The following is a 143,642-nucleotide window of genomic DNA, read 5'->3' on the forward strand; positions in this document are numbered from 1 at the left end:
CTACTCTTTTAAAAAGAAATCCAGTTCACTATGCTTTGCTCCACTTCAACATATTGCAAGAAACACGGAACTGGAAAAAGCTGGCTTTATATGAAAAGAGAGCATAACAGAGTTTCTTACCAGAAGGCTCCAACATATACCTCTAGACAGGCCTAATGCAGGCTAAGTACTGCCACCTTGTGGATAAATATATACACTCACACTACATTCATTTCTGGGAGGAGACTGAATCTGGTTTGCAGATTTGTAACCCTGTTGTTGCCAGTAAAAAGAACAGGAGTACTTGTGGCACCTTAGAGACTAACAAATTTATTTGAGCATAAGCTTTCATGGGCTACAGCCCACTTCATCGGATGCATAGAATGGAACATATGGTATGGAGATATATATACACATACAGAGAACATGAAAAGGTGGGAGTTGCCCTACCAACTTTAAGAGGCTAACTAATTAAGATGAGCAATGATTCCCAGGTTATTACAGAGACAATGGGGGCGAGGGAGTATCTTTTACTGCCTGGATCAACTTCAACTGGTGAATCGGATGTCTTCCAGAAAAATAAAAAATTAAGTTCTAAGAAGGTGGCAATGACCCCTTTAGCCCCAATCCTGCAATGAGCTTTTGTTTTTTAAAAACATTTTTTTACTCAAATTTAACAGGTTCATTCTCAGCTCAGGAATGAATTGATCATGTATTTAGAAATATTTGTAGGCCAAACGGCTGAGTAGTTTTCAAAAACGAAGAGAGCAAAATAAATTCCTTAAAGTTTGTGAGGCACTTGGCTGCTCTGGCCATGGGGGAACTGGAGACATAATGGGGCAGGGGGAAGTCTATGAATTAAATAATCAAATTCACAGCATTGCACGGCGCAGTTCTGCGCATGGGTCAGGCCAGGGCAAGTAGTTTGCAGGGAAAGGCCCTGACCCGGCAATGGGCTCCACGTGCTTTGGCTCCTCCCTGGGCCTTGGGGACAGTCTGTCTCCCCCGCCACCATCATAAAACCGCTAAGAAAGCGCAGGTTCAAATTCCAGCCTCCACACACACACACAGGATTACGGTACGGAACCAGCTGCTACAGGTCGCCCTAACGCAGGGGACAGGGCGTGGCCTTCGACGCTTCCGTCTCCATGAGAGCCGCGTCATCGCCTCCGGTCCATCCACTCAGCGCCCGGCTTTTCCGTTCGCGCGCTAGCCCCCGTACCCAATGGGACTCAGGCTTTCGTGGGCAGGGAAAAGGCGAAAGGTCAGGGCGCCCTCCCGGAAGTGGAGGCACGGACGTCACTTCCTGCTTTTCTTTTAGACTCCAGCGGGCACACGTGCGGCCCTGCGAGTAATTTTTGGTTTTACCGCTGCCTTGTGCCAGGCCGCGTTACCATGGTGAGGGGGGCGCTGCCGCGAGGGGGAGGGTTGGGGATGTCAACGGGGCCGCCCTGGGGCGGGGGAGGTGAGGGGTGGTAGGTAACGGGGTTGGGGGCTGTTCGGGAGCCGGGCCCCTCGCCCTGACCCCGCTGTTGTGGTGACGTTGCGCCCCGCAGAGCTTGCCCCTGAACCCCAAGCCCTTCCTGAACGGGCTGACGGGGAAGCCGGTGATGGTGAAGCTGAAGTGGGGGATGGAGTACAAGGGCTACCTGGTGTCTGTCGACGGCTACATGAACATGCAGGTCAGTGGGAGCCGGGACGCGGCCGCCCCCGGGAGGCCCCAAGGGCTGCGGGGTGGGGTGGGGGGCAGTTCAGGAGGGACTGGGGGCCCCAGAGCGGGTGGGGGGAGGGTCAAAGCTGGGTGTGTATCAGGGTTCAGAGGGGACCCAGAGGTGAGTGGGGGGTGTCTGTGTGTCATGGTTGTTCAGAGGTGATGGGGATCCCAAAGGTGGTGGGCGGGACAGGGTTATTCAGGGGAGCTCATAACGGGGGAGTGACTTGCCTGGTATCCAATAAGTCATCTGACAGGTAGGCAGGCAGCCCACTGCTCCTGCTCTTGCTTAGCCCTGTGCGGAGCTACCCACTCCTGCAGTGCAACGGAGCAGCAGCCTTGTCCAAGATGAAGGTAAGATTGGATTGAGAACTGATTAAAAAGGCTATACAAGAGCTGATTATTATTAGTAGTAGGAGTAATTACTGCTTTGATGCCTGATGGCAAACATATGTTTGTTTTTAATTTCCTCAAAAGTACACTTACAGGAAGTTTAAAAGCAATAGTTCTAAAGCAATAGACAATACTTGGCTATATATTACACGCTTCTGGTCAAATTCTTAAATGAAAAGTGAAACATAATAAGCTACATGCATAGTAAAATGAAGCACTCTAATGAGGTACAAGTTACTATTGAACAGACCCAGTCTCCAAAAGGGCCCATTAACCCTTGTAGAGTGACTTTAGCCTTACAATAGTTTACTGATTGCTGGCTGAGAATTTTCTTCAAACAGTTGTGCTAATATTTTCTTCCTTTTATAAAAGCTTGCAAACACAGAAGAATACATAGATGGTGCATTGTCAGGACACCTTGGTGAAGTTTTGATAAGGTAATTATCAAATTAGAGTATTTCATAAGCTACAAATGTATTATGTCTGCTATGTAAATGGACATAACTGTTCAACTCCTAATGCTCAGCCTATAACAATCTGAAAACTTGCAATGTTAAAGACATTAATTGTAGTATCCATTTCTATGCTAAACGGTTCCAGACAACACTTTGTTAATATCGTTTTTAGTGTAACCCTTTATTGGGGGAGGAGGAAAGTAACACTAAAATACACAAATGTTTCATAATTTCTACTTTTGTAATGATGTCTTTCATTAGTTTTTCTGGATTCTTACTGGATATGTATATGAATCTCTTGTCAATAGCTGAGGAAAATCTCATGCCTATTCAGGAAGTTAAATAGGCACTGAACAGCTTCACAGAAATGAAGGGTCTCTAAATAGGGAGAGGTATCAGCAGGTGGCAGAGACCTCAATATGTGTGTGTATGAGGGGGAGGAATTTCAACAGAGGACTAATAAACTATTACATATATATTAAGGCCCGGCTCCTGCAAACACTAATGTGCTTGAAGTTAAGCATGGGCATAAGTTTATAGGATATGGGCCTAAAAATAAATTAGTCCAGTGTACAGTGAATGTCATTCTTTTAGTAACTTATTTTCTCTGTCATAATGGACAGCTACAAAATGAACCATCTGAAAAGCCCTTAGACTGTGGGATCATCATCAATATATGTTAATTGGTTGGCCTGATAAACTTGATGTTTGGAGGTTTTTTAAGTAGTTGGTCCAAGTTGTATTTGGAAAACACGTAACTTAGTTAAAAGCTAGTGTTCATCTGGGGAAAATCAACAAAAACGTTTAAAATTAAGAGAACTTCTGGTTTTATTTACAGATGTAACAACGTCCTGTACATCAGAGGAGTAGAAGAAGAAGAAGAAGATGGAGAAATGAGAGAATAAGTTTGTATATTTCTGGAAAATAAAGATCAGTTTTTCACAACTTTTGTTAAGGAGTCAAGTTTTGCTGTACACATTTCTATAAAATTCATAACTATAAACCCATTTAATTTAAAGTCAAACTTTTTAAGGGTTGTTGCAAGATTAATGCTAGAGGAAATCTTTCAGTCTGAAACTGAAATAAGATTACATAGTTGATGGGATGAAATGACATTTAAAATACTAATATGTATTACTATTATTATTTATTCTATTCTTAAAGGTGAACTCTTGCATCTAAGTGGCTTCCCATGGTAAACTTTATCTTTAAAGTTGTGCATATCAACAGGATTGTGGCATATCATTTTATGTAACAAAGGGTGTCCTATCTCTTTCATTGCACTGCAGTCATATTATAGAGCAGCTCAAAAGTCCATGAGGATTTTTTTTACTGTTGCAAACAGTGGTCTTTCTAAGCTGACTACACTGGAGTGTACTGAAGGAATTGTGGGAATGGCATTTTTCTCTGCTGATAAGGGTAATAGGTGTAACAGAATGATTAGTGAAGACATTCTGGGCTTTTTCACATCTGATGTACAAAGTAGGTTTACTACTTACACTAAGGATCCCTGCATGTTAGAGATAACTCCTCTTTGTTTGTAAGTTCTGTTAAACTACAGTACAGAATATTAATCTTTTGCTCTTGATGAACTAAGTAGGAAGATAGACCTACAACACTGTAACACCACCTTTAAGAAGGTACAACTACTTTTAAACTCAAGTGAAAAATAATATGTCGTCTTGCATTTTTGTGTTGATCTCTTTCAGGCACACCTCCTCCCGTCTAATCTCTGGAGGCTGTGAGCGAAATACCAGTTTTCTTCCCATCTGAAATGTTGGAAAAGGAAAATGTTGAACACAAACGTATACATCTATGGAGACTCATATTTTTATCATAAATTCTATTAATAGACTATATAGGGCTGCATTGTGAAATACTTCCACAGCTTCGTGTTGGGTGTGGAGTTGCATTATGCCCCAATGATTCCAAGAATCATTTTGCCCTGAAGTAGTCAAAGCCTCCTGAAGTTTGGCTGCTGTATTACCTATAGAGAAAATATGGCCTCAGTGGCTGGATGGTGACACAATGGAGATAATCCTCAGCTTTTGTACATTTGCATAGTTCCATTGAAGTCAATGGAGCTATGACAATTTACAGCAGGTGAGGTTCTCTCCCTAGGTTTCCTGACTATGCATAGGTCTGGCACAGCATAGCCTTAGTCTGGTTTATAATATGCAGATTCTTGCTTAAGAATATAACTAGACTTAAAAATTTAAAAAGAATAAAACTGTTGATGGTTGGGGTTTCGTTTATTTAAAAAAAAAAAAAAAAAGTCCTCAGCCCAGATGCACATCTGGGCTGAAGTTCACAGCTGCTTTGCTGTTACCACAGCTAAAGACCATAACCCTTCTGAGGCTGTGATGGCACATTACATCTAAGAGTGTAAACCCCTATGGATTTAGTTCAGAATCGCAAAGTACAAACCAGAACTAAACTGCTGGGGGTGTTAGTGGAGTATGAACAAGAATTAGTAGAGGAGAGAAGGGTCTGTGAATGCACAGACTGTCAGAAACTGGAGCACATAACAAGCTATAAGCACCAGCTAGTTGCACGGGAATGAGAATCTTGAGTGGCTTAGTGCTGGGATGGCTCCTTCCCGTGGCACTTACTACCTTATCTTTGATAGGGCAGTATGCTGCCTCTTATTCTACCATTTACATATGCATTAATGATCATTTCCTAGCATGGGTCCCAGCCTGAGGCTATGGAAAGGCTTCCTTTCCCCACTCTGGAAGAATCGCCTCCCAATTCTAGTTTGTTAGCAGGCCTGACAGTACTGCTGTTACCAAGATTAGAGATCGAGAACAGAGAGAAATTGGAAACTACCACCGTCACTTTTCAAAACTTGTATTAATCTACACTCTAAAAGACTAAAAACACCCAGCTTTAACTATCATATGTCTGAAAGTTTTACCTACTTTTATTATATGCCACCTAAAACAACTCACTGAAACATTAGAAATTACCTGTTCTTCAGTTTACTCTAATAACTTGCACTGCTTCTGTCATAATCAATTAAGGCTGGATCTTACCAACACACACATGCATCATTTTACCTGTGGGTGTTACCCATGTACACAAGCATTTGCAGTACCTTAGTTTGCCCGTGAAACTCATTTTTCAAAATAGAAAAACATGCCTGCAATACCCCAGCATAAGTCGAGCACTCACAGCTATTACATCTGCCTAATTTAAAAAACAAGACTATGCTTCAAATTGTGTCCCTCTGAGGTTGAGATAAAATCAGACAATCTGGAAACTGCCCAGGTTTTTACATACTAATAGAGGGTCACATTAAATTCTCACACAACCCTGACAATGGGACACTGTAAAACAAAGTGAAAATTAATTACTTATATAATCTTAGATGTGTAATTAGTGTTACTGCATTTGCTTCATTATATAATTAAGATGTATCTTAATATATACAGTCAGGGAAGAAATAAGGTTGGGGTGATAATGTTCACTCAGTTTTCTGATTTTACACTGTTTTTTGACTGTAAATGACCAGATGCACAACTCATTCTACATTTACAGGCCTACTCAGTTTGAGTAATGATGCTAGCAGAATGCAGAGTAGTACTAGCATCCAGAAACTATTAACAAGATAGTATTGTACATTTTATATATTGCAGTTGAGGCCATGGAAACAGTTCAAGTATCACCCTCTTGAAATGTGAATTCTCTCCTGATTTCTAACTGCTAATGATGTGACCTCTTAATTAAATAAAAGACCTTGAACTGGATTATACCTTAAATTTCCCTCAACCACTTTCAAATACTATTTTACTGAAATATTCAATTAGTTACTATTCAAAATAAGGGCTAGATATTTTCAGTTAATCCACTAATTGGCTGCTTGCATATTTTAGTGCTTTATAATTGAGTTTTCACCAAATACTAGTTAGCGCTTATTCAAAAAGGCCTGTCTGATGTCAAATAAAAAATGACAGTGGATTAACTATTTTTAGTGATCTACTACTACTGCAAATTTTGTAAATTTATTTAAGAATAGGCTAATGATCAGTGGTGTTTTATGTTTTAGTCATAACTACATGCAAATATCTCTCCTGCATAGGAAAAGTAAAGCTAATCCTAATATTTAACTTTAAAAGTGCTATAAAGGGACAGGATTTTTATTAAGAAAAATACACATGGTCTCAGACTTTTCAGAAAAAATAAACTAAATGCAAACCTTCTTCTTTGGTGCTGCAGTTGCTCTTTTCAGAGAACACTGCAGTCGTTCTTCCTGAAGTTTTGTTTCTTGTTTCTTTTTTTCTTCACGTAACCTGCAATGGCGAAAAATGAAATTTGCTAGTGACTCATAAGGTATTAATAGGAACAAAAAGGTCTGAAACTGTAACACAAACTCTTTTTGCTTCTTTAAATTTAATTTTGGAGGCAACAAACAGTAGTTAATTATCTTGGTTCAAGGAAGGTGTTTTCCTGAACTACCAGCAAAATGACTAAGGAGAATGAAGTGGGGCAGGCTTGCAGATTAGAATTTTTTTAAAATAATCTGGGATCCGATATAGCTTCTTGTTTTTTTACTAGAGTAATATTACTGTTTCAGATACCACATGGGATTAGCTGTCCAGGAATTTCATGGAAGCAAAGCTTATTTCTTATAAAAGGGCATCATGTCTAACTTGCAGAGCAGCGGAGAAGCAAAGGGTACCATGATGTTATTTCCACATAAGGCAGTCGTTGCCTTTAAAATTTTTTTTCTCTTTAAGACTTTTTTTTTTTTTTTAAACCATACCCTCTTGTGCTGTGATTACATCATCTCTCACAAGCTATGTGATGTTGGTCCTAATCAGCACTCAGATGGGACACTTCTAAACAACAACTGCATGACATAGAAAGTGTTTTGACAGGATGAGACACTCCTCTCTCTCCATCTAAATTGAACTAATGCCACAGACTGGTGAGAAGGGGTATTGTGCTGCTGGAATTGCTGCTTTTGGAGACATAATGCATGACCACAATCCGTGAGGACCTTAACATTCTCATGGGACTTTTTTGCAAAACAGAAATTAGCCAAACACTGACCTGTCCAAATCCGAGCATGGGTAATCACACTGACATTTCAAAAGGAACTTAAGTATTGCACTGTTCGATAGCTGCCATATTCTACCCCAGAAATGACTATACATGTGTATAACTAATAGGTTCCAAATACTTTAGGAACTATTGCTGAAATCATTTTATCCGCTTCTAGGATGGAACATGGTCACAGTTTCACAGGGCACAGTGACATTATTTAGGTTAGAACAGGAAGCAAATACTAACATATCCTCTTGAAACTGCAAGGTATGTCGGAAGGGGATGGGAAGGCAGGAGGCAGATACAATATAGTTACCCAAATTGGGCTTTGGTCAGAACTAGCTAACTTTCTTTCATCTCTTCAAAAAGGGCTACAAAATCTTAATGCGTGTGCTCAGGTGTGGGGTTTTATGTCTTCTCCGAAAGATGGCACATCCATCCAAAAGTACAATCTGTCCCTTCACATCATGCTGGGGTATTAGTTTAGTAATGACTCAGAATAAAGAATGGCCTTCCAGCTACATTACTCTCCTTTTTTTTCCAGGCATACTCTTTTGATGTTGTGCGCTTTATTTATTCTTTTCTGTGGTGGGTGTACAGTAGACTGCAAACTGTAACTTACCAAATGTACGATATTAGGAGAAAACAGGCTTTACAAAATTCTGGTCACTAATGTAGCTAATGCACAAAAAGTTTTGTATACAGTACTATTTAAGTATCTCATATGCTGATAAATCCCATAAGGGGGCAGTACAGTACAACTATTCACTATATTAGACATCACACCATACTGTTAATGCAAAAGTGTCACTTAAAAACAAAATGGTGACTTTGCAACAATGTAGTGGAATCCTTAATTATTGCTAAAACAAACAAACCCATGAACTCAAGTTTACTCACTTCACAACAGGCTGCCATGTAGAGAATCAAAGCTCTAGCCCCACATTTAAGCTCTGATCCTGCAAACCCCTATGCATGTCCTATGAAGTTCTTAAATTACCAGGAATGATCATGCAACCTCTCTCCTCAAAAGAGCAAAACAACTTTTGAAAGAATTGAAACCACTCGAAAAAATTATCACAGTAAGAAAATGAGCTACTGGAGGTAAACTACCTGCATTATATCAGATACATTTGTTCTGAACTTTCATACAAATCTCCTTAAATTTGTAATAATTTTTTGGTGACCAAACGTGGTTGTCAAGGCAGGAACATAATATGCCTGCCAGGTCTTTTATCTCTGTTTTTGCTGGGTAATTTAACACAAGGACAAAGCTCGCTGTAACTGCCTTGACATTTATTTAACTTTGGAATTCAGCTAAAACAGATGCCAGTTTCTTTTCCCAGATAGCTACTGCCTTATGGCATCTTGTGGTGTCACACAATAGCAGTAGCTTTATTGTCATATTATCTATGCTCCCACACCCCAAGTCAATGCAATTAGCACTGCTGTGATTGCTACACAAACACTATGTCTTGTTCTGGTGTCCACATTTGAAGAAGGATGTTGAAAAATTGGAGAAGGCTCAGAGAAGAGCCCTGAGAATGCTTAAAGGATTAAAAATCATGCCTTACATTACAGAAATAGACTCAAGGAACTCAATCTATTTAGCTTAGAAGGTTAAGGGGTGATTTGATTACAATCTATATGTATCTGAATGGAAAACAAATAGTTAATAATGGGCTCTTCAGTCTAGCAGAGAAAGGTATAACATGATCCAAGGGCTGGAAGTTGAAGCTAGACAAATGCAGACTGGAAATAAGATGTGCATTTTTAACAATGAGATTTACCATTGGAACAACTTACCAAGGGGTCATGGTGGAGTCTCTCACTGATCATTTTAAAATCAAGATTGGATGTTTTTCTAAAAGATCTGCTCTAGGAATTATTTTGGGGAAGATCTATGGCCTGTGTCATAGGAGGTCAGACTAGATTATGACAATGGTCCCTTCCGGGCTTGAAATCTATGTAGCTAGTTTCTCAACAAAATGGGACTACTCGTGTGTGTGTTGGCAGAATCAGCAGGGTCTTAGTCCCTTGCTTCTGTGAAAGTAATACAGCAAAGGTAACATGCTCAGCCCCTCTCATCAGGAAAAGAATCTCTGCCTTTCAAAGTCAGTTCTCCTGCTGATTCATGGCAAGGAGCATATCTCCTCTGAATCCCTTCCTCTTGGGCTGAGAGGTCTGATGCATGCTAAAGGTAGAAATAGCATTTGTCTTCTGCTAGAAGAAAATTTAGTGCACCAGGGACTCTATGGCAGTGTAGAACAAGTGGGAGCGTTGGGACTTGAAGGACACTTCCAGCTGCAAAGAAAAATCTGCTGTTATTTGGAAAAGCCAAACTGTGTTTTGATGTGTGATGTTTTGAACATGGTTGACACTCCCTAATTTTAAATGGGCTGTTGGTGTTCCAGAATAGACATCCGGTGCCAGACAGCTGGGGAGTAGCCGTATCTCCGCTTTGTTGTTTTTGTAATAGATCATCTAAAAGCAACTCATAGTCCTGAAACATTTAAATGTGACCTTGTTTCAACAGATACATCTGGTGTATTGACAGAAAATAAAAACCTTTTAGCTACTTGTATTTTTATTGTAATATTCATACAAAAATGTCAACTATGATATTCCAATATACCACAGTATAAATATTTAACTCATGATTTCACTTCCCTAACATAAAACAAAAGCATTTTTATCATATAACAAAAAAAGTGTAGATCTGTTACTGCACCAAAAGTAGAAAAAATAATTCCAGAAATGCTTAGAACATAAAAATATAATTGGGGCCTTTTATGAGATCAGTGTTGTATTAAAATAAATATTTCTGAGGGGCTTTGTACATTAAACGATTTATTTTATGGTTTTTAAAAAACACACGTGTGATATCACATTAAATGAACTGTTTTTCTGACCTGTGGTAAACTCAGCTTTGAAATATAGAAGGCAGCATTTGGCAAGATGTTTCCTCCCCTGAGAACTCCAACTCGATACTATCTCACTGGCATTATTAGCATATCACACGCTGTCCCCCTAACTCTATTAGTTTAAAAAACAAGTAACAGGAAAAACAGGAAGAAAAAATTGCCCAATCCATTTGTTTCCATTGGCGCATAGCTGTACAAATATAATACCTCCAGATAACTAATAGCAGGCTATTGAGGACCAACCAGGCACTCCCACGTACAATGGGGCAAAAAGTTGAACTATAGTGCATTGTTAACGACTATAACCTGATGGTGTTCCTCTGTTACATGATCACTATAACACATGGGTTAGGGTCTGCTCCCTACTCTGATTGACTTCAATGGAGCAGGATCAAGCCCTTAGTGACTTAGTGACTTCCCTGGTTGTTTCTCTCTATTGTTCTAGAACTAGGTTGCCCATCAAGTCATACATTTTTGTCCATTTAAAAACATCTCAGTTTGCTAAACCCAATAGATTACACATCCACTGGTTGACATTAGACACCATACAAGTCCTTCATATCCCATGATCAGAGGTGGATTAAGGTTTCTGGGGGCCCTGGGCCAGAGCAAGTGTGGGGCCCCTCCCCACCTCTTCTGTCTGTGGTCCTGCCCCTGTTCTGCCCCTTCTGCCTGTGGCCCCACCCACAGCCCCACCCCTTTCTGACTTCTCCCCGGGACCCAGCCCCTGTTTCACCCAGGGCCTCTCTCCCATTCCACCCATCCCACAACCTGTTTGCTCTTTTCTGCCCTCCCACCACTGCACCCCAAGACCGGAGAAACTCTGTCCTCATGCCATGGCCCCAGGGCCATAGCAGGGAGTGAGAGCCCCTCCAGTCCCAGGGCCGCAGCAGGGGTGCAGGTGCTGGGGCGTCCCCTGCCACCCTCCACACTTCTGCAGGGGACCAGGGTTGGGGCACTGGGGCTTCTCCTGCCCCGCCCACCTGGCGCTTTTGCCAGAGAGTGGGTTCGGGCACGGGGGCTTCGCTTGCTACCCTGCGGCTTCTGCCGGGGAGGTCAGGGGGGCTTCCCCTGCCCCATCCACAGGCAGCAGAAGCAGGGAGGGCCCTAGTTGGCTGGGGCCCCTGGGCCCAGGCCCTGTGGCTAATCTGCCACTGCCCATGCTGTGCTTCTCAGAATGTTGGCTTTATTTATGTCTGAAGGTGCTGTCATCTGCCTTGTGCTTAGGGTGGCACTTTCCAAGGGGCAGCACTCCGGCTCCTTTTTTTTTTTTCCCGCTTGGGTGCGGGGAGGGCCGCAGGAAGTAACCCGGGGGGGGGGATAGAGGAACCGCCTCCCCCCCAGCTCACCTCCGCTCCACTGCCGCCTGCTCCCCCGAGCGCGCAGCCACTCCGCTTCTCCCCCCTCCCTCCCAGGCTTACCGCGTGAATCAGCTGTTTTGCAGCAAGCCTGGGAGGGAGGGGTAGGAGGGGAAATGCGGCGTTCCCAGGGGAGGAGGCAGGGCCTGCCATTTGGGGAAGGGGTTGGAATGGGGGGGGGGGGGGGGGCGCACGGGAAATTTTTTTTGCTTGGGGCGGCAAAAAACTTGGAGCCCTGAGCAGGAAGGACTGAAGGGAGCAGCCAGAGAGAGCTGGAGGAGGAAATCGGAACATTTATTCCTATTATGTAAAGGAGAACTAAGGATGAATCAACTGAGAACTTACAATTTGGCATAATATGATGCTCCTAATAGGATGAAGTTCCTATTTAAAAGGGGGGGAGACTGGAAAACAGATTGTGACTCTCAGAATCACAATCTGCTTCCCAGGCTGCTTCATGGGCAGCAAAACAATAACCTTTACCTAGCATCTTTCCTCCAGCATGCCAGTGTAGCTATCCTAGCCAGTGCCTTGAGAGATGACGGGTGGGACTGAGCCCACTCCTCACCCACCTGCATGGGGGTGGGATATAGCAGCTCTGCAGAGACTGTCCTCTTCTCCATGCTGCAATCTGGGAGCAAGCACCAGAGACAGAGGCCTGGTCTATACTAGAAAACTAGTTGGGTTTAACTACATCAGTCAGGGGTGTGAAAATTCCACACCCCCTGAGCGGCGTAGTTAAGCCGACCTAATTCTCCATGTAGACAGCACTAGGTAGACAAAAGAATTCTTCCATCAAGCTAGCTACCCCCTCTCGGGGAGGAGGAATACCTATGCTGACAGAAGGAGCCCTCCTGTCTGTGTAGGTAGTGTCTACACTGAAACGCTACAGTGCCATCTTATGCCCCCTTGCAGCACCAGGCAAGAGAGGCCACGATTTCGAACTACAGAAGCCATAGGCACCGACTACCTGGGTGCGCTGGAGCACCCATGGGGAAAAAAATGGAGGGTGCTAAGCACTCACTGGCAGCCCCCCATCCAGCGCCGTATTATTGCCTAGGCCGACAAGGCCTAGGCCTAGGGCAGCAAATTTTCAGGGGTGGAAGCTCCCTTCCGCGCCTCGCCCCTCTGCTCCAGCTCAACTCCGCCTCCTCTGCAAGTACGCCGCGGTGTCCTGTTTCTCTCCCCTCCCAGTGCCTGCGCCGCGAAACAGCTGTTTCACAGGGCAGGGAGGGAGGGGGTAGGAGGGGGAACGCCACGCGCTGGGGGAAGAGGTGGGGCCAGGGGCGGGGATTTGGGGAAGGGATCCAATAGGGGAAGGGAGGGGACGGAGTTGGGGTGGGGACTTTGGGGAGGGGGTTGGAATGGGGGCGGGAAAAGGGCGGAGTCGGGGCGGGGCCAGGGCGGCAATTATTTCCTGGCCTAGGGGCGGCAAAATTATTAATCCGCCACTGCCCCCATCAGCTCTCCCTCCCCCTAGTGTTTGCCTCCCACCAGCAGGCTCTGCTGATCAGTACCTCCCGCTCCCTCCCTGTGCCTCCCGCGGTCAGCTGTTTTGCAGCGTGCAGGAGGCTTTGGGAGGGAGGGGGAGGAGCAAGGGTACGGCATGCAGGGGGGAGGAAGAGGAAAGAGTTGAGATGGGGGTGGGGCCTTGGAGGAAGGGGTGGAGTGGGGGCAGGGCTTGGGGCAGAGCTGGGGGTGAAGCACCTCCGGACACATTAGAAAGTTGGCACCTATGAGAGAAGCAGATTCATTACCAATTTGGAAATAAAATCATAATATATGGATTAACAACAAAAGAAAGTGTAGTGGTTACCTACAGATAGATCAGCTTTTAAACTTTTCAAAGTTTTGGGGAAGATTTTCAAAATCACTCAGCATTGGCCTAGGGGAAATTTTAGCACTGATTTCTATGGGAGTTAGGGCAACACTGAGTGTTTTTGAAAATCCCATCCCCAGTTATGAATGCCGGTCTTTTTCCTTATAGTAGTTTTTCTGAGTGCAGTGAGAAATCGACCATTGCTAAAATTTATTGATTATAACCAAGCCTGGGGACGATATATTGTATTACTGAGGGAAACACAATTCAGTGCTTGGAAGCATCTCACAGGCCTTGTTTTCACTACAAAATAAATGCATGTTCTTAACTCAAGGTAAAATGCTAGTGAATACAAAACAACTTATAGAATGGGGAGCCTAGTCTTTAAATCAACTTGCTAATGCATGTGAAAACTACCAACTGCCTTGTTTTCACTACAGTTTTACCTCAAGTTAAGAACCTGCCTTTTTGGGTGGGAGTAGTGAAAACTAGGCTCTAGATGTCTGATGCTGAACACACCAAAGGGCACTAGGAAGGCATGTGCAGTTATTTTACTATCTTAAGTACAAAACATTATGCTGCCCCTAATGTGATGCTATGTAGGTAAACATCTAATTTATGCACATCCAAAATATACAGACACATTTGTTGTTAGAACTTCCACATTTTGCAAGATTAAGACCAATATTGTTAGTTAAATGCTCTAAGCCCACAAAGATTGTTCAGAATACAAATCAGGAAAGAGCTTGCTCATTTTATACATATTGAACATTCACTTTACCTTTGTCTTCTTTCTTTCATCTTACTTTTCTCAATTGCTTCAATATTTTCTTTTGGAACTGACTCCAACAATTCACACAGTTCTTCAATTCGATTCTCTATTCTCCTCAACATCTGAATGGAGTTAATGCTTGATGTGTCTACTTCTCCAACACTAACTCTGTACACTTCTGCAACCTTTTTAGTAAGTGAATGTAGCATTTTGTCCTTAGATTAAACACAAACAAATCTGTAAGAGCCTATAATTGATATTTGAATATAATAGCATTTCTGTAAATGCCTTGAAAGCAGCAGACAATATATACGTGTATTTACTATCAATCTGACAGTCACATGTGATCACATCAATAAGAGGACGACTTTTGCGTTATGTGAATGATGAAAAACAGAAGCATTATAACCTTATGAAAAACAACAAATACGCAGACATGGAATTCAAAGAAATTCCACCTTAGCGTTTTGGTGATAAATACCTCACCCTTTCCTGAGCTACGGCCCTAATTCAGCAAAGTACTTATGTACATGCATACGTGTATGTCAATGGGACTTCTCACATGCTTACAGCTGGGCACGTGTTTAAGTCCCTGGCTGAACTGTGGCCCCAAAGGGGCAGCCCAGGGATCACCTGCAGTAGCTATACTGAGGTAAACTACAATTTATCCTATTTACACTAGGATTTTATAACGTGTTATCTATCAGGTGAAATCTACCTCATTACAAACAGTTGTAATTGCACAATTGCATAAAATGTATGTTACATTCATCTATCTTTGTGCTCAAATACTTGAAGTACGTAGTTTAAGGGAAAAAAATATAGTCTCAGATTATCCCTTCCCCCCCACAATGTTACCTAGTCAGATTTACTGTACCATAGCTAGAAAGAAAAAATTGCTGACTTCTACATCAGCAACTTGAATAGCTGCAGATAGTAAATGAAGTAATAATAATAATGAAGTATTAGACACTGCACAACTGATGCTGTTATCTAAACAGGAACAGATTAGGAGAGAGGGGAGGAACCACATGGAATACTTTATGCTACTATTTATTTCAAGGCATAAGAAAATCCTCATTTCAGCACTTCTTCTTTTTCCTCTGTGATAAGAATAAGATTTTTTTAAAGATGTAATTGCAAAATTTGTTCTCTTGATATAAAACGTGTTTTGCAAAAGAATTACCTGGATTTCTGGATTAAACTCTCCAAAAGAAAACATTTTAGCTCTTAGTGCCAAATCTGTGCGTTTTTCCTCTTCACTGATGCAGGCAGCTTTAAGAATTTCTTTATGTCCTACAACAACACTTACTTTTTCATCTCTGTGGGGAAAAAGAGATCTAGATTTTAGTCATATATTCTGTGGATTCATTTTGTTGTGCAGTAACTACCACTCAGCAGTTTAAAATGTTCTTTTTAGATAACTGCTAACATTGCCAGCCCACAACATTTTGGCACCTGAGGCGGGGAGCTCAAATGACACCCCTGTGCCCCCTTGCTTGGGCCAAAACTTTGAAAGGTCTCAATTCTGCCTTCTTCCTGTTCTACTCTTCTCATGGTACTGCTCTGATACCTACCCCAATAAAGGAGAACTAACAATTTAAAATGCCTTGTTCAAAAATAATTATTTTAAGTAACACTTAACTTTCAAACGCCTGAACAGCAAATGTAACTTTTCTTGGCTGCATAGTAAACATTGACATTTTTATCTGTTTGAATAATCAAAGTAGTGCTTTCCCATGCTTTCTTGTTTGCAAAGATTTGAACTGCTTCCTGCTGAAGGTCCACAGTCTGGGCCAGCTCATGGTCTATTGAGATGGTTGCAAGGCTGACCAGCCTCTCCTGTGTCATTGTGGAGCGTAGATGTGTTTTTATTAACTTCAGCTTGGAGAAGCTGCTTTCTCCACTGGCAACTGTTACAGGAAGTGTTAAATGTATGCGCAGAGCAACAAAAGCATTTGGAAAGAGGGTGGTCATCTTATTTGTGCACATATATTCCAGAACAGCCTTTGGAGTTGATCCTGCTGAAATGTATCTTGAAAGGGCTTTCAGTTCATCACCTAAATCACTCACAGCAATATCGCGCATGTCATCATGTGTCAACACTGTCTCAAGTGCCCTGCATTGCTGGTGTAGGTCTTCTTCAGGTAGAATGAGGAGTTTTGGAATATCATACAACATCCCAAATATACTGCTGTGCTCCTTGAGCTGCATGAAACGTTCTTCAACTGACTGTATTGCACAATATAGCACCTGGTTAAAGAATTCAACTTTGAATTGTTGTTTGGGGTCTCTGATGGGATTATCCCGTGCCTCATAATCAATATGTCTTCTTCTTCAGTGACTCTTGTATTCTTGAATGGGTGGGAAAATAGCTTCAGTGTGAAGTTCCTCTGTCAACTTTTGTGCACTCTTCAGAACGTTTTGAAATCCCTCATCTGACCAGTAAGACTGTAGGTATGACTTTGCTTTGTCCGGTTGTTCGATTGCTCTAGATATATCAAGGTCAACAGCTTGGAGTCTCTTGCTTACAACATTTATTTCAAACAGTATGTCATGCCAGAACACTAAGCCACACAGAAATTTGAAATTACGTATTTTTCTGGTGATTCCATTTCCCTCTGCCAATGTTCTCCCATGAACAGTTCCTGTCATAACATTATCCTCCATAATGGCAACTATGCCATCATCTATCTTTCCAATTTGGTGTTTGATAGGCTTTATCGCCTCCACTCGACTTTCCCATCGTGTGGCACTCAGTGGTTTCAGTGTCAGAGAGGATATTCCCAGATGTTGCTTCAAAATTTGCCATTGATGTGTTTATGCAGAGAAAAATACATAGATGCTTCGAATTACATTAAAAAACTCAGCAGCCTCACTAGAAACTGAGGCTGCATCACTGACCACCAAGTTCAATTAATGAGATCTGCACGGGACAAAAAAAGGTTGAGGGTTTAACTCTTGGATCCGTGTCTGCACTCCTCTGTTGTTTCCTCTCATGTTGGCACCATTATCGTAGCCCTGACCTCTCATGTCAGCTATCGCAATTCCCGTATCTTCCAGCTTTTTAAGAAGCACATTTGTCATACCAGCTTCTGTAGTATCATCAATGTCAATAAATTCTAGAAAATGCCCTCTGACAGTTACCATTGCAGGGACATTTTCACTAGGTTCTGTTGTTGTTACAAAACACATCATTAAAGTAATTTGTGCCGTATGGCTGATGTCAGGTGTGCAGTCCAGAATAACAGAGTAATATCTTGCTGACTTCAGATCTGCCACAATCTTCTGTTTTACTTTTGTTGCCAGTAACTGTATGATCTCATTTTGAATTGTTTTTCCAAGGTAGTGGTGTGTGTACATTTCTTGGGTGGTGACTCTTCTTAGATGCTCCTGGAGTACGGCATTAAACTCAGCTATCAGCTCCACAATTTTAAGGAAGTTTCAGAGTAACAGCCGTGTTAGTCTGTATCCGCAAAAAGAAGAACAGGAGTACTTGTGGCACCTTAGAGACTAACAAATTTATTAGAGCATAAGCTTTCGTGGACTACAGCCCACTTCTTCGGATGCATATAGAATGGAACATATAATGAGGAGATATATATACACACATACAGAGAGCATAAACAGGTGGGAGTTGTCTTACCAACTCTGAGAGGCCAATTAATTAAGAGGAAAAAAAAAAAAAAAACTTTTGAAGTGATAATCAAGCTAGCCGAGTACAGACAGTGTGATAAGAAGTGTGAGAGTACTTACAAGGGGAGATAGTCAACGTTTGTAATGGCTCAGCCATTCCCAGTCCTTATTCAAACCGGAGTTGATTGTGTCTAGTTTGCATATCAATTCTAGCTCTGCAGTCTCTCTTTGGAGTCTGTTTTTGAAGTTTTTCTGTTGTAATATAGCCACCCGCAGGTCTGTCACTGAATGACCAGACAGGTTAAAGTGTTCTCCCACTGGTTTTTGAGTATTTTGATTCCTGATGTCAGATTTGTGTCCATTAATTCTTTTGCGTAGAGACTGTCCGGTTTGGCCAATGTACATGGCAGAGGGGCATTGCTGGCACATGATTTTAAGGAAGTTTCCATTGTTTGGCACATACAGCTGATCTGAAGTGCCACACAGTGCCAGGTTTTGGGTAGCAAGCATTCTCACAATGGCAATGAGCCTTTTCAGAACATTTTGCCAGTAAAGAGACTCTGATGCAATCTTCTCTTGATGCTGATCATCTATGGTGGCCTTTAACTATAGTCTCATCTCAAGTTCTTTCCACCTATGGAATGCTCTCTGGTGATTTGCTGCCTTCTCATGGCATGCCAGATTTCTAGCCAGATTTTTCCAGTCCTTTGTTCCTGTAGAACCCAATGTGGCTGGAACATTAGACTGGAAGAGTTTGCAACAAAAACAGTATGCAGCTTTCTGGGTTTTTGAGTACATGTCATGGCCTCTCCACTTTGTCACCATTGGGGATTTCATGCCAGTAATGTGTTGGATGGTAACTTCTATTTTCATTATCTTTGGGGAACATGAAGTTTTTCACTTGCTGTGGCCCATGCAGTACAAGGAAGTCCCTCAGGCTACTGCTCAAGTGGGTCCACAGTCCTGGATCATCTAGATTTAAGGAACTAAACTCAGCAGCAGCCGTTTCTTGTGCCTCCAACACACTCTTCTCTGATCTATACTTTTCTTCAGGAATGTACATGGTTACATCCATTTGAGATGGAGATATGGATGCTGCAGTAGCTGCCAGGTCATCTGCACTCTGACTAACTGGTAGATCAGGCATCTCCTCACCACTCACATCCTCAGTGAGGCCAGAAGGCTCACCGTGAACATTTGTGACTATGTATCTCAGGAGAGCTCCTTCCTGCTTAGATAGAAAAGTGTCCTTTGCTTTCTTTCTGTTTCTGAATGCTGCCCCAAAGGGGCGTTTTCTTCTTTCACTCATGTTCTGTGTCAGCTATAGTGGATCTCAACACTCAATTGAAGGGGACAAATAAGCAGGCTGGTAGCAGGGCCTGAGTGAGGGAAGATATCAGTGTCTTAAGGGCCTAACTGGCTCCTACTGCTTCAGTTAACTGCCTGTTCTCCTCAAGTAGATTCAGGGAAGCAGCAGGAAACAGGAAGCTCCCTGAGAAGCTGGTGTTAATCAGTCCAGGCTCCTGGGGGTGCTAGAGAGGTACATAAGAGGCTCCCCTTCCTCCTCTCTCTCCCTGCAGCTCCTGCTGCTTTCTGTTATTCCCTCTCATCTTTTCTCCTGCCTGCCTGTTATGTCTCTTGTGCCCTTCTTCCTCCAGCACAGCACTCCTCCATTTCTGTGCATCTAGAGCAGAGAGAATACATATGCACCAGCAGCAGACACAATTTTCTACACTCTGGGTCCTAGTAGCGCCCCCCCACAGTCTGGCACCTGAGATGGCTGCCTCAGTTCACCTCATGGTAAGGCCAGCCCTGACTGCTAATATCTTAGAAACTGGCTATTCTAAGAAAAGGAAGACTTCAAAGCTCCAAGTCTAAACAATAAATCAGTTTACCTCTTGTATGGGGAAAGAAAGTGACAGGAATTCTTTTTTCATATAAGTTAACAATTTGAAAGCATTCTAGGCAGCTAGAACAAATCTTGGCATTATTTAAACTTCACTACAGTGACTGTCATCAGTCATTATCAACTGATACTATAACAAATAAGCATTAGGCACTGTAGAAATTAGGCAATTAAATAGAGAAAATGAACAAAAAATGGATTTTAAAAACTTTGACATTAATTAAAAAATAAAACACAAATAAGCTATGCATTTGTGAAAGGATATTAACACAGCTCACGTGCACCATTAGACAGAAGGCCATAAGGCCTCTGTGAAGTAATATCTGCAGCTCACAAAGTAGCTTTCCTCCTAAAGTCCATACAAAATAATGTATAGGGGTCACTTCACCTTGCTATGGGTTGGAACACAAAAGCTATTTAACAGCACTCAGACACATTACACGACTCTGTGGGGCAGGAAGTGAAGAAGAATCTCTTATCCAGCTCAAAATGGGAATGTAAGTAAAGTAATTTTAATTATCCATGTTGAAATTTAGCAAAAGTGCCATAACCACCACACTGTCTAAAGTGGATCCTGATTGCAAAAGGGATGGGGGCATGGCCCTGACTCCTCCTGCTCCCTCTGTAGGTTGAGGTGTATTCCCACAGTCTGTTGAATGGGCCGGGAGGAGGAGGAGGAAAAGAGCCTCCTTGTGCCCTTCTGTAGGAATATAGGCCCTCATTAGATTTGAGTGAATTATGGTTTTAAATTGAGTTGGGATGCACGAAAGGCAGAAAGCCTGTGACCAAAAAGAATGAGATCATGAAAAAAGAAGAGGAGTTGTGTTAAACTTGTAGTGAAACTTCAAAATACCTGTGTTATCTTATATAAGGTTTGGGCTGAAGTAATAGAAATAAAACATGGTTAATTGGGTACCAGGTGCATTACATAATTGGCAACATAAGAAACTGCTTCATCTGGCCTTAGCTAAAGTCTGAGACTTGGCAATGACATCACTTGTTTGTTAAGGGGGGGGTATACAAAAAATAAACTCTGAAAGGGTTCATTGCTAATCCTTGCCTGACCATGTTGGAGCTGACCAATATGTGTCTAAGCACCCCTTGGTTTAGCCCATTTGTAAGTGTTCTGTTAGAGCTTGGATGTAGTAAACTGCTTATTAGTTAGGCTTTTTAGGCATGTTTAGAGCAATTGTATAAATACCATTCAGCCTTTGTATTTCATAATGGCATTTATGGTTAAATGAGTGTCATGGTAATATCCTGCATAAATAATAATCCCAGCACCTTCTCCTCTACTCCGTCATACTAGGCCAGGGATTATATGGCCCTTACTAATTACAAATGGGACATACACAACATGGAGCATATTTGTTTCCCCAGTCTACCTCTTTGCCACCCAAAAATGACAAGCTTGTGTAGTGAAACTGCTATTTTCTGTTATGTATCTACCTTATTCAGAAATTGTGCTCCTTCAAAATACCTTATGAGCCATACTTAAAGCATGACTATGTTGAAAATGTCTCTGCTTTGCTGTTCAGGGAATAGGTCAGTTAATCAAAATATCCAGCGGTGAAGAGGTACCAACTAGCTTCTGAACTACATATTGCTCTCTCTAGTTCAATAACTTACAGTTTTGCCTTTATAATTTTTGCCATCTGCTCAAGTTCATCCATAGTTTCATCTAAGTCTTGGTTATTTTGGATCAGTGCAAGATTTTGTTCCTCTAGCTCTGTGAAGATCTGAAGTAACTGTTTTGGATCTGTGAAATATATTTCGGGCACCTAAGACAGAGGAAAGAAAGATACATAGCATCTACTGGAAGAGGAGCTACACATATGTTAGGTAACTTCAGTTTTGCTGCAAATAATTCTTTCTAAAATTTAAAACAACAGAAAAATGTTAATGACATGTACGGGGGGAATCTTAAGGAGCTGATTAAGAAAGGACTGTGGCTGATTTGAGCTGTTGTAGTGATGCAAAGCTGCTGGAGCAGAGCTGAGAACCTGACCAATGGCTTGAACATGTGCAACCAAGTACACAATCTGGCCCAGAATTTCTGCAGTTTTTGCATAAGAAAAATCAAGTCATTAAAAAATAAATAAATCTCATTTTCCAGAGGACACATGTTCAATCGAGAAGTATAGTTTCATTACCATATCTGTGTCCAAGTCTTTCAAGGAATCTTCATGAATTGCACAATCACTTTCGCTTTCCCACCTGATATAAAAGGAAAGGAGAAAAGGAGTCAGTTCCTGGTTTCTAAGCCTAAAATCCCAATCCTACAAGAGCTTTCTGATTTCAGTGTGTGTGGAAAGGGAACTCCCATCATTGCAAAAGATGTTTTCAACTTTTTGAAGATTTAGGCCTTAGTCGTCTCCACATATGCACAATAGTCTTGTTTTCTCAACAACAAGAAAGCATGCAGTGGAGAGAAGGTAGGAACTGAAGCTTTAACCAACAGGATTAAATTTGATTTTATAAAGCAACTCTCACACCCATTCCTGCAAGGGAACTATTTCAATGCACTGTCCTGTACTTACAGATTCTTCAGGACTCTATTGTACCTAAAAGAATAGTTTCTGCCTTTTTCAGTAATAGCTGCTTTATAAGTGCTTCACAAAGTCGTGTGTTATACACAGGTATTAATGACTGTGTAGGCAAACCGAGCAATCATTGTGAGCTCAATAGCTCACACGCTGCCTTGGATATATCTATTTTTTAAATTGGGATAGCCCTTCAGCAGGTTCCAGCACATAATCAAGGGCAGAAACATGGCAAAATGGATGGGCAAAACAGACGTCTATCTGCAAAGAAAAACAACATTAACTAAAAGAGGATGAAAAGGACAGTTAACTATACGATGCTAAATTACAGTTCTCAATTCCCTCCAACTCTGTTCCCCTTTGTTTCTCCCAGTCCTCTTGTCTTTCTACTCCACTGCTCTGTAACCAGTGCTGCACTTCCTGTGGGAGCCCCTCAGCCAAGCCTAACTGTGAGCTTTCAGCCACAAGACAGTTAGTTTAGCTGTCCCATTACAGGCACCTTCACCCGATACTGGTCTGGCTCCAGATGTTCACTGACAAAATTTTCATTCAGTCATCATACTTCTCCTGGTGTGAATAATCACAACAAATTCTTGGGCCTTCATCCACAAGTCACCTTAATACTAAGCTGTTGATTTAAAGTTTCTAGCATCGATGATTGTTAAATCCTTCTATCTACCAGATGTCAATGCTCAGAACAGAGGCTGACCTGGGGGCAGAGGAACACACAAATGTGGATCCTTCTAGTTGGCTTTGGCCATTGGTACCACTGCCAAATCACTATCACTATGGAGGTGGGAGATTTATTGATAAACTTCCTTACTATGGTATGTAGGTATCTGTTATAATTGCATTTCTTATTTTCATTTGCTCTCTTACTTGATATATTTTCTTCTTATTGTACACAGGAAGATGGAGAAAGCAAACTGAGAATGGAGAAAGCAAATTTTGTCTGATACTATACCTTGATGATGTCTTTTTTTTATCAGTCAAGATGGATTTGCACTCACTTAACATTTTCACTTCTTCACCCAAGTCTGTTTCTGTGAGCTTTCTAGAAGACCTGCGTTCATTTTCTTCAAAATGTGAAGAGATAAAAGGATAAAATTGAAAGTAAATATGTATCCAAATTATAATATTATTCATCTATATGAACATGAACTTACACTCTAAGGGGTATATTCTTATCTTGATCCTTGGAATGTTACCAGCAATGGTCTCCAGATGTTAAGAAGATGTATTTTACCAGTTTGTCTATAACTATCATATAGTTTCTTTCTAAATATATATTAGATAAATACAACGAAATCCTGTTTTCATAACTTGTAAATGAAACCAATGTTATTTTAAGGCTTTTGAATAATAACAACTTCTTACCCACTTTATAAAAGTCATTTGTGATGCGTTTTCCTTGCTTTGGACTTGAGGCACCAAGATATTTTTCCTTTGTGCTGTGATTCAGTTTCTTTTTTCAGTGTCTAGCAGTGAAGCAGCTAAATTTCACTTCCATCTATATGTAGCTCTCTAATCAATACATGTTGATATTCATCTCATTATACTTATTTTACAGATGTCTTCAGTGAGGAACAGAGTATTTAAGTGCCTTGCCTATGGCCACATAGTGAGTCAGTAGCAGAGATATGTAATCTAGCATTCATAGCTTTTGAGGCCAGAAAGGACCATTAGATTATCTAGCCTGACCTCCTATATGTCACAGGCCATTGAATTTCACCCACTTACCCCTGCATTGAGCTCACTAGCTTGTGAGGGACTAAAGCATATCTTACAAAAAGATGATTCTATTCACCAGTGGATTGCTTTAGCCGCTAGAGAACATTATCTAATAACTCTTCAGTTACAATACTTTTAACTAACTATTCAGTCATATTTCAGAGTAGCAGCCGTGTTAGTCTGTATCCGCAAAAAGAACAGGTACTCCTGTTCTTTATTCAGTCACAAGTTTTCTTCATGTTAACTTTCTATTATAATTTTTATAAAATATCAGAACCCTGAAAAATACAGTAGAAAAGATATCTCATCCAAGTTCCATTTCATCATAAAACTTAAGTCTTGTCTGCACTGCATTTGCATAAGCAAATTATTTTGTATTATTATTTTCCATGGTGTTTTACCCTCTCTCGTTTTCCTTCTCTAGATATGGAAAGATGCAAAACTAAGTCCTAAAATGTTCACTTAGGTCTGATCTGGAAAATGGGTATACACATGCTTAATTTACCCAGGAGTAGTCCCATTTACGTCAATGGGACTACCTGCAGGTGTAAAGTTAAGTGCATATTTAAGTCTTTACAGGTTTGGGGCGATAAGCTGCAAAACAAGGAGCAGAGAGCATGGTCCAAAATAGGGATGTAGAGTTTCTAATTTTCCATTGTTTATTTGTATAATCACCATCTCTCATACATATACCATCATGTTTTGTCAATGTAACCTGGCCTATATTTTGTAAAAGTTTGCTCAGAAAGGGAAAATTCCATTGACATCTCATGTAACTCTTTGAAAAACTTTAAAAACTATCCTGGCCACACCTCCTACTTTTTCCTTCCAAGTTTTGGCTAAAGTTTTGAGTAAACATATTTGCATGTATTAGGAGAGGGTTCAGAAAAGAGCCACAAGAATGATTAAAGAATTGGAAAACATGCCTTATAGTGACAAACTCAAGGAGCTCAATCTGTTTAGCGTATCAAAAAGAAGGTTATGTGGTGACTTGATTCCTAAGTGTTATAGATTGACAATATCCTGACCAAACCTTGCAGAATTAAGATAAACTTTACTGAATTAAGTTAAACCTTATTGAATTAGGGTTAACACTTTTGGAGTTCACGGCATAACAAGTGCAAATGTTTATGTACTATTGTGAAATTGTATGGAACTTCTTTAACAGAAAGACAAGATTAATGCAGTCCCTGGAAGGTATGAGGAAGTTCAAAGGTTTTTTTGGAACAATACTTCTGAAGTGGGTTTCCTTAAGAAATATATTGAGGTGAAGGGAATGCAAATTCTCCCCCTACAAAGCCAACCTTTTGAAGATATGCCCTGGGGAGAGATTCTTTGTATACTAACTACCTGGTTCCGGAGACTCCAGTTCAAAGACCCAAACCATATAATAAGGGAACTGAACATGTTACGAGGGTGCTTGTTCTGTATTGAAGCTCTGAACTTATAACCACAAGGATGCCCCTAGGATGGGTATTAAAAGATTGCACTTGTCAGAACCCATGTGAGAGTTGGGACGAACTCTGGTAAGCAGGGCCGGCCTTAGCAAGAGCGGGGCCCGATTCCTGGGGGCGGGGCTTGCCACCGGCAAGCCCCACCCCCAGGAATCGGGCCCTGCTCGGGCTGGGGTCGCGGGGTTTGGGTCCGGGCCGGAGCCACTGGGGCCGGGGCCAGGCCGGAGTTGCTCAGCCCGGGGCCGAGCCGGCGTGCCGGGGTCTGAGCCAGAGCCGCCGGGGCCGCTCGGGGCTTGGGTCAGGGCCACTCGGGCCAGTGCCCCAGGGCCCGAGCCAGGCCGGGGGTGCTTGTCCGGGGCCGGAGCCATGGGGCCGTGCTGGGGGTGCTCGCCCGGAACTGGGGCCGCTGTCCTGGGGTCCGAGCTGGGCCAGAGCCAGAGCCACTTGGCCGGGGCCGGAGCCGCTCGGGCCGGGGCCGGAGCCGTGGGGCCGGGCCGGTGCGCTCGGCCGGGGCCGGTGCCCCGGGACCCGTGCCAGGCTGGAGCCAGAGCCGCCGGGGCCGGGGCCGCTCGGCCAGGGCCGGACTGGGCCGCGCCGCGCCTCCCAGGAGCCCTTCTCGCGCACCCCCCCCTTACCTGTTGCTGCCGCCGCCTGCCCCTTTTCAGACTTCCCGCGAACATCTGATTCGCGGGAAGCAGGGGAGGGGGAGGAACAGGGGGCGGAGCATTCAGGGGAGGGGAGGAGGGGGAAGTGAACTGGGGGCGGAGTGGACAGCTGCGGGGTCCTCTTAGGCGCGGGGCCCAATTCAGCCGAATCGGCTGAATCGGCTTAAAGCCGGCCCTGCTGGTAAGCTTATTACCATGCATGTATGTTCTCTTACTGTTTTAAATGTTTTCTCTGTAAGGTTTCTTACCTTGAGAAAAATGGGTTTGCTTAGAAAATACTATGTGGTAACTTATATGTGTAGCAATTGCACTGTTCTCTGTTTTTGAAGAGAAAGCAAGCAAGCAGTACTTTGCCTCAGTCTTTAATGAGGCTAATGAGGAGCTTACAGATAATGGTAGGATGACAAATGGGAATGAGGATATGGAGGTAGAAGCCAAACTCGAACAGCTTAATGGGACTAAATCAGGGGGGCCAGATAATCTTCATACAAGAATATTAAAGGAACTGGCACATGAAATTGCAAGCCCATTAGCAAGAATTTTTAATGAATCAGGAAACTCAGGGGTTGTACCGTATGACTGGAGAATTGCTAACATAGTTCCTATTTTTAAGAAAGGGGAAAAAAGTGATCCGAGTAACTATAGGCCTGTTAGTTTGACATCTGTAGTATGCAAGGTCTTGGAAAAAATTTTGAAGGAGAAAGTAGTTAAGGACATTGAGGTCAATGGTAATTGGGACAAAATACAACATGGATTTACAAAAGGTAGATCGTGCCAAACCAACCTGATCTCCTTCTTTGAGAAGGTAACAGATTTTTAGACAAAGGAAACGCAGTGGATCTAATTTACCTTGATTTCAGTAAGGCATTTGATACGGTTCCACGTGGGGAATTATTAGCTAAATTGGAAAAGATGGGGATCAATATGAAAATTGAAGGTGGATAAAGAACTGGTTAAAAGGGAGACTACAACGGGTCGTGCTGAAAGGTGAACTGTCAGGCTGGAAGGAGGCTACTAGTGGAGTTCCTCAGGGATTGGTTTTGGGACCAATCTTATTTAATCTTTTTATTACTGACCTTGGCACAAAAAGTGGGAATGTGCTAATAAAGTTTGCAGATGACACAAAGCTGGGAGGTATTGCTAATACAGAGAAGGATCGGGATATCATACAGGAAGATCTGGATGACCTTGTAAACTGGAGTAATAGTATTAGGATGAAATTTAATAGTGAAAAGTGCAAGGTCATGCATTTAGGGATTAATAACAAGAATTTTGGTTATAAATTGGGGACACATCAGTTGGAAGTAACAGAGGAGGAGAAGGATCTCGGAGTATTGGTTGATCACAGGATGATGATGAGCCACCAATGTGATATGGCCGTTAAAAAAGCTAATGTGGTCTTAGGATGCATCAGGCGAGGTATTTCCAGTAGAGATAAGGAGGTGTTAGTACCGTTATACAAGGCACTGGTGAGACCTCATCTGGAATATTGTGTGCAGTTCTGTTCTCCCATGTTTAAGAAGGATGAATTCAAACTGGAACAGGTACAGAGAAGGGCTACTAGGATGATTCGAGGAATGGAAAATCTGTCCTGTGAGAGGAGACTCAAAGAGCTTGGCTTGTTTAGCCTAACCAAAAGAAGGCTGAGGGGAGATATGATTGCTCTTTATAAATATATCAGAGGGATAAATACCAGGGAGGGAGAGGAATTATTTAAGTTTAGTACCAATGTGGACACAAGAACAAATGGATATAAACTGGACATTAGGAAGTTTAGACTTGAAATTAGACGAAGGTTTCTAACCATTAGAGGAGTTAAGTTCTGGAACAGCCTTCCAAGGGGAGTAGTGGGGGCAAAAGACATATCTGGCTTCAAGACTAAGCTTGATAAATTTATGGAGGGGATGGTATGATGGGATAGCTTAATTTTGGCAATTAATTGATCTTTGATTATTAGCAGGTAAATATGCCCAATGGTCTGTGATGAGATGTTAGATAGGGTGGGATCTGAGTTACTACAGAGAATTCTTTCCTGGGTGCTGGCTGGTGAGTCTTGCCCACATGCTAAGGGTTTAATTGATCACCATATTTGGGGTCAGGAAGGAATTTTCCTCCAGGGCAGATTGGCAGAGGCCCTGCAGGTTTTTCGCCTTCCTCTGCAGCGTGGGGCACAGGTCACTTGCTGGAGGATTCTCTGCACCTTGAGGTCTTTAAACCACGATTTGAGGACTTCAATAACTCAGGCATAGGTTAGGGGTTTGTTACAGGAGTGGGTGGGTGAGATTCTGTGGCCTGCGTTGTGCAGGAGGTCAGACTAGATTATCATAATGGTCCCTTCTGACCTTAAAGTCTATGAGTCTATGAGTCTATAAGTGTCCTAGGGTATCTGTCTGTGCTGGGAATGACACAGTGGAGGCAGGGAACTGTCCAGCCTGGGAATGCCCTGGGCAGAAGAAAGAGAGGCTGGTGTCTCCACCCAAGAGAGGCAACAGCTGGGGTGCTGAAAGCCAAGAGTGGATTCCCTTGCTGAACTACTGAAATACAGGTGCAGTTGGCCTTAACTGTGACAGTAAGAACCTACATGGGGAACAGAAATTTGATAACAGAGGGCTCTTCAATCTAAGAGACAAAGTATAACAAGATCCAATGGCTGGAAGCTGAAACTAAACACAAATTCAGAATGAAGCACAAATTTTTAACTGTGAGGGTAATTCACCATCAAAACAATTTACCAAGACTTGCGATGGATTCTCCAACACGGAACATTTTAAAATCAAGATTGGATGTTTTTCCAGAAGATATGCTCTCATTCAAACAGAAATTAATTCAGGGAAGTCCTATATACAGGCAGCCAAATTAGAGGATCACAATTGTCCCTCTGGCTTTATAATCTATGATTTTGTGAAAATAGTATCTTAATTCCTTAGGGGTTCATTTGAGGAATAGGAATTGGGAATACAATCATAATCCTGTGTTTCCTATACCATAATTGCAAAGAGGAGATAGCAATCCTCTATTTTGGGTACATCAGAGGCAACCTGAGTTCTAGTTTCCCCAGTCTGATCAATTTAAGGTAAACTTGCCCCTCTCTTCCTTCCACCCCCACCACAAAAAGAGATCCCTTCCACTATAGGACATTTCCTCAAGTTTCTTCCCTACTTGCAGGAATAACAGTACCTAGACTTATAGATGTGGCCATTTAAAACATCAATTCTAGTTTCTGCTGCCCTCATTTTCAAGTCAGAGGTCTTAAGGGCTGCCATAAGTCAGTGCTTAGCCAGGTCCATGCATGCTCTAAAGTACTGGCAGCTTAAACTACTTCGGTTTTCTTGGTAAAATCATGAGTTTACATGCCCAATTCAACTTCTCAGATTGGAAATTGACCATGCCAGCAGAGAGCTAATGATGGAAACAAGAAGCACAAATAACTATTAATCATCCTTTCATGCAAGTAAAACATTTACTCAATTTTACCAGATTCTTGACAATGCAGCTTCAACTAGCCAACTCCTGAAGTACTGTAGTAGGTGGCATCCATGTTCCAAGGGAATCAGCACAGAACAAAAAACACCAATAACTCTTTCTGCGACCAACACAGAAGAGGTCGGATATGTCATATAACTTGGCAGCACTATAAGTGCAACAGGTTGAACAGACAAAGACATTACAGCCAGAACGGCGAAAGCCAGACATGCCTTCATAATGATAAAACCAATCTGGAGGGCAGAAATCTTGACTTCCAAACAAAACTTCAAATTAATACCACTACTTAGTCGGTCTTACTATCTGGCACCGAAACTTGCAGACTTGTGAAGACCTTATCATCTAAACTCCCATGTTTTCATAAACAGTTGCAAATCCACAAACAAAGAGCTCTGGAGGAGATCAAAACAGAAACTGATAGGACAGGAAATTACAGAACGAAAGTGGAGATGGTTAGGACATAAATGGAGGAATGACCTGAACAACATATCCAAGATAGATGTTGGACAAGAAACCTCCCACCCACCCCTAGGGCAAGAGGTGATGAAATAGACCAAGATAACATGGAACTGCACAACAGAAGCAGAATTGAAAGCTATCAGATTGACATGGGAAGAAGCTAAGATTGCAGCAAGAGTCTATCAAGGATGGAAGGCTGTGGTGGAGGTTGTATGTTCTGGATGGCATAGACATAAGTAAGTCAGAGTAGCCTAGGAGTGAATGCATACTTCCTTCACTCAGGTAGATGACTAAACGAGTGAAGTTAAACTACAGCACTGATCAATATTTTCTCTGCAGCTCTTTCATGGTGAAATTCATCCTGCCTGCTCCTCCCAAAGTCTAAGCCAGGGGTTTTCACAACTAATTTTTTGGTGGCCTCATACCAGAGCCACCAACTCTGGCTGTACTGACAATTTTTCCTAAAATACTTAATTAACGTTAGGAAAAACAATTAAAAATGCATAAATTCACATCCAAGTCATTGTAATTTATATTCATAGATTTTTTTGGCAGACTCAATAATAAAAATAATGCTGCCTCACTCCGCCCCGCCATCCAGGGCTTAATGGGTCCTGGGGCTTGCTGTGAAAAGTGGTATTTGTATATTTGTTAATATCACAGCACACTGAAGCTACCTGGGAGGCTATGAAAAGTGATAAGTGATATTAACAAACATACAAGTATCACTTTTCACAGATAGCTAGTAAGTCTGCTGTGAAAAGTGATACCTGCATGTTTGTTAATATCACCTTTCTCAGCAAGCCCCAGGATCCATTAAGCTCTGGATGGGGGGGGGGGCGCGAAGGGGAGGCAGCAGGGGCCAGAGGCGATGGTGGGATGGATGTGGGGCCAGGAGAGGCAGTGGGGGCCTGGGGCAATGGAGGGGATGGATGCGAAGCCAGGAAGGCAGCAGGGTGCTGGGGTGGATACAGGGCCATGGGAGGCAGCGGGGGCCAGGGGCAATGGGGATTGGTGATGAGCCCCACGATCACGTGGCTAGATCCTGATGTCTGCTGCCCTGCGGCCAGGGCCGGGGCTCAGTACCCGCGGCCAGAACCTGGAGCCCGGGACAGGAACTGTATGGCTGGAGCCAGGGATCAGAGCCCACTGCTGCGCAGCTGGAACCAGGCGTCGGAGGCTGAAGTCCTGCAGCTGGAGGCCAGAGCCGGAGTGTGCGTGTGTCAGTAACTGCTGCCCCGCGGTCGGAGGCTGGGGCCGCATAGCCAGGTTCCTGACGTCCTGGCGCTGGAGCCTGCCGCCCAAACCCCCTCCCCACAATGTGGGTCAAGAACTCACCTTGTTCCTGCAGCATTGTGCCCCACCTCTCTCCAGAGGCGGTGCAGGGCAGTGCAATGAGGAGCAACAAGGAGGGAGTGGGAGGCGCCAATGTTTTCCTCCTCCCCCGCACCACCCAGGAGGCTGTTGTGGCCGAATGTAAAGCCCCTGGTGGCCGCATTTGGTCTAAACAGTCAGGCTTTGTGTTGGGAATTCCGCAACAGCAGCAGGAAAGGAAAGGATGGAATCCATACCCAAACCTGCAACCAGGCAACAGAGGTACAGTGCATAATTTCTATGGCCACTCTTCCAGCCTGTGGCCCTGAACAGTGACTACAGCCCCTTCTAACTCCTATGAAAGGGTGCAGTGAGACTGGATCAGCATAAGCACCGATCTAGTGGTCCTTTACCTGCCTTGCCCCAATAGGCTCTTTTGTGTCAGGCTATTTGAAACTGAGGCCTGGTCTACACTACAGAGTTAGGTCGACATAAAGCAGTCATAAGACGTAAGGTAGACATTGGTCCCACCGATGTAAATCGCCCGCTACACTGACCTCATAACTCCACCTTTGCAAGCAATGTAGCCCTTAGGTGGAGGTAGTCAGGGTGACAGAGTGTCTGTGTAGGTAATGTGTTACTTTGCCTGTTTTTGGCTGTCAACCCCATGCAGGGCTCAAAGCTGGATACACCCCCACCCTCCCTAGGGCTGACAGTCTGAGCTGTCAGCCCCACATGAGGCTCATAGCTGGAGTCCCCCGCCCCAGGGCAGGGGTGAGGACTCCAGCTGTCAGTGCGCCACACCGTTAAGTTGGTGGAAGTATTTCTGGTGAAGACACACACCACTGACAGAGGGGGCATAGTGTGGACAGGAAGCATCACAGTAAGTACTGCGATCGCTGTACGCCAATTTAACTTAGGTTGACTTAATTTTGTAGTGTGCACTCACATCTCCGGCTGCTTCATCTATGCACCCTCTACCCCTGCTCCTCACAGACACAACCCTACTAAGGGGAGGACCTTGTATGAACCCTCCATGACTGTGTGAATTTTAAAATCAGTGAACAGGAATACCTTCCCCACCCTACTGCATAGACCTCATACCTTTGTTATCATGCACCGCTGTTTTCAGGTGACAACTCTCACTTAGAGTTGATGTTTTCCTATTGTGTCCAGCACTTTTCTCAAAGGAACTGAAGCGCCTGTCTGTACTTGCTGTATAGATTCTATCTAAAGATATAAACAGAACTATAACTGAAGAGCTTTACTAAAAGAAATGTGGCTTGACTGACAGTAACAACAAAGTTACTGCTCTGACTTACTGTGAAAGCAAGTGGAGAATATAATGGGATCTAAATAAAGAATAATGTAAAGGAACTTTTTATCTGAGGTACAGCTTAAGCAAGAAAGCTCTTCCAACTGCTACAGGGAAAAACAAATAGTAATACGGGAAATGGCCTTTAACAGTAAGGTCTTGGCTGCACAAGAAACTTGCACTAGTTAAGCTAAAATCAGTTTTTAATTTGATTTAGCTTAACTGGTGCAAACCCCTGTGTAGACACTTCTTATACTGATTTAAACCTGATTTAGAAGATTCCTTAACAGATTAAGCTAAATCAATGCAAGACAGGTTTAAATTAATTTGAGTATTCACACAGAGGTTTGCACTGCTTTAACTAAATCAATTTAAAAATACACCTTTAATTAAAATTTTAATGTAAACAAGGCCTAAGTGAGGCATCTAGAAAAAAATAAACATTCATTTTAGAAAGCTAGCCTAAACATCAGGCTTCAAAAGACACAATTCACTAATGGGGGCTTATGTCAGCCACATTATTTACCCCAAATTGTCAACCCTACATGTTCAAAAAATCATGAGTCAAGACCCCAAAATCATGAGACTAGCTTAAAAATCATTACTTTTTTTTAAAAGAGGTAATAAATTTGGGGTTCTTGTTATTTGTCTTCTGGTTTCTGAGTCTTTAAGGTGCACTTGCTTCATTTTTTTTCAAGCTTTTCTCTGTAACCATGAGGGCTAGAAACTTACTTTTTTAAAAACTGAAAGCCGAGCTCTCATACAATCTGTGGAAACTTGTGGTAAAATTACGAGAGTTGGCAATGCTGAAATGGAATCAGCATCTAATCACTTCATTTTTGAAAGTCCTGACTTGTGTGTGTTTAAATTTTCAGCCTTAACCACATTTATATAGATTGTGCTTTATATTTTCAGACACATACTTTGCTTTAAAAAAATAGAACCGTGGCGTGGTTGGCGTGGAATTGAAGAACTTATCTTCTCTTTGCGTGCACTTTCTTTTTCTTGGTGTGGAGTGAAAGCACATGTAATCATTTCTCTTTGCATGATCTCTCTTTCTCTCTGTTTGTCTATTCTTGCTTTCAACTTTTTTGTTCTCTGTTCTTCTTGCCATTCTTTAGGAGAAAGTTTCATCAAAAAATCTTCATAATATAAACTCTCCATGAGAAGGAATTCGGCATTTGCAATTTCACTACAAAAATACATTAGAGTATACAGTTAGTATACAAGCAGATATACAAAAAAAATGTAAAGTTTAAATTATATCAACTTAAAATGACATTATCTTAGTCACATATTACACTGGCATTTTTCAAAATGTCGGTTACTGAGAAACCCTCTCACATCTGGGTCAGGAGGTGACTTCAAAGTTCCTCCTCAGCATATGGGCTCATACTTATTATAGATACTATGGTGCAGAACTAAAAAGGTGTGTTGAACTGTTGACAGCCTTTCAATGAAACACTAAACACAAGTTCTTTCTGCTGATCTTTCAGGAAAGTGAATGAGAAATTTCTTACCTGATCATTTTCTTTCTGCTAGCCATCTCTCTCCCCATTTATCCCTATTGGGTTAATGTCCCCCCACTCCAAGGAATTTGGAGTGGTCCAGTGTTGTTGCTGGATACTGCAGGACTAAGCACTACCCTTCAGGTCAGGCCACCAAGCCATTAGAAGGGTTCTTCCAGAGCAAAAGAAACACTCCAGCAACTGATTTATTAGTATTTAGAGAACATCCTGATATACTGATTAACCCCAATAAAATTATAAAAGGGTAAAAAACAAAGGTGATGTCATGGTAGGGATCTACTACAGACCACCTAACCAGGAAGAGGTGGATGAGGCTTTTTTTTTAAACAACTAACAAAATCATCCAAAGCACAGGACTTGGTGGTGATGGGGGACTTCAACTACCTAGACATCTGTTGGGAAAATAACAGAGCAGGGCACAGTTTATCCAATAAGTTTTTGGAATGTATTGGAGACAATTTTTTATTTCAGAAGGTGGAGAGAGCTATTAGGGGAGAGGCTGTTCTAGATTTGATATTGACAAATAGGGAAGAACTGGTTGAGAATTTGAAAGTGGAAGGCAGCTTGGGTGAAAGTGATCATAAAATGATAGAGTTCATGATTCTAAGGAATGGTTGGAGGGAGAACAGCAAAATAAAGACAATGGATTTCAAGAAGGCAGACGTTAGCACACTCAGGGAGTTGGTAGGTAAGATTCCATGGGAAGCAAGTCTAAGGGGAAAAACAATAGAAGACAGTTGGCAGCTTTTTAAAGAGACATTATTAAGGGCACAAGAGCATACTATCCCACTGTTTAGAAAAGATAGGAAGTATGGCAAGAAGTCGCCCTGGCGTACCCAGATCTTCAATGATCTAAAAATCAAAAAAGAGTCCTACAAAAAGTGGAAACTAGGTCAAATTACAAAGGATGAATATAAACAAATTACACAAGTATGTAGGGACAAAATTAGAAAGGCCCAGGCACAAAACGAAATCAAACTAGCTAGAGACATAAAGGGTAACAAGAAACCATTCTACAAATACATTAGAAGCAAGAGGAAGACCAAGGACAGGATAGGCCTGTTACTCAATGAGGGCGGGGAAATAATATCAGAAAATGTGGAAATGGCAGAGGTGCTTAATGACTTATTTGTTTTGGTTTTCATCAAGAAAGTTGGTGGTGATTGGACATCTAACATAGTGAATGCCAATGAAAATGAGGTAGGATCAGAAGAGGCTAAAATAGGAAATGAACAAGTTAAAAATTACTTGGACAAATTAGATGTCTTCAAATCACCAGGGCCTGATGAAATGCATCCTAGAATACTCAGGGAACTGACTGAGGAGATATCTGAGCCATTAAGCGAATATATTTGAAAAGTCATGGAAGACAGGAGAGATTCCAGAAGGCTGGAAAAGGGCAAATATAGTGCCAATCTATAAAAAGGGAAATAAGGACAACTCGGGGAATTACAGACCAATCAGTTTAACTTCTGTACCTGGAAAGATAATGGAGTAAATAATTAAGCAATTAATTTGCAAACATCTAGAAGATAATAAGATAAGTAACAGTCAGCATGGATTTGTCAAAAACAAATCGTATCAAACCAACCTGATAGCTTTCTTTGACAAGATAACAAACTTTGTGGATGGGGGAAAGCGGTAGATGTGGTATATCTTGACTTTAATAAAGCTTTTGATACTGGCTTGCCTGACCTTATCATAAACAAACCAGGGAAATGCAACCTAGATGGAGCTACTATAAGGTGGGTGCAAAACTGGTTGGAAAACCGTTCCTAGAGAGTAGTTATCAGTGGTGCAGAGTCATGCTGGAAGGGCATAACAAGTGGGGTACCACAGGGAACAGCTCTGGGTCCGGTTCTATTCAATATCTTCATCAATGATTTAGATAATGGCATACAGAGTACTTCTAAAGTTTGCGGACGATACCAAGCTGGGAGGGGTTGCAAGTGCTTTGGAGGATAGGATTGTGATGGGTTGGATCACAGAAACCCCCTTGGGGCTGCCAACTGATGTGCCAAGACTACTTCTGCCCCTGATTTCCCTGCCAGCTTGGGACTTGGGAAAGGACTGCCTAGGAAGGAGTACTGCAGAAAGCGATCTGGGGGTCATAGTGGACCACAAGCTAAATATGAGTCAACAGTGTAACACTGTTGCAAAAAAAGCAAACATCCTTCTTGGATGTATTAGCAGAAGTGTTGTAAGCAAGACATGAGAAGTAATTCTTCCGCTCTACTCTGCGCTGATTAGGCCTCAACTGAAGTATTGCGTCCAGTTCTAGGCACCACATTTCTGGAAGGATGTCGACAAATTGGAGAGAGTCCAGAGAAGAGTGACAAAAATGATTAAAGGTCTAGAAAACATGACCTATGAGGGAAGATTGAAAAAACTGGAGCGAAGGCACTACAAGACTGAGTGTGCTGTACCATAAACAAAAGATGGCAGTCATTACCAGGCAAGGGAGACGCTATATATGATGTCACTGCTAGGATGAGTCCCATATGAGTATGAGCTTGGCAGGACTGCTCTTCATGACACTGCCATCTCTGACCTCACATTTTTCCTGATTTTATCGGCAGTTAGATTATTTATTTATTTTAAAAAGTTATGAAGGCACGGTCAGAATTTTACCAGTAGCAGCTGACCAAGAAAACCCTGCCTTAGGAGGCTCATAGCAGACTTACTTGTAGAAATACTAATTTTACAAGTGCAATTTTCATTTTTTCTCAGCCCTGGCTTCCTGCCTGTCAAATGAACAATTAGTGAAGGGTAAGGGTAGGATAGGGTAAGGGTATTTGTGTAGTCAGATGTGTATATTTTGTCATATTTGAATGAAAATGTCTATATTTAGAGAGAATCTTCTTTTCCCATATCTCCTTTATTTATCAACCAATTTTGATAAAATTTGAAATGGAATCAGTTTTTTCTTTTTTAGAGGCCTCTCACATTGCAAGGCCCTAAGCTGTAGCTTAGTTAGTTTATGCCTTAATCTGGCGCTGTCTAAAGGCCTTGGCATTTTGGATAGAATGAGATGAACAGGGTACAAGTGGCATGTGTACTCTATATATGCTAGAGATATATCTTTAGAGTACTAGAAGGGGGGAGGGATAGCTCAGTGGTTTGAGCATTGGCCTACTAAACCCACTTAGGGATCTGGGGCAAAATCAGTACTTGGTCCTGCTAGTGAAGGCGGGGGGCTGGACTTGATGACCTTTTGGGGTCCCTTCCAGTTCTATGAGATAGGTATATCTCCATATATTATATGGCACAACTTTCCAAAGGAGTGCTAAATGTTAGAGTAAAACGATAGAAGAACTATTACCAAGGATTTGTGGAAAGAGAAATTTATTTTGACCAGAAAGATTTCTGGAGCTATAAGAACAGTGATGGGCAACCTGTGGGCCGCACCAGACCGTCAGGGTAATCTGATGGTGGGCTGCAAGACTGTTTGTTTATGCTGACCGTACGCAGGCATGGCCGCCCGCAGCTCCCAGTGGCCACGGTTGACCGTTCCCGGCCAATGGGAGCTGCGGGAAGCGATGGCCAGCACATCCCTGCAGTCCATGCCACTTCCCCCAACTCTCATTTGCCAGAAAGGGCAAATCACAGCCACTGAGAGCTGCGGGCAGCCATGCCTGCGTACGGTCAGCATAAACAAACAGTCTTGCGGCCCGCCAATGGATTACACTGATGGACCACAGGTCACCCACCACTGTATAAGAATATCCTTTTCCTCAACAACAGCAGTGTGGTTTTCATACAGAGGAACCAATTCAAAAATCTGCTTTTCTGTGGTAATGGTGACTAGAAAGGCCAGCCCTTGGCTTGTCTAACCTGTCATTCTGATTAATCTTGGCATCTGATAATACCTAAATGGAGAAGCCAATGTGCCTCCCTACAGAATGCCACCATGGCCAGTACTCATGTTTCTGTGGTGATTAGTTGTACAACTCCAACCAACCATCCTGGAGAAATTCTAGTATAGCTGAGATTACCAGAACTTTGTGATTGTCATTATATTTGTATTACAGTAGCATCTACAGTTCAGGGACCCACTGTACTGGCTACAATACAAACATTTTTCCTCTTTCCCCTCACATCAGAAACGTAAATTTGTCCACATCAATGAATGAGATTTCCTGGCTGTATTTTTAAATTTTTGTTATGCATGCATGGTGTTACCGCTGGCTGTTTACAGGGAGGAAGTAATATGCTATTCATCCTGGCGTGGGGACCACACAACCAAAGAGAGGCGTGGCTAAAAATACCTCACTGTGGAAGTAGCTTGACTGAGATCCCTGGGAGTCTGCACCCAAGTGAGTAGTGTAAGGACAAACTAGGACCACTTGGGCTTTTACTCGGTAAACAGGAGCCATTTTTAACATGAGAATGGATTTCTCACTTTCCCCTTTATCATTCCATGAAGGTTCAGCTTCCTGGGGTGGAATCCTCAGATGCCTCTCTTCTTGTAAAGTTCTCTCAAAAAGCTTTACAATGTGAAATGAAGAACTATATAAAACTAAATTATACTGAAGTATTTTGACATGTGGTTTTATCTTCCAAGTTTTGTCAGTCAGCTATACAAAATGACTAATATTTTGACTGATTTAAAATGAAGCACTGAGGGACAAATTCATCCCTACTGTAACTCCACAAAAGTGAATGGTATTATGTTAATGATGGGTTATTTAACAGTAACTAAATCCCCATACATTATTCTGTGTACAGATCTCAACTCTGGTGAGCTACCTGGATGCTAGCCATTATTAAAAAGAACTATGAACTCATTCTCAGTTTTTGCTTCAGACAATTTTCACACTAAAACCTAAAGTTTACATAGTAAGCGGAAAACATTCATAAACTAGATCCAGGGCAGACTGTCCTTTTTACCAGCTTAACAGCTTTGCTAGCAAAACTATGTCCCCACCCTCAAACTTGTGCATGTCCCAAGCTGAGAGAATCACTAATATTATCCTTAAACATATGCGCGTGCACACACACACACACACACACACTCTTCACTAAATACACAGTTCACACAAATAAAATACTAAAAAAACCCCACAACACACACACACACACACACACACACAAATCCAATCTAGCAAAACAGCACCTAACATTGGCGTGGCACAGAACACCATCACTCCTCACAAACCTGATCAGGTCAAATCCTGACACTGCCTACTGCCTCTTTGCAAGCCTACGGTGCAGTTGCCCTGCTCCCCACTTGTCTCCACTACTATCTTTGGTTATCGGTTTAAAGGAGTTTGGTCTGTCAAAATGAAGATACAGTATCATATTCTGTACTGCTGTAAAACAGTTAGGTCTGTGAAACTGTCTGCTGCACTTAACTCACTTCATGGGGATCAATGGGTGTGGGGGACAGGCCCAAACTGTGCACCTACAGAACAGCTCAATGTGGCAGTGGGTGAACCTCAAAGATTAATTCCCCCCAGAGTATTCTTCAGAAGAGGAGAATCTGCGCCACTGTTACCATAAAAAGAGGAGTACGTTTGTAACATAAAAGTCTCACCTTTTAATAGCGAAGAGTTCATTAATAGCAGACTTTACATCTGCTGCCATATCCATTTTAGATTTTGTTTCTTGGGCTGCACTAAAAAGTAACATGAAAGTATTACAGGGATGTAGGTGTACGGTTTTTGGTAGATCAAAAATTAAAACGAACATTAACTGTAATAGCGATTCTAACATTTTAAGTGCATCTGCAGAACTTCGGTCGTTTTCTTTCAGAAATTCCTCAAATGCAACTGTATCGTCTTCTAGCTTTGCTTCGGCAGAGCTGGCCTCTTTCTCAGCTTGCATTGCTAATTTCTCCAGCTTCTTTATAGTTTGTTTTTTTACTTTTACTGTGTACTATGAAAACAGAGTGGGGAAATGTTATGTACAAAATAATGTCCAAATGTATTTTGCATTTGTATTTCATCATTTCAGGGAGCAAAGTAAACTCAGCAAGATGTGCTCAGAGAGATAGGAATAGCTGTCCTAATTCAGACAAGGATCTAAAGCATGAATTAATGTCTAAAATATATTATTTCAATGCTAAGTTTACAGATACAGTGTCAAGAAATACAAAATACAAAATCAAGAATCCGATAGTTATATTTTTCACTCACACTATATATACCAAGCCTGATTCTCCATTGTCCTAAGGCTCCTTTATGCTGTTTTGGCAACAGAACGAGACCTTAGAGCAGTGGTTCCCAAACTTTAACAACCTGTGAACCCCTTTCATTAAAATGTTAAGTCTCACAAACCCCCTCCTAAAAATGAATATATCCAGGGATTTTCTCCTTTACCTGAGTATAAATTATAAAAGTAGTGATCTTGAAAATGTAAAATTTGTTTTTATGACATGCTTATTACACACTATTTATTATTAATTATTATTCATCATTACAGTATTTTATTACATTATGAAAACGGCAACACTCTTCCAAGATCTCACTTTCCTTTCGTAGCTTGTATCATTTTGAATAAGCCTGTTATAAGACAAGGCTCCTGTCAAGGCTGTATCCCCACTTTGAACTTTAGGTTACAAATGTGGGGGCCTGCATGAAAACTTCTAAGCTTAACTACCAGCTTAGCTCTGGTCCGCTGCCACCATTCCCAAAAACTAATTTCCTTCCCTGGGTAGCCTTGAGAAACCTTTCACCAATTCCCTGGTGAATACAGATCCAAACCCCTTGGATCTTAAAACAAGGAGAAATTAATCATTCCCCTCCTTCCTCCCACCAACTCCTGGTGAATACAGATCCAACCCCCTTGGATCTAAAAACAAGGAAAAATCCATCAGGTTCTTAAAAAGAAGACTTTTAATTAAAGAAAAAGGTAAAAATCATCTCTGTAAAATCAGTATGGAAAATAACTTTACAGGGTAATCAAACTTAAAGAGCTCAGAGGACCTCCCTCTAGCCTCAGGTTCAAAATATAGCAAACAAAGATAAACACTAGTAAAAGGTACATTTACAAGTTGAGAAAACAAAGTAGAACTAAGACGCCTTGCCTGGCTTTTTACTTACAAGTTTGAAATATGAGAGACTTGTTTAGAAAGATGGGGAGAACCTGGATTGATGTCTGGTCCCTCTCAGTCCCAAGAGCGAACGAACTCCCAAACAAAAGCACAAACAAAAACCTTCCCCCCCCAAGATTTGAAAGTATCTTGTCCCCTTATTGGTCCTTTGGGTCAGATGCCAGCCAGGTTACCTGAGCTTCTTAACCCTTTACAGGGAAAAGGATTTTGGAGTCTCTGGCCAGGAAGGATTTTATAGTACTGTACACAGGACAGCTGTTACACCCTTGATAGTTATGACAGCTCCTATGTTTCTTCAAGGAGTATCAGATGTGAACCAGCATGAAGGTATTTAAGAAGACAACTTGAAGAGTTCCTCCTACACAAGCATTCAGGTCTTGGGCAGTCCAGGCAAACAATGCATGTTACAACAAAGCTTAAGCTTATTGTTTTTAAAATTATTATGAAGAACACTAGCTGCCTATTTAATTTTAAAAACAGCAAAAAATATCCACTTCCCTTTCCATTTCTTATAAGGAGTCTTGAAGTTTAAATCTCAGTGTGATAGATATGCTTGCTTTGATCTGCTTAGCTCTTGGAAGTCCAGGGGCTCTGGGCTGCTGGCCCTATGGGGTCCCTATGGACAGCTCTGTCCGCCATTAGGGAATTTTTTCCCGAGAACCCCCTGTAACATTTCGTGAACCCCCAGTGGTTCACAAACCCCAGTTTGGGAACCACTGCCTTAGAGGTAACAGAGCTTTCCCCGGGGACTATCCTCAGTGTAAGGGAATTCCTCAGGCAGTACAGAGCTGGCAAAGTGACTCTGTACTGGTCCCCAGCCCAGGGGGCAGAGCTGCAGTCCTGCTGGAGTTCAGGGCCACCCAGAGGATTCAGGGGGCCTAGGGCAAAGCAATTTTGGGGGCCCAGTCCATAAAAAAAAGTTGCAATACTGTAGAATACAGTATTCTCGTGGGAGCCTCTGCAGGGCCCAGGGCCTGGGGCAAATTGCCCCACTTGCCCCTCCCTCTGCGCGGGCCTGCTGGAGTTAAAGAGTTAAAAGTTAATAGTATGGAAAACCCTGCACTGTCGTCTGTGATGTATATTCTTCAGATATACTGAGAATTTCTGTCTCCAGTGATATCAAAACTTCCAAGTAAGGTCTGACTTGTCACTGAATTGGTAATTGTAGAAAAAAAGCAACCCATCCAAACACTTTTATTATGATGAATGTGAGCCTTACTCAACTTTTTTACCAAATTCAGGGCCAAGTCCTTTAAATACTTAAATATGTGAGTTAGTTTTACTCACACAAGTAGTTAAGAAACATTTAAGACCCCCCCCCACTCTTAATCGACAATGTAGATAAATCTCTGATAATTTTCATATGATTTTACATTGTGCCTCTTCATATAACCTTGTGGTGGGTCTACCCACGTGTGACCTCTGTTTTCATGGGACTTTGTATCAAAGCCTCATTTAGAAACTTTGCATTGCCCTTGGTATAATATTATAGCCCCTAAGGATAGAATAAGATAGAAGAAAAATTTCTTTTTGCTAGCAGTAGAACAAGAGCTCTCCCCCCCCACTCTTAATCAATTGCCCTGTTGAATGAATGAGGTGTGGATGAGGAAGGCATGGAAGGCAGCACCTCCAGACAGCTTCAACTGTTGGAGAGGGGCTGGGAGCCAGACCCAAGGACAATAAAACGTGTCAAGTGGGCTCATTAAAAACAAGCAGACATACCGACGGCCTCGGGGGTTAGAAGCGAGCACCTTCTTTTGGAAACACCCTCTTTGCAGCATTGGGACAACACTCAAAAGAAAGCAGCACAAAGGACCAATGGACACAGACACAGAGTTTGAATCTGGTATAGATTTGCATAAGAGGAAAGCTGCTATAAAAGTGAGGTGTCTTGCAGAGGACCCCGGGTCTCGTCTTGTCAACATGGGAGCATCGATCCGGATCAGCAGAAGCCCGGCTCCACCCCCTCCTCCATCTAACTCACCTGGCCAGTGAAGTTAAGGGGAGCAACTAATTGGTAACAACAAGACGGAGTGTGTTTGTGTGTGTGTGTGAGTGTAAATGTAATATATTATATGCATATAATACAGTGTTAATGAATACATGTATTACTAATAAATGTGGCGTTTTGCCTTATTCCCCCTGAAAAGATCCTGTGCAGTACTTTAAGTACAACAATATGACATTGAGTAATCTCAGCCCTGGTCTACACTATGAGTTTAGGTCAAATTTAGCAGCGTTGGGTCGATTTAACCCAACACCCGTCCACACGACCAAGCCTGTTTTGTCGACTTAAAGGGCTCTTAAAATCTATTTCTGTACTCCTCCCCGGCGAGGGGTTTAATGCTAAAATCGACCTTGCTGGGTCGAATTTGGGGTAGTGTGGATGCAATTCGATGGTACTGGCCTCCGGGAGCTATCCTAGAATGCTCCATTGTGACCGCTCTGGACAGCACACTCAACTCAGATGCACTGGCCAGGTAGACAGGAAAAGCCCTGGGAACTTTTGAATTTCATTTCCTCTTTGGCCAGCTTGGCAAGCTCATCAGCACAGGTGGCCCTGGAGTCCCAGAATCGCAAAAGAGCTCCAGCATGGACCGAAAGGGAGGTACTGGATCTGATCGCTGTATGGGGAGAAGAATCCGTGCAGGCAGAACTCCAATCCAAAAGACAAAAAGCCAATATATTTGCCAAAATCTCCAAGGGCATGATGGACAGAGGCTACAACAGGGATACACAGCAATACCGCGTGAAAGTTAAGGAGCTGAGGCAAGCCTACCAAAAAACAAAGGATGCAAACGGTCACGCTGGGTCAGAGCCCCATACATGCCGGTTCTATGATGAGCTGCATGCAATTCTAGGGGTGGCCCCTACCACTACCCCACCACTGTCCGTGGACACCTGCAAGAGGGGAGTCTCACACAACAGGGATAAGGAGTTTGAAGATGAGGAGGTGGAGGAGATTGAGGATAGTGCACAGCAGGCAAGTGGAGAATCCCTTCTCCCCGGCAGCCAGGAGCTGTTCATCACCCTGGAGCCAATACCCTCCCAATCCTCCCAAGGCGAGCTCCCGGACCATGAAGCCAGAGAAGGAACCTTTGGTGAGTGTAACTTTGTAAATATAATACAGGGTTTAAAAGCAAGCGTGTTTAATGATTAATTTACCACGCCAAGCCAGTAGCAAGTAGTCTGGAATCATTGCAGAACAAAACCTTGCAGCGAATGGGCCCAGGCTTTGGCTGTTTGCCTTTGGCTGAAAATAAATCATCCCCACTGTTAGCCATGCGGTGGGGGGAGGCCCGTTCATGGCTGACCGGGATCTTCCCTGATACTAGCCACACGTGTGTGTGTGTGTGTGTGTGTAGCAATCATCCCAGAGAATTGGGGGAGGAGGGGTTGGATTGTGCTGCACATTCACCCTAAAACCGCAGCCCCTCCTTTTAAATGGCCAACCCAACGGGCTTTGCTTGGTATGGAAAAGGAGAGCACTGCTGTTTGAAACTGTTCCCACATGTTATGAAGGTTGAAGAAGCCGAAACCCTTTGCCTTACCATGGCTGCCTGCAAGCCGAATTCTGTTGCCCAGCCAAGCGTGTGTGATGTCTCACACCAAACCAGCAGGCACTCAATATAAGAGGCAAAATGCGACTGTGTAGCAAAAGCACATGTGCTATGTAATGTGAATCGCTTGATTGAGTGTGAAATAGTCTTCCCATTGTTCTCTAAAATGTATCTTTTTAAATACTACTCTCCCTTTTTTTCCTCCCGCAGCTGCAAATGTTTCTATGTTCCCCCTATCATCTCCGTCCCAGAGGCTAGCGCAGATAAGATGTCGAAAAAAACGCACTCGCGACGAGATGTTCTCAGAGCTCATGCAGTCCTTTCGCACTGAAAGAGCTCAGCAGAATGCATGGAGGCAAGCAATGGCAGAGTCCAGGAAAGCGTTAAATGAACGCAATGAGAGGAGAGAGGAGCACGCTGAGAGGAGGCAGGATGCAATGCTGAGGCTAATGGGGGAGCAAACTGACATGCTCAGGCATCTGGTGGAGCTGCAGAAAAGGCAGCAGGAGCACAGACCGCCGCTTCAGCCCCTGTATAACTGCCTGCCCTCCTCCCCAAGTTCCATAGCCTCCTCACCCAGACGCCCAAGAATGCAGGGGGAGAAAGGGGAGGAGGCTATAGGCACACAGCCACTCTACCCCAGAGGATTGCCCAAGCAACAGAAGGCTGGAATTCAATAAGTTTTGAAGTGTAGTGTGGCCTTGTCCTTCCCTCCTCCCCTCATTCACCATCCGACCTGGTGCTTCCCTCCTCACCCACCCCTCCTGGGCTGCCTTGCGAGTTTTCCCCCTATTTGTGTGATGAATTAATAAAGAATGCATGATATGGAAACAATAATGCCTTTATTGCCTCTGAAACCGGTGATCGAAGGGGAGAGGTCGGCTGGCTTACAGGGAAGTAGAGTCAACCAAGGGGGCGGGTTTTCATCAAGGAGAAACAAACAGAACTGTCACACCGTAGCCTGGCCAGTCATGAAACTGGTTTTCAAAGCTTCTCTGATGCGCAGAGTGCCCAGCTGTGCTCTTCTAGTCACCCTGGTGTCCGGCTGCACATAATCGGCTGCCAAGCGATTTGCCTCAACCGCCCACCCTGCTATAAACGTCTCCCCCTTATTCTCACAGATATTGTGGAGCACACAGCAAGCAGCAATAACAATGGGAATATTCGCCTAGTCAGTAAACTGCGCCAGTGAGCCTTTAAACGTCCAAATGCACATTCTAACACCATTCTGCACTTGCTCAGCCTATAGTTGAACTGCTCCTTACTACTGTCCAGGGTGCCTGTGTATAGCTTCATGAGCCATGGCATTAAGGGGTAGGCTGGGTCCCCAAGGATAACTATAGGCATTTCAACATCCCCAATGATAATTTTCTGGTCTGGGAAGTAAGTTCCCTCCTGTAGCTGTTCAAACAGACCAGAGTTCCTGAAGATGCAAGCGTCATGCACCTTTCCCGGCCATCCCACGTTGATGTTGGTGAAACGTCCCTTGTGATCCACCAGTGCTTGCAGCACCATTGAAAAGTACCTCGTCCGGTTCACGTACTGGCTGCCAAGGTGGTCTGGTCCCAAGTTAGGGATATGCGTTCCGTCTATCGCCCCACCACAATTAGGAAATCCCATTGCAGCAAAGCCATCCACTATGACCTGCACATTTCCCAGAGTCGCTACCCTTGATAGCAGCAGCTCAGTGATTGCGTTGGCTACTTGGATCACAGCAGCCCCCACAGTAGATTTACCCACTCCTAATTGATTCCCGACTGACCGGTAGCTGTCTGGCATTGCAAGCTTCCAGAGGGCTATCGCCACTCGCTTCTCAATTGTGTGGGCTGCTCTCATCTTGGTATTCTTGCGCTTCAGGGCAGGGAAAAGCAAATCACAAAGTTCCATGAAAGTGCCCTTACGCATGCAAAATTTTTGCAGCCACTAGGAATCATCCCAGACCTGCAACACTATGCAGTCCCACCAGTCTGTGCTTGTTTCCCGGGCCCAGAATGCGTTCCACGGCATGAACCTGCCCCATTACCACCATGATGTCCAAATTGCCAGGGCCCGTGCTTTGAGAGAAGTCTGTGTCCATGTCCTCATCACTATCGTGATCGTGCTGTTGTCGCCTCCTCGCCTGCTTTTGCAGGTTCTGCACATACTGCAGGATAATGCGTGACGAGTTTACAATGCTCACCACAGCAGCGGTGAGCTGAGCGGGCTCCATGCTTGCCGTGATATGGCGTCTGCAGGACAGCAGAGTTGCAGCGGAAGCGGTGGAGGACGATGGTTAGCACCATGTACATTTCCCGAGGAAGAACATACGTACCCGGGAGCCCATGACAGAAAACATGGAGAAATTTGCTATCGAGGCAATAGCAGCAGAGCGGAGTTGCAGCGGAAGCAGTGTATGATGATGGTTTGCAGATCTACTGCACCGTCTGCTGCCAGCAGCTCCCAGGACACAACAGCGGCGGTGTCGGTGAGCTGACCTGAGTGGGCTGCACGCTTGCCATGGTATGGTGTTTGCGCGGAAAAAAAGCGCAAAATGATTGTCTGCCGTTGCTTTCACGGAGAGAGGGGAGACTGACGACATGTACCCAAAACCACCCGTGACAATGTTTTTTGCCCCATCAGGCATTGGGAGCTTAACCCAGAATTCCAATGACTGCGGGAACTGTGGGATAGCTACCCACAGTGCACCGCTCCGTAAGTCGATGCTAGCCATGGTAGTGTGGACACACTCCGCCGACTTAATGCGCTTAGTGTGGACATACGAAATCGACTGTATAAAATTGATTTATAAAAATCGACTTTATAAAATCGACCTAATTTCATAGTGTAGACATACCCTTACTGTGTTTGCAGGTTTAGACATGCAGACTAGTGTGGAACCTCCAGTCAAGATGCCTCTTACCATCACAAAAATTCAGACTTAGAGATAAACAGAAATATTCTAATCTAGTTACTTGCACTATTTTTATTTCACTTAGTGTGCTTTTATAACTACATTTTTCAGAAAACACCAGCCTTAAGAACAACAACATTGTAGGGTACCTGCAGCAGAAACAACTCCTTCTGTTCCTTGATATAATCTGTTAAAGATTGTTTGTCACTTTGGCAACCTTTTAAGAAAATTTAAATGTTGTTAAAATTAATCTGATGATGTTACTATTATTCCTCCAAATTCCATGGTACAAGATCCCATAAATTACATTTGCATTCAAAGATTTACCGTACATGTTTATATCTTATTTAGGTTGATAAGCAAAAAATGACATCAAAAGAAGTCTTACTGGGATTAGTCTCAAAGAATTGACTAGACTTCCCAATGCTCTAATTTTGAAAACAGCACATTACATAAAGGAACAGCTTTTTGCAGCAGACTAATTCTTAGTACAGTGGTCTCCAAACTGTGGGGCATGCCCCCCCAAGGGGCACAGAGGAACATTGGAGGGGGGGGATGTGGCAGGGCCCAGGTCACCTCCCAAAGGGGATGGGGAGGGAGTGCCACCCAGCCCCGCTCTGCCGCCAGCCCAGCTCCACTCTGCCCCCTGCTCCGCCCCCAGCCCAGCTCTGCCCTCATTCCCTCTCTGCCTCCAGGCCAGCTCCGCCTCTAGCCCCAGCTCCTTTCCCATCCCCAGTTCAGCCCCCAGATCTGCCTTCAGCCCAAGCTCCTCTGCTGAGGAAGCCAGGGCTGTGCAGAAATGGAAGGGTGGGGGGGGACACAAACAGATTCCGTTACTGGCAAGGGGGTGGGGTGGGGGGGGGGAGTTTGGGCACCATTGTATTAGTAACAGACTGTGGTGGTGGTGAAATGGGGATGCAAACATATGCATTCTCTTCAAAAAAACAGTCAGATCCTGCACCCAAATCCCTTTGCCTATATGGAGCTCCACTGAAATCAATGGGGTTCTATGCAGGTGCAGGGGTCCACTTACAGGGATCCAGTTACAGAATCTGGTCCTAAATGACAGATTCAGTTGTATGATAGATGAAAATCAATGTCGAGGTAAGCAACTCTGACATGTGTATAACAAAATATAAGCTAAAAGAGCGTACTCACATTTTGCAAAAGTAAGAGCCCAGTTGGGACCAGAAGTAATATACCCTTTATCTATTGTAGCCCGGGTCTCTCTTTCAATGACTGAGTCCATCTTTTTCACAGAGTCTCGAGACTTTGCTCGTGATGAAAATGTGCTCTTTTCATGGACCTTCAAATTCTGTTGAGCTATTCTATCCTGCATTTACAGATTTTCAGATAAGTGTGTTTATTAATGACACTATGAGCTCTTCGGGTAGGGACTTACCTTTCTGTAAAATACCATACATCTACAGCACTGTATAAATAATAACTCAGGGCCCTATTCTGCCACCCATATTCCATTTATTACCAAGTCCTGTAAAGATTTATGCATGTGTTTAACTTTACTACTATGAGTTGCTCCATTGATTTCAATAGAACCACTCATGGTGGTAAAGTCTAGCACATGTGTAAGTCTGCAGGCCTGTGGCCTTAGTCTGCAAGTAGTCTCATTGGTCTTAATGGGACTACAATACAGGTAGAGTAAGATACTCAGTGTGAGTAAGGGTGGTAGAATCTGGCCCTTAGCTTGTACACAATAATGGCCCTGAATATATAAGCACTCTTTCCATTTGCTGAAACAGTTCAGAAGAACGGAGTGTCTATGAATATTCATACACATATAGTTGTATTAGATATATAAATTAAGATGCTATGTGAATTCATCTTTAAAGTACATTGCATAAAAGTCACTAAAAGAATAAGCTTTCATAAATTTCTTTAAGTTATTTAATTTATTTATTATTAGAAACAAAAGAGATCAGAAAGATCTCACAAAACTAAGTGATTGGGCAACAAAATGGCAAATGAAATTTAATGTGGATAAATGTAAAGTAATGCACATTGGAAAAAATAACCCCAACTATACATACAATATGATGGGGGCTAATTTAGCTACAAGAAGTCAGGAAAAAGATCTTGGAGTCATCGTGGATAGTTCTCTGAAGATGTCCACGCAGTGTGCAGAGGTGGTCAAAAAAGCAAACAGGATGTTAGGGATCATTAAAAAGGGGATAGAGAATAAGACTGAGAATATATTATTGCCCTTATATAAATCGATGGTACGCCCACATCTCAAATACTGCATACAGCTGTGGTCTCCTCATCTCAAAAAAGATATACTGGCACTAGAAAAGGTTCAGAAAAGGGCAACTAAAATGATAAGGGGTTTGGAACGGGTCCCATATGAGGAGAGATTAAAGAGGCTAGGACTCTTCAGCTTGGAAAAGAGGAGACTAAGGGGGGATATGGTAGAGGTATATAAAATCATGAGTGATGTGGAGAAAGTGGATAAGGAAAAGTTATTTACTTATTCCCATAATACAAGAACTAGGGGTCACCAAATGAAATTAATAGGCAGCAAGTTTAAAACAAATACAAGGAAGTTCTTCTTCACGCAGCGCACAGTCAACTTGTGGAACTCCTTACCTGAGGAGGTTGTGAAGGCTAGGACTATAACAGCCTTTAAAAGAGAACTGGATAAATTCATGGTGGTTAAGTCCATTAATGGCTATTAGCCAGGATGGGTAAGGAATGGTGTCCCTAGTCTCTGTTTGTCAGAGGATGGAGATGGATGGCAGGAGAGAGATCACTTGATCATTGCCTGTTAGGTCCATTCCCTCTGGGGCACCTGGCATTGGCCACTGTCGGTAGACAGGATACTGGGCTAGATGGACATTTGGTCTGACCCGGTACGGCCGTTCTTATGTTCTTATGTTCTTAAACATAGAAATTAGAGATGAAGAACTGGTCATTTCATCAGTGCAAGATTACGCACTACAGTACATATATTATGTAGTATGTACTCCTAACAAGTTGTGTGTGTGTGTGTGTGTGTGTGTGTGTGTTAGCTATTTAGGGTCGGCTTTTGGGTTTGGATTTTTTTAATCTTTTGAAGCCCTCATATTCTGAAGAACAACAGCCAGAGAAGGTTATAAAGTCTAGCTGAGAAGCAACTAAAGCACCAGCTGTTGTTGGGAGTTAAACAGCTTGAACTATAATTCTGTGCTGGGCAGACCACTGGCAGCCAGGACACCACAAAAGCCGATTCAACAAGATACTTAAGCACATAAGTACTCCCATTGACTTCACTGAGGGCATGTCTACACTGCCGCACAGGTCTAACTAAAGGGCTGTGAATAGCACTGTGCAACGAAGTGCTGCACTGTAACGCCCCTGTGTGGACTCTGCAAATACAAACTTATACGTCCCGAGTTCACACTACTGCAGGAAGTTTGCACCTGCAGTGTCCACACAGGGGAGTTACAGCGCAGCACTTTGGTGCGCACTGCTATTTGCACCCCCTTAGTCCAAACTGCGGGGCAGTAAAGACATGCCTTGAGACATGCAAAAACATGATCTAAACCAAAGCGTCCCTAGCCTCTATTTTCCAGAAGCTGGGAATGGGTGATGGGGATGGATCACTTGATGATTACCTGTTCTGTTCATTCCCTCTGAAGCACCTGGCCTTGGCCACTGTCAGAAGACAGGATCCTGGGCTAGATGGACCATTGGTCTGACCCAGTATAGTTGTTCTTATACTACTCACATGTTTAAAGTTAGGCACATGCTTAAGTTCCTTGCTGAATTGGGATCTAAATCAGTAGGGAGCTGGGGGACCTACAAAAAAATTGAACGAGACAACTTGGCTTTGGAATGCTGGCCTGAGGGAGAATGTTTCATTTTCTATTCTACTGGGTTTGAAGCATGCAAAGTTTCTGGGCACAATGGGAAGGGGGTATGGAGTTCCATCATTTTTACTTTTGTGAAGTTATGACAAAAATATTTTACACTGAGAAAGTAAGTTTTACACAAAACCTAACTGGTCTGAAATAATGTGAAGTCCAAGAGTGTATAACAAATTTGCATTTGTTCTTTGGATTGGTTCCAGAAATTTAGAAACAAGTTCAGTTAAATCAATGCAATTTCTGAATTCAGACGAGCCCAAAGGCTGTGGTCAGCCCTGATGGGTCAGTGACCTACAATACCTTTGCAGTTAGGACACAAGCTTAAAACCATTCAACAAAACTCACTAACAAAAAACAATTCTCAGGAGTCCCATAGTCTCCTCCTGTATGAGTGAACTTCAGATCATTTTGCAAATATTAATAAATTTAGCCATACACTAAAACAGTATGGGAAGAAAGTATTATGAATCCCATTTTACAGATGAGGAAACTGAGGCACAGAGCTATTATGTGACTTACTCAAAGTCACACAGAAAGTCTATGGCAAAGTCAAGACTACAACTCAGAATACTTTAGCCTGCTTACCCACTAAACCATACTTCAGCTCTTAGACTGAACGTTCTAGAAATATGCTACTGGATGACTGTATCTGGGGCAGCCTGATTTTTCCAGTGTTTTGAAAGCATGTACTTCCTTTGAGAAACTATTGCAGGAATACTACATATACACATCCAGCATCAGGTAAAAGAAATTTAAAATGCAGTATTTACTACCATAAACGTTTTTAACACATTGTACTAAACTGATTTTCCCTCACATTATTCCTAATTTGGGAGATGGGGGGAAGTATTTATCTGCAGACTTTTAACCACTTTAATTGTTTTGTTTGGTGAAATGAGTTCCTTTCCCCCTAAACAGGGGAACTTGACAGTTTTAGGTTAAGTACCTTAAATTAATAACATACATAGACTTAGCATGGGCTCTGACAATTAAAACTGATACAAATGCATACCTCTTCTTTGGCCCTACACTCAATGTCTCTGTAAAGAAATGGCTTGCAGTCCACAATTGTAAAAGGAGTCTTCTTTTGATTATCAGTGTCATAGTCTATAAAATATGAAAGGAAAAAAAATAATATTCTGATACCTTTAAAACACCACCATGTAAAATACAGTCCAAAAGGTTGTTTTAGTGGAATATTAAGCTTGTGATTCAAACTCAGGAAATTAGAGTGTGCATTCCTTTGTCACTCTTCACTCTATCCTCTCCCATATACATAATTCATAAGTGCTGTACTGCGAATGTCACCCTTCGAGCACAAGCCCCTTCTCACAGTTGTTAAGCATTACACAAAATTCACATATGGTGTTTACTTATTTATTTTTTTAATCAAAACATTTTTTTACCAAAACTAACGCTCTGAAGTCTAGGAGTCTGGGACTGGGACGGTGGAAATAAGGCTTCTGATGCCATCCCTACTTTCTGAAATTCCTTCGGGAACTGCTGAAATAGACAAAATGGAAAAAAGCATTAGCATTAGAATATTAAATCTGGTAAATTCTTGAGGCCAGCTTGTCTTTTGGTCTATGCATAGAGACAAATTGAGTAGTAAGGCACATCATTAAATACAAACATAGGTTTGGGTTTTATGCACATACAAAGGTGTACTTGCAAGTTTTCTGTGAGCACAATATGGAGACCTGTTAAATACTGAACCCAAAATATCTGTGGAATAATTGAAGCAGTTTTAGCAATACATACCACTGTAGGGTCTCTCATCAATTTCTATTTTAATGCATAAAATAGTGTCCCGAGACTGCCAGAATATCCAGCAAGAACTCCTGAACAGCTCAGGGACATAGGATGGGATTCACAAAGTTACTCAGGTGCCTAAACCCCACACTTAGTTGCCTAAATCTTAGGCACCTAAGTCCCAGGTTAGGCTCCACTGAGATTCACAAAACTCCCACCCCTACTCTGTAGGGGCCTAACCTCGTCTGGCACCTATGTTTCTGCCTCTGAGCATGAGCACTGCTGCCTGACTCTAAGTGTCCTGGTGCCTATCTCCCGCCTAAGCCTCAGCGTGATGCACTAACCACATTCGCCCATCTATCTCATGTGAGGTGCCCAAGCTGGTAGGCGTGCTCAGATGCTGCCTATCGGCTCAGGTCACATTCCAAATCCAGCCAGAGGAGAAGGTGATGGTGCTGCCACCACCCACTTTCTAACTTTTGGCTCAGTGGCTAGAGAACTCACCCAGGGTGGGGGAGACCCATATTCAACTCTCCCCTCTGCCTGAGGGAAAGAAAGGATTTAAAGATGGGTGGGTCTCCCATCTCTCAGGAGAGTGTTCTAATCACTGAACTATGGGATAGTCTGAAGTGGAACTCCCTCAATCTCTCCTGCTGAAGCAATTTCCCTGGGGATAAACTGGAGCAGCAGGACAGAACCCTGGGTCTCCCATATAGGTGCCCTAACCACTAGGCTACAGAGTTAGTCTGTCCCTCTCTGATCCAATGACTCTTTAATTATTTAATCTACAGTGGAACAGCTTCTACAGGAGAGATTTAGGGAGCCCCCATCAGAATATCCCAGAGCTCAATGGTTTGATCACTCTCCTGAGAAGTGGGAGACCCCTTTTCCAATCCTTTCTCCTCATCAGACAGACAAGGAAATTGAAGCTTTGTCACCCACATCCCAGGTGAGTGCTCTAACCACTGGGCTAAAAGTTATAAAGCAGGCAGCAGCAGCAGCACCTCCTCCTCTAGCCATTTGTGTGTAGTTAGGCACCTGCCTAACTCATTCTCACAAGAAAATGCCTTAAAAAGCTGCCTGACTCCAGGAGAGGGGTTCCCAGTTTATGAATTGCTAACAAAGATAGGTGCCCAAGTCCTAGCTACAGGGAGGCGCCTACCTCTGAGAGAGAGGGACAGGGCTTTGCACACACTCCTGTTGTTGCCATCTCCCATTGGCTAGCTTAGACAGCTTCCTACTAAGTATGCTGGCTTTTCTGAATCACAGTCTAAGGCACCTATCTCTGTCCATTTATTGTATAGGGAGCCTACGTGCCTAACTCAGGCTTTGTGAACCACAGTGACAACATGTTCCTGTGATTTTCTAGGCACCTAAAAGTTAGGCCTTATGACCCTGAGCATCATAATGCCCAAACCTCTTTGTGAATCTAGCCCACACTCCTTTAATCCTCAACCAACCCAGCAGCTAAACCGCTGTCTGCTTCAAGGAGGAAAATGTTTACAAAGAAGCCCTGCCTCTCCATCTTTGCCCAGGCTCACCACTGGGAGCATGATGCCATATCATTAAAGATTTCCAAACACCGTCAATTACTAAAGAATTTAAACTACCTTCAAAATATTTGTCCCTACCTCACAGTTTGTCTCATCTGAAGAAGAGGTTAGCTCAATAAGGCACATCCAAGAAGCCTAGCACACCTACTCTTTTTTGTTTATATACACAAAAATGTGTTGATATTATATTTTAATCTACATGTTACAAGAAAAATATTGACAAACTGGAGGGAGTCTAGAGAAGAGCAACAAAAATACTCATGGTAATAGAGAGACCATTGTATGAAAAAAATTAAAAGAACAAAGCAATGACTAAACAGGAGAATGCAACTGTAATCTACAAATATTTTATGGGCATACACATTAAGGAAGAAACGATTTACTGTGATATATAGGAGTCTGCCTAAAAGTGAAAGGTTGAAACAAAGAAATGGAAAATTTTGGACCAATACCAAGAAAATCTTCCTGCCGGTGAGATGTGTTAGGCTGTGAAACAAACAATAAAGAGTCCTGTGGCACCTTATAGACTAACAGATGTATTGGAGCATAAGCTTTCGTGGGTGAATACCCACTTCATCAGACGCATGTAATGGAAATTTCCAGAGGCAGGTATAAATATGCAGGCAAGAATCAGTCTGGAGATAATGAGGTTAGTTCAATCAGAGAGGGTGAGGCCCTCTTCTAGTAGTTGAGGTGTGAACACCAAGGGAGGAGAAACTGCTTTTGTAGTTGGCTAGCCATTCACAGTCTTTGTTTAATCCTGAACTGATGGTGTCAAATTTGCAAATGAACTGAAGCTCAGCAGTTTCTCTTTGAAGTCTGGTCCTGAAGTTTTTTTGCTGTAGGATGGCTTACAGTATACTGGGGAAAGTTGTGATAGTCCAATTATTCTGGTCTTCTAAATGTAGAGTGGACAAAGCACTAGTGTACCGGTGGTATAGAACAATCCTGCATTAACAGGGAGATGGGATGGATGATCTAATAAGCCTCGTCCACCTCTAAGGTTTGAGAATGTTGTAGAGTCCTGGAAGATGATTGGCTGGCAAGAAGGTACATTTATATTGACCTACCAATAGCACAAGGAAAATCTGGGGAAAGATTTCAAACTTACGCACTTAAAGTTAGATTTTGGCACTTAAATAAAAATTGCCCAATTTCCAGAGGTGTTGAGCACCCACAGAGTTCCAACTGACCTTAGTGGAATTTGTAAGTGCTCAATTCTTCTGGAAATAAGGCCACTTTCATTTAGGTCTAAATATGGAATTAGAAACCTAACTTTAGACACTCAGGTTAGAAGATTTTGTCTCTTTTCTTTGAAGAGAGAGAACCTAAAATGTTCATTTTGTGAGTAAAAATTCCTACTAAAACTCTCCTGTCTCCAGCTCTATAAGGGCAGTAAAATCTAACGTTTCTTTTTAATCTTGGTGGAAATCAGATAAATGATAATTCCCTAACCAAGTTTGGCAAGGCCATCAGTCACACATGGGGCTGGATTCCTGTGACTCTGGGCAGGCCAGGAACTTTAAGGGTGAACATTCCAAATTAAGAACCAAAACATTCCAGGCACCTCAGTCTAACTGTAACATGAAAATAAGCAGATGATATCTGCATTTCCATTCCCACCACAAAGCAGGATCAACCCGCCACTTGGGGGATTTGCCTAGCAAGGGAAAATCTCCAGCTGGCACAGAGCCAGGATAGGACATGTGGCCAGAACCCCACTTCCACTCTAGCAAACCCCAACCAGCACATCGGCCCCACTGGGGATATTACAAGCCAGTACCATTTGCCCAGGAGTCCTTCTGGTGGAGCTCTAAATTGCAGTAGAGGAACCTCTACCCAAACCCAGGCTGGAGAGAGCACAGAGACACACAAGCACATCCTGCGCAGTACCATTAACAATCGTCAAACCACCTAAGCCATCCCCATCCGCCCTCTTCAGCTGGGCCCAGCAGAGCCCAGCCACTCCTGAGGACTCAACCCAGGCTTGCTGACGACAATGGGGGTGAATTTAGTCTCGCCTCTCTGCAGTTACGCGCTTCAGACAGAACAGGGACGTGTAGCTAACGATGGGCTGGGAGCCTGGGAGGCGAGAGCAGAGGGGGAGGGCGGGCTGGGAGCAGGGCACAGGGCACCCGCTCTGCTGTTAGGCAGGGCAGACCGGGCAGCGGGGAAGCAGCAAGATTTCCCCATGCTTCTGCATCAGCCGGGTTGGCCCCCCTGCCCCTCCAAGGGGAAGGGGGAAGCTCCCGCCGCAAAGCTCAGCTCCCCCCCAAAGCTAGACACACACACGCCCCCCACCCCCAGGCGCTGCTCTCTCACCGGGCGAGGGGACCAGGAGGGGCGCAGCCGAGCACAGGGGCAGCCGCACAGACGGGGACGGGGCCCTGGCTGGAGACTGTTGAGCCAGCGCCGCGCGGGCCCGCTCCAGGCTGGGCGCAGAACGAGAACCCCCCCCTCCCCCCGGTGCCTCAGCTTCCCTCCTCCTCCGCGCTTGTCCCACGCCCCGGGGGCCAGGAGGAGCCCGCGCGCCCTCTAGCCAGCGGCAGCCCTTGCAAAAGCAACCACAGCCCAGGGGCTTTGCAGACCCAGGGGCTGGATCCTTCTCTGGCCCCGCGCAGTCAAGGAGCTTCCAGCACCGGCCCCTCCGCCCGCAGGGTGGCAGCGCTCCGGGTGGCAAGAATCCAGCCAAGAAACTTCATTGCCAGCGCTGCCCCGCGCTCGGCCGCTGCCCAGGAGACTTTGAGCTGAGCGCGGGGTTCACCCCCCTCCAGTTCACTGGGCTGCTCCTGGCCTCTGGCTGCGGCTGCTGTGCAGATCCAGGGCCTGGGGGGCTGCCGCTGTCGCTGCCCCGACATGGCTGGCGAGCACAGGCTCTTGCTGCACAACGCCCAGCAGCTGGTGCTCATCTGCACCAAAGGCGAGAAGTACCTGCTGCAGGCGGGCATGCAAAACCTGGCCGTGCTGGACAACGCCAGCGTGGTGATCGGCAAGTAAGTCTGCTCTGTGCGCGTGTCCCCTGAGCCCCCGGCAAGGCTCGGCCCTGAACAGGCACCTGGCGTGATTCAGCCAGATCTGCTCTCCGCATTCCTGGGAGCCCAGGTGCCACAAGTACTCCTGTTCTTCTTTTTGCGGATACAGACTAACACGGCTGCTACTCTGAAATCAGAAAATAAAGTTATTCCTTACCTCTTTTTAAAAGGCAAATTCTTCAGTTCTGGAGGCTCGCCTTCAGTTCAGACAGCGACCTGGCATTTTGGAGTGATCAGATGCCACAAGTGCCATTAGAATTACTATGATTCCATTGAAAAGGTGTCTTTTTATCTAGATCCACAATAAAATATTCCCAAATGCTTACTCATTGCTTGTTGCTGAAAATAAGGAAAAATATGTTATTCTTCGTGTTGTGGACTAAGTCTGCTGAGAAGAAAAACTGCAGACTGGAATCCAGAATCTTAGCTTTTTAATCAAGGAGATTCCAGTTGAGAAACAAAAGTTACTTTGTTGTTTTTAAAGGACAAGCGTTGGCTTAAGTGTGCCAACACACTTGTGATTTAAGTTGCTATGCCTAAAACTTAAGTGTCAGAGTGCTGAAGGTGGGACAGGACCCACAAACTCTTTTTAAACAAGTATGCTGAAAAGTAATGTAAATTCTGGAATAATTATATTCTTGATACTTCGAAAATGATTTAGCCTCTGTCCTACAAAAACTTAAGCACATAGTTAACTTTATGCAGGAGTAGACCCACTGAAGTCTTTACTCAGTGTGTAAAATTAAGTATGCAAGTAAGACTTTACAGGATCAGGACCTTAAAGCCAACATAAAAGGTAGTGTTATAAGAGGAACAATCATCTACACGTCAGTATGGAGTAAACCAAAATTTGTAACTAGATCCAAGATGACATTTAAAAAATTCTGAAAGATCTGTGAAATTTTGTAAAGAGAAATTTAAAAAAGCATAGCTTGTAAGATAATTTAAAAGTCTGGATGTGACGAACTGGGCCTGTTCTCACGGTGGTCTGTGAATGCTGACAGGGGAGTGTGCTGGGATAGTCTGCATTGCAGGATGGGATCTGCCCGAGGGCGCATACCTGAGTGTGTAACATGAGAACCCAGGAAGGGGTTGAAGGTGAGGTGACTCCTTAGCCCGGGAAACTGAACAAAGGCTGTGGGAGGGGTCGCAAAAGGAGAGTGCGGGAAGCAGGCTAGAAGGAGGCTGGAGAGATGGCTGGGGGCAGAGATGGCTCTGACCCCCCAAAGGGGGGTGGGCTGGCATGCCCTGGGACCCCAAGCTGGACCTAACTGAGGGGGGCCCTGTTGTCTGTGCCTGCAAGACCTGTCTTGGACTGTATTCCTGTCATCCAAATAAACCTTCTGCTTTACTGGCTGGCTGAGAGTCACAGTGAATCTCGGGACGCCGGGGGTGCAGGGCCCTGAGTCCCCCAATACTCCGCAACAACTGGTGGCAGCGGCGGGATCTACTGCACCCCGTGGACGGCGCTTCCTGCAGTAAGTGACTGGGGAGCAGTAAAACGAAGGGGGATTGACGGGGACCAGGCGCGCTGAAGAGTGAGAGAGAGACGGTTATTACCCCTGGGAGTGTGTGACCAGCGAGAAGGACTTTTGCAGTAACAGGGTCCCCCGAGGGGATCGCGAGTGGTCCCAGGGGCGGAGGAGTCTGCAGCTCGACCCTGGCAGAGAGGTGGTGACCTCGAGAAGGGCTGGCACACTAGGGGGCCCCCTGGGAACTGTGGGGAGCTGTGAGCACACAGGCCGGTGAGTGGCCAGCAGGAAGATGTATGCCAAGCGGCTTAAGAGCGACCTGGTGGAGCTGTGCAAGCAGAGGCGGCTGCGCATTGGGAGGCTCACCAAAGAACAGCTCATTGCCCAGCTGGAGGCAGAAGATCGCGCGAATGAACTGATCCCTGTGTCTCAGGGAAGCAGCCTGGCAAATGCAGCGCAGGCACCAGTGTCTGTCCCAGCTGGGAGTGGTCAGCCGGCTGCTGAGGGCGTCCCGAGACCCCTCCTTCCTATGCCTAGGGGAAGGGTGGGGAGGAGCCCAGCAAATACCGAAGGCGCCGTGGCCCCCCCGGCCAGCAGGGGGTCCCCCCGGCGAAGCTCGCCGGCCAGCAGAGGATCCTCCCGGCGACGTTCGGCATCCGGGGAGCGGAATTGGCTGGAATGGGAGAAAGAGCTAAAACTGAGAGAGCTGGAGGATCGTGAACAACAGAGACAGCATGAACGGGAGGAGAAAGAGAGACAGAGACAGCATGAACGGGAGGAGAAAGAGAGACAGCATCAGCGTGAACGGGAGGAGAAAGAGAGACAGCGTCAGCAGGAACGGGAGGAGAATGAGAGACAGAGACAGGAGAATGAGAGACAGCGTCAGCATGACCTGGAACTGGCGAGATTGAAGGGCAGCGAACCCCCGGCTGCGGTGAGTGAGGGAGGACCCAGGACTGCACGGAGCTTTGATAAGTGCATCATGGCCCCATACAAGGAGGGGGAGGACATGGATGACTTCCTGGAGGCCTTTGAGACGGCCTGCGAGCTGCACCGGGTGGATCCCGCGGACAGACTCCGGGTCCTTACCCCCTTACTGGACCCCAAATCCGTGGCATTGTACCGCCAACTGGGAGAGGCAGAGAAAGGGGACTACGAACTATTCAAAAAGGCCCTGCTACGAGAGTTTGGGCTGACTCCTGAGATGTACCGGGAAAGGTTCCGGAGTCAAGATAAAACCCCTGAGATCTCATATCTGCAACTAGCCGTCCGCATGGAAAGATACGCCAGCAAGTGGGCTGGTGGGGCCCAGACGAAGGAGGACCTGATTAAACTGCTGGTACTGGAGCAACTGTATGAGCGGTGCCCATCCGACCTGAGGCTGTGGTTGGTGGACAGAAAGCCAGAGAACCCGCGACACGCCGGGCAGCTGGCTGATGAGTTTGTAAAGAGCCGGTCAGGGGGTGGCAGGGAGGAGCCCCAAAGGAACAGGCCCGCCGCGATGCAGAGAGAGAGTCACCCTGGGACCTCCCAAAGGGGGAATATGGGGAATCCCCTCCCACGGGGAAGGCCCAGCATCAGGGACAACCGACCGGCTCGAGGGGACCCACGGGACCTGAGCTGCTATTACTGCGGCCGAAGAGGCCACGTTCGGGCCCAGTGCCCCAAGCTCAAGGACAGACTGAGCAGACCGAACCCGCACCGGGTTAACTTGGTAGAGGCCCAGACGGACGAGGGGCCGGCTTCCCACGCGAGAGGGGCTGGCAGCTTATCAACTGCTCAAGAGAGAGAAGGGCCCCCGGCCAGCTTCTCTGGGGGGCCAGATGCTCCGGATTCAAAGTTCTCCGTTTACAGGGTTGGCGCGGGGCTGTCCCTGCGGAGCGAGTGCCTTGTTCCCCTGGAGGTGGATGGGAAGAAAGTTTATGGATACTGGGACACGGGCGCAGAGGTGACACTGGCCCGGCCCGAGGTGGTGGCCCCAGATCGGGTGGTGCCCAACACCTTCCTGACCCTGACCGGGGTGGGCGGGACCCCATTCAAGGTTCCCGTAGCGAGGGTACACCTGAAATGGGGGGCCAAGGAGGGCCCCAAGGACGTGGGAGTGCACCACCATTTGCCCACTGAGGTGTTGATGGGGGGGGACCTAGAGGACTGGCCAAGCAGCCCCCAGACCGCCTTAGTCGTGACCCGTAGCCAGAGCCGGCGAGGGGCACTACGCCCTGACCTTGGGAAGGATGTCCCACCGGAGGCACCGAACCCTTCCCGGGTGGGGAGGGAACACCCAAGGACAGGCCACGGGGTGGCTGGGGCTTCCGACCCAGCCGACGAGAGGGAGCAGGTCCCCATCCCTTCCCCAGCCGCCGAGTTCCAGGCCGAATTGCAGAAGGACCCCTCCCTGCGGAAGCTAAGGGGCCTGGCTGACCTCAGTGTGGTACAGACCATGAGGAGAGGATGCAAGGAGAGGTTCCTGTGGGAGAAGGGGTTCCTGTACCGAGAGTGGGCTCCCCCGGGGGAAGTGGAGTCGTGGGGGATCAGGAGGCAGCTGGTGGTTCCCCAGAAGTTTCGCCACAAGCTGCTGTGCCGGGCCCATGACATTCCCCTCTCAGGGCACCAGGGAACCTGGCGTACCCAGCAGAGGCTGCTACGGAGCTTTTACTGGCCTGGGGTCTTTGTTACTGTCCGACAGTACTGCGGATCCTGTGACCCCTGTCAGAGGGGGAGGAAGGCCTGGGACAAGGGGAAAACAGCTTTAGGACCCTTGCCCAGCATAGAGGAGCCTTTTCGGAGGGTGGCCAAGGTAAAAAGGGCGGCTCTAAACCAAGAGAGCCCAAAGCACAGACCTCCAGACTGGAGCGCTGGGAGAAGACCACAGCCCAGTTGGAGCCCCAGAGGTATGGGGGTGGGAAAAGGGCGCAGGCTGCATAAACCTTCCCACATGCGAACTGCGAGTGCCATCAAGCAACCCCAACCTAAGGGGGAGCGTGAAACTGGAGGGGCCTGGTGTAATTCTCACCAAGGAATGGGAGGGATGCGGGGGCATCCATGGGAACGGGGGTAGGTTCGAACTTCCCCGGGTCACTGGCTAAAGTGACCCTGCTCAGTTCGGTCTCGAAGGGGGGAGCGATGTGACGAACTGGGCCTGTTCTCACGGTGGTCTGTGAATGCTGACAGGGGAGTGTGCTGGGATAGTCTGCATTGCAGGATGGGATCTGCCCGAGGGCGCCCGAGGGCGCATACCTGAGTGTGTAACATGAGAACCCAGGAAGGGGTTGAAGGTGAGGTGACTCCTTAGCCCGGGAAACTGAACAAAGGCTGTGGGAGGGGTCGCAAAAGGAGAGTGCGGGAAGCAGGCTAGAAGGAGGCTGGAGAGATGGCTGGGGGGCAGAGATGGCTCTGACCCCCCAAAGGGGGGTGGGCTGGCATGCCCTGGGACCCCAAGCTGGACCTAACTGAGGGGGGCCCTGTTGTCTGTGCCTGCAAGACCTGTCTTGGACTGTATTCCTGTCATCCAAATAAACCTTCTGCTTTACTGGCTGGCTGAGAGTCATGGTGAATCGCAGGAAGCCGGGGGTGCAGGGCCCTGAGTCCCCCAATACTCCGCAACACTGGACTCAAAAAAAGTCTTGATAGTAGTGAAAGAAATAGAATGTATATTTTAACTTTGTAAGTCAGTTGTATTGCTAACTTTTCTTTGACAAACCAGGTCACACTGATAGTCTGACAAGATGAAAACCTGCCTTTGAAAATCTCAAAATGTAATTAAACATCTTTATAAATGTTACAAATTGAATTGTTGCAACCTCGCTGTCTAGGTTCTAACGTGTCCCCCACCCCCATAGTAGGTGAGCAACAATACAAAGTTGCATAAAAGTGGAACAATATTTTAAAGTGGCCTAAAATATTTGCTGTATAGTTCATAAAAAGTGTATCTCCAGTCTGTCTAGACTCTGAGTGTATACTTTTTACATAAAAATAATTGGCTATTGTGTGTGCTGTAAAACTTATGATGTTGTCTTCTGTTTGGGATGTTTTGTTGTGACTAGGATACAAAAAATGTTTGAAGAGATTACTGGATTCTGTTATTATTTATTCAGGGCTTGGATTATTTAATATCAAGGATCTGGCTCTTAAGACTATTAAAAGAAAACATGTCAGCTTGTTTGTTGACAATGTTGAAATCAATCATATTTTTTCTTCTAATTTTTTAACCATCAGTATTGATTTTATTTTCCCCTTGGTGTTGATTTATTTTTGTCTCAGACTATACAACAGGGTGAAAAGGAGATTATGATTAGTTTTAAATTAATCTTTCATAATTTTGACTACCTCAGTCAACATCCCGCTAACTATTCTCTTTTTCAGACTAGTCTTTCTAGGCAAGTCCTGTCATGTCACTGACCACACTTTCTGCCCTCTCTGGACGTTTTCATTCTCTGCTTTAACTTTAAGCGAAGTAACCTGAACTCAATAAAGTAATTTAAATCAGGATGTACCATTGTTTTCAATATTACATTATTTTCTTTCCCTTTTTAAAATGCTCCCATTCATCCTATTTGCCTTTTTAAACTGCTACTGTGTATTACACAGATGTCTGTGATGAGTCTCTAGTCTTTTACTCCAGTGGCTCTAAAATTGTTGGAGGGAGAGGAGACAGTGTAGAATTAGGGTTGCCAGGTATTCCGTTTTCGACCAGAACCCCGGTCAAAAAGGGACCCTGGTGGCTTCAGTCAGCTCTGCTGACTGGGCCATTAAAAGTTCGGTCGGCGGCGCAGCGGGCCTAAGGCAGGCTCCCTGCCTGCCATCATTCCGCATGCTGCGTGGCTCCCAGAAGCAGCGACCTATCCTCCCTCCAGCTCCTACATGTAGGGGCAGGCAGGGGGCTCTGCGTGCTGCCCCTGCCCCAAGTGCTGGCTCTGCAGCTCCCATTGGTCAGGAACCGCAGCCAATGGGAGCTGCGGGGGCAGCGCCTGCTGATAGGGCAGCCCGCAGAGCCACCTGGCCACAGCTCCACATAGGAGCTGGAGGGGGGAAATGCCGCTACTTCCGGGAGCTGCTTGAGGTAAGCATTGTCGGGAGCTTGCACCCCTGATCCCCCTCCCACATCCCAATCCCCTGCCCCAGCCCTGATCCCTCTCCCACCCTCTGAACCCCTTGGTCCCAGCCCACAGCACGCTCCTGCACCCCAAACCCCTCATCCCTGGGCCCACCCCAAAGCCCACACCCCCAGCCGGAACCCTCACCCTCACCCCCTCCCACACCCCAACCCTCTGCCCTTGCCCGGTGAAAATGAGTGAGGGACGGAGGGGAGAGTGAGTGACAGAGGGAGGGGGGATGGAGGGAGCGGGGCCTCAGAGAAAGGGTGGGGCCTCAAAGGAGGGGCAGGGCAGAGGGTGGGGCAAGGGTGTTTGGTTTTGTGCGAGTTGAATTGCCTATGTAGAATTGCCCCATCACCTCCAAAGCCCATGGAAGCCCCTTCTCTAAAATACCACATAATTATGGGGGAGTGGAATTCAATGGCCAGTGTTTGGCCAAGGAAAGTCTATTCTTCCTGGTATCATCCCTAACCAAACCTACAGGAAAATCCGTGTGGGTGTGAAAGCTATCCTTAAATACACCAACTCTTGCAGATTCCACTCCATGCTGTATATACATCCTCCAAGGGGGCAAGTGTACCCTTCAGGTGTAGGCAGGGAGGCAATGGCAGCATAGTTCTTCGTGAGGACACGAATGCTCTGCAGTTACTGACTGAAGGGATGCTGTACGTTTGCTAACCCACAACAGTGCAGTAGTTTTAGTTAGCTGAAAGAAAATAAAAACTACTGTTAATCATTAAGCATAATTAATGTGATTATTCTCTGGAGGGAAATGATCCCGTAGTTGAATGCTCCTTCCAAATGATGTTATGGTATCCTCTCGCACTGAGGATACCCCTCCGAGGGAGGGAAACCCTTGTATTAGGAAGAGACAGGTAAGAATATTGGGGGATTTGATTATTAGAAATATAGATAGTTGGGTTTCTGAGACTGGCAAAACTTCGTGGTAAATTGCCACCTAGGTGCAAACCTCTCGAGACATGTAGATAGACTTATGGGCAGTACTGGGGAGAAGCTGGTGGTCACAGTACATGTAGGCACCAGTGACATAGGGAAAGGTAGGAGAAAGGTTGGAGAAAGGTCCTGAAGGCCAAATTTAGGATGCTAGGAAACAGATTAAAGTTCAGGACCACAATTTCTCTGAAATGCTCTCAGTTCCTCATGCAGAGGTAGTTAGACAGGCAGAACTCAGGGTTTCAATGTATGGATGAGACAATAGTGTTCAGAGGAGGGATTTATGTTTATTAGGAACTGGGGAATGTTTTGGAAAAGGAGGAGTGAATACAGGCACATGGGATCCACATAAACCAAAACAAAATCAGATTGCTGGCATGTAAAACTAAAAAGGTTGTAGAGGAGTTTTTAAACTGAAGGTTAGGGGAAAGCTGACAGGTGTGGAGGAGCACACTGTTGGGATGGACACATCCCTTAAGGTAGGATTAGTTGAAGGGGATATTCTATGTCCTAGTAAAGAGGAGACGTTAGAAGTTGATAAAGTACAGATAGGAACTGAAAAGAAACAGTCAAAGGAAAGCGAGTCCCATTCAATTACATCACATGAAGGCAGACAACCAAATATTGACAAATTTTATAATGCTTGTATACAAATATGAGAAGTCTAAATACTAATATGGGTGAACTTGAATACCAGGGTATTAAATGAGGATAGTGACAGATTAGGCGCCACAGAAACTTGATGGAAAGACGATAGTCAATAGGACATAGTAATACCAGAGTACAAAATATATATGAATGACACAGTAGGTTGCACTGGTGGGGGAGTGGCACTATATGTGAAAGAAAGCATAGAGTCAAATATACTAAAAATCTTAAATGAATCAAACAGTACCATAGAATCTCTCTGGATGGAAATTCTATGCTTCAATAATCAGAGTATAGTGGTAGGAATGTACCTCAGGTAATGACCGCCTGACGAGGATGGTGATGGTGCTTGTGAAATGCTTAGGTAAATTAGAGAGGCTGTAAAAACAGAAAACCCAATAATAATCGGGGATTTAAACTACTCCCATAACAACTGGGAACACGTCACCTCTGGAAGGGGTTCAAAGATAAAATCTCTGGACACTATTTATTACTGCTTCTTGGAGCAGCTAGTCCTAGAACCCACAAGGGGAGACGCAATTCTTGATTTAGTCCTAAGTGGCCCACATGTTAGGTCCAAGAGGTGAATATAGCTGAACCACTCGATAATAGCGACCAAAATGTAATTAAATTTGACATCCGGGGGGAGGGGAGAGGAGAGAATACCAAAGAAGCCCACCACAGTAGCATTCAACTTCAAAATTGGGAACTACACAAAAATGAGGAAGCTAGTTAAAAAGAAATTAAAAGGAACAGTCACAAGAGTTAAATGCCCGCAAACTGCATGAAATTTTTTTCAAAACACTGTAATAAAGGCTCAAACTAGATGTATACTCCAAATTAAAAACAATAGTAAAAGAATAATAAAAAACACTCCTCCACCATGGCCAAACGGAGTAAAAGAGGCAATCATAGACAAAAAGACATCCTTTCAAAATTGAAAGTCAAATTTTACTGAGGAAAATAGAAAAGAGCATAAACTCCGGCAAGTTAAGTGTGAAAGTATTATCAGCCAGGCCAAAAAAGAATTTGAGGAGCAACTAGCAAAAGACACAAACACTAACAGTAAAATGTTTTTAAGTACATCAAAAGTATGAGCCTGCCAAACAGTGAGTGGAAGCACTGGATGATCAAGGTGCTAAAGGAGCACTCAAGGAAGACAAGGCTAAATTCATTCTTTGCATCAGTCTTCATCCTGCATCAGTCTTCACATCAGTATCTTCATATCAGTATCTTCGCATCAGTCTTCACATCCTGCAGAGGATGTGAGGGAAATTCCCACAACTGAGCCATTCTTTTTAATGAGAGATCTGAGGAATTGTCCCAGATTAAGGTGTCGGTAGAGGAGGTTTTGGAACAAATTGATAAATTAAACAGTAATAAGTGACAAGATCCAGATGGGGTTCACCCAAGAGTTCTGAAGGAACTCAAATATAAAATTGCAGAACTACTAACTGTGGTATGTAACCTATTGCTTAAATTAGCTTCTGCACCAGATGACTAGCAGATAGCTAATGTCATGCTGATTTTTTAAAAAGGCTCCAGAGGCAATCCTGTCAATTACAGGCTGGTAAGCCTAACTTCAGTTCTAGGCAAATTGGTTGAAACTTTAGTAAAGAACAGAATTATCAGACACATAGATGAACACAGTATGTTGGGAAGAGTCAAGGGAAATCATGCCTCACAAATCTATTAGAACTATCTGAGGAGGGTCAACAAGCACGTGAACATGAGTAATCGAGTTATTATAGTGTATTGGGACTTTCTGAAAGCCTTTGACAATGTCCCTCACCAAAGGCTCTTAAGGAAAGTAAGTAGTCATGGGATAAGAGGGAAGGTCCCCTCATGTATCAATAACTGGTTAATAGAGTGGAAACAAAGGATAGGAATAAATGGTCAGTTTTCACAGTGGAGAGAGGTAAATAGCAGGGTCCCCCAAGGGTCTGCACGGGAACGGTACTGTTCAACATATTCATACATGATCTGGAAAAGGGAGTAAACAGTGAGGTGGCAAAGTCTGCAGACAATACAAAATAACTCAAGATAGTTAAGTCCAAAGCTGACGGCAAAGAGTTTCAAAGCTCACAAAACTGGGCAACAAAATAGCAGATGAAATTCAGAGTTGATAAATGCAAAGTAATGCACATTGGAAACCATAATCCCAACTATACATACAAAATGGTGGGGGTCTAAATTAGCTGTTACCACTCAAAAAAGAGATCTTGGAGTCATCTTGGATAGTTCTCTGAAAACATCCACTCAATGTGTAGCAGCAATCAAAAAAGCTAACAGAATGTTGGGAATCATTAAGAAAGGGATAGAAAATAAGACAAAAAAGTATCATAATGCAACTATATAAATCCATGGTATGCTCAAACCTTGAATACTTTGTGCAGTTCTGGTCTTCCCATCTCAAAAAAGATATATTAGAAATGGAAAAGGTACAGAGAAAGGCAACAAAAATCACTCGGGGTATGGAACAGTTTCCATATGAGGAGAGATGAGAAAGACTGGGATTTTTCAGCTAAGAAAAGAGACAACTAAGGGGGGATATGATAGAGGTCTATAAAATCATGAATGGTGTGAGAAAGTGAATAGGGAAGTGTTATTTACCCCTTCACATAACACAAGAACTAGGAGTCAGCCAATGAAATTAATAGGGAGCAGGTTTAAAACAAACATAAGGAAGTATTTCTTCATACAATGCACAGTCAACCTGTGGAACTCATTGCCTGTGTATGTTGTGAAGGTCAAAATTATAACTAGGCTTAGAAAAGAATTAAATGAATTCATGGAGGACAGGTCTGTCCATGGCTATTAGCCAAGGTGGGCAGAGATGCAACCCCATGCTCTGGGTGTCCCTAAACATCTGACTGCCAGAAGCTGGGACTGGATGACAGGGGATGGATCACTTGATAAATTGCCCTGTTCTGTTCATTCACTCTGAAGCATCTGCCACCAGCAACTGTCAGAAGACAGGATATTAGGCTAGAGGGACCATTAGTCTGACCCAGTATTGCTATTCTTGTGGCCATGAAATTCTGTCCAAAAAATGGAAAGTTCAGTTATTGAGTGAGATTTGGCGGGGGGAAGGGGAGTGTCTTGCAATGGTCAAAATTAGTATGTTTGACTAATTGGGTGGAAAATAGTGAAGACCTGAATGTCTGATGAGGAAGAAAAATGTATTGATATAAAATTGCTCATCCAAGTGAAAAATGTAACCTTTGTAATTGGCCAAATTGCATAAGACCCCAGGTAATGTGCTTCAGAGCTGCCAGCTCAGCAAATTACAGCTGCCTGAGCAGAGCTGTCACATATGCACCAAATGTAGAGAGAGGAAAAACTAACTACATACCCTCTACTGTTGCTGTTTTTTCTTCTCTCACTTTTGGGACTGCGCACCGTCTTGGTACAGTTGGTAAGATTCCTGTAATGGTCACAGCATTTTCAAGGCAAGAATACCACTAAATTCATGCATGGAGATTGGAATAAGGGAACTGCAATGTGACATTCAATTATACTAAAAAAATCCGTAATGGAAAATGACATTAGACCAAGGCCTTAAATCTTACATGTAATATACAATTTTGTTGCCAAACTAAAAGCGTCAGTTAATTAATTCTCTTGTGGCAAAAAGAAAATCAATTTTTTGGTCATATTTAAAATATATTTTCTCTCTCTGTGTTATAATATACATAAATATGGAAGACAGGATACTGGGTTAGATGGTCCATTGGTCTGACCTGGTACGGCTATTTTTTTCTTCTTACATTCTTATTTCAGTAACATAAGAATAACTTGAGGATGCTGTTGCTTTGGTAATAAGAGTACACTGAGCTAATGAATACATTGGCATTTGCCTTTGAGTTACAGGATACATACAGATATTACTTCATAAACAGAAAGGGCCCACAACTTATCATCCTAAGGGAACAATGCTGGCAGGGCATGGGGATGGCCCAGGCTTCACAGACACCTTGAGGTCCACTGGATTTCCTCATAGATCTCAAGGCATCCACATGATTAGCAAACAAACAATCTTCCGTGTCCATTTTCAGAGTCCTGCAAACAATGACTCCATCACATCTCTGAAAGGGTGATGCTTCAGGAGCTCCTAAATACAACTTGCTGAGTTTGCTTTTTAAACAAACTCACTCAGGCTTGTTTGTGCACTGTTTGTTTTTGCAGAGATGGCTGTGTAAAAGCTGTAGGCCATGCAGATGCTATTCGCCGGCAATTTTCAGAAGCATCATTTGAAAAAATTATTGACTGTTCTGGGAAATGCATATTGCCAGGTTGGTGTGTTTTCTTCATGTTAATGGTGCAAATCAGAATGGCTAACCATGTGTATCGACAAAGTACAGGTTCCTCAGTTACTCCAACACTCCCCAAGCTTCTTTTCTTTGTATAGTGCAAGCCATACATAAGTTATGCCCTTGATATTTGAGCAGCTAACCCCTTCCTTCACATCATCCCCAGGCAGTTGAGACCATTTACAGTGCCTTTGCTCTCCCTCCGGAGGTTCAGCTTGAATCAGATGAAGGGCTGGGCCCCCGTGGTTCAGAGACCAATTCGATGCAACTCTGAGAAGGCCCCTTAGACTACTTCTCTGGCCATCTACAATGCTTGTTGAAAAGTCTATTCACTTGGGCCTGTTTACTTGTCATTTTCAGCTGTTCTTTCTCCTTGGGTTATTTATTCTTCTGTTGGCCAATTTTTTGTTTGGTAGAGTGACTGGCTCTCTCTCGGCCACCTATTTGTTTTCACTGTTATTTTAACTTTTGTAAAGTGCCCAGATATAAAATACTATGAACATCTCTTTTATGTAATACCTTAAGACCTAGATTGGCACTTCACCTGGAGCCCTGAGTAAGTAGCTATTTCCATCCCTCACCCTGTCCTGGAACAGTCCAAGCAGGTAATTGTGACTATAAAGGGTCACACAGGGCTATTCCTGGCTTCCCTCTCGCTCTGGGGGAAAGGAATCTGATGAGGATCCGTAGATTATAAGGGCAAAAGGGACCATCATGATCATCCAGTCTGACCTCTTGTGTAACACAGGCCATAGAATTTCCCTGAATTAATTCCTGTTTGAACTAGAACATACTTTTAGAAAAACACCCAGTCTGGATTTTAAAATTGCCAGTGATGGAGAGTCCACCACAACTCTTGGTAAATTATTCCAATGGTTAATTATCCACTACTCTCCTATTCCAATAACAAGTTACTTCCCACTCCACACTAGCTCAGGTGAGCTGGTTGGCATGTTGAAGTGGCAGAGTCAAAGCTCCACAAATTCCCCACCCTTTTTGTTCCCCTCCCTGTCTACTCATGAAGCCTACTCTCCCCACCCTGCACACAGACTGGTGATTTGGGTCAAAGTCAATGGGACTTAGGTGCTTCTGAAAATTGTACACAGTGTAAAGTAAATCAAGTGTCTTGTATTTATGAACTGGCATTTAAGCTGCTGGACATGTGTTCTCTGACACGGACTCTGGCACTCACCCAGACTAATTTCACAATCTTTACACAGGGAAAGCTCCCATTCAAGTCAGTGGTCTATTGCTAGGATAAGTGCCACAGGATCAAGCCCAGTATATGCAGCTTGCACTTTTAAAGGGACATCAGCATGAAATCTAGTCGGTGGTTTTGAAGTGAGTTGAAATTATTTCAGGTATACACCTCCTTGTAAATCCTCCTGCCAATTTTCCTGTTTTTAAGAAATGTTTCTCTCTCTCCTGTTACTGTGCGAAAGACCCAGACAAACAAAATGGGAGAGTGACTGACAGACTTATTATACAGGAGAAACAGTTTAACACAACACCGAGCGCTACCAGATAGACTAAAACACCCTGAAAAAATATTTTTTTTCTTGAATATCTTCATTTTAGTAATCAGAGGTGTTTTTTCCAATAATATAAGGTAAAAACATTTTTCAAACAGAAGTAGTATGGCGTGGTATGGGTTTTTTCTTCAGTTGATACTGTCCCTTTAATATGCTTGCACTTTCTCAAGTTTTTCCTTTTCCCAAACAATTAAATCTTGCAATATGTATTTATTTTATTATTGTTGATTTTTTTTAGGTTTGGTAGACGCACATACCCATCCAGTGTGGGCTGGTGACAGGGTTCATGAGTTTGCAATGAAGGTAATTTCACATAATTACAGAGTTGTTGTTTTTTTCTCATCATATTTGCTTTCATACACAACCATCTCTGCTTTCTCTACACTTCTATTTCTCATCTCTGGAACGTAAGATCAGTTACATCATATGTAATTTAGGATGGGAGAGGAAGTAACGGCTTATGGAGACCAAGAACAGAGAAAGAGGGAGGGTTGAAGCCAAAGGAAAAGAGATGGGGAAACAAGGAGCAAGAGGAAGAAGGAAAGAGAGAGCAATCCAGTGGCAGAGGGGAAATGGAATAGGGGAGACAGAAGAAAGAGAACAAAACTTATAAAAGGAAGATAAAATAATAGTGAGGGAAATGAGAATGAAATTGGGAAATGGAAAAAGAAAATGAAGGGATTAAAGAAATGAAAACATAATCTAAAAGGTGAAAATTATTTTATTTACTCATACACCTAAAATTTGTTTCTGATGTAACCCAAATGGAGGTATGGGGTAGAGATGAGGGCCTAGGGTGGATTGCCAGAAGTTTGCATTATGGATGGGGAGGTTGGAAATCCCAAGTGGACTTGGTCGAGTCTATATAGGATGAAGGAAATGTGAGCACCTGAATGGCTTTGGAATAAAATGTTTCCAGCTCTGCAGTGCTTGTTGTTTCTGTGGCATGTTTTGTTTTTAGAATATCAGTGTATGATTTCAAATTGGGGGTGAAGGGGGGGGGATTAATTTATGGCTGTTTATCTATATGTTACTGAGATTGTAAGATCTTCGGGTTAGGAACTGTCCCTTACTCTGTTTGTAAAGGGTCTAGCACAGTGCAGCTCCATTCTCTGTTGGCCTACAGGAAACAGTGTAATAAACATGATTAATATTTAATAATAGGGGAGTCGCACGGTGGCACGCACGTGTAATCCCAGCTACTTGGGAAGCTGAGGCTGGCGGATCGCTTGGGGGCTCTGGGCTGTGGTGCGCTATGCCAATTGGGCGTCTGGTGCCACTGACAGCCTGGCCAGCGGGTGGCTGAGGGTCTGGCTAGAACACAAATGACACGTTGTGATTGGGCACTCTCTCTCTGTGAGGGCTGATGGCCCAATCGATCAAGGTGCATAGGGGTGTCATGTGATGCTGTTTAAAGAGAGATGAGAGCTGCTATGTAATTGATCCCATGAGAGGGAAAGACAGGGAGGGATAATTTAATCATGATCCAGCCTGGCATCACAACATGGTGAAAGGGCCTCCTGTGACTTTATCCTAACTTGAGTCCCCTCCAAAATCCTAAAGCTGGTCTGCTAAAAAATGATAATGTTCAGGTAAGGCAACTACTGGGTAAAACCATGTCTATGGTAAAATAGACAACAAAACCAATAGTAATAACTACTTTGGGTAGGCCAAAGTCCAGTTCATTGTGTCTTGTTTCTTCCTTCCTTCCTTCCCCATGTCCCCTTTTTAAAAACCACACAAGTTACAAGCAGATATGCATTCTAGGTTTTGCTTTTAAATCTGCTTTAAGAAAGGGGATTTGATGGTCTAAAGCAGTGTTTCTCAACCTGTTAGGTACCAGGGACCAGCTTTCTCACTTCCTAAACTGTATCAGGGAGATCTCCAGGACCAGCACCGGTCTACAGACCGGTTGTTGAGAAACACTGTTCTAAATTACATCACTCCTTTCTGCAGCTCTTCTATCTCTGGAGATGGTTCTGTGCAACCTAAGGGCTGGTCCACACTAACCCCCCACTTCGAACTAAGATACGCAACTTCAGCTACGTGAATAACGTAGCTGAAGTCGAAGTACCTTATTTTGAACTTACTGCGGGTCCACACGTGGCAGGCAGGCTCCCGCGTCGACTCCGCGTACTCCTCTCGCGGAGCAGGAGTACTGGTTTCGACGGCGAGCACTTCTGGGATCAATTTGGGATCGATTTATCGCGTCTAGACAAGACGCGATAAATCGATCCCAGAAGATCGATTGCTTACCGCCGGAACCGGAGGTAAGTATAGACGTACCCTAAGCATCAAACACAGTCCTGCCCTCCTACAATGGACTCGCTTGTCCCAGTTTTCTAGTTGGTGGCTTTTACCGGAACAGGCTGTGTTAAATCCAACTGAATGCACAACTGGGAGGAAGTACTTATTTTAGCACTGAAATAGGGTTTTTTTTTTTTGTTTTTTTTTGTTTGCAGCATGACATCACTGCCAGATTCTTTTGGGGGCCAGATTCAGCACTGATGCAGGGAACTTGTCTCCCTATTTAGTCCCCTATCTGATCTAAGGCAACCCCATATGCTGCCCTTGCTTGTGCCTTGTGCAATGGCAGTGAGGCAGAATTTCTATGTCACTAGCCCACCCCAAAACACCAGCTGCTCCAGTTGGTGCAGTTGTCCATAGAGCTGTCTCTGAAGCTCCTGCCATGGGGGTATTCCTTTGCATTGCTTTGGCTGGCACAAAGGGGCCACGGTCCAGGGGTGAATTTCCCTGTTACCTTTTCTCATCAACTTCATCTCCACTTCAGTTCCTTTTTTCCCATGAAAATGAATTTGTGATGGCAGGCCAGACTAGGGCTGGTAACCTCTTCCAGACTCAGGGGAAGGAAATCTTCAGGAAGATCCCTTTATGAAGTTTCCCCCTCATAGTTCCATCACTGGGATGGTTTTTTTTCTGTCCCCTCTCCACTGTGGATTAGGCCAGATGCACCTCACAGAATCCCTTGAAGACGGTGAATAGAATACTCATGTTTAAAAGAGAATTTTGTTTTTAGCTGGCAGGTGCTTCCTACATGGATATTCACCAAGCTGGAGGGGGAATACATTTTACTGTGGAACACACCCAGAAAGCCTCAGAAGAGGAGCTGTTCAGTACTTTCAGACACCGACTGCTGCGTATGCTCAGAGCAGGAACCACTTTGGTCGAATGCAAGAGTGGATATGGTTTAAACCTAGAAACCGAGCTTAAAATGCTCAGGGTGATTGAACAGGCTAGACAGTTACTGGATAGCAATATTTCCTCTACGTACTGTGGAGCTCATTCTGTGCCTAAGTAATGTGATTTATTTTTTTCTTGTTCTTTTAAACAATATTACTTGCATATTATTTCATAAAACAGGAGTGCAGCTCCTGAGTGAATAAACTACGAATTGGTGGCAGATTATACAGAAATAAATGAGGAGCAACAGTGCCAGGTGGGGGGTGAAGGAGGCTGCAGCAGAATTTGGCTTTCTCACACAGTTTGTTTGGTGGTTTTGAGGGTTCGTTTTTTGTTCTCCCCAAAATGGCAACAAAGTATACAGTATTAGAAATAACGGCATTCAACAAAGTAATGCTTTCCTAAACTGAACGTAGAAGTAAGTGAGGGAGCGTCCTGGTGTGGTGGTGGTCAGTTATGAAAAAGGCCAGACTACTAGGTTTTAAACAGAAATCGACTGGATTCAGCCAATGGGCATGTAGCCATCCTTTGTGGTTACCCACGCCAAGCTGTATGGAAGTTTTCAGGAACTCCTTTTCAGAAAGTCTTTCTGCTTGAATTTGCTACTGCCATCAAGCCTTAAGCTGTCTGTTTTTCATTTTAACCAGCCAAGAGAAAACAATATTATAATACTTAATCATCAGAAATTTTGGTATAACAACAACTTGATGTGCTTCCATTCAACCAGTTAAGCACTGTATCCTATGAGTGAGTGTGAGCCCAGCATTTAGGTATTACTGCCAACAGAAAGCACACTCTGGTTATCTAAATAATCAGATTATTAGCATGCATTCTGGTAGGTCAAGAGAGGTCCAATTGTAGTATATTAACAAAACAACCCACTCTTTCTCCTTTAGTAGTTTTTTTCAAAATTTATTTTTATTTCCAGTGAAAAAGATAGCTACCTGGGTTTATGAGATTTCACTATATTACAGAGTTAATGTCATAAAGAATGACAGCAGATGTCCTGGACAAATGGTCTTGAACAAATAAAAGTAGCACATTTTGACAAACTGAGAAGTGGGCCTGGTGAAAAACAGACATGTAACAGAAGAATGCATAAAACTGTAGAAATCATGTACAACAGTGTCCTAAAATGATGCACCTCCAAGAGCTCACTGCACAACAGCACCTACCCATCTCCCATTAAATTAATGTCAGTTTCTCCTGCTTTAATCAATGATTAACCTATTTCTCCTAGGTTTAGTATGTTCTTAAATTTCTCATAAGAAGATTTTACGGGTGGGGGTTTTTTTTGGTAATTTTATTTTTTTTTAATCAGAAATTTTAAACCAGTTTTTTTCAGTTTCTCTTCAATGGGTTTTTTGGTGTTTGTTTTTAAACCTGGAGAATTTTGACCAAGATGGTCAAAGTGCCATTTTTTGTCAAAACATTTTTTTTAACAAAATCATTTCAAGCAGCAGTAAAAATTAATCAGCAATAGTTTACCTCAGAGTACACCAGGTGTTATGCAGATATGAACTCTCATTGTCAACATGTGCATAGTTTCAGCCTCAGGGCCTGATTCTGCTCTCTGATGTAAATCAGGTCTAACTTCAACGAAGTCAGTGAAGATACACTGCTGTAAAGCAGAAGAGAATCAATCAAGCCCTGGGTTTCAGAAATGAAAAAATCATCAACTTTTAATTGCCTGAAGCCAAATCAGTACATGGCACAGTCTATGGTGACCCAGTTTTGTAGGGTGACCAGATAGCAACTGTGAAAAAAATGGACAGGGGGTGAGGGGTAATAGGCGCCTATGTAAGAAAAAGCCCCAAAAAACGGGACTGTCCCTTTAAAAACAGGACATCTGGTCACCCTACAGTTTTGGCTTCTTAAGAGTTTCCTCAGTTCTGTTTACAATTCAGTGCCTCTAGAAGTTTCCAGTTCCAGAATTCTGCAGGTCTTCTCAGGTCCAGACCTCAAATGCTTTACACCCTCTGTATACACATAAAAGGATACTCTGTAAGTGATTTTTAGTGGCTGTTAAAACTGTTGTCTTCCAAGACGTCCATCTCAGTTCATGCCATGTTTCTTTTACCCTTATATTCCACAAAAAAGGTGAAGTTATGTATAAATTATAGACACTTTTAAACAGAGATAAAGAACTAACCTCAAAACCATTAAAAAGCAACAGAGGGTCCTGTGGCACCTTTAAGACTAGTCTTAAAGGTGCCACAGGACCCTCTGTTGCTTTTTACAGATTCAGACTAACACGGCTACCCCTCTGATACTCAAAACCATTGTCTTTATTTAAATCCTTGCACTTTTATACACTTTTCTTATAAAACAGAACTTATCCTTTGCTCTAGGCACTCCTTGATCATTCTTAATTATACAGATGTAAAATAGACCTATAACACTCCTTAGGTTAATATAACCAAATCAAAACCTTATCACAAATCTTAAGACCTTAAACCATTTCAAAATCATTTTCCTTAATCCAGAGCAAAACTATGGCATAATACCACCTAGTGACAGTGAGAAATGTTCATTAAAACGTTCTAGAGCTGTCACAGTAGCTGTTACAATGCAATTGTGTAACATCCTGTTAAAAGTCATGTTCATGCCAGTTTCTACATTTGTGTTAATGTAGTATTACATCACAAATTATGACCACTAATGGCAGAATCGTCATCAGAGGTTCTTTGCGCCAACAGTGTAGCCAATTTTGTGTTTTTATAGCAAGTCTTGCAATATTTGGTATTTTCCAGGTCCCGGAATCATGAGATTCCCAGCTTTTTTCTTTTTATTAAGTTTCCAGCCTTCACGGTTACAGAAAAAAGTTGGAAAACCATAAAGGCTCAAAACCCAGAAGGCAAATAAAAATCCACTATCTTATTTTAATCACGATTTTTAAGTCAATCTCATGATTTTGGGGATGCCTGGCTCATGATTTTTGAACATTTAGCGTCAGCAATATTTTCCACACTGGGCAGACACTTTGAAAGTGAATTCCAATGCTGTTTACTAGAACGATGGCAGTCTTTCAGTGTATGTGTTTGGGGGTAGTACAGCAAATAGAACAAAAAGAGTGGAATCATACTTGTCTTTCTTCCCTTTTCTAAAGGCTCTAGAGTTAATCTTTAATCTACCTTCCTCCACAAACTGCTGAGCCAAAGGAGGAAAAGAGAGAAGGCTGGACAAGGCAAAAGCCAAATCAACCCCAACAACTATTTCAACAAGTGAACAAAAGAAAGGCAATAGGCTAGATTCTGTTCTGGTTCACAGCCATGCAACCTCATTTGTAAATGTGAGCAGAATTTGACCCCTTGACATTACTGCCATTGTAAAACTCCAACAGACAACTCCAAACATCAAACATATATAGCATATGTACAGGACTGGTGCACTGTTGTTTTTGTTTGTTTTACAGTGGCTGAATTAAGGGACGAGATGCCATTGTAGGTCTTTAGCCTCAGTAGCTATCATTATTATTTTTCTCTCTTAAAGGTACAAATAAATAAAAAGCCCTATATAGCTTTTTTAAAAAGGCCATTACTGACCTCCTATAGGCAATCTTCACGCTCCAATGGCATTCCAAAGTGGTTGTGACAGTCACAGCAGCATAGTCCCTTGCTGAAATGCCTCCATAAGACAAAACCAGCTCTCTGTGACTGTGAAGGACCTAAAAAGAGAGAGAGAGAGAGGGGTAAATTTAAAGTCATTTTTTTGCTGAATGCCCCTGTTAGCTTTGATATTTCAGGTCTCTACCACTCGAGTTAATGTTTTTTTTAAAAAGTATCTGCAAGTTGCTTTTAAGGATAAAATTTTAGCAGTTCAGAATGTATAAATAGAAAAATAGAAGAATGTTTTTTTAAAGGGCAAAAAAAATTGGTGGGCATCTAAAGAAATCTGTCTTACAAATAAGAGGATATAGCATAATCCTTTAAAAAGGATATTAGAATTAAGTCATGTTTGTGTTATATGAATTACAATATTGTTGTTTTTAAAATTTAAATAATAGATTAGGCTTAAAAACAAGGCAGCAATTGAAGTAAAATTCAGTGGTGTTCAGAAACATTATCAACAAAGATAAAAAATATATGGTCAACTGTATTTTTGTCATATGCTAAATGTCTGAGGTTTTTTTTGTATATACACCTTTTAAAACTAATATAGTTATTACATACATTAATTACATACAAGGGTCAAAGACTAAATCATTCCGTGTCTTTGTAACATTTTCTTTTCATTAGAGGGAAAAATGCTACTGAAGCCACAGATGACATTATCAATAACCATCTCCCTAAACTGAAGGAGCTGAACCTAAATGGTGAAATACATGTTAATAACATAGATGTGTTTTGTGAGAAAGGTGTCTTTGATCTGAATTGTACCAGAAGAATTCTTCAGGCTGGAAAAGAGATAGGGTTACAGATTAACTTCCATGGTGATGAACTCCATCCAATGAAATCTGCAGAGGTAATTCTTCATTCTGTATGCATTTAAGCCATTTTTGCTTTTGACTTGCCTTTGGGAGAACTGATGCTTTGAGAGATTTACAATATTCCAAATCAATATGTTGATCCAGAAAAGTATGATAAGTAGTTTGTGAAATAAATCGCAAGTACCACCAATGTGCAAAGTTGATGAGTTAAAGTTGTGGAATCCTTGACCTTTATTGGTAACTTGTCTACTGGCTTTTCAAATATTGACTTAGCTTATCCCTCTGGTAGTGAGGTCAATAGGAAAGATGGATATCTGTGTACCAGTAATGAACAGGGTCAAAGTATAGGTTTTGATGCACTATTTTAAAAAATATTTATTTTTTCCTCAGTCATGCAGTTTATATCTTCCCAACAGTACAGACATTCCCACTGGCAGCAGCCAATAACAGCAATTCTGTAAAGGGGCGTCAGAGTCCATACTTCGTCCTTTTAATCCCCCTCATTAGTCTGCCAAAGCTTAATTTTGTTGTATTTGGAGAAGATCAGTCTCTGGCCCAATATAGAATTCTTTACAGTGGGTAGCTCTAGAATTGCATAGGTCAGTTTATCCATTTCCATAAGACTATCAGTTTCCATCAACTCTCTTCTGCACAAAACCTGTTTATAATTTTATCCATACTTGTACAATTGTTTATATTCATTGAGTCAGTTAACAACTCTGTTCAGGGCATCAGCCTGACCAGATTCTTTTGATTACATTTAAAAGAGGGTTAATAACTTTAATAACTTCATGAAAGCTTTACTGCAGTAAAATTTGTCTTAAAATTACTTATTCTTTAGAGATCACGCTGAATTTTTTTAATTAGTGTTTTGTAAATAGGCCTTAGGTAGTATCCTAATGAATTGTCTGTCCAAGCAGATTGATAGTAAGAACATAGCTTCAGTGATTCATTGGTATCTGTTAGTAATTTTTCTCTTAAATCTTTCGTGATAATCTATTTAGCTCGGAGCTGAACTAGGAGCCCAGGCTATAAGTCACCTGGAAGAAATTAGCGATGAAGGCATCGCTGCAATGGCAAGTGCCAAGTGTGCGGCTGTCCTTTTACCAACCACTGCCTACATGCTGAGGTAATGCCATTTTGACAAGTTGGATATGACAGCCAAAACTAACAGCAGGAGCATTCTTTTGGCTCAAAATTCTCATATTTCAGAAGGTTCTTATCTTCCTTAACTCAGTCAGGGACCACGGACAATGGCCACACCCGTAAAGGAGGCTAGATGGGCCTCCACACATCTTACTTACTATGAGGTCCCATAAAATCTAGTCAATGCCCTATTTCTGAGATGCACTGAGATAGGTCCCCAGCAACCTATCAACAATAGGTCTTAACCTATCTGATGCATTAACTAAAGCAGGTAGGCGTTAACTGAAGATGTCACCTTGCTAACTGGATTTTTCGGTAATCCAAATTTTATTTGCAGTATGTATATTTGCTCATTTGCAAAAGTTTATTTTATATATGACTTGAGGAAATGGACCACTTATTGCCTAACAAGCTGAAAAGGGTGCATATAAAATTTTAGCAATTTTGTTTAATTTTTACTCAGGCAACATCCGGTATTTTCTCAAAAGCTCTAGTTGCTTTTGACAGATATTTAACATACAGATCCATAAACACCAATTAAATGGGCAACCTCTTTGTGTCCACAGGTGTATGTCTACACTGCAATTGGGAGCTGTGACTGCACTGAGGAGGTGTGTGCAGCGTGGTAGGCGAGCCCAAGCTAGCTTTTGATTGAGCTAACACACTAAAAATAGCAGTGAAGCTGCAGCAGCATGGGTGGTGGCATGGGATAGTCACTTGAAACCCTGAATATGTACTTGAGCAACAAGCCCAGGCTGCCACAGCTTCCCTGCTATTGTTCTTTGAGCTGGCTAGATCAAAGGTAGCTCATCTTTGCCTGAACGTGCTGCAGCTGAACCTCCAAATTGCAATGTGGACGTATCCTAAATTAACCAACAAGGAACTGAACATCAAAACCAAACAATAGCTCCTTTGTTGTGTCAGAGAACCATTTGAATTGGATTGTTGTTTGTGTATCACCTTTCCATTCTCAAACAAAAACTCTGTGATTCTGCCAAGAAGCCAAATTCAGGATTGCGGAAGTCATTTGACTAGCTAATATAAGGCCAGACCCTGAGAGGCACTTTGCACCAGAATAAGGATCTGATATACTGAGAAGTGGGGAGTACCTCCAATAACGTGCTGAACATCTTCACCTCCTTTTGACTTCATGGGTAGGGTAGCCGGGAGTACTTGGAACCTCACAGGATCAGGCCCCGATAGCTCTCACTGGCTGCACTGATAATTGTAGTTGTTCGGTACTTCATAGGGGTTGGTCCAAAGATTCCAAGCTGTGCAGCTAAATTATAGGACAACAAGCTTGGAGTCTGACCTTTGTTAGCAGCACATTACTCCCTCAGATCTGTGCATCCAAGAAATATGGAAGGAGGAGTGAAAAATGTGAGCACCAGCACCTAAACAAAGAGGCAGGTCTTTTATATCACTGCACTAATTTGAGAGTGGCTGCCACCAAAATTACAGCAGCGTCAAAAGCACAAGGTACCAGATTCCAGCTATAAAATCAATGGGGTGGGTAGCTGAGAGCAGAATTTGGCTTCTGGTTTCCAAAGTGATTAGCGAATCTGGTTAGACCCTGTATACAAACCCAGTAATACATGGAATTTTTCCTGGTGTAATTCAAAGCGTAATAGCTAAATGTACTGTACTGACAAATCTATTTTTTTCCTAGACTGAAGCAACCTCAAGCTAGGAAAATGTTAAAAGAAGGGGTCATAGTTGCTCTTGGCAGTGATTTCAACCCTAATGCGTACTGTTATTCAATGGTAAGCCATTCTTAATGCATATTACTGCACAGAAAATGGTTAACTGTCTTCTACTGTCACAACACACGGGTAGTTCCTGCTCACTTAAAGGAAGTCTTCTTAATAACGAGACAGAGCGTCAGGTCCTCAGCTTAGATGAATTTCACCAGCGAAGGATGTGACTCAGAGTATTTTCTCCAGAAGTGCCTCTCAGGTCAAGAGGCTCACGTTTTTCACATCTGCTTTGGGAGTCTTGGCCAGTTACAGAGGAGGAAGGAGCATCCTGTGTAATTGTTCCCAGTTCTTGTTTTGAAAGGGACAAGATGCAGGAGACCAGTTACCTGGGTCAGACTGCTTGGGGGCTTTGAGCCTCCCCAGCATTACACAATAGGCAGATGACCTGTTTGCATTATTGGTAACTCCTGTTTTCCCCTTTATTTTTGTATTAGCCCATGGTAATGCACTTGGCCTGTGTAAACATGAAAATGTCAATGAACGAGGCTTTAGCAGCTGCCACCATTAATGCAGCTTATGCTCTTGGAAGATCCCATATGCATGGCTCCATAGAGAATGGCAAACAGGGGAATCTCATTATCATTAATTCATCAAGGTATGTACTTAAATTGTTGTTTAAAACCTAATTTAACATAAGGGGCCTGATTCGCCACTGCATTGCACCTTGTGGAGTCACTTACACCTGTACTTTAGTAGCATTTTACACTGACTTTGCACTCATTTTCAATAGGTATAAACTCCAGTGGAGAATATGGACCAAGATTTTTAAGATTATATACTCATAAATCCTAATACCACAACTATTTTGAAAGCACTTATTACATGGAAACAGTACAAGGAATTCTATACGGATTTGTGCATCTGTAGTTTACTGTCTTACTATAATACCGAGACAAAGGATCAAAACATAATACTTGCTTCTGGGGATTCAGGCTGGCCAATTTGTTCAATGTATGCTCTGTATGTGATCTGCTTTTGTGAAAATATTGATATTACATAAATGTTTTACTGTCTTTTTAGATGGGAGCACTTGATTTACCAGTTTGGGGGACATCAAGAATTGATTGAGTATGTTATTGTTAAAGGAAAAGTCATCTACAAAAATGAAAGAGTTATGGGCTACTAAGAACTTACTGAAAGATGGTGATAATTTAGAAGGCTATTAACATGAAAATGATACTGAAGGGTTTCAGTTACCCAAGAGCAACAGACAACTTGGATTTGTATTTTACTGGTACATTATTTGTATGCTCAGCTTACTTGCTCTATATTGAAATAAACTTTACTAAGCATTTCCACTCAACCCTTGTTCATAGCAAGTGCAAACCTATTATTTATACTTTTAACATAAGGCATTCTTGAAACAGAGACGTGAAACAAAGAGAACAAAAAACTCTGCAAAGGCAATGAGCTGGTGTTCAGATTCAGGTCAGATTTATAGACTAGAGTGGAGGTCAAAGGGTTAATCCAGGATAAATTTGGAATCAATGCTGCCAAAATCTTGCAAGCAGTTCTCATAGGCAGTAAGCCGCAAATGCAGGAGTCTTGTGAGCTCAGCTGATATCTGAATATTTGTCACGTTGAAAGTCAGAAAAAGATTTCCACAATCTTGGGACAGACTTTTGCAAAACAGCTGTTCTGATGTACTGTAGGCTGGATCTGAACTGAAATACACATGTTTGTGAATGCTGACCTGAGTTTATAAGCCTTTTGTGATAGTGGGTTGATCATGAATATAATGATCCTTCAACTCAGGCTCGTTTGAAGGTTTGGGTTTCCTTTGTGAGGGCATCTTTCTCTTCCTATTTGTATTTTTCAGTGGCTTGCATACTCATTTGCAGAATATATTATATCCTATCATACCTCCATCCGCAACTTCAAGACCTTTGTGTGGCTTCTCCATATAAAAAATACACACATACACACTCCATGTCCTCCCCTCACATAGACTACAGTATGTAGAGGAGAGGGCAATACAGCCAGCAGTCTAAGCCATCATATGCATAGCATGTGGTTTTCTTCCCTCCAATACTTGCTATCACTAGGGCTCTACCGCTAATTTGACTGATCAGATATTCAGTATCTGCAGAGTGAAAAGGTCTCAACTTTGTTAATAAGATAACGTATGCAAGTAAGTGAATAGTTTACAAGTCTACGTAGCTGTAATGTTGTTTATTAAAGGCAATTACAACTGGGTCAAGAACAGCCTTTCAGAGAACTAGCCCTTTATCATTAATGAGGCCAGTCACATTTGGAGCAGCCTGTAAATATTTGAAAGCCACCACAAACATGAATAGTTAACCCTTATTATGAACCTCTGATCTATCAGAGCCTTGAGTTTTCTATTTACTTCAAAAAATACATGAGCCCCAGCAAAGTGGCATATTTCTTTGTCCTAATTTTATTCAAGCCAGAAAAGCCAACTAAATAAATTTGTGTCATAATTTAATGACATGCCTGTCACTAGACATTCTTCACTGCAAGCAGATGTTATACCAGTTGTGGGAGTGGACCTCAGTGTAACACCTGTGCTCTCCCACAGTCAGATTTTCCTTAAACATCACTCTGACAGCTTTGGTAAACAACAGTTATACAGGCAATTGGTGAATGTCTCAAATACTAGTTCAAATGTTTTTAAAATGCAGTTCTGCTCTGAACGGTGATGCTACAAAAGTGGCACAGTGACATTCTGTGCTTATTGGCTCTGACTGATTTTCAGCTCAAGTATGCTCTGTTTACAAGTAAAACTGTTTTTCTAGCTGCCAGCCCTACAAATCAAATTAGGATCGATGAGTCAAGCTGGTCTCTTTCCTTCTCACCTGTCATCACCTCCAATAAAGGCCCTAGAAGCCAAGCTATGCCCTCAGTGACATTTGTGTAATACTGTTACATCTTTGCAGCCCCAGTGAAGGTAACTGATTAGAACTTAGTAAAAAGATTCTTCTGAAAATGCACAAGGAATAACAAAATCCAGCTGTCATCGCCACAGAAGAGAAGCCCAGTTTAAAAGAATCCCTATACCTGTAAGCAAGTATCACTGAATACAAACTGGGAGCAGATCTGGTGAGCAGAAGAGTGACAATTTTACACAGTCCCTTGGCAGAATTAGTATTGTGTTGAAGTCAACACAGTCAGCTTGCCAAATATATTTGAATCAGGCTCAGGGTATGCTGTGGAGCTGGCTCTCTGTGTGTTAGGAGCGGAGATGAGTGAACAGGGACGTCTGCTCTGCAGAAGCATCAGCCCCTCACTCGGGGGTGGCGTAAGAGGAATATTACAGCATAAGCTAATGCTCACTCTGTCATATTTATGCTGCTTCCCTCATAGGAGGGTTGTCTTGACCACAGGCAGCAGTGAGGACTGAATTGTGTAGCGGCACTGAGGCCTGGGTCAACAAAAGGACTTTGGCGTTGCAAGGCTGAGCATCGCAGCGCCTAGAATATCACAAGCTCCCCACTTGCAATGCACAAAGCTTGAATTAGGCACCTAGGCTCCATATACAATGAATGGGGAGAGACAGGCATCTAAGAATGCAATCCAGAAAAGCCAGCAAGCTAGGCAGGGAGGCACCTACATTAGCCAATGGGAGACGCTGACCAGAGGGGGTGTCCTAAGCTCCGCCCCCTCATGGAGACAGGTCCCAGCTGCAGGGAAGCACCTATCTCTGTTTAGCAATCCACAAACGTGAACCCACCTACTAAGTTGTTTCTTGCAGGAATGAGTTAAGTGCCTGCCTCATGCCACACAAAACAGCCAGAGGAGGAGGAGCCACCGCTGCCCCCACCTTTTAACTTTTAGCTAGTGGGTGGAACAACCTGCCTGGGATGTGGCAGACCCAGGTTCAATTCCATCCTCTCTGGCTGAGGGGGAGAAAGGTGACTCCCTGCCCCGTTCAAATCCTCTCTTTCCATAGAGTGATCTAACAACTGAGCTGTGTATTCTGATATGGGGCTTCCTCAGTCTCTCTTGTTGAAGTTGTTCCACAATGGCTAAATAATGAAAGAGTCATTGGAGCAGAGATCTCCCACCTTCCGGTGGATGCCCTAACCACCAAGCTACAATCATGCTCTCTCTCTCTCTCTGGTCCAATGACTAACTATACAGAGTGGTATAATCAAACAGTTTAGGACTTATGTGTCTAAGGATATGTCTACAGTACTCGGCGGATCAGCAGGCAGCGATCAATCCAGCGGGGATCGATTTATCGCGTCCAGTCTAGACATGATAAATCGACCCCCGAGCGCTCTCCCATCGACTCCTGCACTCCAGCGCCACGAGAGACGCAGGCAGAGTCAACAGGGGAGTGGCAGCAGTCGACTCACCGCGGCGAAGACACCACGGTAAGTCGATCTAAGTACGTCGACATTAGCTACGTTATTCACGTAGCTGAAGTTGCATAACTGAGATCGATTCCCCCCCCCGCCCCTCCCCCCAGTGTAGTCCAGGGCTAAGACAATGGTTCTCAACCAGGGGCATACATGTACCCCTGGGAGTACACAGACATCTTCCAGGGGGTACATCAACTTATCTAGATATTTGCCTCATTTTACAACAGGCTACAGGAAAAGTACAAACTAAAATTTCATACAGTGACTTGTTTATACAATGCTCTATATCTTATACACTGAAATAGAAGTACAATATTTATATTCCAAATAAAAATGAGAAAGTAAGCAATTTTTTCAGTAACAGTGTGCTATGACACTTTTGTATTTTTATGTCTGATTTTGTAAGCAAGTCGTTTTTAAGTGAGACGAAACTTGGGGGAGTACTCAAGACAAATCAGACTCCTGAAAGTGGTACAGTTGTCTGGAAAGGTTGAGAGCCACTGGCCTAAGTACTTTTTGGATCAGGGCCTAAGTCTCCATGCAGATGTCTGATGAACCATAGAATTTCAGATCATGGCCTTCTAAATCCATTGATGGCCCAAGTCCCTTACCCACGCCACTTCCCGTTGCGATGGGCAATTTGCGACGTTTCTTGGCCCTTAGCATTCTCTCTCTCTCACCCCCTTCCTTCTTCTCCCCCCGAGCTAATCTTTTGCTTCAAATTTTCATTGTAGCATATGAAATAAAACCCCACAGATACAGATGTGCATGGAAGTTGGCTCTGGGCTTGGCTATACTTATTTTAGGTGTGACTCCATATTCTCTGGAAAACTGAGTTAGGTATATTCCATTGGTAACAACACAGCAGGTGTGCTCTGGAGCAACGATCCATGTGCTGTTTTGCAGGGATGTCGGATCAATTTTTATGGGGGGGGGGGGGGTGCTGAAAGCAGAAACCGTGTATGTGGTTGTTGTTACTGCTTCAAACCAGGGGGTGCTACTGCACCCCTAGTTCCAGCACCCCTGGTATATTAGTGTCCATACAGCTTTTCTGATTTGTGAAGAAGCTGCTATAAAATGCTCTCTCATTACACAGGACTGTTTAACTCACACTTGATCTGCACAGTGCTGAGGTGCACGTAAAACGGATAGGGATAAAAGTATCAGACAATTTTGCTCGTGTTGGAATGCAACATGTCAAAAAGGTCTAACTCAAGAGAGACAGGAGCATGAAATCTAGCTTGATGTGCTCCAGTCCTCAGTTATACTAACACTAACAAAGCTAGAGATAAATAAAAAGCCATATCTGTACCCAAAGGATGGCACAACAAAACAATGTTTAAATAGAAACAGAATCAAAAATACAATCCAATTAATAGCTTTAAGTGCCCTCTTTAATTTTCAAAGGGGTGGAATTTAGCAACACAGCCCCCTCCAACTGACATTAATGCAAAATTATCTCACCAGCGGCAGAGTGTGTGGATTACATATTCATAAATAGCCAGGATTATTCACATGAAGAATTTACTTTTTATAGGAATATCATAGTTTGTTTGCTTTTTAAATCAGTAAGGAAAAGGTAACCCCAGTAATATTCTGCCATTGCATTTAGCCAACTCTGTACCATGTAAAATGTCCATTCCACATATTTTTTTGTAAATAAGGATATTAGGCCAAATCAAGCAGTTCTTAGGCTAAACTTCCATTGGCTTCAGTGGAAGTTTTGCCTGATTAAGGACTGTATGATTTGATGCATTTCTAATTAAACTGATTATTTCATGTTTGATCTCATTTGGCCAAATTCAGGGCCAGCATTAGCAGGTGCAAGTCCAGTGAAGTCAATGGAGTTGTACCAATGGTGTATTTAGACCATTGTTTAAATTAGACCATCAGTAAATTCAACCTAATCCACTCTACAATCCGACACCATCTTTTTACAGGTGAGACAACTACCTACACATACTTAATTATATCCCAGGAAGAAACCATGTTGTATCATAATAAAACAATCTCCATCAGAGAAAGCACTGGAAAGGATTTTCTATGTACCAGACTTCATAGCACATTAAAGTTAATCCTGATCACTGTGATCAGTCCCAACACATTTATTCATTCTCAATGAATCCAGAGAAAAGGCTGTGGGTGAAACAGGTCTTGATTCAGGAATATGCTCCCGTCTATATTTTTCAATGTACGGTACAGCTACTTCCCAAACCTACAGGACAGAAAGAGCAATAGCAGAGTCAGACGTGAAGGCTGAAAGATTTTATGTTCAAACTGAGTCACATGTCAATTCCCAAGATCAGAGAACCCTGTGCAGACACAAGCAGGGCATAACTAACTGACGGTAATAGATATACAGAAATAAATTGCATGTGGCAATCTGAAATAGACACAGGGTCAGAGATGGTGGCTGAAGAGCGAGACTGCTACTGAGCGCAGGAATCTGTAGGGACATTACAGTTTTGCTGGGTAAAGGGGGGATCTAAGTGCAGTTGCAAGGGAATGGTATATAGTTACGGTCCTGACTGGTGCAAGGTGAATTTTCTCAGGTGGGAGGAGGCATTGCATCTCCTAGTACCCAGGTGATGTCCTAGGAAGGGATAGGAGCTGGTAGGGATGTGTCCCTGGTGTCTTACAGAAAGCACCTTGTCATGCAGGAGCCAAGGTAGCATGGAATGGAAGACTGGCATGGCCAAGAAAGGTCAGTGATGGGCAGCACTGGCAAGGAATGGCAGATCTGACCAGACTTTGGGGCTCGGATTTACTAAGGAACCTAAAGGTTGGAAAGTTTTCCTTTTTCTCCTTTATCATTCCCCCTAGCAGGGCTGTAAGACAGGTGGGCTATTAGGGTCCATATGGCTGCAAATAGTTTGATAGGTCAGTAGGGACCTCATCTCTCTCTCTCTCGCTCATTTTTCTGTTAGTTATATTTTACAACTTTAAAAAACCAAAGCGGGTTCCGAACCCTCTAGCCGAGCACACAGTAGGGCTGTGTTAATGCACATCCTCATTGCTGTTCTCTCATCCTTGCACTCCTATAGTTTGCCAGGCCCTCTCTTATATCTGGTCTTGAATTGGGTAACAAGCTCTTTGGGAAATGGACTATCCTCCTACTCCCTGGCCCCTGTCCTGCAATAAACCCCCCATGGATAGTACTCAGCAAGTGTCCATAGTCCCACTGACTTTAATGGGGCTCTGTGTGGATGCAGGAGACTGCCTTCATGGGGCTCATTGCAGGACTGGGCGGATATTTGTAAAGACCTGTCAGTTTCCATAACCTATGTCATTTATCCATAACACAACGGAGGGGACTCATTTTAAAATATATTATTTTTAAACTAAAAGCGTCCCTTTAAGAGACTATGACAAACTAAAATCTCCACACATATTCCTTCAGAGATGATGGTAATTAAATCATGCATGTGAGGAAAAGAGCTGTTTTTCCCCTGATGCATCAAAGGCCATTTTAAAAAAAGAACTACAGATCTCTTCGTAAGGAATGAGCTACTGTACAAATGCCAGTATCAACACCTGCCTTCTGCTCCACAAGCAGCCTGTGAGCTGCCTCAATGTCTGGGGCCATGAAGCGATCCTTTAGCCAAGGCCTGAAAGGAGACAAATTGAGAACATTAGCCAAACATTAACCAACACGGTAGTTAGCAGGTCTTCAAAGCTGTAACCTTTGGGAAAACGTTATTTGATTTTACCTTACAACAGAGCGCACAAGGTCATAGACTTTCTCCAATGGGGTGGTTGTTCTCAGGGGGCGTAGGAACTCAATGCCCTGGCAGGCTGCAAGAAGTTCAATGGCCAACACTAGGAAACCAAACAGTGAAAGGCGGGATAGTGGGTTTTAAGATGTACAACTCATTGTACGTTTACATTTGGAGAACCTCTAAAAGGAGTTTGTTACAGTTACTTAGTACCTCACAACTTCAAAGTGCTATGCAAAGTTTAATTGAGGCAGATAAACAGAAGACCCATTTAATAGATGGGGAAACAGATGGCGGTTCCGGCCGATACTTAAAAACAGTCTCTGATTTTGGATGTCCAAACGTGCTGAGCCTGACTTTTCAAGGTTCTAAGTGCTCAGAGCGCCCGTTGTCTTCAACTGGCATGCTGGCTGCTCAGCGCTCATGGTGTACTCCAAGGTACACCCCAAAACAGAGACATTCTAAATCAGAGCCTTTCCCCAGAACTAGATGTAGCGATGGGCCTGAGCTGTAGAATTCAGATCCAGTTTTGAAACTCCCAGGTGTGCTGGGGTGTCCAGCGATGGAGTTTGGTTCAGGCCCACTTCTCATTAGTATGAGAACTCTGGTAGAACTAAAAGATCTAGACACATATGTATTGGAAAAGCTTGCACAATATCTCCCTGTCTAGACAGTGGCATTTGTCCCTCACTTACACAATGGCCAAATTCTCCTAAGGAAAATGTTACCTAAGACACATTGTTTTCTCTAGTTACACGTTCACTTTGCTGAATGTACAAAATGATAATCCTTAGTATTTTTAGAGATCTCTACAGCTTCAAAGCACTCCACTGTATAAACCCATGTACGAGCAAATTGTACATATTGGTTTTTGTGGTATGTATTGTTGTGTTCTTCCAGCAACAGCTGAAATTTGTATTTTAAAGAAGTTACAACTTTAATCTTTCAAGACAAAGATGAATGGAAGAATTTTGGCTTAGTGTCTCTTTGATAAGCCGTTTTGTTTCTATGAAACACACTTATTATATTCATCTCAATAATATTTCTGCTAGAAAGAAATTAAAGTAGTAACTTAAGACAATATCTTAAAAGACTTCTTTAAAATGACTGAAGGGTCCATTTTTAAAAAAACACGATGCCATGTAGAAGAAAGGCATTTAGTTTTAACCTAGTTACAATACAGTAGATCTGTCTAAAAATCAGTGTCTTAATTTTACCTTGTTCAACATGTTCAATAACTTTCAATGCTTTTCGTGCAGCCCATCCGCCCATGGACACATGGTCCTCTGTAGCAGCACTGGTTGAGAGAGAATCCACAGAAGAGGGGTGGCACAAGGCTTTATTCTCAGAAACTGCAAAAGTCCAGTGTAAATAAATGGTGTACTGTATGGACAAACAGGAGCTGGAAACAATGGCTGAGTCTAAAACACTGCAATGAAGGATCCAGATCCATCCATGGTAAGTGCATGCCCATGGTATGGCTTGACTGAGCCATCTGCAATATCTAACATTCAAGCCATTTTGCCCCTGAAGACAGTAATATTGTACATTGATCATCCGATGCTGAAATTAACCCAAATATATAAAGGTAAATATTACATCCAGAGAAAATATCTGGTTTAAAATAGACCAAGGGTCAGCTCTTCAGCCCAGCTCTGGTGGTGCACACTAGCTGCAAAACCTCCCCACTATTTCCTCCTCCGCTCTTGGCATCCCCAGTGTAGAACATTCCCAAGAGAAAGAAGATATGGCTGGGTAATTCCAACACCCCTGAAATCCAGAGCTGCTGGAATGGAGTCTTAAAGCAGCTCCCTAGGATGCTTTAACTTATGTCAGACCAGCCCCCAGCTGGTCCACACACACACACACACACACACACACACACACACACACACACACACACACACACACACACACACAAAAACGCGATCGCGATCGGGAACGCTAACGCCGCCGCTTCATTCTTTGGCGGCAATTAGGCAGTAGGTCCTTCCCTCCGACATGGACTGAGGGACCCGCCTCCGAAGAGCCGGACGTGCCGCCCCTTTCCAGGGGCCGCCCCAAGCACTTGCTTGCTGGGCTGGTGCCTGGAGCTGGCCCTAGGTGCTTCTAGCTCTAACAGAGTTTCCAACAGCAATAAAAGCAGAGAAAGAAAAAGGCCCTGAAGAGCCAGAAAGTGAGCTTCATAGTGAAAGTACAAGGCTGGGAAATAGTCTTGCCATTGCTTTATTTTAGGCCTTTGGTACTTTACATCTCAAAAGGATTGGCTTGCCCAATTTTCTTTTAATGATAAATACTGTCCAAAAGGTAGTGTTATGAGGAGAGGCCTAGAGACCACAAACTGATGCAGCAGTCAACATCTGCAGAACTTGCAAAACGCCCCTTGAAAGCAATGGGAGTTTTGCCAGAGTAAGGATTGCAGGAAGTTGTTTGGAAGGCTGTCTGTAAAATGCAGTCTTACTTTAACAGGGAGGTAATGAAGCACTTATTCACAGTATTCTAGCTTCATCTGGACCTAGATCTTTCACTGTAAATCTGACTAAATAAAATTCACTTGTAGCCCCCTTGCCACAGAGAAGCAGCTCCAATATAAAACAACCCAGAATCAGACTGAAAAAGCAGCTGTCTCTCTTGCCTGTGCTTGAGGGATGCACACAGCTCATGGAGAATTGGCCACATACTGATTGGCATGCCTGGGATGGGACACCAATGGCAGACTCCAGAGAGCCTTCACACGGCTGGGGCATGTGAGCTGAGCCGGGAATCAGGATGGAGGACTTGGAAGAGAAGCAGTCTCAGAGTTACTCTGTGCAGTAGAAGGGGCGACAATCATTTTGGCTCTCCCAGTCAGAAGGTCTGGGACCGACCCAGTATCCCTAGCTTCAAATCAGAAAGACTGAGGTCCAAGATGAGACTGCACCAATGAGGACTGAAAGCCAGCTGAGTCCGTTAAGGCCTCTTCTCCCGCACTATTAGGCATTCTAGAGTCTCACCAGAAACAGAGCTGGAATCAGCAGACTCTCGTCTGATACAGGCCTCCAGTTGTAACACTGGATACTCATTTTACTTTCTCATGTCTGGTCGAGAAGTTTGCCTGCCTGCGGATCTTTGTTTCAGCATTTCTGCAGAAAGAATCCTACCTGAAACATACCTTCAATCTACTACCCATCTGAGAAAACAATTCTAAACTGCCCAGCACCAGCCCACTACTGCTACACAGAACAATCAGAGTAACAAAGCATGCTATGACCAAATGGTCAGAGACCAGGAATTGTACATAGAAGTCAGAATTCTTATCAGGACCCTGGGCATTCTTGGGACACACAATATTGAAGATGAGTGGAAGGCTGAGCCCTACACAGAGTGCCAGGCCTGACAGTCTATTGACTCAAGCTAGTGAAAGGAGTGGGTCCCTCCACGGCCTTGCAGGGGAATCACATCCTTCCAACAGGACAAGTGGTGAGGAGGCCTGTCAGAACCACCTCACCATCAGCATACACTATTTGACAGACAAGCGGTCAGCAATGGCCTCATCGTATCACTCCTTTACAAGCCTTCAGATACTCCTGAGAGGTCAGAAGACCACAATTACTTTACACGGTAGCTCTTTCTGATGTCAAGGGAGAGGACAACATTGGGTATCAACACCAACAATTTACTTTTCAAGTGCCTGAGCCCAAGCTCTCTCAACAGATTGGTTCACACTGGAGTGCAAACAATCAGGTTAATATCCCAGAACCATGGTATGCTTCACCAGTTCATGATGTCATGTCTTATCTACCCATCAGGTCACCCTACAGTGGAGAAGATAATGTCCAAGCCATTCATGGTCAAGAATAAATCAATGACTCTAGCTTTGAAGGTGGAGAACATGACATGATGGTCACACCCTACCTGAGCCTAGACAGGTTAAGCCCACCATAATGTTATCCTGTGATTCACTGAGAGTCCCTACAGATGTGGTACATAAATGGATAGCACCCCAAGAAGGCTTTGTTGTTATGACCTCTGCGACAGGGCATACGGCGTGTAACATTTGGTATGTCCCAGAAGCACAGTCTCATGTATGCACCTCTGTATGAATCAGGGGTTATGTAGCTCTGAGATTACATAGCCCAGAAGAGTATTTTCTGTATTTTGTATGTTTGAACATGGTTTGTTTTAAACTTGATGAGGCCATCAAAGTGTGTAGACAGGGAAGAGTGTAGCCCTCTTGCTAGACTGGGGACTTCACAGAAACTGCTCCCAGCAGCTCCCACAGACCACAGCACAGACTGGAACTCCAATGGAGACTGCCTGTCCTGGGTGGGAGAAGGAGAGAGACAGCCTGTGGAGGATGAGCCAGAGTCTGACTGACATGCCCGAGATACCAAGAGCAGACCCTGGGAAAGCTTGCACATGGGCTGAGTCATGTGAGCGGAGCTTGGCAGGGACCTGTGACATGGGGGAGAGCTGGCTGCAGGGAGTCAGGCTGGTAGAGAAACAGCCTCAGATTTGCTCTGTGCAGTAAAAGGGGAGACAGGCAGCCATTTTGATTCTCCCCATGAGAAGGACTGAGCCTGCTCGGGAGCCCCCAGCTCCACAACAATGATGAGTCCTGAGATTCTGCTGCACCCTTGAGAAATGAAAGCCAGCTGAGCCCATAGGCCTCCCCTGCACCAGGATCGTTGTTGTGGGATTGGTTGAGTCCTCATTTATTTAACGTCATTGATTCCTTTGCCTGTTCTCTTCCCCTCTTTTAATTTACCCCCATCCCTTCTGTGAATAAAATGGCTGTGTGTTGGGTTTGATTTACTGTACCTGTGAATTATAATAGCCTGGGGCTCATAGGGCTTGTTACTGCTTTATGCACCCAACCACTAGCTGGAGACACCGTGCGCTAAGCACCCAGGACCTATTGCTGTGTCCCTGAGAAGGAAAGATTAAGGGGCTCCACACCACCCTTGGGGATTGGGATGTCCCAGAAGTGGAGGGCTACAGAAAGAAATTATACGTTTTGTGTAGAATCAAAAATAGAATTGTTTGTACATAGATAATTTGCTTTTTAGCTTTGTTTTGCTTTTAGGGCCTGATTTTCAGAGGTGCTGGGTACTTCTAGCTCCTACTGATTTCAAGTGGGACTGTGGCGCTTAACCATTCCGAAACTCAGACTCCAAACCTACAAAGATTTAAGCACTTGAGTAATGCTGCTGTTGCCAACATTGTATTTCAAAAATAAGGGATTGTTTTCTTAGCACCCCCGACTCACCCTACTCCCCAATATTATCATCATCATTATAGTTAATAAATAAATAAAACAAATGAACATTACTCCCTAAATTCACATGGGGCATATCTTGCTGCTTTTTGCAGCACTCAGCAATGCCTGATCTTGTTGTACAGAGCTAAAAAATAAGGGACGTCCCTTATAATAAGGGACTGTTAGCAACCCTAGCTGGACTGCTCACAGGTTTAAAGCTAAACACATACATAAATCTTTGCAGGTTCAGGGCCTCTGAAGGGGAGACAGGGCTGCAAACTATATCAGATAGCTCAGCTGGACATGGGGAGAAAAGAAGAATTTACAGCTGGAGCTGAGAGCTGTTTTTTTCTGGGGTTTCCTTTATCACTACTATCAAACTATCATAGTGCTAACATAGGTTGATCTTTCTAATTTTGTTCTCTTGCCAGTCTTGCTTAGGTCTTTGTGTACTCACCCAGGGCCGCTGCTGTGCAGTGAGCAATCATGAAACCAGAATTCAGACCCCCTTCGGTGACTAGAAATGCAGGCAGCTCACTGAGAGATGGGTTGCATAGTCTTTCAATCCTTCTTTCACTAATTGCAGCAAGTTCATGGACACCAATTGCCAGGTAGTCCAGAGCCTGCAAGAGAAGATCTTGATGGAATCAGTTGATTTTTTTAAAATTTTCAGAAAATAAACTAATATTTCTCCAAATGCTTAATTACCTTCGCAGGGTATTCACCATGAAAATTTCCTCCAGAAATGATCTCTCCCCTTTCAGCAAAAACCATCTTTAAAGACAAGTTAAGGTGTGAACATGAATGAAGAATGGCTGACGTACCACACATCTCTGGATAACCAGAATATCCTATCTGAAAGGAGGAAGAATTGATGTGCAAATGCATATGCATATATAGTGTAGCTCACACTTCTGCATGTTCAGTTGTCAGAAAAATGTAAAACAATGCCCAGTTCTCCCACCATACAGATACAGATGAATAGTGTATTTTATTAAACAGGCTGGATGGTCAGCAGGTGAAGGCTATAAGGAATGCAAAGCCGCACTTGAGCACAGTTTCTAGTGTAATTTTCAATTGCCAGTGGTGCTCTCGCCAATGGAGGTGAAATTTTATATATAGTGAGCAAGATGGGCACTCATCACTACTATTAGCTAACACAAAGGAGCATCTTTTGTACATTCCTTTATTCTTAAAGAGTGGAATTAACCCTTGTTCAGAGCACCAATACAAGGCATATGCACAGAGCTTCCCAAAATGAGCTCACACAGCTCTTAAAAATGGTGCATAGCTCTTGTAGTTACCCTTTGTAGAACTCAAAGTGCATTCTAGAATGCAAGTTTTGCCAGCCTTGAGCCAATCTTGTGTCAACTGACAAGTCATTGTTGACCTTCAAGTCCAATTGGCTGCCAAAGTTCCCAGCTGCCCTTATAACCATGTAGGCCTTGATCCAGAAAAGCACTTAAATGTGTGCTTAACTTTAAGCAAGAGCAGTCCACTGACTAAGCACATATGTAAGTGATTTGATGGATCAGGGCCATAAGTTCTGCTTCATTAGCTAATAATTATTTAGATGGGAAAAAGTAACCAAACAAAATTTTACTGAGAAACTGAATCATCAAAAAGATACAGGATTGTCTGTTGCACTGTTAATTTCAGTCGTGATTATGTCCTTTACAAAAGCTATCGTGTCATTCGCCACACCGTGGACCTAAAAGAAACAATAGCAATTTGTCACAGGTCGTGTCTATTTGTAGTTCAAGACACAGATCCATCCAATTCTACTTTCTGAGAGCACACTTCTGCCTTGACCCCACTCCCAGACTTGGCACTCACACAGGGATACAGACTTTGATTTGATGTGATAACCAGGGAAATTGCTATTGTGGAATGCTCGATATACTGTACTCATTACAGATTTGACTTACTATTATTATGACATTATAATATGATGATGACAACATAAATCTATAATTCTTTGTGTGTTTGGGTTGGCGTCCCCTTGTCCTTCAGCCACAGGTAGAACCTCAATCTGATCAAGAAAGTACTCAAAGCTTAGCTAATTGGTCAATGTATATTAGGTATTATTCAGGAATTATAACTAAACTTAGGAAACCCCAGTTCTTTAGTTTTCACACATGCAAAGCTCCCACCAATTTCAATAGTTTTGTTTGTGTTAATAGGAATTGAGTTCATTGAAAGTTAAAAATCACTCCTGTGTACAAGATCCAGGAATTACTTATGTCTCACTTAAGCCCTATTTTGAGCTGAGTGGGAAATAATGTAATTGCATTATTTTAAAGGAGACAACCAACACTTAACTGACATTACACTGGGATTGGGATTTCACTGCCACTAGCCTATCCCACGAGTGGGAAACTCATTTTACCTGAGGGCAACAGCGCAGCGTATATGCATCCTGAACTCTGTCACAAAATCTGTGACTCTCTGCAAAACAAAATAAAGGTTCTTATAGAAAAGGCCACACATCACTGTTTTAATTCCCTCTCTGTCCTGGAAATCAAATAGGTGACTTGCATGGCAGGAAGCAAAGATGTTTCACCTGCTATTTCTGATGGATGATGGTCAGAGTCTAAAAGTGACCTAAATCGGAATGCCACTTCAATTTGCCCCCGATGGGCACGCACTGCATGAATATCTGTTAAGAAATAAAAGAGCATTACACTTTTGCTTTTCCCTCTACAACAGCTAAGAGAAAGTGAACACAGAAAATTCAATACCAACCAGTGTCAAAGGCTCTAGTTGTACCCTTCAGGACTTCAAGTGTTAGTGCAGCAACTATGTCCGCTTGCCTAGCAATAGCGCTGGCTCGTTCCACTGCTTCACATCCCAGAGAGGAGATCATTTGGGTTCCATTGATAAGGGCCAGACCCTTCGGAGAGATAGCAGGTGTTTATTTTAAGTGAATCTGTTGCAGCCTTACACATGCCACAGCCATTGTAATTTTCATAATTACACGTGTCAGTTAAAGAAAGGCTTTTCTAAGATTCCTGGATCGTCATTAAACAAATCATAAAAAGGGCTAGAGAGGCTATGGTCTCAGCTATTTGGTTATTTTTTGATACAGACAAGCCACCAGTTACTTTGAAGCTGTTACATCCCCATGTCTCCTAACTGGGAGTTGTTTTCCAATAGTTAGTTTCACTAGCAAGCCAGTTATAGCCATCTGGCCACGATTGCTGATCAGCTCAGGGGGTTCCTGGTATAGGTTTGGTGAAACCTAGCAAGCCAGATATACAGCTAAGGCCCTAAAGATGCTTCCTGTCATTCCAACATGCAGATGATTGTCAATGGGAGTAGTGTGTGTACTAGGACTACAGGAGAAATCACTGGCAACAATCCACTTCAAGATCTCAAAGGGCACGGCAAACACTTCCATTTGTCCCCTCTATGGATCCTAGGACAACTATATTATGCAGTGGCGAATACTAAACATTTACATTACTGCAGTAAAAGTGGAGGTACTTTTCCTACAATAAAATAGTATTGGTGATGTGACATCATTGCTCTAAAGCAAACATTTACTTTTAACTGTTAGTGTCTATATGTTCCTTAGAAATTCTGCCATGTTACATGAGGTTTATTTCATGTTACTTCAAACTTTATTTAAGGGCACAGGACAGCTTTCTTTTTCTTTTTCTTTGTAAGAGTAACCCTTCTACTGATTTTTCACAAAATTATTAAATTCAGTTCTAGACATGAAGAAGATGAGGTATGAAAACCCCCACACCAAAGCAAGGAAACTTAGGGCAGATTTATACTACCACTTAAGCTCATCTAACGTATGTTGCTCAGAAGTGTGAAAAAGACCCATCAACCCCCTCCCCCTCTGCCCCACCGCCCAATCAGCACAAGTTTCCCACTGTCCACACCGGTGCTATGTCCATGGGAGACTTGCTGTTAGACTTAAGGTGGAGATTCTGTTTTAACTCACCTTGGGCCCGTTCTAAAGCTCACTGAAGCCAGGGAAGTCTTCCCAATGGCTTCAGTAGGCTTTGGATCAGGTATCTTGCCGCATGTACTCTAGTTATGACAATTACTATGGTCCACCATCAAGAGCACTGGAATATCTTACATACTAAGAACCTACATGTCAGTTTATGTGGGTAAGATTTCATCAGCCTGGGTTTTTGTTTAATAAATAGATGAATATACTTACATAAATAAACATTTATACCACGCTAATGCTAGTTACTGCTTATTAAATATCACAAAATGTGTTTAAGTTATAAAATTTATTTCTTTCTCTAAACTACCAACACAAAAGCCTTCTGGTCCCCACAATGCAGGATAAAAGCCATTTGAATTACTAAAGGTTTTACAAAACCCATCTCATAAAATAAGGGCTTGTCTGAACACAATACTCCTGGTGACAGCCAGCTGAGATGAGCCCCAAGCGCTGAAATGTAGAAGAGAGAGCAGATAGGTCAGTTCTGCAGTAATTAGTGCAGCGTGCAACAGCAGGAAGAAGATTATTTGCGCTGGTTTAGTTGCCATGGAAGTGGGATGCATCTACACTGGCACTACACCAATTTAATTTCCACTGATGCAGACTTAGATAGTATCAGAGGGGTAGCTGTGTTAGTCTGAATCTGTAAAAAGCAACAGAGGGTCCCATTCTTCAGATGCAAGTGAAGAAGTGAGGTTCTTACCCACGAAAGCTTATGCTCCCAATACTTCTGTTAGTCTCAAAGGTGCCACAGGACCCTCTGTTGCTTTTTACTTTAGATAGGAATTGGGGTAATTTCCATTGATGGATGTCCAGGAAATCACTGATGGTAAAAAGTGTGTGTGTGTGGATGAATGGCAGTTCCCAGTGGAACTTTTATAGACAGGACCTAAGTTTTACCCTGGACTGAAGCTTTGTACACACAGCTGAGCTTCTATAAATGATTGCGGTTGAACTAAATCACATGTAAATGGGAGGTTAAATGGAAACGCTGGCATACCCTTTACTGTAGAGTCTCTAATGGGTTCCCTGTAACAGATGTCTAATAACCTTCTGGAACTGGATTTAAAATAATAATTAATTCATCTCACTTTTAAAATATGGGTAACATATGCATAAAGCAACTACCAATTGCCTAGGCTTGGTTTTCATTACCTCCTTTGGTTTCAAGGTTATCGGTTTCAGGCCATGGGCTTGCAGCACCTGTAAAGCAGTTTATTGAACAGGGCGTTAGTGAAAAATGCCATTCTATACATTGATTGGACGACTGCTGATTGCATACAATCCTCTTTTTTATCTTATGCTAATGAACATTTTGGAATATTCCACAGTAAAGGGAGGGGGGAAAAGCTTTTTATGCACTAACATTTAGAACCCTGTTTTGACCTGGCTGCCTGAACTAATGCATGCTCTGTCCTGTCACATGACACACCCGGGCTTCAAGTCCAATGCTGTCATTCCCCAGGGCCAGCACAGTCTGGGACTAGGAGTGCTTGAGAAGTGGTGCAGTCGCAGCTCATTAAGGAGTGGTGGCATTATTCCACACCATGAAGCAAAGACTCTTATGGCAAATGAAGGAGAAGTATTGCTTTGATTCTGACTAAAATCCTACCCACTCCTCCTCAGCTGGACAGATGGTAAATCGAAAAGAGAGACCTGCTGATGACGGGGAGAAGCAGGAAGAACAATGGCAGGCAAGAGATGCTCGAGCCCCCAGAGGAGCTGCAGAAGACTTTTCCACCAACAGCAAATGCAGTTAGTGAATGGAGGAAGGATGGCTTTTGGTTAGGGCAAGTAACTGGGAATCAGTAGGGTGGGTTCAATTTCCAACTCCTCTACAGACTGCTCAACTTAAATGAGTGTATCATTAAATGAGATTAAAATCCTTAATCTCTTTGTGACTCGGTACCTTTCTGTAAAATGGAGATAATTGCACTTCCCTATCTCACAGGGATGCTGAGAGGCTACATATTGGGGAGGTGCTCAGATACTATGTTGACGGGAGCCATGTCAGTACCTAGGCAGATGAAGAATGGAATAAGCTACCCAGGGTGTTATGGAATCTCCATTATTCGAGAGATCCATGGCTGGATCAAACACTGAACTATTAGGGATGGAATAAATTTAAAAAAATAAATCAATTCTGCCATGGTGTAACTGGGTAGACTAAATGATGCCACAAAGATCCCTTTTAACCCAAATTAATCTATTGAAAATGTTATATGTTTAAGTCATGTGATTTTAGCTTTACTGAAGTTTATACATCTGCTTCTTGCCATTATAATACGTAACAGAAATCTTAGTAACTCCTCTCTTCTCAGGAGAGAAAATACCCTAAAAGTCTCCATTTACTTTTAGCATTTGAAACCACATCATTAATCCTCAGTTTTGTGGGATCATCTCAGGTTTGGTGGGCCAGTTCTGATGTTTGCAGGACAGAAGGTGCACTAACAAATCTTTGGAGCTGGTACAACATGACATCTTGTCCATCCATCCAGATTCGGGCACTCATCAGTGTTGGATCTTGCATCATGTTGCTTGTCTGCAAGGTGACCATGTCTGTCTAGGCATTATTGATATGCCAGACATGGTGGAATCTAAACCCCAATATCATGACGCCTGGTGTTTGCTTGTTTTGTTCTATTCTTATGCCTCATTTTTCACCATGGTACCTGTCCTACAGGACAAAGTGTTGAAGTAGTGCAAAAACAAATACTTCAATCACAAGAAAGTGACACACAAAATCCAAAGGATATAAAATGTTATGAATCCATCGCATAGTTCTGATGAAAAAAATTCCCTTTGTTCTCATAATACACATAGTCTACTCAGAGCCAATTGAAGGAGACAGACAAAGAAGTCTAGTAGTCAGACACATTGATCTTACATATTTAGCATCAGCCCAGCCACTCTTTGGGGACCACATCTTTCCTTCTCCTATGAACCCCAAAGCAAGATGAGAAAGGGGGGCTAAGTCTCCACTGGCTCCAACTGTCCCTTTCTCGGGGATATAGGGCAGGCAGGATGCTAGGAAGAAAGCAGAAATCAGACTTTGGTTAGAGCCTCCATCCATTCTCTCCTTGAAACAGAGACACAGGCACATGAATCTGCCCTGGTTGTCTTGAAGTGACATACTGGAATAGCAACCAGTGAAGTGGAGAAGCATCACCGCCTTGCAAACTGACATTTGTTAATTTTTCCTAAATTTGCTCCTGTCGTTTAAAAATAAACCAATTGTTTTTGGCTGACAAATCAAAACAAAACAAACCTGACATGGGATTACATTTTTAGTGTGGCTTAGTCCCACAAAGGCCAAGAAACTCAAAGTTAAGGTTGAAATTCCAGCTCCAGTATAGGAATGGGAGAACCTCAGCTGTGTCACTACATCTGACAACCACTGGTGGGGTCACAAGAAAGGCTCCCACTCAGCTCATCATAGCATAGAATAGAATCATAAAAATATAGGGCTGGAAGGGACCTCGAGAAGTCACCAAGTCCTGCACTGAGGCAAGACCAAGAAAATCTAAAGGGCTCAGTCCTAAGAGGACCCTTTAAAAGTAAGGTAGCCACTGAACTGTTGGCTGCCTTTGAGCAGCTGACTGGAAATCTAGGTCCAACTGCAGGTCATCACTTTGGCATCATACATTTGCAGAAAATGCAGTGCCTCAGCAAAACTGGGCTGTGTTTCAGCCTGTGAGGGACACCAAGCTTATGGAAGAGGATGCAGCAGACAGCATCTTTGCTCATCCCCAAGTAGAGTAAGATTTAGCCTTAGGGGTGGGTGACGTGGCTGTCGACCCAGGGCGTCGTAGTCAGGGGGACGCTGTGGTGAAGAGGCAGGGAGCTCAGGTTCCCCCTCAGTGCCTGCAAGATGCAGCCTGGTGCGGCAGGAGCACCTGCCTGACTGCTCCTGAGCGAAGGAGCCCTGCTCACCACCCCACCTGGTTTCCCAGCCCAGCTCCTAATCCTGCCTCCATACTCAGGAGCAGGCTCCTCCCGCCCTCCTCCCCCGCACCCTCTGGGACTGTCCCAGCCCAGGCATTACTCCTTCCATGGGCAGCCTGAATGAGAATGATGCTGCCCAATGGAAATGGGAGCTGGAAGATGCCAGCCTCTTCAGGGTTGGGAGGGGAAGGGAGCTGAAACTGTAGAGAAAGAGACAAGTAAGTCTGGGGGGTCCTGACCCCATGTCCCAGCTCCCAGGGGGCCCCTCCTGTGCCCCCATTTTCCAACACCCCCCCAGCTCCCCAGGGGTCCCTCACTGTGCCTCCATGTCCCAGCCTCCCAGCTCTCAGGGGCTCCCCCTTTTTCTAGCTCATCCCAAAGGGAGGTGTCAGTGCAGGGCATTTGGGATATTTCAGGAGTGAACTTTCCACCATCACCATCAACCCTAGCTACCCCCAGTGCGCTGGAGCATTTGCATTTTAACCTCCCCCACCCATAACCCACCTTCCCAAGGGACCTTCCCTTGAATATTGGAGATGCTCAGTAGTGGAGTGTGGGGAGAGATCTGCCCTTCTGAAGCCCCCATGTCACTGTCCCCCTGCAGCCCCACACAAATGAGACTCTGTACTACTCTGGTTCTCTCCCCCCATTCTGGGTCTCTCAGGTCACCATGCTCCCCTTTGGTGCCCTCCTGTCACTGCTCTTCCCCTTGGGCTGCTGACCCGTTGTGGGGAACCCAGAGAGGCAGCAGGGGCAAGGGCAATGAGGGGGTGGATGGGGAGCCTGGGGAGGCAACGAGCCAGAGATGCCAAAATACAAGTTCAGCCAGGGAGCTATTTTCCCTAAGGCCAGCCCTGGATTTAGCTCCTAAGCTACTGCAGTTGTTGATGTTACTGACTATTTAGAGACTCAGATTTCTCAGATCAAATTAAAGCACCATTTCCCAGATCTTTGAACACTGAACCCCATTCAGGAAAATGAAAGCAATCACCCCCCCGCCACTGTCAACACTTCCACATTTTGTAAAAAGTCCTACCCATAGTCATGTATAGATCATCTGTGCCCTCCATCTCCCCACTAGTCCTGGAGGGTGCACCTCACACTTCAGGAAATGCTTATTTAGTGGCTACTTATGCACCAAGGCTGAAATGTTGGCTCCTTCAGCCCATATATACATATATGCTAGGAATGATTGGGCATTTTCATTTAAAAAAAGAAAATCAATGGCACTGTGTGTTCTAGAAACTACAGTAGAACCTCAGAGTTACAAACACCTTGGGAATGGAGGTTGTTCGTAACTCTGAAATGTTCATAATGGAACAAAACATTATGGGTGTTCTTTCCAAAGTTTACAACTGAACATTGACTTAATACAGTTTTGAAACTTTACTATGCAGAAGAAAAATGCTGCTTTCCCCTGCCTTTTTTTTTTTAGTAGTTTACATTTAACACTGGAATAGGTTACTTAGGGAGGTGGTGGAATCTCCATCCTTAGAGGTTTTTAAGGCCCGGCTTGACAAAGCCCTGACTGGGATGATTTAGTTGGGGTTGGTCCTGCTTTGAGCAGGGGGTTGAACTAGATGACCTCCCGAGGTCCCTTCCAACCCTGATATTCTATGATTCCATGAACACAGCACTGTACTATATTTGCTGCTTTTTTTTTTTTCGGTCTCTGCTGCTGCCTGACTGTGGTCTTCCTGTTCCAAATGAGGTGTGTGGTGTTCGTAACTCTGAGGTTCTACTGTACATTTCTCAGTGAAGTCACTTCAGTCTGGGATAGACGTTTCAATTAAAAATCATCCTGAAATCCAACAATTACATTTTTTTAAAATGGCTGATAAAAACTTGACAGAACTTTATATGTCAAATTTTAGCGCTAAGCTGTTGTCTCCAGTAGGGTTTCATAATTCCTCGGCATAGGGGTTTATAATGCAAAGGTACACAGGCCTGTTAATACAACAACAACTGGATCCACAGCCACTATAATTACATTGGCCACAATTTTCAGAAGTGATGTGAATTTCAGTACCTCACTTTTGGGTGTCCAAGACAAATTGAAGAGCTCTGATTTTCACTACACTGTCTGAAAAAAGAAAAAAAAAAAAAAATGGAAAAAAAAACCACCCTCACACCAGGCCTCTTTAAGGAGTCTTAAATTGGGCATGTAAAATCACTGGCCACTAACACTGGAGTATTATATTACCAGTGGTACATGGTTTACACTACACTGGTTCCTTCTCCAATGTTTACAACAGATTTGAACTTTTCAGTCTGAAAAAAGGATTTCACTGACATCAGACCCACTGCTCTAGTGAAAAAAATAGGTGAAAACTAATTTAGAAGAACCACCATTTTGAAGCCATGGATGCCTGGAACTATTCTCCTATTTGGGAGGAAGAGTAACTATTGCAAAGCCTCAGAATCCAACGGGAAGCCAAAGCCACCCTGAAGACCTCACTGGTTTTTCCTGCTTTGCAGGCCCCCTTTTCCATGGCAGCATGGCTCCCTTATGTGAGAAGCTGCCATTGGATGTAGAGTTGGTTGACAATTTTTTTTGGTAAAGAGTAAATTAATCAAAAAATGCATTTTTCAGGGCACCAAAATGATGTGCAAATTCAGGGCAAATTTGACAGTTAATTTCAGCTAAAAAAAACCTGAAAACAAAAATTTTGGAAATGTCAAATCAGTTTATTGAGGAAAAAATTGAAATCAGCCATTTTGAAACTATCAAATCAAAATGACATTTTCAAAATGAAATGTCAAAGCAAAATGAAAAATGTCAAATGTCATTTCAATTCAACATGAGAAATGTTTCATCCCAAGTGATTTTTGGGGAGGGGAGGTTTCATTTTTATGAGACAAAATTAAAAAAAATGTTTGGATTTAAACAAACTATTCCCCTCATCCTCCAATGACAGACTTTTTGGCTTGGCCACCAAAATGAAAAAACAGCTATTTGTTCACCTCTGACTGAATGCCCCATCTCCTCTAAAGTCAAAGCCACCCTGTGACTTTTAGCAGCATTAAATACCTTTAAGAATTTCCTAGCTCCTGGTGCTTCTGGGATCTACCTCAAGCCTGAACATGTGGAAGAGACAAGGAGGAGTCTTTGGGACTGAGGAAAGTAAGTGTGAAAAATTAAGACTGGGGGGGGGGGGCATAGTTGCATATATAAGACAAAGTCTCTAATATCAGGATGGTCCCAATAATATCGGGACGTCTGGTCACCCTATGAGGGCAACAGGCAGTGTAGATTCTCTTCCTTTCCCTCTGTGGACTTAGAAAACTCTGTGACTAAATTCACGTTCCTTTACTTCCCATGTCACATAATGGAAGGCAGCACAGGGTTCACCTTCCTGAGTTTGCCCTGGTGTGTGTAACCATAGCGCCTCTATTAGCTTTATGTCCCCAGAGCAATGCAAAAACCTTACATTCATATAAACAGATTTAAAAAAAAACTAGTGAATCTTGTGCTCAGGAAAGATGATGGATTGAAAAAAAACCATCTAAACTGAAGTTTATTCAAAGAATGGAGTATAATAGCAGACAGACAGTGAGAGGAAGTTTGCAGTGGCTCTCTCATTGGCGGGACCATTTCTAGGAATGAAAGGTAGCTAGTTTCCAAGGCCACCCTGAACTTCCCTGCTGAGCCTGCCAGCAATGATATAAGTGGCATTAACTGTTTCAATGGTTTTGTTAACATGATTAACTGCCTACTAGCAACCAGCCTCAGGCCAGCTACTCAGTTAAGGCCCACTTCTGCAAGTCTTACTCACAGTGAATTATTCCTATGAGCCCTCCTACTGATTTCAATGGAACTATTCACATGAGTAAACATGTCTCAGCGGGCCTAGTCCTGCAAACACCTATGTGATAATTTTTTTCCCAGGGAGTAGTGCCACTGAACTCAAAGACACTCACATGAGTGTTAGCCAGATCAATGAGCAACTGTTGCTGAACTAAACCCCTAATAGAAAGCCTCGCAGTTCGAGAATCAAGCCCTTAGCAGACAGACAGTCACTATGGTGATAGATGAGCTATAAATACCTAGAAAGAGTAATATTTCATGTAGGCCGCTTGTCAAATAACTGATAAAGTCACAGCTTGCACTGACTATTAGCCTTCAGGTTGCTTTTGAACTGGCAACCTAGTGTCTTCTCAGGTAATCAGCCCTGAGCAAACATTCTTAATTCTGCTTTCACTGTGTGTTAAATGCACACAATGGAGTTTGTTTTCATGCCAAAGTGTTACCATAATATAATGACCCAAAAGGACAAAAGTAATACAACTGCAAAAGGTAATCGGAAGTGCTGCCCTTTTCTCCCCTGCCAAACTATACCACTGTTCTTCCACCACAAATTCTGGCTCGAAATTAATAAAACTATGAACACTTAGTAAAAACAAATCAATAAAGAAGGTAGGGGTTGTGGTTACGACACTGGACTGGGATTTGGAAGATCTGGGTTCAATTTCTGGTTCTGTCACAACCTCCCTGGGTAATGTTGGCAAGTCAACTAAACTCTCTGTGCCTCAGTTCCCAATCTTCTGTGTGCTGTATACCTTTGTCCCATCTTGTCTACTTAGACTCCTTGGGACAGGGACTCTATCTACTTGTGCAGTGCCTAGCACAATGGGCCTGTGATCTAGGCTGCGGTCTCTAGGCACCATTGTAATATAAAGGATAAAACAGCTGTATTCATTTCTAAATATCTTTTTTTACCATTAAATGCTTCAATAACTTGCTGGAGAGTTTCCAGTGAAATTCCACTGTATCCTTTTGCTAAAACATTGATCCTGAGAGCTAAAAGCATGCGAGATCTCGCTGGGATCAAAGGCTTCCCGACACCTGCAATGACAACAATCTCAAGGTTACAACCCCCAATTCTAACAGTTGTGGAAGAGAAACAAATTTGAAATCAATTTCCCACTACCTGCGGAATGTGACCGAACTAAATTCACTTGAAGTTCCCTACAAAGAAAGAAAAGTCATTAAAAACCAACTTCCAGTGTTCAAACATAAAAAAAGTTTTTCACAAAACTGAGCAAAAAATATCCCTCTCCTTTTCGGAAGAAAAATGGACTAAAAATGTACACTGTAGAAATAATATGGATCTACTTTCTATATCCATTTTCTAAATTAAAGAAGGAAATAGATACAACATACTTGAGTTTACTAGTTGGAATAACCGTTCGAGCAAACTTCCCAAAGCCAGTGGTGATTCCATAAACAACTGAAAGAAACAGATATTTCAGATAAAGAAGAGAATCTAACTAAAGTCATCTAAAACTGACAACAAAATTAAGTTGTAAAAGAAAAAAAAATACCAGTCTGTTCTTTTACAATTCTTTCAATCACTTCTCTTGATTGTTTGACTTTAGCTTCAGCTTCAGGTGTGAGCTAGAAAAACAATAGCGTCAATATCCATTCCTCTATTACTACTTAAAAAACTAACTAAATAAAAAGTATTTGGAGAGTTAGATTCTTTCAAAATCTTTACCTTGATCTTATAGAGCCCCTTTCCTAAATTGACCAGGTCCTCTGGTGTTAAACTGTTCCCATCTAAATAAATATACTGCGCAAAAGAAGTGCATTTTAGTGAGTGTCATGTATATGTAAGCAATTTCTAAACAATCAAAACTAAATAAATACAGTGAAAGCTTAATAGTGAACTGGGTTACAACAGCGTTCAGCCCCGTTCTCATTCATACAGTAAGACTCTCTCAGAGAAGCATTAGCAAAGAACAGCTTATTTTACGAGAGGTAACAAGTTAAGCAGTCATCATGGATGATCCTGCAAACACTGCAGAACAAAGTGCTTCTGCGGTAGTGTCGGTGAAGTTACCCACAGTAATAGAAAGCTCTACACTTGGTAGTAAATGTTTGCAGGAACTTACTGAGTCCTACTGAAAACAAATAGTATATGTCACAAACAGCAATTCCATTTGAGATGTTCTGTGGGCTCCCGCTCTGTGTCATGGGCAAATAAAGAAAATAGGTTTTCTTTGAATACTGATATTTCCCCCACCGTGATAAGAGGATTTCACCCTACTTCAGCTTCTAACATAAAAAAACTATTGGATTGGGGCACATCTTATTAAGATCATTATTGAGTCATACCTTTTCTGGTTCTTGATATTTGCTATATCTGAAGCCATGTAAAGGAAAATAAAGGACATTCAAAACCCACACAAATAGCTGCTATTTAATTAGAATTTTTGAAGGAAGCCCTTTGAAGGGGGAAAAAGTGCTAAGCATTTTCAACTTTTGCAAATCTAAGAATTGTAAAAATTAACCAAAACAATACTCAATAAAGGATACAAATCAACTCCTTCTAGCTTAGGTGCAATGAAATCCGAAGACATTACATCTCCTTCTATAGCTACAATGAAGAATGGGAAAAACAAACAGAATGAAAACTTATTGCCCATAGTTTGTTGCTACAGAGAATTCTTCATTAGCTGGAAAAAAATCAGTGACAAGAATTCTAATTTGCAGCCAAATGTATTTAAATGTCTTAACAAACATACAGTAAAAATGTAGTGTGAAAGTGAAATGAATTATATTAAAGAAATAGAATGAATTAAAGAATGCTGTATGTACCTTTAAGTAGAAATGAGAAATGCTGCAAGCCAGGGGGCAGGAAAGCAGACATTAACTGCTTAATGAATTGCCCCACTTAAGGGCAATTGGTGAAGCATTAGCCTTAGATCGATAAGAGTTAATAAGGAAGCAGGATATGCATATTGTGCCCCAGGCAAATTTTACAATTTTGCTCTCTCTGCCCCTTTGTTTAGTTCGCACCCTTTTATCTGTATAAATAAGACTGTTTGAATCTTGCATGGGGGCTCACATTATCTGAATGTATTAGCAGAGCGCTGTGCAAATAAAACAGAGTGGTCTAACAAACTATGAGTCCTGAGTCTAACTTTGACAGTAGTTACCACACACACACATCCAAAACCTACAGCCAAACACTTCATATCCCACCCAACTGTATGACACAACAGATGACCTAAAAAGCCTTCTCAAAACTGAGTTTGCAATTTAGTATTTTTTCTTAAATTACTAAAAAATAAATTTAGATTTGCTATATCACAGAAATATAACATTGCAAGATTAACAGAAAATACACACTCCTAAGCAAGTGCAGTCACCATATAATTTGTCATTGCAGGTTTGCTTACCAACTTCAACAAACTCATTGTCCTCTAGTGTGTCCTCCAAAGTATCATCATGATCCAGCAAGCCAAGGCCTTTGCACCTCCGAACACAGAATTTCACTTCTTCCACTGAGGCAAAGCCCCCATTATCAGGCTTGTTTTTCATGTAACGTCTCACAGCTTCCTTCCCCAACCATCTCACTGTGTTAGTGCCAGTTTGGCAAGGCACTGCCAGCCATTCCCCTCGGACATGTACTGTGTACCTTGGCATACTTCTCCTCTGTCTATGGTTGTCCCTCCACTAAAGGTGGCTGTGGTGTGAATCAGCCTTGTGTTTACCACACTATAGCCTAAAGAACAGCACCTGACTGGATTCCAATGTCCCAATCAGGAAAGGGCAAAAATCCTCTCTCCACCCCCAGATCCCCGCCTTCACAAATAAATTAGTGTATTTAACAAACTTTATCTACTAAAAAGCCAACCCTAGCAACAAACCTTTTCCTAGACAGGGGATGTGAAACTGCTGACACAGGAGTTATCTTTTGAGATTGTGCCAAGGATGTAGCACCAGCTCCTTAAAGGTATTTAGGAGCCTCTATACCTTCGAGGGTCTGGACTGTAGAGTCTAAATCTAGACTTAGTTTGTAGAAAAGATGGTTACTCACCTTTGTAACTGTTGTTCTTCAAGATGTGTTGCTCATATCCATTCCAATTAGGTGTGCGCGCGCTGCGTGCACGATCGTTGGAAGATTTTTACCCTAGCAACACTCGGTGGGTCGGCTGAGGCGCCCCCTGGACTGGCACCCATATGGCGCTGGATATATGCCCCTGCCGACCCAGCGCCCCCTCAGTTCCTTCTTGCCGGCTACTCCGACAGTGGGGAAGGAGGGCGGGTTTGGAATGGATATGACCAACACATCTCGAAGAACAACAGTTACAAAGATGAGTAACCGTCTTTTCTTCTTCGAATGCTTGCTCATATCGATTCCAATTAGGTGACTCCCAAGCCTTGCCTAGGCGGTGGGGTCAGAGTGAGATGTCGCGGAGCGAAGGACAGGTGAACCAAATGCAGCATCACCCCTGGACTGCTGCACTATGGCATAGTGGGAAGCGAAGGTATGTACCAATGACCAAGTCGTTGCCCTACAGATCTCCTGTATGGGCACATGAGCCAGAAAGGCGGAGGACGAAGCTTGAGGCCGAGTGGAATGGGCAGTGAGGCGGGTAGTTGGGACACCAGCCAAGTCATAGCACGCACAGATGCCTGATGTAATCCAAGACGAGATTCGCTGTGTGGAGACTGGGAGGCCTTTCATCCGGTCTGTCACCGCTACGAACAGCTGGGGCGTCTTCCTAAAAGGCTTTGTTCGTTCAATGTAAAAGGCGAGAGCCCTACGAATGTCTAGGGAATGTAGCTGTTGCTCCCGTTGCGAAGCGTGCAGCTTCGGAAAGAAGACCAGGAGGAAGATGTCTTGGTTGACATGGAAGGCAGACACCACCTTAGAGAGGAAGGCGGGGTGTGGTCGCAGCTGTACCTTGTCCTTATAGAACACCGTATATGGTGGGTCCAATGTGAGGGCCTGAAGTTCTGAGACTCGTCTCGCCGATGTGATAGCGATGAGGAAAGCTGTTTTCCAGGAAAGGTACAGAAGCGAGCAGGTGGCCATCGGTTCGAATGGGGCACCCATGATTCTAGATAGGACCAGATTGAGGTCCCACGTAGGGGCCGGATGACGAATTTGCGGGTACAGACGTTCCAAACCCTTGAGGAACATGCTGACCATGGGATTGGAGAAAACCGAGCGCTTCTTTTCGCCTGGGTGGAAGGCTGAAATCGCTGCTAGGTGTACTCTGATAGATGAGACAGCTAGGCCTTGATGTTTCAGGGACCAGAGATACTCTAGGATGGTAGGTACTGGCACCTCCAGAGGGACAGTATTGCTCAGGGCACACCAGCAGGAGAAGCGCTTCCATTTGGCCAGGTATGTGGACCTAGTGGAGGGCTTTCTGCTACCCAAGAGTACTTGCTGCACCGAACTGGAGCAACGCAGCTCAGATTGAGTCAGCCATGCAGCATCCAAGCTGTCAGGTGGAGGGACTGCAGGTCTGGATGACATAACCTGCCATGTTCCTGAGTGATCAGGTCCGGCCACAATGGTAGAGGAATTGGTTTGGTCACCGACAGATCAAGGAGTGTGGCATAACAGTGTTGTCTGGGCCACACTGGAGCAATCAAGATTAAGCGGGCATTGTTTCTGCGTAACTTCAGAAGGACCTTGTGGACCAATGGAAATGGAGGGAAGGCATAGAGCAGGTGGTCTTTCCACAGTATCAGGAAGGCGTCTGACAGGGAGCCCGGGGAGCGTCCGTAGAGAGAGTAGAACACCTTGCACTTCCGATTCTCGCGAGAGGCGAAAAGGTCTATATGGGGAAATCCCCACTTCTGGAAAAGAGAATGGATAATGTCCAGACATATCAACCACTCGTGAGCCAAGAAGGACCTGCTGAGGTGATCTGCCAAGGTGTTCTGGACTCCTGGGAGAAATGACGCCACCAGGTCGATTGAGTGGGCTATGCAAAATTCCCAGAGATGTATGGCTTCCTGACAGAGGAGGGACGACCGCGATCCGCCTTGCCTGTTGATGTAAAACATGGCCATTGTGTTGTCTGTGAAGATCATGACACAATGGCCCTGCAGGTGTTCACAGAATACCTGACATGCCAGGCGTACTGCTCTCAGTTCCCGGACGTTGATGTGCAGGGTTATTTCTTGTGCAGACCAAAGACCTTGTGTGCGAATGTCCGCAAGGTGAGTGCCCCAGCCCAGACATGACGCGTCCACGGTGAGGACTAGAGAGGGCTGGGGGGCATGGAATGACATCCCCCCGCAAAGAAGGCTGAGGTTTAGCCACCAACCCAGAGAGGATAAGACCTCTGTCGGCACCGGGAGTACTGTGTCCAAACTGTCCTGGTCTGGACGGTACACTGACGAGAGCCAGGTCTGAAAAGGGCGGAGGCGTAGTCTGGTATGTCTGGTCATGAAGGTGCATGAGGCCATGTGGCCCAGAAGACTGAGACATGTGTGTGCTGTCGAGGTCGGGAAGGCTTTGTAGGCCGTGAATAATGGTCATCATGGACTGGAAGCGGGACTGTGGCAGGCATGCCTTGGCGAGATTCGAGTCCAGGACCGCCCCAATGAAGTCTATTCTTTGGGTTGGCTCCAAAGTGAACTTTTCGGCATTGAGGAGCAGGCCCAGTTGCCTGAACAAGCTCATGACGAACCGAACATGAGACTGCACCTGTAGCTCGGAATGACCCCGAAGGAGCCAGTCGTCGAGGTACGGAAACACTTGGATCCGATGTCTGTGGAGCAAGGCCGCTACAACAGCCATACCTTTTGTGAAGACCCTTGGCGCTGTGGACAGGCTGAAGGGAAGGACGGTAAATTAGAAATGCTGCTTGTTGACCACAAAGTGAAGGAACCGCCTGTGCGGCGTGTAAATTGCTATGTGGAAGTACGCGTCCTTCATGTTGAGGGCGGCATACCAGTCTCCAGGAAAGGGATAATGGTCCCCAGGGAAACTTTACCATGAATTTGTTGAGTCCGCGTAGGTCCAGGATGGGCTGAAGTCCCCCCTTTGCCTTGGGGATTAGGAAATAACGGGAGTAAAAACCCCTGCCCCTCAGGTCCTTTGGTACCTCTTCCACCGCTCCAATAGACAGGAGCGCTTGTACCTCCTGTAAAAGGAGTTGCTCGTAAGAAGGGTCCCTGAAGAGGGACGGGGAGCGAGGGTGGGAAGCGGGGGAGGGAAACAAACTGAAGATGGTATCCAGTTTCCACCGTGCGTAGGATCCAGCGATCTGATGTTATGCGGGACCACGCAGGGAGGAAATAGGAGAGGTGGCTGGAGAAAGGCGGGAAAGGATCCTGCAAGGAGACTGGTGCTCCGTCCTCAGGTGCATTTTCAAAAGTTTTGCTTGGGCCCTGCTGATGGTTTTGAGGGGCCCTGATTCTGGCCTGATTGAGGACCAGATTGTCGTCTCCTATTACCACGACGATGCCTTATAGTGAAGTCTTGCCTTGGTCGAGGGTTAGGGTAGGTGCACTGTGGTTGGGGCCGGAAGGGCCTACATTGCGTCACTGGGGTATGCATGCCCAATGAACGCATGATGGCCCACTTATCCTTCAGACTCTGCAGTCTGGGATCAATTTTGTCTGAAAATAGACCGTGGCCATCAAAGGGCAGGTCTTGTATAGTTTGCTGCAGCTCCGGTGGAAGACCGGACACTTGCAGCCATGAAATATGGCACATAGCCACGCCCAAGGCTATTGTCCTAGCCACCGAGTCCGCTGCGTCTAAGGATGCCTGCAGGGATATCCTCGCCACTTTCTTGCCCTCTTCTAGCAAGGCCCCAAACTCCTCCCTGGACTCCTGGGGAACCAACTCCTTGAACTTCCCCATCGAGTTCCAGGTGTTATAGTTGTAACGGCTCAGAAGGGCCTGCTGGTTAGCTACCCTGAGCTGCAGACCACCTGTAGAATAAATCTTGCGCCCGAACAAATCCAGGCGCCTAGCGTCCTTGGTCTTATTGGCCATGTCTTGTTGGCCATGTCTCGCGCTTGTTGGCCATGTCTCTCCCTCTCGTTTACAGACCGTACAACAAGGGAGCGTGGTTGGGGGTGGACATACAAATATTCATAATCCTTAGAGGGCACATGTATTTCCTCCCCACCCATCTGGCAGTGGGAGGTATAGACACCGGGGACTGCCAGATCGTATTGGCATTAGCCTGAATGGTCCGAATGAACGGTAAGGCTACACGTGTGGGGGCATCGGCGGATAAAATGTCTGCCACAGGATCCTCAACTTCCACCACCTCCTCCACCTGTAGGTTCATGTTCTGTGCAATCCTACGCAGCAGGTCCTGGCGTGCACGAAGATCTATAGGCGGTGGGCCAGAGGAGGACATGCCTGCCACGGCCTCATCAGGCAAGGATGAGGAGGACAATCCCTGGACTAGTGGGTCCTGGGGAAGGTCTGGTTGAGAAGGGTCCAGTTGCCCTAGGTCCACCCCACTAGGGGCATGAGCCTGTTCAGGTGGCAGGGCAGTCGCCTCCGAGGCTACTGGGGGAGGACGACTCACAGTGGCTTCAGGCACCCTATGCTCCGAATGAGCCGAGCAAGAAGCGCCTGAGGGGACACCTTGGGCTTGGTGGTATGCCCAAGAAGTCCAGAAGGACCATTGTGGGGGTCCCTGGTCATCCTGTTCTTCATCTGGCCCCTGGCTAGTGCCATCCGCGTCTTGGCCTTGGACATGGTAGCCACTTGCCGCTTGGGACGACGTCGAATTTGGACGGCCAAGGCGCTGCCGAATGTGCTTGCTGCGTTGAACCGTCACGGTCTGTCGGTCCGCAACTGAGAGCTGGGGACCGGTGCCAGGGTCCCGAGTGGTACCGTGATTGGGTCCGGGACCGACGGTCATAATGCTGCCAGGTCTAGATCTCGATGAGGACCGCCGGTGCGGGCGGTGCCGGGATCAGCTGCGAGATGATCGGTGCTGGGACCGGTGCCGGGAGCTGGATAGGTACCGATCATACTGGGAGGGAGACCTTAGGGAGGTGGAGCGGTGCTGCGAGTACGACCAGCGCCGAGATGGGGATTGGTGCTGGGACTGCGAGCGGTGCCAAGACCGGGACCATCTGCAGGACCGAGACCGGGCCCTGGGCCGGGATTGAGAGCGGTGCCGAGCTGTCTCGCTCTGCGATGGAGGCCGCATGAAGGCGGGCTTCCCTATGGATGGAACAGTCCGCACCGGTGGTGCTGGAGGGTGAGACGGTCCAGGCTCAGTTAGTGCGATCAGGTCGCGAGCGGTGGAGAAGGTTTCTGGAGTGGATGGCAGGCCCAGCTCAACCACAGTGTGCACCAGGGAGCTTATATGCACCTGACTCAACGGCACTTGCGGCGCCAGAATCGACAGTGCCGGAGTTGGCACCTTCGCAGTGCAGTCTGGCATGGCGCGCTGCTCCACTGGGGCCCCAGGCGATGCTTGCAACTGCAGAGGAGCAGCAGGTGGTTTGCGCTGCTTCTTGGGCCGTGAAGATAGTGAACGGTGCCACGTTTGTACCGGTGCCGGAGACGTCCGGTGCCAAGAGACTTTGCTGGTGCTGGGTCGTTCCGGTGCCAGAGGCGCGCTTCGGACTGACGGTGCCTGGTCAGCACGCAGTGCCGAGGGCACAGGGCTAAGTGCCACTTCCATTAGGAGCTGTTTTAAACGAAAGCCCGCTCCTTTTTTGTCCGGGGCTTGAAAGCCTTGCAAATGCGGCACTTATCGGGTTGATGAGCTTCCCCCAGTCACTTCAAGCAGGAGTCGTGGGGGGTCTCCTGTGGGCATCGGCTTGAAACAGGCCGAGCAAGTCTTGAAACCCAGAGACCCTGGCCATGAGCCCTGGTACCGGGGTGGAGGGAAGGGGATAAACCCCGTTTCCTCCACATATATACACTATGTACAAAAACTTACTAACAACTACACTATAACTGTTAAAACTACACTAAAGAACTATCTACAGTACAACGAGTAAAGCTAGGGATGTGGAGGTCAGCTATGCCGCTCTCCACAGTTCCAACGACCGTCACGGGCGGTAAGAAGGAACTGAGGGGGCGCTGGGTCGGCCGGGGCATATATCCGGCGCCATAAGGGCGCCACTCCAGGAGGCACCTCAGCCAACCCACCGAGCATTGCTAGGGTAAAAATCTTCTGACGATCGTGCACACGGCGCACACACACCTAATTGGAATCAATATGAGTAAGCACTCGAAGAAGAACAAGAATTTCCAAACAGATATTTCAAAAGGATTCTGGAGGATGTTTTTATGGGGTTTTGGTTGTGAATTTTAAAAACTTTCAGTGTTTTAAACAAATTCTTGCTAAATGGCAACAGATTTCACCCTCTTATGGAAAAACCCACGCAGGACAAAGTGGAGTGATATCCACATCATAACACACGCCACTATGGACTGACACTAAATGGCCCTCTTGGTAGGACTGAATGAACACTGAACTATGAACTCACCTCTAAAGATGCAGTCTCTCCCGAGTAGGATAAGGACGATTGGCAGGACAGCAAGAGAAAGCTGGCATTGCTGAGCTTCATGCTAGCGCAGTTTTGAGAATATGTAACATTGCATCCTACAAAAGAACTTTGGTTCTCAGTGTGGGCTGTCGGGCACCTTGTACAAGCACTTACAACCACTCTTTAAAAACTAATATTTACTGGGGACTCTCAGCAAATTACCCAAACTAACACTGGCACATCCCATAAGAGTACGTTACATTTTAATGTAAAAATGGTGAAGCCAGCTTCTGTGCTACCTCTTTAGATACCAAATTTGCTTGCGGCCCAAATCTTCAAGTTTTAAAGCTAAACAGCACTGAGCACTTGGGGGTTGAATCCCAGCCAGGGCAGCCCTTGGCTCTGGAATTGTATAAGTAGGGTGACCAGATCACAAGGATGAAATATCGGGATGCGGGGGGCGGAAGGGGGGACGGAGCAAAAAAAAAAAATGGCGGCGGAGCAGTTTTGCAGGGGCGGGGGGCATTAGCAGGCCCCAGCCGCGCCGGCCGCACGTGCTGCCCACCCCAGGGCAAAAGCTGGCACCGATGAAGAGAGGGCTGGGGATAAAGAGGGCATGGGGGGGGACAACACCGATAAGAAGTGCTGGGAAGCAAAGAAGTCCGGGGCTGGCCGGGGGGCAGCAGCGGTGCATGTGAGCCGGGGACCCTGGGGGCAGCGCGGCGCGGGCGTGCAGGGGGCCGGGGCTGGCACAGCCGAGCCACAGCAGCGGCCGGTCTCCTGAGGGGCTCCCCGGGGCTCCAGGCTGGGCAATGGGCAGGAGCCAGGGCTTTTCCCAGCCCGTGGTGGGCACATGCGGCGCGTCCCGCTGCCGGCAGCGAGCCCCGCACCTCTCCCGCTCGGCTGCGCTCCAGCGGCTCCTTCCCGGCGGGGCGAGCCGCTGGAGCGCAGCCGAGCAGGAGAGGCGCGGGGCTCCCTGGCAGCGGCAGGGAAGTTTATGGGGACCCCGGCTGGCCCCTGTCCGCCGGCCTCCCCGCCTGGGACAAGTCTCGCCCCCGCAGCCCCTCTTCGCTGCGTGTCTCCGGCGGCCCACGCCCCCAGTCCACGCTGCCCACACGGGCCAGAGCCAGCCCTGGCTGCTGCCTGCACGCAGCCCGGGCCATGCCCAGCTAGCCCCCGGCAGCCATGGCAACTTTCCCTTCCCCTCCCACGCTCCTGGCAGTTGCCCGACCCTCCTCACTCCATCCCCCCTTCACACATCCATCCTCCTAACCTCCTCCCTCCATGGAGGGATCCAATGGGGGAAGGAGGGGGCGGAGTCGGGGGGGGGGGCCTGAGCGCTGGAGCAGAGGGCAAAATTGCTTTTTTGTCCAGTGTCCCGACCGAACATCGGTCGGGATGCGGGACAAAGAAGGAAATATCGGGACAGTCCCGATAAAATCGGGACGTCTGGTCACCCTATGTATAAGTGACCCTTCTTACACAGGGTCCAAACATCAACAGGATTTTGCCTGAATAAAGAGCAAAACCTTAGGATTTGATGATCATTGCCCATGCATGGCTGGTACTTGTTCCCAGCTCCCCTGTACACATGCGTACGCTCCAAGTCAGCACAAATTATTTGGCCATTTTCATAAACTGTAAACAAGCAGAACATATCTTTCATGGCCTATTGGTGTGCCATTCTTTGCAAATCCACTTTGAAGAAAACAACCTACAGATGGCAGGATTCATGAGAAGTTTACAAAGTACATTATCTTTTGGGGGGGGGGAGAAAGGGAGGAAAAGCAGGGTGTTTGGTAATTTGTTCAGCATTCAACTCAGAAAAATGGAATTTGGTATTCTGTGCTCTAACTTCCATTTTAGAAGCATGTATCAGTATAAATGGAACCCTACATTCACAAATAAGTTTAGTGTATTTAACAAACTTTATCTACTAAAAAGCCAACCCTAGCAGCAAACCTTCTCCTAGACAGGGGATGTGAAACTGCTGACACAGGATTGTCACAATCTTTTGAGATTGTGCCAAGGATGTAGCACCAGCTCCTTAAAGGTATTTAGGTGCCTCTATACCTCCAAGGGTCTGGGCTGTAGAGTCTAAATCCAAGGCTAGCTCTGTTTGTAGATCAAGAATTTCCAAAAGAAATTTCCAAAGGATTCTGGAGGATGTTTTTATGGGACCTTGGCTGTGCATTTTAAAAGCTTTCAGTGTTTTAAACAAGTTCTTGCTAAATGACAACAGATCCCACCCTCTTATGAAAAACTCACGAGGGGTGAAGTGGGAAGATATCCACATCATAACACACACCACTATGGATTGAGACTAAATGGCTCTCTTGGTAGGAGGAATGGACACTGAACTATGAACTTGTTCCCAGCTCCTCTGACCACATGCGTACACTCCAAGTCAGCACAAATTGTTTAGGGGAATGAAGATGTCACCATCCTATCAGCTGGGAGAGAGACTTTCCTCCCTTCGTCGTGTCCATATTAATCACTGGAGGGCTCCCCTGCAATCAGGGTGACTATGAACAGGACATACTAGGAATACCCATAAATCACTGAGAGCACTGCTGTACTGAGTAGGGTGACCAGATTACCACACTAAAATATCAGGACACATTGGGGTGCCATCAGCCCTGCCCACAGTCCACCTCTGCTCCTCCCAGGCTTTGCCCCCACTCTGCTCCAGGCCCCGCCCCCTCCTCGCTCGCCCCCCATGCCCTTCCTCATCCCCCAGCCTGCTGCTGGCTTGCTGCGTCCCTCCTCAGTCCCCCACCCACCGTTCACCTCTTCACCCCCTCAACCCCCACTCACCCCTACGGCGCCGACTTCCCCTTTGCCAGGTGGGTGCTTGCTCACCCCGCCTCTTCCCTCTCTTCCTCCAAGTCCCCGCCCCTGCCCTGCCTCTTCTCCACCTCCTCTCCTCAGCGTGCCGCATCCCCACTCCTCCCTCTCCCTCCTGGAAAGCCCTAAGTGCCGCCAAACAGCTGTTAGACAGGGGTAAGTGATGGAGGGGGAGAGGAGCGGGGACATGGCACGCTGGGGGTGAGGGGGTCAGAAGGAGGGAGCTTGGCTGCAATTTTTCCCCATGGGTGCTCCAGCCCCGGAGCACCCACAGGGTCAGTGCCTCCCTCCCGCTCACCTCCTTACCCGAATATTGGGACAAATAGCAGCCCGATCGTACATTGATTGGGACACGGGACAAAGGGTTACATATCGGCACAGTCCCAATTTTATCGGGACATCTGGTCACTAGTACTGAGCTTTCTTTGTAGACTCAGGAAGAAGGAAGGGATTAAAATATGGTGTAGAAAAAATGCCAGCTTGAAGAGCACCAAGTAAAACATATACTAGGTATAATGTCTATTTCATCTTGGATAGCATCACCTTTAAAGAAGAAGACATACCCTCTTCATCTTAAATGGTCTTTTACAAAGTTTACCACTTATGCTAAACAATCTGTTTCACCTTGTATGTAACCATGACACTGGTTACTTTTCCAGACCTGAAGAACTCTATGTAGCTCAAATGCTTCTCTCTTTCACCAACAAGCTTCTCCAATAAAAATTACCTCACCTGCCTTGTGTAAGATATACCAACACATTTACTCTGCACATTACCTATTGTATCAGTGCTAGCATGAGGAAAGGCAGATATTTTCAAGCCATTAAGAAACTATTACAAATCACATTCAATTAGTATAGACTTGTAGTATAGAGAAAAATTTAAAGTCAATTTCCCATTATCTGTAGAATATGACTAAATTAAATCACTTGAAGTTTCCTACAAGGAAAGTCATTTACAAGCCAAACAATTTACAGTGTTCAAAAATCGAAAATGTTTTTCACAAATCTGAGAAAATATCCCTCGCATTTTAGGAAGAAAAATTGACTAAAAATGTACACTGTAGAAATCATATGGATCTACTTTCTATACCCATTTTCTAAGTTAAAGAAGGATGCAGATACAACATACTTGAGTGTACTAGTTGGAACAACAGTTTGGGCAAACTTCCCAAAGCCAGTGGTGATTCCTTAAACAACTGAGATCACTCGAGAGAGAGAGAGGCTTTTCCATTTTAGACAGCAATGCAAACAGCAGGTATCTTCAGTGAGGTAAGGCAGACTTCTCAAACCAAGATACCATTTATTAGTCATCTGGAATATAACATCTGCAAGTCTTAAGCTTACCTTTCCAATGTTACCTTAAAGACAGACTCCACATTGGTGGAAGCAATGGCTTTGCCATGCCCTGATTCTCTGAGATCCATTTTGACACTCTCTCCCCATCTGTCCTCTGTTCACAGCAACATCCCTAAGAGCAGCCTGTTCACACCTGTCCTTCGTTTCCCAGCTGCACCCATGTGGTGTTCACATGTCCAGCGTGTCTCTGCTTCCCAGTTCTTGGAGCTTCCATTGTCTCTTCCTGATCATCCATTAACAAATGGAACAGGACATACACATATATGTGTGAATGTGTCTAGTATCCAACCAGACAGCTACATGTTTCAATCACTTAGTGCCTTCCCTTTTACACTCAATGCACAGCAGTACTAAGTGCATAGGGAAACCAAGGCAGACATAGGGCTCAAAAAAATAGTAGCAAAATCCTCCCCTTCATCATAGAATACCCATATTTTGTGTGTGAGTGTGTGTGTGTGAGAGAGTGTGATAGGGGAAATGTTCCCCCCCCTCTGCCCCCAATAGGTTAGAGTATACAATGGAAAAGGAAGAATCCTTTTCCAAATGCCATGGTCTCAATCAGACATTAATACTCTATGCTGAGTAGTAAGATGGGAAAGAGTAGGAGTACTTGTGGCTCCTTAGAGACTAACAAATTTATTAGAGCATAAGCTTTCGTGGACTACAGCCCACTTCTTCGGATGCATCTGAAGAAGTGGGCTGTAGTCCACGAAAGCTTATGCTCTAATAAATTTGTTAGTCTCTAAGGTGCCACAAATACTCCTGTTCATTTTGCGGATACAGACTAACACGGCTGCTACTCTGAAGCATTGGAAAGAGTGGCTCAGTAAGGCTTTATCCACAGAAAACTATAATGATTTAGTGCAGCTCCCTCCCAAGGGAGCGCTTTCAGTTTGAGTGCCTTCTATCAAATTAATTCAAAAGTTTCTAACTAGGACTTGAATTGATGATCAGGAACAGTCAACATGTATTCACCAAGGGCAAGTCATGCCTGACCAACCAAATTGCCTTCTATGATGAGATAACTGGCTCTGTGGACATGGGAAAGTGGTGGATGTGATATACCTTGACTTTAGAAAAGTTTTTGATACGGTCTCCCACAGTATTCTTGGCAGGAAGTTAAAGACGTATGGATTGGATGAATGGATTATAAAGGTGGCTAGAAATCTGGCTAGATGATCGGGCTCATCGGGTAGTGATCAACGGCTCGATGGCTAGTTGGAAGCCGGTATCAAGCAGAGTGCCCCTAGACTTCATCCACTGCAACTTGAGACCATTACTCCTTGTTCTGTCATCTGTCACCACTGAGAACAGCCGAGCTCCATCCTCTTTGGAACCCCTCTTCCAGTAGTTGAAGGCTGCTATCAGACACCCCCTGAGCCAGCCAGGTAAAATCAATGGGGCTACTCATGTGCTTAAATCCCTAACTGATTAAGGGCCCATATCAGGACTGTTTACATAAAATACAGTGAGCCAACAGAACACAGGACAATTAATTTTTTTATTTAAATTGTTCTTTCAGCATTTTGAAGTGTTTCAAAAATATTTTTTTTAAGCCAGCTATGAAGCTGCCAAAGCCTGAAAGTTTAGTGCTGAAATTTCAGCTTGAAATATTGTGACTAACTTTTTTGTCAAAAAACTGAATTTTGACAATCAGCTCCAGCTGTTACTATATGTAACTGTTGTAATGTATATACTGTAACTCATGTCATACTCTAACTCATGTTAACAAAACCATCAAAAAATCAGGGGTGGAAAGAGAAACAAAATTGTTTGGATACTAAAGTAATTTAGGGCACACAAGTAAAAACACAGGTTTATACAACATGATTTTTAAGTTCCAAGTGCATTCAATTTTTCTTCCAGGTTTATTCTAGAAATCAGAATATTTGAAGTCAGCAAGGAAAAGCTATTTATTATGACATTTTTATTGTTACTTTCTATAGTGGTTGATTGTACAAGACAAGACAAGTTGGCTGTTTTATTAAAAAGATTTTTTTTCCAAATATTTAAAGATTCAGGACTTCAGCTGTGTGTTGCTGTGTGAAAGCGTGTACGAAAAAAAACATTTGATTTCGTCCAAAATTTGTTAAAAAGCCCACACGACTGACAAACACAAATGTAGCTCAGAAAAAGTCATCTTTTCCTTTAAGTATAATTTGTTTGTATTAGAGCTATTCATTCATCTCCCAAAGATTTATCAGTTTTCTAATATTTCATTCGATGTACAAGACTGAAGTTTTTAAACTTCATCTTGAAGATCTATTTAAGCCAGATTATTGCCACAGTAGCAGAAAACAAAGTCAGATAGATAATCAAACATGCATGTTAGCATAATGTGCAGAGTTACAGTTCCATTTTAGTAATTTGCCATAGCTTTTTAAAGAAATTAAGCAGTCTGTCCTTGATCCACTTTCAAGTCTTTGGCCACCAGCATTGCAGCCACTGGGTGCATGCGCGCTCTGTGCTGCATGAATGAGCTGACAGCTTGATCACAAGACTTCTCGAAGTTGTAGAGGTCCCTGCAAAATATTCCACAAGATAAGTACAAATAAGAAACTAGTCTAAATATGGATTTTCACCTGAAAGTTTTATTCTTACATTGAATGTTTTATATTAAGATTATCCTTTATATAATGGCTTTCCACTCTGCACTCTATGTTTGCTAGGTTTTTATGTTAAAAAAATTGATACAATATAAGAACTTCAATTTATCCTGCAAATATAGAAATATTCATGTTCAAAGTGCTCTAGAAGTTTTATAGTTAGTCACTTCCTTTAGAAGGATACAGATTTGATTATTTTTCTAAGAAGTCTGCTCTAGTTCAAAGAGGAATTAATTCAAAGGAGTCCTATGGCCTGTGTTATAGGAGTGTCCACAATAAAAAAAAAATAAAAGAAAAAATGTTCATTTGTAAGTTCTGCAGGTGAGTCTTACCTAAACAAGGGACGAGTAAACTTCATCCTGCCTTGTTCTGTAGCCATTTTTAGAGCCAGAGGAATGGCTTCTTCCCACTTGGCTTGGATGCAGAGGCGTAACCATCTGAAAAATGTAGTTAAAGATGAATTTCTCCTCCAAGTTGGCTGCCAATTTTTGTTTGTAGCAGTTTTCAAAATTTGTGATCTTCCACTACTAATATCCAACATGGTGTTCCCTAACTCCATCTTAAGAATGAAGGGGTCATGCCACCATACATGCAACAGGACATTCAGATACTAAGTACTTTAAGTTCATAATGAAGCACAACTGGGTCTCTGGGTTTCCCCACACTGACTTTTGCAATTATTTCTCTTCTAATGATGTATTTATTTGTATTATGATAATGCCCAAAGGCACCGATCAGGGCCCTGTTGATTAGGGTGCTGTATATTTGGGGGAAGTCATTACATAGCAGTAAGTGTCTATTTCCACAAGCTCATCTATTTTGTTATAAATATAAAAATAAAGCAAAAGTAATAGAACTCAATATCTTTATGTGAATTGGGAACTACATTCGCAACTTAAGCAATACAGGTTTTGTCAATGGTAAATAGCAAAGGATTACTGTACACTGAGACAAGACAAAATCCCTAACCATTAAAACACTTTGTGGCAAGTTTATTACAATGGCAAACTGGGCAATCCCAATAATAAATATGCTTTTAGAGTTCCAACAACATAATTTGGAGTACAGACATGTTTTAAAGGTGTATAAATACAAGATACAAAGGAATTTACGGTGATAGGCATAAACTAGAATTAATGGGAGAAAAGGAATATTTTCCTCTGATAGTTTTCCTAAATTTCCATTTAAGTTTTAATAATTGTTTACTTTAAAGAGAGCATGAACCCTGTGGGGAAAGGCACATCTAAAGTTAAGTGGACAAAGCATTAGGACTTTTACTACAGGGAATAATCACACTGCCAGGGGAATAGACTAGATGACCTAGGTGTTATCGCTAATTTCGGATGCTCAGACTGGAATACATTTTCCCATTTCATCATTAATTAGTACGTAGGAACACTGCACATGTAAAAATTACATTTACTAGAAGTCATTATTATTCATGTGTGTCCTATTACGTTTTTGTAGAATGGAACTTCTCAGATTGTGTATAAGGTAGTATTTTCCCTTATCAAACACTTTTCATGAAGCAATTTCCATACTATTACTAACCTGAATCTTATTTCAGAATTGTTTACAGCATTGAAGTTATAAACTTCCTGCATTCGCTTTACATGTGACACTGGAAGTGGTGCCTAAAAAAAGTTGCAAAATTAGAAGAATGAGTAAGAGGTATATTTCAACTGATGTTCTCTGAGAGGAGGCGAGACCTAGAAAGAAGACTTTCACTACAAGGGAGAGAATATTTAACAAAAAATGGCTACTGGTAAATGCTTGCATATTCCTTCCCTTTGCTCCACTCCACCTAACTAAGGAAGGGGCAAGGGATAATATGGTAGTTACTAAGGCTTTGTCTACACTAGCACTTTTAATTGCCTAAACTTTTGTCAGTCGGGGGTGTGTGTGTGTGTGTGTGAGAGAGTGTGAAAAATAACGACACCCCTGACCAACATAAGTGTCACTGACAAAAGCGCTGGTGTGGACAGTGCTAGGTCAGTGGGAGACGCTCTCCCCGCTCGTTCGGGGGTGGTTTAAAATATAGAGCGACTACACAGGAGACCAAGGTCCGTAGTATAGACATAGCCTAATCTGTGAAACTTTAGTACAGACCCAGTATCACTTAAGCACTCCAAACTGGTTACAATTGTATTCAAAGCTGTGTCACACAATACATAAATGCTAAATTCAAATAAACACAATCACGTCTCAAATTTTGTTTATGCCTCCTTGACTGAAAGTCTCCTGATGTTACTCATCAAGTGAATAATCAAGGAAGAATGAGTTTTGGAGACCTCTTACTGGCTGTCCCAAAGAACAGCAAATGATTTAAGTAGGATGAATAAGGATCTTCAGAATTGTTGGGCAACGTATAAACTCCCTGGTTTTACAAAATAGATTTGTGCCTTTGCTTGCATTCTTAGGTCAAACTACTCCTAGCCTGCACTTACCTCCAGTAGCAACAGTGCCAGGAACTCAGTCAACTGATGGGATGACAAATCCTTTAGATCTGCTGAGCTGAATGAGCACAAATCACTTTCTTTGGCCTAAACAAGCAAATAAACACAACAAACAGTTTGTAATTGGCTTTTTCAGCAAAGACATCATCTGTCTGCTTTTGTTTATGGACACCTGCATTTAATTTCAAGTTACTTCATGTAAAAATACTGCTTTTAGGGTTTAAGTTATGAGGTTACAGAAAACAAAAAAGAATCCAAAAATGAGAAAGCTGTGGGGGTTGTTGAGTGGTTTTTTGTTTACACCATTTAACTGCCTATTAAAGATAATGAAATAAAGTGAAAAGTAAGTTTAAGAGATTCTTATTAAAAAATATCAAAAGTTGAGTACAACAATTGCAATGTGTACTTTTTCATAAAAAGAATCTTTGGCAAGAGGAGAATTAGGTTGAAGCAAATGCGCAGTAGGGCCAAAACACACAAAGTTGGCAAAAATAAGGATGCTACACTCCCTGGCAAAGCTAAAAGCAAGTTACTACGAATGATCAATGATTTGTTGTAATTGGCGTTGCTTAATTTTACCGAGGAGTACATACTGCCTGCTTTATAAAGGAGGGGCAGTGTTAGTATGAACATATAATCAGTAACGGAAACTTACTTCCACATCTGTGCCTTTCAAAACAAGTTTTGAAATTGCAGTCCTAAGGCATAGGATAAAATATGCACAATGGGATTCTCAATTTGCACATTATCTGCATGCACTAGATAGTTTACATGTACAATGCATTTTCTCATTTCAAGAAGTTGCAGCACCTCTACAGACTCTTTTTGAAAGTTTAGCCTATTAAATAATGCAAAAATTCATGGCAGCATTTCCCTCACCAGACACTACTTTCTCTGGCCAGTGAGGATGATGTGAGCCCTTCCCTTATTATATAGAACTAACAACTAGTTTGTCATAGTTAAAAAAATCATTAAGATGCCTGCAAAATTCTTTAACAACTCACTTTGGTCCATCTTTGGCTCAAGGCAACACAAGCATTTGATAGTGTCATGTCGTATCTAATAAAGATGAAAAACAAAGGATTACATTTTTGAAATGTGAATAACTCCGAGTGCATTTGACGGGCATTGTAGCACAGGCAGTGTAAAAGTGGCAAGTTAACCTATAATTGGGCTTGGTAGGATTAGCTTTTTATCAGTAAGTATCGGTAAACAGATTTCACCATACACAAACAAACCAATGGAAATAATGTCCATCAATAACAACTGAAACTTACAGATAGGCAACGTAAGCAAAATGGTGTTTGAGAACTTATTAGAGTTAAAACTGGGTGATTCAGATTTTTGAATGAGGCTTGTTACAAATGGACTAGCAAATGAATAGTATGGTATGATTTGTTGATTTAAGAATATTTTATTTTGACATGTGATGTTGACAATTTGCATTTAACAGTTTATAAGGCTTTAACTTTTTGAATCTTAAAGTGTCACTAAATAATTGTCTGATTCCTTCCATAATTTTCCACAACTGTGAAAATTTAAAAATCAATAAAAATCTAAAAACAAAAATCAATATTATCTGTTGAAGTTATAAAAAATAAAATTAAAATTCTGTGAAGTCTATTTATAACGTAGGCCTGCACCTCATATTGTAATACAATATGTGGAAAATCTACTACAATGAGTCAACACAGATATGCACACTCTTCATGGTATTTGTGACTTCTGTTGTGAATATTGCTATTGCTCATTGATAGCCCCATACACTACTAACCGCAGATGGAGCAATATCTTGTAGTCAACCTCAGAATGTAAACATATTCAGAAGTCGTACACTCTCCAGCTGGTTGGACAGCACGAAGGAGGAGGAAGGGATGTTTCTTGCAGAGATTTCCACTGGGGAAATTTCACTTATTACACTTTAAAATTTTTCCATTTTCTGTGGCAATTTTCCAAACAAAAAACAAACAAAAAAGACATGCCTTCCCCCAACATTTCTCTCTTTGGAAAATTATCAGAATTCATATTCCTCCCCCACCGACTTCCAAAAATTTTCAGAAAATAAGGTTTTGTAGTTTTCTGACCAGCTCTAGTACCAGTTTTTCAAATAGTTAAAAGTTTTGTGTTCTTCCCAAACATCAATTAGGTGAGAAAGACAAGAGAAGAAAGCACAATTACGTTGGTTTTACTGGTGGCATGCCAGGGGTGTGCATCCATGCATTCCAGTCAACTTTGTTGAGAACATCCACCTACAAACAACACAGATCTTTGTTCAGTTTACCATCTACATGTTTTTTCTCTGAAGCAGTGGTCCCCAACCTTTTTGTGGCCAGTAGCACATTCATGTTTTCAGAAGAGTGTGGCGGGCGCCAACAATTTTTCAAGGCTTATTTTGCATTTGTACATTAAATAATACAAAAACCATCATATTTAATATTACATAATATATGAATCCAGAGAGACGAGAGAAGCCAGAGAGAAGCCGCGAGGACAGAGAACACCGGCACCCGCAGCCCTGGAGTTCTCTGTCCTTGTCAGGCGCAGGGCCGCAGCTTCTCTCCCCTGCTGGGCACTACGTGGGCCCCGCACCTGCCGGGGACAGAGAACACCGCATCCAAAGCCTGAGTTCTCTGTCCCAGTCAGGCGAGGGGCCCCGGCTTCTCTCTCTCTCCTGCTGGGCACTAGGTGGGTGCACATAAATGCCTCAGCGGGCGCCCTGGCGCCCGCAGGCACCGCGCTGGGGACCACTGCTCTAAAGAGTTTGCAATTTGAAAGTTAGTTTAAATATTTTGTTTTGGTTTGTAAGAACAGCTTGATCTAAAGTGCTGATTCCTATGTAGTTTACTTTTGAATAACTGTATTTTGAACAAATGCACTGTAACCCAAACCCATGTTTGTAAGATTTTATGCTACATCTTTACATATTTTCTATATAGGAATGAGGGAGAAGATGTATGGAAGCCAAACATCTTTAAGAGAGGGAGTAATATTTTATTTATCAACCTATTTTACTCTGACCATATGGAGTATCTTCAGCTTCCTGAGCTATGCTACAAGTAGAATACATTCTGCCAGTTTCACACAATTGTAGGACCTCAATTAGCCTGAAGCACCATCCAACCTTATCCTTGAAGTAGGAATACAAGAACTTCTTCCAATCTTCAGTCACAGCACTCTTATAGGCAAACTGCTGAATATAAGCCTTCAAGAAGCCAATGAAGACATCTAAGTTAAAAAAAGTGTATCAATTAAGGAAAGCCAATGTTTGAAAGCAAAATAAAAATCCTATTTAAAATAGAACTATTAATGCTCACCTGGTCCTCCAAGAAGCTGTTCAAGGTAGAAAAGCAAAGCAAAGCCTTTCTCATATGGAACAGGAGAATATGCAACATCAGGGTCTACTTCATTCAGCTTAGGGATCAGGTGAGTGAAAGGACTTGTGTCTCCAAGCGTATTTATCTGTAACAATATTATACACACTCACCCAGAAAGGCTCCACAATTTGCACTGATTTGCAGCCATCTTATACAGTTATCGTCCATCCAAGACCAAGATTACCATGCTTTGGTGCACATGGCTCTAGCTCAGGGGTGGGCAAACTTTTTGGGCTGAGGGCCACATCTGGGTGAGAAATTTGTATGCAGGGCTGGGACAGGGGGTTGGGTGCGGGCGGGAGTGCGGTGTGTGCGGTGTGAAGGAAGGGGCTCAGGGCAAGGGACTGGGGCAGAGGAGGGGTGCAGGGTGTATGAGGGGGCTCAGGGAAGAGGTTTGGGGTGCAGGAGGGGTACAGAGTGCATGAGGGGGCTCTGGGCAGGGGGTTGGGGTGCAGGAGATACAAGAGAGCTCAGGGCAGGGAGTTGGGGTGCAGGAGGGGTGCACGATGCAGGCAGGGGGCTTAGGGAAGGGAGTTGGGGGGCAGGGGGCAGGCTCCCTGCATGCCTGCCCTGTCCCCGACCCTGCGCCGCTCCAGGAAGCGCTGCGGCCCCTTGGGGAGGGGGGGGGGGTTGGAGGGCTCCGCATGCGCTGCCCTTGCCACGCCTCCAGGTACCTCCCCCGAAGCTCCCATTGGCTGTGGTTGCCTGTTCCTGGCCAATGGGAGCTGCGGGGGGCAGTGTCTGAAGGCAAGGGCCTGGGGGCCGCAGGGACGTTGGGCCGGCCACTCCTGAAAGCGGCGCAGGGCCCGTGGCGCTACGGGGGGCAATCCCGCGGGCCAGATCCAAAGCCCCGAGGGGCCAGATCCAGCCCGTGGGACATAGTTTGCCTACCCCTGCTCTAGCTCATCCCCCTTGCTGAAGTTCCCAAATTAGAACAGACTATCAGCCATCTGTTTCATCTTAGGGCTGGTCTATTCTACGAAGGCTTTGCTGGTATAGCTATACTGGCAAAGTCCCCTACTGAAAACTCAGCTTATACCAGTTAAAAAAAGAGTCCTTTTGCCAGTACAGCTAAACCACCCCCCCAAACATCATATGCTAAACTATCTGCATCCACATGAAAGATTTTGCCTGCACAGCTGTGTTAGTTGGGGGTGAGATAGTAACATAGCTATGCTGGCCTTCTGATCATGCTCCCATGTTTTGTTTGTTCCCATGGCAACAGCCTCTTTCCCCATACTGAAATCATAGATAGTTTATTTAGTCCTTCAAAAAACCAGAAGTTGCTACTGACAGGATGAACAACAACACTATTAATCCTAAAGGGGTGAGACATTTCTTTTGGGAGGCTCTGGAGGAAGGGGGAAAAGAGACAATTTTTAAGAAGTTAAGCCAGAGACAAAGTCTTTGAAAAAAGCAATTACCACGACCATTTAAATTCTCCTTCTAGAGACAGAAACCGAGTATCAGGATTCCTGACCTTCAACACTCAGTTTGGTACAGTGTGGAACACCTGGGCTTTGTTGTGTATTTCAGTTCTCTCTCAGACATTTCAATTGCTTGTATCACACACTGGAACATCTGAAGTTTGAGAAGGGTGGCCTTGGCTATGGCTATCACAAAAAGGCAACTTTTAGCTGCTCACTGGTACGCTAATTGCTTTAAAGGGTTTTAAAAGTATACACTGTTGCAGTATGTCCTGTACATTAAGGGTTCACTGTTATTCACTAGCTGTTGCAATATTCAGTAGTAGTTCGGGATGAAATTCAGCCTTTCAGAAGATCCTGCGATCTTTAAAAGATCCCTGAGACTTAAGGTCTTTTTGAAAATGTTCCCATCATCTGTAATCTAGCAGTGTCATGTTTATATTGAACAATATAACTTGTTGGTTCATAAACAAACCTGAGAGAACACTGGTACTCAACTATGAACGCAAAGATTTTCAGGAGCATTATTATTATCGTTTTCTGTTGCGTATTTCAGGGAAACGTTACAACAACTTAATTTTTAAGATTTATGTTTAAACATAAACACACAAACTTCTACCAAAACTAGTTTACCGTATTTTGCAATTCTCTCCAACCTCCCAAAGCTTGGAAGTGCCTGAACTGTTCACCAAACAGCCGTCCACCAATTCTACGTTCCAAGTAAACCGTGTGTCCCTCATTTAGCCTAGAGAATTATCAAGAACATTAATTTATGTGAGATGGCGAAACATTTCCTCAGAACTTGTATATGGTAGATAAGAGCCAATTTTTTGTAATGCACTCAGTATTATACCTACCAAAAATGCTCCCATGTTTTGTTTGTCACCAAGTTTCCTGTCCAGCTATGAGAGATTTCATGAGCAATAACCTAAAACAAGCAAAAAAAATAACCCATCCCATGTCAGAAGTAGATTTCATTAGATTACCCGAGAGAATATACTGTCAAATCCCAAGAGGTGGAGAGGGGGCGGAAAGGAAGAGGGGCAGCAGCAGGAATCACAATGGGTTAACTATTATATATTCAAAGCGAATTGCCATATATTGTAAGTCTCATCTCTGGATATCAGATTCACTCTGGTGCTACAATATCCCACACCACACACCCTGTGAAAAAGTAATTTTCAAATTGTGGTCTATGGACAACAGAGCCTTCACTGGTTAGCCGCGCTGATCTGGTTGGTCACATAGTGCCAGTTCTTCTGGTTTCCAACGGCTAAATCACATTAAAAGAAAGATTATTTAAGGTGTTTAGTACTTTCCTGATATTACTTTTCTAGGTAAGCAAATGCTGTAGTTCAGGGATGTTATTTCATTACAAATGGGAGGAGATATGATTCATGAGATCATGAATAGAATGGGGAAGCATACGAGATACTAAAAATGTGATCCACATTGAACATTTCAGAACTGCTGTTGGAAGGCATTACAATATTATGTTCATTTAAGGGACTATATTCTTCTACTGGAAAGATTTAATAATTAGATGAAATGCTAATCAGACTCCTCTCTCCAGACAAACATTAAAATATAACTAGGACAAGCACTGAAGTACAATTTCCAATTAAAAAATTATGCACAACTTATTGCAAACAGTTTTAGTGGCTAGATACCAGAGAAACAGGTGACCAATAAATACCATTAGCATATGGCCCTGAAGAATCCCACCTTTTTCTCCAGAATCAATTTAGTTACACTTTTTAACATGGCTTTACCAGCGGCTTGGCTATTCCTAACTCAAATATGTGGGATTTATTTAGAACTAAAAACTGCTCCCCTTTAACATTCTTGTGATTAATTATCTGTAGCCCTCAGTTCTTAAATTGGGTCAGAGACAGAAGCTTTCAACTTTGCTGCCTCATATCTGATTAAATTGAATCAATAGAAGCATACATGTTAGTATGGCCCAGAAGGAAGCCCAACTGAGAACAGTGGCTGTGAGTTCAGTAGAATAGTAATGTAGATTTCTGATAAGATGTAGTGTTGTTATGGCTGTGAACTTTCAAAGGCTTTAAATGGCTGAGCTGTAGATTTTATGCAGGGGTTCTCAGGACATATTTTTTGGTGGCTTCAGAGTGCAGCCACCAACTCTTGCTGGTGGCCGCTCTCACACTTTTTCTGAACATACTTAATTAGTTTTAGGAAAAACAAATAAATATGCACATCCAAATCATTGTAATTTATTTATTCTTAGCTATTAAGTCTGTTGTGAAACGTGATATTAAACATACAAGTATCACATTTCACAGCAGACTTACTCAGCTCTGCCAAGCCTGGGGACAAATTAAGCCCTGGATGGGAGGCTGGGGGAGACAGTGCAAGGGCGGTCGGGGGTGAGGGGCTAGAGCCTGAAGCTCCATGGCCAGAGCACAAAGCCCCATTGCCAGAACCTGCCGCCCCCACCACTCCAGGTCTGAAGGCCAAAGCTTGAGCCCCACCACCCCTGGAAAAGTGGGAAACTCACCAGCTGCCTGCTCCTCCAGCATTGTGCCCCAGGTGTCTCCAGAAGGGAGCAGGGCCCAATCTCTGCTGGCGGCCCCAGCAACCAACAAGGCAGTGCACCCAGGAGCAACAGGAAAGGGATGGGGCCGCTATTTTGGACACACACACACACACACACACACACACACACACCTACCTACCTCCAGGAGGCTATCGGCACAAGAAAAGCCCCTGGTGGCCGCATTTGAGAAACACTGTTTTAGAGGGTCATTTCATTTGTCAATATAGTTAAATGGGAAGCAGGAGATTCCTCCTATAAAGACGATATTGTTCTGCAAACATGATAGGGACAAGAAGATTTCCCTGCACCTGAAATTTTTGCAATACAGCTTGGTATTAAACTGACCTGCTATGTATTTTTCCATTTTGTAACTAGTTAACAGAAAATATATAGGATGTCTAAATGAAGACTTAAGATTTAGAAATATATCTCATATCTTCTCTGCCAGGAACGATTTAAGATTTAACTTAAAGTTACAGAGTATTTGGTTTGAAGACCTGAATAAAGTTTATACTTACATTTGACAGTGATCTGTCACCTGCCTAGAATAGACAAACAAACCAAATTACCTTGTTGGTTCAAGTTAAACTCAAAATTCATGCACTACACACATCTATTTCATGTAAGTTCTATGGCTCTGGTAGTCTAAGGATCATTTTATCGTTCTTTAAGGAATATAAATCCAGAGTTCTATGCACACCTGGATGGATTTTGGAATGGGTTCTGATGAAAAGCTGAAGAATAAAGCGCATAAATTTCACACTTACCAATAAAGTAGGCGTCACAAAAGTAAGGCAGGGGTTCTCCATACCACCATAAGGAAAAGAGGGAGGCAAGACTAGCAAGTCATACTGCCCCCACACATAAGGCCCTGCCAGATCTTCTGCTGTTTTCAACATGGCTTCAGTCTGAAACAAAAGTTCACATTGATTTTTAATGAGATTTGTAATTAGAATTAGTAAATACAGGCTATAAGTATGATCCTAATGCTCCACACACAAATTTCTCGACAGCTTGAAAAGTTCCACATGCAGACCAATGGCAAGATTGTGCCTTGTCACTTGTGTAGCAAGATCAGCAGTTATTGGATGTTCCTTTAGAAAAACAGAACACTTTCTTTGGTGGAAGTGAGGAGAGGGGAAAAAATTAAAATAAGAACAATTGTAGTATTGGCTGTTTATTCTTAATACTATGTAAAGTGAGTGAATAGCGAGCAAACTCTTTGTAACTAACCTCCGCAAATTCATATGCAGATATATCCACCAGCTCCTTCTCAGCCCACACCAGCGTCCTGGGGCCAATCTGTCTGTAGAAGTACAGATTTCAGTTAGACACTGAACTTGAATTGATGTTATATGGGAAGCCAGTGCATAGTGGAGGATGAGTTTAATATACTCACAGTAGCCCATATTACTGAGGAGAGGTTCTGGAGAAACCCCCACCAACCTCATTTCACTGCTACTGTATATGTTTGAATGGGGATTGGAGAGAGGAGAGAAGGAATGACTAATTTAATTTAATTTTAGACACACCTCGTTGCTTATAGACTTAATGTTCTAGTCCTCCACAGAAGGACAGGTAGGAAAGAGATGCAAGTGCACTTAAAAAAAAAAAAAATCAAATAAAATCAAATCACAGGAAATTATGTTTTTTGCATTGACTATCTAGATGGGGGATAAACTGAAGTTCATGCTTTATAAAATACTGTACGGTGTTAATACAGCACCACCACCAACAACATTCTGGGCCAGATTAAAACATACCGTGTGCAAATGAGTGATCGGGTTGAAGCTAGTACATTATGACTTACGGAGGGGACAAAGGCTCATCTAGTGAGTGAATAGTTTCTAGATTATTCTTAGGACTAGAAGGCTGGGAAGAGAGGAACAAAGACTCAGTGGCTGGATTCTATTCCATTTCTTTCCCTTACAGTGAGAGAGTGGGTTCAGGAGCATTCTCTCTTGAGTTGTGGCTAGATACTCCTAGAGGTGAGAATAATAAATGAAGACTTAAAGAATAGCTAACACACTCAGCAGTGTTCTGGGTTGGGGGAGTACATACTTGAATGTTATATGAAGGAGCATCCTAACACCCTTCCACTGACCAAGAGGTTTTTTCAAATTAGGATCAGGAGTCCAAGGAATGTCAAGACTCTCAAACTTTCTGTAACTGATAAAGTTTAGCCAATGTCTACCATACACACTTACTTGCTTTCCAAAGCCCCAACCACGAACGCAATCAAGTAGCAGGGTATTGGAACCTAATGGAAGATATTAAAATCATCTATTTAAAATCCTAGTTGTAATATCAGAACTATCACCCACCGAGTTAATCAAAGGGAAAAGTTATATAAGCATAGTTGTACTGTATATTCTTTTTCTTCACAACCTTCTGCCTTGCATTAGCCTCCGACTCTGTTTTTCTTCTGCCTGACGTGGGGTAACAGATTTATCAGCCAGTGGTAGTAAGAAGCAGTCCTCATTAAGTGATAGCTATCAGTTCAAGCCTCAGAGCTATCTATCACTTTCACACATATCTTCAGTGACTCACTCTCAAAGGCTCCAGGACTGTAGACCCCACTTCTGGTTTATACTGCAAAATATTTCTATTCATAGTATACAAAAGCCACCCTGGGCACCTTTGATGTATGTTACAAAAATGTCACATCTTTCCCCCTGGCCTTCTGTGGGCCATCAAGGGATCCTGTTGGAACAAGAGACAATTGTGCCCCAAACTCAAAAGAGAATGATTGGTTCATGACAGACCGACTTGTAGACTACTTAATCTTCAATCACAGACCAAAGAAGTAGATCAAGGGTGTGTTGTCAATTGCACGTGTGTGTATTCTTTCTGTGTGCTGTGCCAGCTCTGTGCAAATAGCTGGTCCAGCAGACCTTGATCGAACTGCCCAAAAAGACCACAGACTCGGTTCCACAGCAAAGGCACTCAGCCAAGTTTATTGGCAACAAACCACGGTCCTAGATCCCCAGATCAAAGTCTACAGTTACACTAGCACAGGTATGCCTGTTGCAGTGGACTCAGCGCAATGAATGGTGGGACTTTCCAGTCCCTCTCTGGCTGGCCAAAGACACCCTCTCTTTTATAAACTGATACAAACAAGTTATGTATTGCCCCTCTGATGTGGTTAGTTACCACCCTTTATCTTGTACATGTTGGTTTGATCAAAACATTTCTATCCATCACCCTGTCATCCTGACCTTATCTTTAGGAGGGGTCAGTGTGTCCTATATTATCTTCAGGGAGTGTGCTTGTATCAGTTGGTATTGGGGTGTTGAAAGCAATAGTATTGCAATTAAGCATCTCAATCCCAGTTTACACCAAACACCGTTTCTTCCTGCCTTGACTCCCCTCCTTTGGTCACTACCACAGGCAACTGAGGAATCCAAACCCTCACGACCAATCTCTTGCACATTACTCCCAGGGAAAATTCTGCACCACCGTGCATACATGTCATCTGCAGATTTTTTTTTCCTCCTCAGAAAATAAATTCTGCCAGAGAAGCACTGCAATTACACCCTTCACCCCCCAGGGGCTGCTGTGGTGCTAGGAGAGTGGGCAGCTGGCTCAGGGCGGGAGCAGCCAGGTGCAGAGAGGGAGAGGCTGCTTTCTCACAGCACCCTGTCCGGGAGTGAGACAGACACAGGATCTGGGGGGAACAGACTGGGGTAGGGGCACAGGAGCTAGTGGGGTGACAGCATTGAGCCAGTGCCACATGGGGGTGCAGGGACACGTAGGGATGGTGTGAGGGGTGGCTGAGGGAAGGTGCAGGGATGCCTGGGGGACGGAGGGTGAAGGGACACACGGGGACAGGGACAGATGTGACTGACTGAATGGGAGAGGGTAGGGGTCAGCATTTCCTGAATCTATTTTGTTGTCTGTATTGTTACAGATAAATTTGCTGACAAGTATTTTGAAATAAATAACCAAAATTGAAACTGGAATGATTGTATTGTGCCAATTTGACAAAATATACAGAATTTTGCAGAATTTTAAAATATTATGTGCAGAATTTTTAATTTTTTTGGCACAGAATTCCCCCAGGAGTATATAAAAGCTCAGGCTTTCATAGTTCAGGGTATGGCAGTGTTGTCACTTTGAAAACTACACTGCAGTAGCTGAGAAGATGGGACTGTTGCTGAAACAGAATACCAAAAAAAAAAACCAACAAGGACTGCAAAACACACTGGCACAAATTCCCAACCATACCATGGGGCTCTTCTCCTCATAGGAAGGGTCAACAGTCTCCTTCCAGTTTCCAAAATGAAACAATCCTTCCAGCCTCCCCTCTCTTCCTGTAGGTCTTCCCCAGGATGCTCCTCCTTCCCAAACTAACCACTCCAAAAGGATGCAAACACTTTCCCTCAGTTTTTCAAGCCTAAACCCCCTGCCTCTTCCACATTCGTACCTAAGAGCACTGTCTCTGAAACTGAATACACGCTATTCAATATTGAAAAATACAAAATCTATAAATTCGTGCAAAGTCTGATTGCACATTTGCATTAATTCATGTTAGTGACATGCTAGGATACTTCACTGCTGTAACAATTCATTTTTAAGTGCCACTGTTTCATGGCAACATAGCATTTTAAAGTTATATACCAGATACACCAGGGAGCCTCAGAGATGTGTTTTGTTCCGTGTATGGTATCTTGTACATTGAGCAACACTAGAGAGATCAGTCTACCCGCTGGCTTTATAAAACAACACATAGGCAGGAAGGGGATTTAAGAATATAAAAGACAAACACAGAAACAAATTTAATTTCTGTATTTGGGATCAAAATGAACTGCTGTAATTCTTGTTCCTCTTCTTGTGGAAAAACTCCCATGGTGTTGTGATTATGTCCTTCATTTATTATCAAACTAGTTATAATTGTCATTAAATAAAAACAATTTGTGATCACATGGTTACCTATTGAAAGGATCATATCACCACATGATTTTGGGGGATGTATTTTACATGTTCACTGCAAAAGACTCAAGAACAGATGCTCAAATCCATTTATTTGTGTTCTAACAGGTCTTCAAACTACAAGTTGGTAAGTCACCAATGGTTTAAAGTTTCAGATCTCAGTGGATAATAGAACATGAATTTTTTTTTAGAAAGGCTGTTCCTCATTGCACCTATTACCCTCCTGGCCGAGGACAAGTAAGTGCTATGGAAAATTTTTTGGTAAGTTTGGAAAGCCTACTGCTTAGGGCCAATGACCAAAACACACCAGACTACAATTTGTTTTATGGAATTTGTTGCTTTTTTAAAAAATAAAACAAATCTCATCTTGTTCACGTGTGCAGTAAAGTTTCCATGAGCCTAAATATTACAAATTACAGTACACACAAATCTGTGCTTGCGTAGGTTTCATGCACACAATACTTTAAATTAATACAAATCTGTGCCTGGTTTCCTAGTTTTTGTTTAAAAGACCATGGGTCTTACCTTTTGACTGAAACGATATATCTTCCTATTGCTGTCTTCTGGGTCAGGCATCTCTCCATCACGATTGGCACTCATGAGAGCCACCAGTTCTTTAGGAACAGATACCTAAATAATGAGAGAGGAAATATCCAATTATGAGGGAGTCTAAGTCAGCACAATGGAGGTCGTATCAGTCATCTTTGGAAAGCATTGGCTGCCCTCAAACATTATACCACATGCTGGGAGCTGCTACAGCAAGTAGCCCCCACTACATTTAGGTTATGCTAATATTTTACATTTAACCTCTCTCTCCCTCTCATCTCTGCCACAACTAGAATCTCACGTCAAGTAGAAATAGACTGTTTGCCCTCCCTCTAAAACAGGCAATGTTTTATCAGCCAGAAGGGTTGCTTTAGATGATGCATGTTTCTTTCCCCTTTTTAGATTCCCAACTCATTGTCTCAATGCACTCCCAGCTTTTACTACCTCAAAAAGGAGAAAATGGGCGGAGGGAGGACAACAACACTACCAGCACACCAAGATCATTTGTTCTGATGTTGGCTTTTTTTTTAAAAAAAGAATTAATGAATTATGTAAGGAATAGTTAACTGAAAATTTAACCCCTCCATAAGATGTGTTAAGAGTAGATTCAAATATCTCCTCCATGCCAATTTTTGTGGTATTACAATCAGATTTTCCTGATTTGAATAATCTCCCTCCTGTTCCTGTGTGAAAATAAAAATATACATGAATAAAGGGAAATGACTGAATATACAGGGGAAGATTGCAAAACTGTACACAGTGCTGTCAAATGCACAAACAAGTTGAAATCAACAGACGAAAATATTATTATTTCAACATTTCAGGTACGGTAATCTTAGGCATCACTTGTAAATAGATTTTTCACAATGTGACTAAGTTGACTCTATCGCTTTAAACATTCCCATATTTTGAAACATTTCCATTTTTAATTTAGAATTATTACTCAGCAATCAGTCTGTACCATAGGCCAAACCAACAAACCTTCCTTATTCCACAGGATTTGTAAGGCTATGAAGACTTCATAATTGTGTTTATTTTAAAAAGCCCTTACTACCTCTTCATTTCTTTTTGAGAGTTTGACAAGTCATTGAGGAAGTTTATACTGATTAAATACTTCCCATATTGTTCAGCTGTCTACCTAAATCAAGAGACTCTTATAGAAAACCAAAGGGAAGTTTATCTAGAAAGTAAACTAATATTCAAAATGGAATGCTTTGTGTACAAGTGCCAGACTAAGCAGGTAAAACTACTGCTTAGAAAAAAGATCATCAGGAAGCCGGCATGGCCACCTTTATTCAGTAACCTTTCAGAATCTCCCCCAGTGTCTCTCCCAGAATACAATTCTGCTCCATCTTTATCAGTAGGCCAGCTCTATTAATTTCTCAGTCTCCTATGTCAGTGGTTTTCAAATCGTGGGTCACAACCCAAAACTGGGTCACAGAATGGAAGCATCCTCCTCTTCCCCCCCTCCCAACCCAACTTCAGGTAAAATGACTGCTGATCTGTGGTCTTTGAAAACCTGTTCTCCCACTGCAGCCTCAACAGATCACTCTGCACATTAACCAGGGACCTCACTGATCTGAACAACATGGTCTACTTTTCGTAAGAGGGGGGGTTCAGCACAGTGCTGCTTGTACCTCAGGAGGGACATCCTTTCCCCTTACAAGTTAGAGAAATGCAACCAGGGAGACAGGCAGTTCTGAGTTATAGTAAGGTAAATTCCCATTTGGTGGTTTCATAATGGACCATATTCTGCAGTTTGTATGTGAAATCTCTCAAAGAAATCTCTGCCTGCCAATATACCTACAGATTGAATTCTCACACTATTTCCACATCCCTTACTAGAGGCTGCCCATCAGATGATAAAAGTGTAAAGCTTTTAATTGACTGGCTATTTTAATTGCAGGGTAGAGTGAAAATTTACATTAGCAAGTTACTATGTGGCAGTGAAATCTGAATGCTCCAATAAATTCCTTGCAAGCAGTCTTGTTCACAGAAAAGCCTGCCAGCTAGAAGAGGCTTCCCCATTCTAGCTGTGCTCTTCATTCAGATATGCATGATTTGTGTTCATCTACCTCTGCATAGTAGGTTAGTTTCACAGAAGGTGTGTCCTGGCAAGGAAGGATGGCTCTGCAGTGGATAGCCTGGAAAAAGACAAATTACGGATATTTCTTATATGCAGCTTTTGCAATACATTACACAAACATATGGTGTACAGTGTCAGAAGAGTAGGAGCCAAACAGAAGGGCAATGTAATATCGCTAGCAAAATTGTAACGTTGTGTTTCAGCCTGCTGTCAAAGTCCTGACAGCCCAGTTTCTTCCTCAAGGGCCCGTTCTGCTGCTTTCCCATACAGAAAAGGAAATCTGTCTAGCAAGTGTTTTTAGGTACAGGGCAACTTTCACTGCAACTGCAGAAGCATCAAGTGATATGGGAGTATATACTGGGAAATTAGTATGTTTTGAACTACACGTGTGCTATTAATGCATCTTCAGCATTACAGAAAAACTCTCAGTGAGAAAGAAGGGAAGCACAAATTTCTCAGTCTTATAATTTAAGGCCAGAAGGGACCACCAGATCATCTAATCTGACCTGCAGCACTACCATGCCCCACACAGTGAACCCAACAACCGAAATTAGACCAAAGTATTACAGCACACAGGAGACTAGATGATTTCATGCAACAGGCAGAGTATATAAGTAATCGGGGTGCACCAATGCCCCCACAATGGCAAGGGAAATGATTAAGTGAGATCTATCCAGATAATCCTGATAAGTGACCATACCCACATGCTGCAGAGGAAGGTGAAAAAATTCCAAGGTCATTGCCAATCTGACCCAGGGGAAAACTCCTTCCCAACAACACATATGACAATCAGTTAGACCCTGACCATGTGAATAAGAACCATTCACCCAAGCACCTGAGACAGAGAGAGAGAGAGAATGCTCAGTGCCACCTAAGAGCTAGTTTGAGATGTTTAAAAAAATTAAAACATGGTTCAAAGCCAAAATAATACAAGCGTTGCAAACTGTTTTGGGGTGAACGGTTTTGTGCTATTTTAGTTTTATTATCCAATGGCCAAATTCTGCCACAAGTTCTGCAGGATGGTTCTCAGATGTGTATCTTGATATCATCATCCTGCTGTAAATGTATGTGGTTCTACCATTCTAGCTTTCAGTTAAATCTGTTCCTCTGGACTATAGCTCCTTGTATAAGAGGGTTTGACTCCTCCCCATCCCAATATTTTAAAGCACACTTCTTCCACTGTTTACACTCTTCAGGGGTAGCTTGTTTAATTGTAATAGGAATCCATACTTCCTACTTTTTGATGGTCTATGCTAGTTTTCCTAGAAGACATCA

The 143,642-nt window shown here is 43.5% G+C and overlaps 5 protein-coding genes across 6 annotated transcripts in view; 2 read left to right on the forward strand and 3 right to left on the reverse strand.

Moving 5' to 3' along the window:
• The first annotated feature begins 1,292 nt into the window (after window positions 1–1,292).
• SNRPF (small nuclear ribonucleoprotein polypeptide F) lies at window positions 1,293–4,395 on the forward strand. The gene is made up of 5 exons (XM_054028455.1): window positions 1,293–1,377; window positions 1,536–1,661; window positions 2,456–2,520; window positions 3,377–3,443; window positions 4,248–4,395. The coding sequence occupies exons 1-4, from the start codon at window positions 1,375–1,377 to the stop codon at window positions 3,441–3,443; spliced, it is 261 nt and encodes an 86-aa protein (XP_053884430.1). The 5' UTR covers window positions 1,293–1,374; the 3' UTR covers window positions 4,248–4,395.
• Window positions 3,444–57,687, reverse strand: CCDC38 (coiled-coil domain containing 38). Its single transcript, XM_054028469.1, has 16 exons — window positions 57,490–57,687; window positions 53,269–53,365; window positions 52,875–52,969; window positions 49,158–49,332; window positions 48,149–48,216; window positions 40,209–40,372; window positions 40,032–40,112; window positions 33,890–34,158; window positions 32,798–32,881; window positions 23,552–23,621; window positions 22,156–22,219; window positions 21,632–21,783; window positions 15,647–15,782; window positions 14,470–14,675; window positions 6,737–6,830; window positions 3,444–4,307 (listed from the first exon to the last, which is right to left on the reverse strand). Exons 2-16 carry the CDS (start codon window positions 53,333–53,335, stop codon window positions 4,197–4,199), a joined length of 1,836 nt encoding a protein of 611 aa, XP_053884444.1. The 5' UTR covers window positions 53,336–53,365; window positions 57,490–57,687; the 3' UTR covers window positions 3,444–4,196.
• Window positions 57,688–57,835: 148 nt separating this feature from the next.
• AMDHD1 (amidohydrolase domain containing 1) lies at window positions 57,836–84,047 on the forward strand. Its single transcript, XM_054028441.1, has 9 exons — window positions 57,836–58,160; window positions 70,555–70,661; window positions 72,450–72,514; window positions 75,249–75,526; window positions 79,651–79,876; window positions 80,846–80,970; window positions 82,657–82,750; window positions 83,179–83,339; window positions 83,765–84,047. Exons 1-9 carry the CDS (start codon window positions 58,024–58,026, stop codon window positions 83,868–83,870), a joined length of 1,299 nt encoding a protein of 432 aa, XP_053884416.1. The 5' UTR covers window positions 57,836–58,023; the 3' UTR covers window positions 83,871–84,047.
• A 3,956-nt stretch (window positions 84,048–88,003) lies between these two features.
• Window positions 88,004–111,424, reverse strand: HAL (histidine ammonia-lyase). Of its 2 annotated transcripts, XM_054028419.1 has the most exons (20): window positions 111,128–111,424; window positions 110,262–110,322; window positions 110,061–110,088; window positions 109,441–109,515; window positions 109,268–109,340; window positions 109,107–109,173; window positions 108,874–108,911; window positions 108,663–108,788; window positions 102,885–103,024; window positions 101,153–101,200; window positions 98,773–98,920; window positions 98,591–98,686; window positions 98,417–98,475; window positions 97,658–97,738; window positions 96,736–96,801; window positions 96,485–96,650; window positions 92,006–92,140; window positions 90,783–90,891; window positions 90,611–90,680; window positions 88,004–89,287 (listed from the first exon to the last, which is right to left on the reverse strand). In XM_054028419.1, the coding sequence occupies exons 1-20, from the start codon at window positions 111,372–111,374 to the stop codon at window positions 89,144–89,146; spliced, it is 1,977 nt and encodes a 658-aa protein (XP_053884394.1). In that variant the 5' UTR covers window positions 111,375–111,424; the 3' UTR covers window positions 88,004–89,143. The 2 variants fall into 2 exon arrangements, with proteins under 2 accessions (XP_053884394.1, XP_053884402.1); XM_054028427.1 differs by lacking the exons at window positions 88,004–89,287; window positions 90,611–90,680 and having other exon boundaries at window positions 90,805–90,891; window positions 92,006–92,085.
• Window positions 111,425–124,275: 12,851 nt separating this feature from the next.
• Window positions 124,276–143,642, reverse strand: part of LTA4H (leukotriene A4 hydrolase) — a 28,799-nt gene continuing 9,432 nt past the window's right edge. Inside the window, exons 4-19 of the mRNA XM_054028483.1 lie at window positions 142,357–142,425; window positions 140,261–140,365; window positions 137,011–137,063; window positions 136,037–136,109; window positions 135,571–135,711; window positions 135,322–135,345; window positions 133,101–133,171; window positions 132,877–132,988; window positions 130,757–130,901; window positions 130,564–130,667; window positions 129,621–129,691; window positions 128,447–128,501; window positions 127,434–127,529; window positions 126,538–126,620; window positions 125,319–125,423; window positions 124,276–124,902 (exon numbers count right to left, since the gene is read on the reverse strand). Of these exons, the coding sequence (XP_053884458.1) occupies window positions 124,770–124,902; window positions 125,319–125,423; window positions 126,538–126,620; window positions 127,434–127,529; window positions 128,447–128,501; window positions 129,621–129,691; window positions 130,564–130,667; window positions 130,757–130,901; window positions 132,877–132,988; window positions 133,101–133,171; window positions 135,322–135,345; window positions 135,571–135,711; window positions 136,037–136,109; window positions 137,011–137,063; window positions 140,261–140,365; window positions 142,357–142,425 (1,440 nt within the window). The 3' untranslated portion in view covers window positions 124,276–124,769. The remainder of the gene's footprint in view (window positions 124,903–125,318; window positions 125,424–126,537; window positions 126,621–127,433; window positions 127,530–128,446; window positions 128,502–129,620; window positions 129,692–130,563; window positions 130,668–130,756; window positions 130,902–132,876; window positions 132,989–133,100; window positions 133,172–135,321; window positions 135,346–135,570; window positions 135,712–136,036; window positions 136,110–137,010; window positions 137,064–140,260; window positions 140,366–142,356; window positions 142,426–143,642) is intronic.

The sequence above is a fragment of the Malaclemys terrapin genome, chromosome 1 (genome assembly GCF_027887155.1).
Source record: "Malaclemys terrapin pileata isolate rMalTer1 chromosome 1, rMalTer1.hap1, whole genome shotgun sequence".
Classification (NCBI taxonomy): Eukaryota; Metazoa; Chordata; order Testudines; family Emydidae; genus Malaclemys; species Malaclemys terrapin.

Bases quoted from the DNA above. Each gene is read 5' to 3' on its own strand.
- SNRPF (XM_054028455.1), top strand. The intron at 1,662-2,455 runs GTCAGTGGGAGC...CTTTTATAAAAG, and splicing joins ACGGCTACATGAACATGCAG to CTTGCAAACACAGAAGAATA. The intron at 2,521-3,376 runs GTAATTATCAAA...TTTTATTTACAG, and splicing joins CTTGGTGAAGTTTTGATAAG to ATGTAACAACGTCCTGTACA.
- HAL (XM_054028419.1), bottom strand. From the start codon at position 111,374: ATGCCAAGGTACACAGTACATGTCCGAGGGGAATGGCTGGCAGTGCCT. The intron at 101,201-102,884 runs GTAAGATCAATG...ACTGCTTTACAG, and splicing joins GCTGGGCTGATGCTAAATAT to GTGCTGCAAGCCCATGGCCT. The intron at 98,476-98,590 runs GTGAAACATCTT...TTTGTTTTGCAG, and splicing joins TCATCCATCAGAAATAGCAG to AGAGTCACAGATTTTGTGAC.
- AMDHD1 (XM_054028441.1), top strand. From the start codon at position 58,024: ATGGCTGGCGAGCACAGGCTCTTGCTGCACAACGCCCAGCAGCTGGTG. The intron at 58,161-70,554 runs GTAAGTCTGCTC...TTGTTTTTGCAG, and splicing joins GCCAGCGTGGTGATCGGCAA to AGATGGCTGTGTAAAAGCTG. The intron at 75,527-79,650 runs GTAATGTGATTT...TCTTTTCATTAG, and splicing joins GGAGCTCATTCTGTGCCTAA to AGGGAAAAATGCTACTGAAG.
- CCDC38 (XM_054028469.1), bottom strand. From the start codon at position 53,335: ATGGCATCAGAAGCCTTATTTCCACCGTCCCAGTCCCAGACTCCTAGA. The intron at 22,220-23,551 runs GTGCAAATCCAT...CTTTTATATCAG, and splicing joins GAAGTGAAAATGTTAAGTGA to GTGGGAAAGCGAAAGTGATT. The intron at 14,676-15,646 runs GTAATTCTTTTG...GTTTAATCTAAG, and splicing joins AGTTTAATCCAGAAATCCAG to GACAAAATGCTACATTCACT.